The sequence below is a fragment of the Doryrhamphus excisus genome, chromosome 2 (assembly GCF_030265055.1).
Source record: "Doryrhamphus excisus isolate RoL2022-K1 chromosome 2, RoL_Dexc_1.0, whole genome shotgun sequence".
NCBI classification, from domain to species: domain Eukaryota; kingdom Metazoa; phylum Chordata; class Actinopteri; order Syngnathiformes; family Syngnathidae; genus Doryrhamphus; species Doryrhamphus excisus.
The window spans coordinates 29,330,225-29,471,844 of record NC_080467.1 but is presented as its reverse complement, the minus strand read 5'-3'; the positions used below and the strand labels follow the sequence as shown (position 1 = coordinate 29,471,844).

At 37.3% G+C, this 141,620-nt stretch overlaps 4 protein-coding genes and 1 long non-coding RNA gene across 9 annotated transcripts in view; all 5 read right to left on the bottom strand.

Annotated features, from left to right (window-relative positions):
* Window positions 1–67,573: 67,573 nt before the first annotated feature.
* On the bottom strand, window positions 67,574–69,553 carry LOC131108827 (uncharacterized). Its single transcript, XR_009120546.1, has 3 exons — window positions 68,175–69,553; window positions 67,819–67,876; window positions 67,574–67,736 (listed from the first exon to the last, which is right to left on the bottom strand). It is a non-coding gene; the product is annotated as an uncharacterized LOC131108827 (long non-coding RNA).
* Window positions 69,554–70,366: 813 nt separating this feature from the next.
* kcnk4a (potassium channel, subfamily K, member 4a) lies at window positions 70,367–84,925 on the bottom strand. The gene is made up of 8 exons (XM_058061732.1): window positions 84,672–84,925; window positions 80,680–80,804; window positions 75,554–75,865; window positions 74,452–74,569; window positions 74,224–74,384; window positions 73,736–73,922; window positions 73,519–73,655; window positions 70,367–71,752 (listed from the first exon to the last, which is right to left on the bottom strand). The coding sequence occupies exons 3-8, from the start codon at window positions 75,740–75,742 to the stop codon at window positions 70,367–70,369; spliced, it is 2,178 nt and encodes a 725-aa protein (XP_057917715.1). The 5' UTR covers window positions 75,743–75,865; window positions 80,680–80,804; window positions 84,672–84,925.
* Window positions 84,926–86,656: 1,731 nt separating this feature from the next.
* si:dkeyp-115e12.6 (centromere protein F) lies at window positions 86,657–117,381 on the bottom strand. The gene is made up of 18 exons (XM_058060026.1): window positions 117,169–117,381; window positions 113,893–114,072; window positions 111,551–111,747; window positions 108,605–108,699; window positions 107,747–107,811; window positions 106,809–107,070; window positions 104,671–104,864; window positions 103,598–103,723; window positions 103,382–103,510; window positions 101,398–101,520; window positions 100,397–100,532; window positions 97,938–99,049; window positions 96,182–96,565; window positions 95,881–96,101; window positions 93,466–93,529; window positions 92,496–92,988; window positions 92,279–92,412; window positions 86,657–89,477 (listed from the first exon to the last, which is right to left on the bottom strand). Exons 2-17 carry the CDS (start codon window positions 114,052–114,054, stop codon window positions 92,294–92,296), a joined length of 3,882 nt encoding a protein of 1,293 aa, XP_057916009.1. The 5' UTR covers window positions 114,055–114,072; window positions 117,169–117,381; the 3' UTR covers window positions 86,657–89,477; window positions 92,279–92,293.
* A 547-nt stretch (window positions 117,382–117,928) lies between these two features.
* nxf1a (nuclear RNA export factor 1a) lies at window positions 117,929–140,029 on the bottom strand. 3 transcript variants are annotated; one of them, XM_058064258.1, is made up of 23 exons: window positions 139,847–140,029; window positions 139,603–139,693; window positions 138,831–138,881; window positions 138,263–138,470; window positions 136,626–136,815; window positions 136,457–136,540; window positions 134,801–134,905; window positions 134,649–134,729; window positions 133,112–133,181; window positions 132,712–132,800; window positions 131,111–131,218; window positions 129,399–129,508; window positions 126,510–126,546; window positions 124,625–124,693; window positions 123,300–123,355; window positions 123,122–123,229; window positions 122,983–123,041; window positions 122,752–122,867; window positions 119,482–119,524; window positions 119,323–119,401; window positions 119,051–119,233; window positions 118,351–118,411; window positions 117,929–118,251 (listed from the first exon to the last, which is right to left on the bottom strand). In XM_058064258.1, exons 1-23 carry the CDS (start codon window positions 139,865–139,867, stop codon window positions 118,213–118,215), a joined length of 2,058 nt encoding a protein of 685 aa, XP_057920241.1. In that variant the 5' UTR covers window positions 139,868–140,029; the 3' UTR covers window positions 117,929–118,212. The 3 variants fall into 3 exon arrangements, with proteins under 3 accessions (XP_057920241.1, XP_057920242.1, XP_057920243.1); XM_058064259.1 differs by lacking the exons at window positions 139,603–139,693; window positions 139,847–140,029 and adding an exon at window positions 138,960–139,380; XM_058064260.1 differs by lacking the exons at window positions 138,831–138,881; window positions 139,603–139,693; window positions 139,847–140,029 and adding an exon at window positions 138,945–139,378.
* Window positions 140,030–141,540: 1,511 nt separating this feature from the next.
* LOC131119338 (seipin-like) overlaps window positions 141,541–141,620 on the bottom strand; it is a 46,490-nt gene continuing 46,410 nt past the window's right edge. For all 3 annotated transcript variants that reach the window (XM_058064704.1, XM_058064705.1, XM_058064710.1), the window contains one exon: window positions 141,541–141,620. This exon is cut by the window's right edge and continues 191 nt beyond it. The gene's annotated coding sequence lies outside the window, so the exon portion shown is untranslated.

The window sequence follows — 141,620 nt, the reverse complement described above, 5'->3', positions numbered from 1 at the left end:
TTTTAGGGCGTCAATTTTTGAAAAAAAACGTAAGGGGTTAGTATGTCGTTTTTTTCATTTTTTTCAACTTGCCCAAAATGCACTTTTCTGTTAAAATAAACACAGGAAACCTCACACACACTCAACAGGGGCCCCAGAAGCATCCAAAAATGGCATTAACTGACAAAATTTTCGGGCTTAAATTTTTGAAAAAAACGTAAGGGGTTAGTATGTCGTTTTTTTCATTTTTTTCAACTTGCTCAAAATGCACTTTTCTGTTAAAATAAACACGGGAAACATCACACGCACTCAACCGGGGCCCCAGAAGCATCCAAAAATGGCATAAAACGCCAAAAATCTTGGGCGTCAATTTTTGAAAAAAACGTAAGGGGTTAGTATGTCGTTTTTTTCATTTTTTTCAACTTGCCCAAAATGCACTTTTCTGTTAAAATAAACACAGGAAACCTCACACACACTCAACAGGGGCCCCAGGAGCCTCCAAAAATGGCATAAAATGACAGTTTTTAAATTGGTCAATTTTGAAAAAAACGTAAGGGGTTAGTATGTCGTTTTTTTCATTTTTTTCAACTTGCTCAAAATGCACTTTTCTGTTAAAATAAACACGGGAAACCTCACACACACTCAACAGGGGCCCCAGAAGCATCCAAAAATGGCATAAACTGACAAAATTTTCGGGCTTAAATTTTTGAAAAAAACGTAAGGGGTTAGTATGTCGTTTTTTTCATTTTTTTCAACTTGCTCAAAATGCACTTTTCTGTTAAAATAAACACGGGAAACCTCACACACACTCAACAGGGGCCCCAGAAGCATCCAAAAATGGCATAAAACGCCAAAAATCTTGGGCGTCAATTTTTGAAAAAAACGTAAGGGGTTAGTATGTCGTTTTTTTCATTTTTTTCAACTTGCTCAAAATGCACTTTTCTGTTAAAATAAACACGGGAAACCTCACACACACTCAACAGGGGCCCCAGAAGCATCCAAAAATGGCATAAACTGACAAAATTTTCGGGCTTAAATTTTTGAAAAAAACGTAAGGGGTTAGTATGTCGTTTTTTTCATTTTTTTCAACTTGCTCAAAATGCACTTTTCTGTTAAAATAAACACGGGAAACCTCACACACACTCAACAGGGCCCCCAGGAGCATTCAAAAATGGCATAAAACGCCAAAATTTTCGGGCGTCAGTTTTTGAAAAAAACGTAAGGGGTTAGTATGTCGTTTTTTTCATTTTTTTCAACTTGCTCAAAATGCACTTTTCTGTTAAAATAAACACGGGAAACCTCACACACGCTCAACAGGGGCCCCAGAAGCATCCAAAAATGGCATAAACTGACAAAATTTTAGGGCGTCAATTTTTGAAAAAAACGTAAGGGGTTAGTATGTCGTTTTTTTCATTTTTTTCAACTTGCTCAAAATGCACTTTTCTGTTAAAATAAACACGGGACACCTCACACACACTCAACAGGGGCCCCAGAAGCATCCAAAAATGGCATAAACTGACAAAATATTTGGGCGTCAATTTTTGAAAAAAACGTAAGGGGTTAGTATGTCGTTTTTTTCATTTTTTTCAACTTGCTCAAAATGCACTTTTCTGTTAAAATAAACACGGGAAACCTCACACACGCTCAACAGGGGCCCCAGAAGCATCCAAAAATGGCATAAACTGACAAAATTTTAGGGCGTCAATTTTTGAAAAAAACGTAAGGGGTTAGTATGTCGTTTTTTTCGTTTTTTTCAACTTGCTGAAAATGCACTTTTCTGTTAAAATAAACACGGGAAACCTCACACACGCTCAACAGGGGCCCCAGAAGCATCCAAAAATGGCATAAACTGACAAAATTTTAGGGCGTCAATTTTTGAAAAAAACGTAAGGGGTTAGTATGTCGTTTTTTTCATTTTTTTCAACTTGCTCAAAATGCACTTTTCTGTTAAAATAAACACGGGAAACCCCACACACACACTCACCAGGGGCCCCAGAAGCCTCCAAAAATGGCATAAACTGACAAAATTTTAGGGCGTCAATTTTTGAAAAAAACGTAAGGGGTTAGTATGTCATTTTTTTCATTTTTTTCAACTTGCTGAAAATGCACTTTTCTGTTAAAATAAACACGGGAAACCTCACACACGCTCAACAGGGGCCCCAGAAGCATCCAAAAATGGCATAAACTGACAAAATTTTAGGGCGTTAATTTTTGAAAAAAACGTAAGGGGTTAGTATGTCGTTTTTTTCATTTTTTTTCAACTTGCTCAAAATGCACTTTTCTGTTAAAATAAACACGGGAAACCTCACACACACTCAACAGGGGCCCCAGGAGCCTCCAAAAATGGCATAAAATGACAGTTTTTAAATTGGTCAATTTTGAAAAAAACGTAAGGGGTTAGTATGTCGTTTTTTTCATTTTTTTCAACTTGCTCAAAATGCACTTTTCTGTTAAAATAAACACGGGAAACCTCACACACACTCAACAGGGGCCCCAGAAGCATCCAAAAATGGCAAAAAACGCCAAAAATCTTGGGCGTCAATTTTTGAAAAAAACGTAAGGGGTTAGTATGTCGTTTTTTTCATTTTTTTCAACTTGCTCAAAATGCACTTTTCTGTTAAAATAAACACGGGAAACCTCACACACGCTCAACAGGGGCCCCAGAAGCATCCAAAAATGGCATAAACTGACAAAATTTTAAGGCGTCGATTTTTGAAAAAAACGTAAGGGGTTAGTATGTCGTTTTTTTCATTTTTTTCAACTTGCTCAAAATGCACTTTTCTGTTAAAATAAACACGGGAAACCTCACACACGCTCAACAGGGGCCCCAGAAGCATCCAAAAATGGCATAAACTGACAAAATTTTAGGGCGTCAATTTTTGAAAAAAACGTAAGGGGTTAGTATGTCGTTTTTTTCATTTTTTTCAACTTGCTCAAAATGCACTTTTCTGTTAAAATAAACACGGGAAACCTCACACATGCTCAACAGGGGCCCCAGAAGCATCCAAAAATGGCATAAAACGCCAACATTTTAGGGCGTCAATTTTTGAAAAAAAACGTAAGGGGTTAGTATGTCGTTTTTTTCATTTTTTTCAACTTGCTCAAAATGCACTTTTCTGTTAAAATAAACACGGGAAACCTCACACACGCTTAACAGGGGCCCGAAAAGCATCCAAAAATGCCATAAAATGCCAAAATTTTAAGGCGTCAATTTTTGAAAAAAACGTAAGCGGTTAGTATGTCGTTTTTTTCATTTTTTTCAACTTGCTCAAAATGCACTTTTCTGTTAAAATAAACACGAGAAACCTCACACACACTCAACAGGGGCCCCAGAAGCATCCAAAAATGGCATAAAACGCCAAAAATCTTGGGCGTCAATTTTTGAAAAAAACGTAAGGGGTTAGTATGTCGTTTTTTTCATTTTTTTCAACTTGCCCAAAATGCACTTTTCTGTTAAAATAAACACAGGAAACCTCACACACACTCAACAGGGGCCCCAGAAGCATCCAAAAATGGCATTAACTGACAAAATTTTCGGGCTTAAATTTTTGAAAAAAACGTAAGGGGTTAGTATGTCGTTTTTTTCATTTTTTTCAACTTGCTCAAAATGCACTTTTCTGTTAAAATAAACACGGGAAACATCACACGCACTCAACAGGGGCCCCAGAAGCATCCAAAAATGGCATAAAACGCCAAAAATCTTGGGCGTCAATTTTTGAAAAAAACGTAAGGGGTTAGTATGTCGTTTTTTTCATTTTTTTCAACTTGCCCAAAATGCACTTTTCTGTTAAAATAAACACAGGAAACCTCACACACACTCAACAGGGGCCCCAGGAGCCTCCAAAAATGGCATAAAATGACAGTTTTTAAATTGGTCAATTTTGAAAAAAACGTAAGGGGTTAGTATGTCGTTTTTTTCATTTTTTTCAACTTGCTCAAAATGCACTTTTCTGTTAAAATAAACACGGGAAACCTCACACACACTCAACAGGGGCCCCAGAAGCATCCAAAAATGGCATAAACTGACAAAATTTTCGGGCTTAAATTTTTGAAAAAAACGTAAGGGGTTAGTATGTCGTTTTTTTCATTTTTTTCAACTTGCTCAAAATGCACTTTTCTGTTAAAATAAACACGGGAAACCTCACACACACTCAACAGGGCCCCCAGGAGCATTCAAAAATGGCATAAAACGCCAAAATTTTTGGGCGTCAGTTTTTGAAAAAAATGTAAGGGGTTAGTATGTCGTTTTTTTCATTTTTTTCAACTTGCTCAAAATGCACTTTTCTGTTAAAATAAACACGGGAAACCTCACACACGCTCAACAGGGGCCCCAGAAGCATCCAAAAATGGCATAAACTGACAAAATTTTAGGGCGTCAATTTTTGAAAAAAACGTAAGGGGTTAGTATGTCGTTTTTTTTCATTTTTTTCAACTTGCTCAAAATGCACTTTTCTGTTAAGATAAACACGGGAAACCCCACACACACTCACCAGGGGCCCCAGAAGCCTCCAAAAATGGCATAAACTGACATAATTTTCGGGCGTCAATTTTTGAAAAAAACGTAAGGGGTTAGTATGTCGTTTTTTTCATTTTTTTCAACTTGCTCAAAATGCACTTTTCTGTTAAAATAAACACGGGAAACATCACACGCACTCAACAGGGGCCCCAGAAGCATCCAAAAATGGCATAAAACGCCAAAAATCTTGGGCGTCAATTTTTGAAAAAAACGTAAGGGGTTAGTATGTCGTTTTTTTCATTTTTTTCAACTTGCCCAAAATGCACTTTTCTGTTAAAATAAACACAGGAAACCTCACACACACTCAACAGGGGCCCCAGGAGCCTCCAAAAATGGCATAAAATGACAGTTTTTAAATTGGTCAATTTTGAAAAAAACGTAAGGGGTTAGTATGTCGTTTTTTTCATTTTTTTCAACTTGCTCAAAATGCACTTTTCTGTTAAAATAAACACGGGAAACCTCACACACACTCAACAGGGGCCCCAGAAGCATCCAAAAATGGCATAAACTGACAAAATTTTCGGGCTTTAATTTTTGAAAAAAACGTAAGGGGTTAGTATGTCGTTTTTTTCATTTTTTTCAACTTGCTCAAAATGCACTTTTCTGTTAAAATAAACACGGGAAACCTCACACACACTCAACAGGGGCCCCAGAAGCATCCAAAAATGGCATAAAACGCCAAAAATCTTGGGCGTCAATTTTTGAAAAAAACGTAAGGGGTTAGTATGTCGTTTTTTTCATTTTTTTCAACTTGCTCAAAATGCACTTTTCTGTTAAAATAAACACGGGAAACCTCACACACACTCAACAGGGGCCCCAGAAGCATCCAAAAATGGCATAAACTGACAAAATTTTCGGGCTTAAATTTTTGAAAAAAACGTAAGGGGTTAGTATGTCGTTTTTTTCATTTTTTTCAACTTGCTCAAAATGCACTTTTCTGTTAAAATAAACACGGGAAACCTCACACACACTCAACAGGGCCCCCAGGAGCATTCAAAAATGGCATAAAACGCCAAAATTTTCGGGCGTCAGTTTTTGAAAAAAACGTAAGGGGTTAGTATGTCGTTTTTTTCATTTTTTTCAACTTGCTCAAAATGCACTTTTCTGTTAAAATAAACACGGGAAACCTCACACACGCTCAACAGGGGCCCCAGAAGCATCCAAAAATGGCATAAACTGACAAAATTTTAGGGCGTCAATTTTTGAAAAAAACGTAAGGGGTTAGTATGTCGTTTTTTTCATTTTTTTCAACTTGCTCAAAATGCACTTTTCTGTTAAAATAAACACGGGACACCTCACACACACTCAACAGGGGCCCCAGAAGCATCCAAAAATGGCATAAACTGACAAAATATTTGGGCGTCAATTTTTGAAAAAAACGTAAGGGGTTAGTATGTCGTTTTTTTCATTTTTTTCAACTTGCTCAAAATGCACTTTTCTGTTAAAATAAACACGGGAAACCTCACACACGCTCAACAGGGGCCCCAGAAGCATCCAAAAATGGCATAAACTGACAAAATTTTAGGGCGTCAATTTTTGAAAAAAACGTAAGGGGTTAGTATGTCGTTTTTTTCGTTTTTTTCAACTTGCTGAAAATGCACTTTTCTGTTAAAATAAACACGGGAAACCTCACACACGCTCAACAGGGGCCCCAGAAGCATCCAAAAATGGCATAAACTGACAAAATTTTAGGGCGTCAATTTTTGAAAAAAACGTAAGGGGTTAGTATGTCGTTTTTTTCATTTTTTTCAACTTGCTCAAAATGCACTTTTCTGTTAAAATAAACACGGGAAACCTCACACACACTCAACAGGGGCCCCAGAAGCATCCAAAAATGGCATAAAACGCAAAAATCTTGGGCGTCAATTTTTGAAAAAAACGTAAGGGGTTAGTATGTCGTTTTTTTCATTTTTTTCAACTTGCTCAAAATGCACTTTTCTGTTAAAATAAACACGAGAAACCTCACACACACTCAACAGGGGCCCCAGAATTATCCAAAAACGGCATAAAATGCCAAAATTCTAGGGCGTCAATTTTTGAAAAAAACGTAAGGGGTTAGTATGTCGTTTTTTTAATTTTTTTCAACTTGCTCAAAATGCACTTTTCTGTTAAAATAAACACGGGAAACCTCACACACACTCAACAGGGGCCCCAGGAGCCTCCAAAAATGGCATAAAACGCCAAAAATCTTGGGCGTCAATTTTTGAAAAAAACGTAAGGGGTTAGTATGTCGTTTTTTTCATTTTTTTCAACTTGCTCAAAATGCACTTTTCTGTTAAAATAAACATGGGAAACCTCACACACACTCAACAGGGGCCCGAAAAGCATCCAAAAATGGCATAAAATGCAAAAATTTTAAGGCGTCAATTTTTGAAAAAAACGTAAGGGGTTAGTATGTCGTTTTTTTGATTTTTTTCAACTTGCTCAAAATGCACTTTTCTGTTAAAATAAACACGGGAAACCTCACACACACTCAACAGGGGCCCCAGAAGCATCCAAAAATGGCATAAAACGCCAAAAATCTTGGGCGTCAATTTTTGAAAAAAACGTAAGGGGTTAGTATCTCGTTTTTTTCATTTTTTTCAACTTGCTCAAAATGCACTTTTCTGTTAAAATAAACACGGGAAACCTCACACACACTCAACAGGGGCACCAGAAGCATCCAAAAATGGCATAAACTGACAAAATTTTCGGGCGTCAATTTTTGAAAAAAACGTAAGGGGTTAGTATGTCGTTTTTTTCATTTTTTTCAACTTGCTCAAAATGCACTTTTCTGTTAAAATAAACACGGGAAACCTCACACACACTCAACAGGGGCCCCAGAAGCATCCAAAAATGGCATAAAATGCCAAAATTTTAAGGCGTCAATTTTTGAAAAAAACGTAAGGGGTTAGTATGTCGTTTTTTTCATTTTTTTCAACTTGCTCAAAATGCACTTTTCTGTTAAAATAAACACGGGAAACCTCACACACGCTCAACAGGGGCCCCAGAAGCATCCAAAAATGGCATAAACTGACAAAATTTTCGGGCGTCAATTTTTGAAAAAAACGTAAGGGGTTAGTATGTCGTTTTTTTCATTTTTTTCAACTTGCTCAAAATGCACTTTTCTGTTAAAATAAACACGGGAAACCTCACACACGCTCAACAGGGGCCCCAGGAGCCTCCAAAAATGGCATAAAATGACAGTTTTTAAATTGGTCAATTTTGAAAAAAACGTAAGGGGTTAGTATGTCGTTTTTTTCATTTTTTTCAACTTGCTCAAAATGCACTTTTCTGTTAAAATAAACACGGGAAACCTCACACACACTCAACAGGGGCCCCAGAAGCATCCAAAAATGGCATAAAATGCCAGTTTTTGATTTGGTCATTTTTGACAAAAAACGTAAGGGGTTAGTATGTCGTTTTTTTCAGTTTTTTCAACTTGCTAAAAATGCACTTTTCTGTTAAAATAAACACGGAAAACCTCACACACACTCAACAGGGGCCCCAGGAGCATCCAAAAATGGCATAAAATGCCCAAATTTTAGGGCGTCAATTTTTGAAAAAAACGTAAGGGGTTAGTATGTCGTTTTTTTCAGTTTTTTCAACTTGCTCAAAATGCACTTTTCTGTTAAAATAAACACGGGAAACCTCACACACGCTCAACAGGGGCCCCAGAAGCATCCAAAAATGGCATAAACTGATAAAATTTTAGGGCGTCAATTTTTGAAAAAAACGTAAGGGGTTAGTATGTCGTTTTTTTCATTTTTTTCAACTTGCTCAAAATGCACTTTCTGTTAAAATAAACACGGGAAACCTCACACACGCTCAACAGGGGCCCCAGAAGCATCCAAAAATGGCATAAACTGACAAAATTTTAGGGCGTCAATTTTTGAAAAAAAAGTAAGGGGTTAGTATGTCGTTTTTTTCATTTTTTTCAACTTGCTCAAAATGCACTTTTCTGTTAAAATAAACACGGGAAACCTCACACACACTCAACAGGGGCCCGAAAAGCATCCAAAAATGTCATAAAATGCCAAAATTTTAAGGCGTCAATTTTTGAAAAAAACGTAAGGGGTTAGTATGTCGTTTTTTTCATTTTTTTCAACTTGCTCAAAATGCACTTTTCTGTTAAAATAAACACGGGAAACCTCACACACACTCAACAGGGGCCCCAGGAGCCTCCAAAAATGGCATAAAATGACAGTTTTTAAATTGGTCAATTTTGAAAAAAACGTAAGGGGTTAGTATGTCGTTTTTTTCATTTTTTTCAACTTGCTCAAAATGCACTTTTCTGTTAAAATAAACACGGGTAACCTCACACACGCTCAACAGGGGCCCCAGAAGCATCCAAAAATGGCATAAACTGACAAAATTTTAGGGCGTCAATTTTTGAAAAAAACGTAAGGGGTTAGTATGTCGTTTTTTTCATTTTATTCAACTTGCTCAAAATGCACTTTTCTGTTAAAATAAAGACGGGAAACCTCACACACGCTCAACAGGGGCCCCAGAAGCATCCAAAAATGGCATAAACTGACAAAATTTTAGGGCGTCAATTTTTGAAAAAAACGTAAGGGGTTAGTATGTCGTTTTTTTCATTTTTTTCAACTTGCTCAAAATGCACTTTTCTGTTAAAATAAACACGGGAAACCTCACACACACTCAACAGGGGCCCCAGAAGCATCCAAAAATGGTATAAACTGACAAAATTTTAGGGCGTCAATTTTTGAAAAAAACGTAAGGGGTTAGTATGTTGTTTTTTTCATTTTTTTCAACTTGCTCAAAATGCACTTTTCTGTTAAAATAAACACGGGAAACCTCATACACACTCAACAGGGGCCCCAGAAGCATCCAAAAATGGCATAAACTGACAAAATTTTCGTGCGTCAAATTTTGAAAAAAACGTAAGGGGTTAGTATGTCGTTTTTTTCATTTTTTCAACTTGCCAAAATGCACTTTTCTGTTAAAATAAACACGGGAAACCTCACACACACTCAACAGGGGCCCCAGAAGCATCCAAAAATGGCATAAACTGACAAAATTTTAGGGTGTCAATTTTTGAAAAAAACGTAAGGGGTTAGTATGTCGTTTTTTTCATTTTTTTCAACTTGCTCAAAATGCACTTTTCTGTTAAAATAAACACGGGAAACCTCACACACACTCAACAGGGGCCCCAGAAGCATCCAAAAATGGCATAAACTGACAAAATTTTAGGGCGTCAATTTTTGAAAAAAACGTAAGGGGTTAGTATGTCGTTTTTTTCATTTTTTTCAACTTGCTCAAAATGCACTTTTCTGTTAAAATAAACACGGGAAACCTCACACACACTCAACAGGGGCCCGAAAAGCATCCAAAAATGGCATAAAATGCCAAAATTTTAAGGCGTCAATTTTTGAAAAAAACGTAAGGGGTTAGTATGTCGTTTTTTTCATTTTTTTCAACTTGCTGAAAATGCACTTTTCTGTTAAAATAAACACGGGAAACCTCACACACGCTCAACAGGGGCCCCAGAAGCATCCAAAAATGGCATAAACTGACAAAATTTTAGGGCGTCAATTTTTGAAAAAAACGCAAGGGGTTAGTATGTCGTTTTTTTCATTTTTTTCAACTTGCTCAAAATGCACTTTGTTAAAATAAACACGGGAAACCTCACACACGCTCAACAGGGGCCCCAGAAGCATCCAAAAATGGCATAAACTGACAAAATTTTAGGGCGTCAATTTTTGAAAAAAACGTAAGGGGTTAGTATGTCGTTTTTTTCATTTTTTTCAACTTGCTCAAAATGCACTTTTCTGTTAAAATAAACACGGGAAACCTCACACACGCTCAACAGGGGCCCCAGAAGCATCCAAAAATGGCATAAACTGACAAAATTTTAGGGCGTCAATTTTTGAAAAAAACGTAAGGGGTTAGTATGTCGTTTTTTTCATTTTTTTCAACTTGCTGAAAATGCACTTTTCTGTTAAAATAAACACGGGAAACCTCACACACGCTCAACAGGGGCCCCAGAAGCATCCAAAAATGGCATAAACTGACAAAATTTTAGGGCGTCAATTTTTGAAAAAAACGTAAGGGGTTAGTATGTCGTTTTTTTCATTTTTTTCAACTTGCTGAAAATGCACTTTTCTGTTAAAATAAACACGGGAAACCTCACACACGCTCAACAGGGGCCCCAGAAGCATCCAAAAATGGCATAAACTGACAAAATTTTAGGGCGTCAATTTTTGAAAAAAACGTAAGGGGTTAGTATGTCGTTTTTTTCATTTTTTTCAACTTGCTGAAAATGCACTTTTCTGTTAAAATAAACACGGGAAACCTCACACACGCTCAACAGGGGCCCCAGAAGCATCCAAACATGGCATAAAACGCCAAAAATCTTGGGCGTCAATTTTTGAAAAAAACGTAAGGGGTTAGTATGTCGTTTTTTTCATTTTTTTCCAACTTGCTCAAAATGCACTTTTCTGTTAAAATAAACACGGGAAACCTCACACACGCTCAACAGGGGCCCCAGAAGCATCCAAAAATGGCATAAACTGACAAAATTTTAGGGCGTCAATTTTTGAAAAAAACGTAAGGGGTTAGTATGTCGTTTTTTTCATTTTTTTCAACTTGCTCAAAATGCACATTTCTGTTAAAATAAACACGGGAAACCTCACACACACTCAACAGGGGCCCGAAAAGCATCCAAAAATGTCATAAAATGCCAAAATTTTAAGGCGTCAATTTTTGAAAAAAACGTAAGGGGTTAGTATGTCGTTTTTTTCATTTTTTTCAACTTGCTCAAAATGCACTTTTCTGTTAAAATAAACACGGGAAACCTCACACACACTCAACAGGGGCCCCAGGAGCCTCCAAAAATGGCATAAAACGCCAAAAATCTTGGGCGTCAATTTTTGAAAAAAACGTAAGGGGTTAGTATGTCGTTTTTTTCATTTTTTTCAACTTGCCCAAAATGCACTTTTCTGTTAAAATAAACACGGGAAACCTCACACACACTCAACAGGGGCCCGAAAAGCATCCAAAAATGGCATAAAATGCAAAAATTTTAAGGCGTCAATTTTTGAAAAAAACGTAAGGGGTTAGTATGTCGTTTTTTTCATTTTTTTCAACTTGCTCAAAATGCACTTTTCTGTTAAAATAAACACGGGAAACCTTACACACACTCAACAGGGGCCCCAGGAGCATCCAAAAATGGCATAAAATGCCAAAATTCTAGGGCGTCAATTTTTGAAAAAAACGTAAGGGGTTAGTATGTCGTTTTTTTCATTTTTTTCAACTTGCTCAAAATGCACTTTTCTGTTAAAATAAACACGGGAAACCTCACACACACTCAACAGGGGCCCGAAAAGCATCCAAAAATGTCATAAAATGCCAAAATTTTAAGGCGTCAATTTTTGAAAAAAACGTAAGGGGTTAGTATGTCGTTTTTTTCATTTTTTTCAACTTGCTCAAAATGCACTTTTCTGTTAAAATAAACACGGGAAACCTAACACACACTCAACAGGGGCCCGAAAAGCATCCAAAAATGTCATAAAATGCCAAAATGTTAAGGCGTCAATTTTTGAAAAAAACGTAAGGGGTTAGTATGTCGTTTTTTTCATTTTTTTCAACTTGCTCAAAATGCACTTTTCTGTTAAAATAAACACGGGAAACCTCACACACGCTCAACAGGGGCCCCAGAAGCATCCAAAAATGGCATAAACTGACAAAATTTTAGGGCGTCAATTTTTGAAAAAAACGTAAGGGGTTAGTATGTCGTTTTTTTCATTTTTTTCAACTTGCTCAAAATGCACTTTTCTGTTAAAATAAACACGGGAAACCTCACACACGCTCAACAGGGGCCCCAGAAGCATCCAAAAATGGCATAAACTGACAAAATTTTAGGGCGTCAATTTTTGAAAAAAACGTAAGGGGTTAGTATGTCGTTTTTTTCATTTTTTTCAACTTGCTCAAAATGCACTTTTCTGTTAAAATAAACACGGGAAACCTCACACACGCTCAACAGGGGCCCCAGAAGCATCCAAAAATGGCATAAACTGACAAAATTTTAGGGCGTCAATTTTTGAAAAAAACGTAAGGGGTTAGTATGTCGTTTTTTTCATTTTTTTCAACTTGCTCAAAATGCACTTTTCTGTTAAAATAAACACGGGAAACCTCACACACGCTCAACAGGGGCCCCAGAAGCATCCAAAAATGGCATAAACTGACAAAATTTTAGGGCGTCAATTTTTGAAAAAAACGTAAGGGGTTAGTATGTCGTTTTTTTCATTTTTTTCAACTTGCTGAAAATGCACTTTTCTGTTAAAATAAACACGGGAAACCTCACACACGCTCAACAGGGGCCCCAGAAGCATCCAAAAATGGCATAAACTGACAAAATTTTAGGGCGTCAATTTTTGAAAAAAACGTAAGGGGTTAGTATGTCGTTTTTTTCATTTTTTTCAACTTGCTGAACTTGCACTTTTCTGTTAAAATAAACACGGGAAACCTCACACACGCTCAACAGGGGCCCCAGAAGCATCCAAAAATGGCATAAACTGACAAAATTTTAGGGCGTCAATTTTTGAAAAAAACGTAAGGGGTTCGTATGTCGTTTTTTTCATTTTTTTCAACTTGCTGAAAATGCACTTTTCTGTTAAAATAAACACGGGTAACCTCACACACGCTCAACAGGGGCCCCAGAAGCATCCAAAAATGGCATAAACTGACAAAATTTTAGGGCGTCAATTTTTGAAAAAAACGTAAGGGGTTAGTATGTCGTTTTTTTCATTTTTTTCAACTTGCTCAAAATGCACTTTTCTGTTAAAATAAACACGGGAAACCTCACACACGCTCAACAGGGGCCCCAGAAGCATCCAAAAATGGCATAAACTGACAAAATTTTAGGGCGTCAATTTTTGAAAAAAACGTAAGGGGTTAGTATGTCGTTTTTTTCATTTTTTTCAACTTGCTCAAAATGCACTTTTCTGTTAAAATAAACACGGGAAACCTCACACACGCTCAACAGGGGCCCCAGAAGCATCCAAAAATGGCATAAACTGACAAAATTTTAGGGCGTCAATTTTTGAAAAAAACGTAAGGGGTTAGTATGTCGTTTTTTTCATTTTTTTCAACTTGCTCAAAATGCACTTTTCTGTTAAAATAAACACGGGAAACCTCACACACGCTCAACAGGGGCCCCAGAAGCATCCAAAAATGGCATAAACTGACAAAATTTTAGGGCGTCAATTTTTGAAAAAAACGTAAGGGGTTAGTATGTCGTTTTTTTCATTTTTTTCAACTTGCTCAAAATGCACTTTTCTGTTAAAATAAACACGGGAAACCTCACACACGCTCAACAGGGGCCCCAGAAGCATCCAAAAATGGCATAAACTGACAAAATTTTAGGGCGTCAATTTTTGAAAAAAACGTAAGGGGTTAGTATGTCGTTTTTTTCATTTTTTTCCAACTTGCTCAAAATGCACTTTTCTGTTAAAATAAACACGGGAAACCTCACACACGCTCAACAGGGGCCCCAGAAGCATCCAAAAATGGCATAAACTGACAAAATTTTAGGGCGTCAATTTTTGAAAAAAACGTAAGGGGTTAGTATGTCGTTTTTTTCATTTTTTTCAACTTGCTCAAAATGCACTTTTCTGTTAAAATAAACACGGGAAACCTCACACACACTCAACAGGGGCCCGAAAAGCATCCAAAAATGTCATAAAATGCCAAAATTTTAAGGCGTCAATTTTTGAAAAAAACGTAAGGGGTTAGTATGTCGTTTTTTTCATTTTTTTCAACTTGCTCAAAATGCACTTTTCTGTTAAAATAAACACGGGAAACCTCACACACACTCAACAGGGGCCCCAGGAGCCTCCAAAAATGGCATAAAACGCCAAAAATCTTGGGCGTCAATTTTTGAAAAAAACGTAAGGGGTTAGTATGTCGTTTTTTTCATTTTTTTCAACTTGCCCAAAATGCACTTTTCTGTTAAAATAAACACGGGAAACCTCACACACACTCAACAGGGGCCCGAAAAGCATCCAAAAATGGCATAAAATGCAAAAATTTTAAGGCGTCAATTTTTGAAAAAAACGTAAGGGGTTAGTATGTCGTTTTTTTCATTTTTTTCAACTTGCTCAAAATGCACTTTTCTGTTAAAATAAACACGGGAAACCTCACACACACTCAACAGGTGCCCCAGAAGCATCCAAAAATGGCATAAAATGCCAAAATTCTAGGGCGTCAATTTTTGAAAAAAACGTAAGGGGTTAGTATGTCGTTTTTTTCATTTTTTTCAACTTGCTCAAAATGCACTTTTCTGTTAAAATAAACACGGGAAACCTCACACACGCTCAACAGGGGCCCCAGAAGCATCCAAAAATGGCATAAACTGACAAAATTTTTGGGCGTCAATTTTTGAAAAAAACGTAAGGGGTTAGTATGTCTTTTTTTTTTCATTTTTTTCAACTTGCTGAAAATGCACTTTTCTGTTAAAATAAACACGGGAAACCTCACACACGCTCAACAGGGGCCCCAGAAGCATCCAAAAATGGCATAAACTGACAAAATTTTAGGGCGTCAATTTTTGAAAAAAACGTAAGGGGTTAGTATGTCGTTTTTTTCATTTTTTTCAACTTGCTCAAAATGCACTTTTCTGTTAAAATAAACACGGGAAACCTCACACACGCTCAACAGGGGCCCCAGGAACCCCCAAAAATGGCATAAAATAACAGTTTTTAAATTGGTCAATTTTGAAAAAAACGTAAGGGGTTAGTATGTCGTTTTTTTCATTTTTTTCAACTTGCTCAAAATGCACTTTTCTGTTAAAATAAACACGGGAAACCTCACACACGCTCAACAGGGGCCCCAGAAGCATCCAAAAATGGCATAAACTGACAAAATTTTAGGGCGTCAATTTTTGAAAAAAACGTAAGGGGTTAGTATGTCATTTTTTTCATTTTTTTCAACTTGCTCAAAATGCACTTTTCTGTTAAAATAAACACGGGAAACCTCACACACACTCAACAGGTGCCCCAGAAGCATCCAAAAATGGCATAAAATGCCAAAATCTTGGGCGTCAATTTTTGAAAAAAACGTAAGGGGTTAGTATGTCGTTTTTTTCATTTTTTTCAACTTGCTCAAAATGCACTTTTCTGTTAAAATAAACACGGGAAACCTCACACACACTCAACAGGGGACCGAAAAGCATCCAAAAATGGCATAAACTGACAAAATTTTAGGGCGTCAATTTTTGAAAAAAACGTAAGGGGTTAGTATGTCGTTTTTTTCATTTTTTTCAACTTGCTCAAAATGCACTTTTCTGTTAAAATAAACACGGGAAACCTCACACACGCTCAACAGGGGCCCCAGGAACCCCCAAAAATGGCATAAAATAACAGTTTTTAAATTGGTCAATTTTGAAAAAAACGTAAGGGGTTAGTATGTCGTTTTTTTCATTTTTTTCAACTTGCTCAAAATGCACTTTTCTGTTAAAATAAACACGGGAAACCTCACACACGCTCAACAGGGGCCCCAGAAGCATCCAAAAATGGCATAAATTGACAAAATTTTAGGGCGTCAATTTTTGAAAAAAAACGTAAGGGGTTAGTATGTCGTTTTTTTCATTTTTTTCAACTTGCTCAAAATGCACTTTTCTGTTAAAATAAACACGGGAAACCTCACACACGCTCAACAGGGGCCCCAGAAGCATCCAAAAATGTCATAAAATGCCAAAAATCTTGGGCGTCAATTTTTGAAAAAAACGTAAGGGGTTAGTATGTCGTTTTTTTCATTTTTTTCAACTTGCTCAAAATGCACTTTTCTGTTAAAATAAACACGGGTAACCTCACACACGCTCAACAGGGGCCCCAGAAGCATCCAAAAATGGCATAAACTGACAAAATTTTAGGGCGTCAATTTTTGAAAAAAACGTAAGGGGTTAGTATGTCGTTTTTTTCATTTTTTTCAACTTGCTGAAAATGCACTTTTCTGTTAAAATAAACACGGGAAACCTCACACACGCTCAACAGGGGCCCCAGAAGCATCCAAAAATGGCATAAACTGACAAAATTTTAGGGCGTCAATTTTTGAAAAAAACGTAAGGGGTTAGTATGTCGTTTTTTTCATTTTTTTCAACTTGCTCAAAATGCACTTTTCTGTTAAAATAAACACGGGAAACCTCACACACGCTCAACAGGGGCCCCAGAAGCATCCAAAAATGGCATAAACTGACAAAATTTTAGGGCGTCAATTTTTGAAAAAAACGTAAGGGGTTAGTATGTCGTTTTTTTCATTTTTTTCAACTTGCTCAAAATGCACTTTTCTGTTAAAATAAACACGGGAAACCTCACACACGCTCAACAGGGGCCCCAGAAGCATCCAAAAATGGCATAAACTGACAAAATTTTAGGGCGGCAATTTTTGAAAAAAACGTAAGGGGTTAGTATGTCGTTTTTTTCATTTTTTTCAACTTGCTCAAAATGCACTTTTCTGTTAAAATAAACACGGGAAACCTCACACACGCTCAACAGGGGCCCCAGAAGCATCCAAAAATGGCATAAACTGACAAAATTTTAGGGCGTCAATTTTTGAAAAAAACGTAAGGGGTTAGTATGTCGTTTTTTTCATTTTTTTCAACTTGCTCAAAATGCACTTTTCTGTTAAAATAAACACGGGAAACCTCACACACGCTCAACAGGGGCCCCAGAAGCATCCAAAAATGTCATAAAATGCCAAAAATCTTGGGCGTCAATTTTTGAAAAAAACGTAAGGGGTTAGTATGTCGTTTTTTTCATTTTTTTCAACTTGCTCAAAATGCACTTTTCTGTTAAAATAAACACGGGAAACCTCACACACGCTCAACAGGGGCCCCAGAAGCATCCAAAAATGGCATAAACTGACAAAATTTTTGGGCGTCAATTTTTGAAAAAAACGTAAGGGGTTAGTATGTCGTTTTTTTTTTCATTTTTTTCAACTTGCTGAAAATGCACTTTTCTGTTAAAATAAACACGGGAAACCTCACACACGCTCAACAGGGGCCCCAGAAGCATCCAAAAATGGCATAAACTGACAAAATTTTAGGGCGTCAATTTTTGAAAAAAACGTAAGGGGTTAGTATGTCGTTTTTTTCATTTTTTTCAACTTGCTCAAAATGCACTTTTCTGTTAAAATAAACACGGGAAACCTCACACACGCTCAACAGGGGCCCCAGGAACCCCCAAAAATGGCATAAAATAACAGTTTTTAAATTGGTCAATTTTGAAAAAAACGTAAGGGGTTAGTATGTCGTTTTTTTCATTTTTTTCAACTTGCTCAAAATGCACTTTTCTGTTAAAATAAACACGGGAAACCTCACACACGCTCAACAGGGGCCCCAGAAGCATCCAAAAATGGCATAAACTGACAAAATTTTAGGGCGTCAATTTTTGAAAAAAACGTAAGGGGTTAGTATGTCGTTTTTTTCATTTTTTTCCAACTTGCTCAAAATGCACTTTTCTGTTAAAATAAACACGGGAAACCTCACACACGCTCAACAGGGGCCCCAGAAGCATCCAAAAATGGCATAAACTGACAAAATTTTAGGGCGTCAATTTTTGAAAAAAACGTAAGGGGTTAGTATGTCGTTTTTTTCATTTTTTTCAACTTGCTGAAAATGCACTTTTCTGTTAAAATAAACACGGGAAACCTCACACACGCTCAACAGGGGCCCCAGAAGCATCCAAAAATGGCATAAACTGACAAAATTTTAGGGCGTCAATTTTTGAAAAAAACGTAAGGGGTTAGTATGTCGTTTTTTTCATTTTTTTCAACTTGCTCAAAATGCACTTTTCTGTTAAAATAAACACGGGAAACCTCACACACGCTCAACAGGGGCCCCAGAAGCATCCAAAAATGTCATAAAATGCCAAAAATCTTGGGCGTCAATTTTTGAAAAAAACGTAAGGGGTTAGTATGTCGTTTTTTTCATTTTTTTCAACTTGCTCAAAATGCACTTTTCTGTTAAAATAAACACGGGAAACCTCACACACGCTCAACAGGGGCCCCAGAAGCATCCAAAAATGGCATAAACTGACAAAATTTTTGGGCGTCAATTTTTGAAAAAAACGTAAGGGGTTAGTATGTCGTTTTTTTTCATTTTTTTCAACTTGCTGAAAATGCACTTTTCTGTTAAAATAAACACGGGAAACCTCACACACGCTCAACAGGGGCCCCAGAAGCATCCAAAAATGGCATAAACTGACAAAATTTTAGGGCGTCAATTTTTGAAAAAAACGTAAGGGGTTAGTATGTCGTTTTTTTCATTTTTTTCAACTTGCTCAAAATGCACTTTTCTGTTAAAATAAACACGGGAAACCTCACACACGCTCAACAGGGGCCCCAGGAGCCCCCAAAAATGGCATAAAATAACAGTTTTTAAATTGGTCAATTTTGAAAAAAACGTAAGGGGTTAGTATGTCGTTTTTTTCATTTTTTTCAACTTGCTCAAAATGCACTTTTCTGTTAAAATAAACACGGGAAACCTCACACACGCTCAACAGGGGCCCCAGAAGCATCCAAAAATGGCATAAACTGACAAAATTTTAGGGCGTCAATTTTTGAAAAAAACGTAAGGGGTTAGTATGTCGTTTTTTTCATTTTTTTCAACTTGCTGAAAATGCACTTTTCTGTTAAAATAAACACGGGAAACCTCACACACGCTCAACAGGGGCCCCAGAAGCATCCAAAAATGGCATAAACTGACAAAATTTTAGGGCGTCAATTTTTGAAAAAAACGTAAGGGGTTAGTATGTCGTTTTTTTCATTTTTTTCAACTTGCTCAAAATGCACTTTTCTGTTAAAATAAACACGGGAAACCTCACACACGCTCAACAGGGGCCCCAGAAGCATCCAAAAATGGCATAAACTGACAAAATTTTAGGGCGTCAATTTTTGAAAAAAACGTAAGGGGTTAGTATGTCGTTTTTTTCATTTTTTTCAACTTGCTCAAAATGCACTTTTCTGTTAAAATAAACACGGGTAACCTCACACACGCTCAACAGGGGCCCCAGAAGCATCCAAAAATGGCATAAACTGACAAAATTTTAGGGCGTCAATTTTTGAAAAAAACGTAAGGGGTTATTATGTCGTTTTTTTCATTTTTTCAACTTGCTGAAAATGCACTTTTCTGTTAAAATAAACACGGGAAACCTCACACACGCTCAACAGGGGCCCCAGAAGCATCCAAAAATGGCATAAACTGACAAAATTTTAGGGCGTCAATTTTTGAAAAAAACGTAAGGGGTTAGTATGTCGTTTTTTTCATTTTTTTCAACTTGCTGAAAATGCACTTTTCTGTTAAAATAAACACGGGAAACCTCACACACGCTCAACAGGGGCCCCAGAAGCATCCAAAAATGGCATAAACTGACAAAATTTTAGGGCGTCAATTTTTGAAAAAAACGTAAGGGGTTAGTATGTCGTTTTTTTCATTTTTTTCAACTTGCTCAAAATGCACTTTTCTGTTAAAATAAACACGGGAAACCTCACACACGCTCAACAGGGGCCCCAGAAGCATCCAAAAATGGCATAAACTGACAAAATTTTAGGGCGTCAATTTTTGAAAAAAACGTAAGGGGTTAGTATGTCGTTTTTTTCATTTTTTTCAACTTGCTCAAAATGCACTTTTCTGTTAAAATAAACACGGGTAACCTCACACACGCTAAACAGGGGCCCCAGAAGCATCCAAAAATGGCATAAACTGACAAAATTTTAGGGCGTCAATTTTTGAAAAAAACGTAAGGGGTTAGTATGTCGTTTTTTTCATTTTTTTCAACTTGCTGAAAATGCACTTTTCTGTTAAAATAAACACGGGAAACCTCACACACGCTCAACAGGGGCCCCAGAAGCATCCAAAAATGGCATAAACTGACAAAATTTTAGGGCGTCAATTTTTGAAAAAAACGTAAGGGGTTAGTATGTCGTTTTTTTCATTTTTTTCAACTTGCTCAAAATGCACTTTTCTGTTAAAATAAACACGGGAAACCTCACACACGCTCAACAGGGGCCCCAGAAGCATCCAAAAATGGCATAAATTGACAAAATTTTAGGGCGTCAATTTTTGAAAAAAACGTAAGGGGTTAGTATGTCGTTTTTTTCATTTTTTTCAACTTGCTCAAAATGCACTTTTCTGTTAAAATAAACACGGGAAACCTCACACACACTCAACAGGGGCCCCAGGAGCCTCCAAAAATGGCATAAAACGCCAAAAATCTTGGGCGTCAATTTTTGAAAAAAACGTAAGGGGTTAGTATGTCGTTTTTTTCATTTTTTCAACTTGCTCAAAATGCACTTTTCTGTTAAAATAAACACGGGAAACCTCACACACACTCAACAGGGGCCCGAAAAGCATCCAAAAATGGCATAAAATGCAAAAATTTTAAGGCGTCAATTTTTGAAAAAAACGTAAGGGGTTAGTATGTCGTTTTTTTCATTTTTTTCAACTTGCTCAAAATGCACTTTTCTGTTAAAATAAACACGGGAAACCTCACACACGCTCAACAGGGGCCCCAGAAGCATCCAAAAATGGCATAAACTGACAAAATTTTAGGGCGTCAATTTTTGAAAAAAACGTAAGGGGTTAGTATGTCGTTTTTTTCATTTTTTTCAACTTGCTCAAAATGCACTTTTCTGTTAAAATAAACACGGGAAACCTCATACACACTCAACAGGGGCCCCAGAAGCATCCAAAAATGGCATAAACAGACAAAATTTTCGTGCGTCAATTTTTGAAAAAAACGTAAGGGGTTAGTATGTCGTTTTTTTCATTTTTTTCAACTTGCCCAAAATGCACTTTTCTGTTAAAATAAACACGGGAAACCTCACACACACTCAACAGGGGCCCCAGAAGCATCCAAAAATGTCATAAAATGCCAAAAATCTTGGGCGTCAATTTTTGAAAAAAACGTAAGGGGTTAGTATGTCGTTTTTTTCATTTTTTTCAACTTGCTCAAAATGCACTTTTCTGTTAAAATAAACACGGGAAACCTCACACACACTCAACAGGGGACCGAAAAGCATCCAAAAATGTCATAAAATGCCAAAATTTTAAGGCGTCAATTTTTGAAAAAACGTAAGGGGTTAGTATGTCGTTTTTTTCGTTTTTTTCAACTTGCTCAAAATGCACTTTTCTGTTAAAATAAACACGGGAAACCTCACACACGCTCAACAGGGGCCCCAGAAGCATCCAAAAATGGCATAAACTGACAAAATTTTAGGGCGTCAATTTTTGAAAAAAAACGTAAGGGGTTAGTATGTCGTTTTTTTCATTTTTTTCAACTTGCTCAAAATGCACTTTTCTGTTAAAATAAACACGGGAAACCTCACACACACTCAACAGGGGCCCCAGAAGCATCCAAAAATGGCATAAACTGACAAAATTTTAGGGCGTCAATTTTTGAAAAAAACGTAAGGGGTTAGTATGTCGTTTTTTTCATTTTTTTCAACTTGCTCAAAATGCACTTTTCTGTTAAAATAAACACGGGAAACCTCACACACGCTCAACAGGGGCCCCAGAAGCATCCAAAAATGGCATAAACTGACAAAATTTTAGGGCGTCAATTTTTGAAAAAAACGTAAGGGGTTAGTATGTCGTTTTTTTCATTTTTTTCAACTTGCTCAAAATGCACTTTTCTGTTAAAATAAACACGGGAAACCTCACACACGCTCAACAGGGGCCCCAGAAGCATCCAAAAATGGCATAAACTGACAAAATTTTAGGGCGGCAATTTTTGAAAAAAACGTAAGGGGTTAGTATGTCGTTTTTTTCATTTTTTTCAACTTGCTCAAAATGCACTTTTCTGTTAAAATAAACACGGGAAACCTCACACACGCTCAACAGGGGCCCCAGAAGCATCCAAAAATGGCATAAACTGACAAAATTTTAGGGCGTCAATTTTTGAAAAAAACGTAAGGGGTTAGTATGTCGTTTTTTTCATTTTTTTCAACTTGCTCAAAATGCACTTTTCTGTTAAAATAAACACGGGAAACCTCACACACACTCAACAGGGGACCGAAAAGCATCCAAAAATGTCATAAAATGCCAAAATTTTAAGGCGTCAATTTTTGAAAAAACGTAAGGGGTTAGTATGTCGTTTTTTTCGTTTTTTTCAACTTGCTCAAAATGCACTTTTCTGTTAAAATAAACACGGGAAACCTCACACACGCTCAACAGGGGCCCCAGAAGCATCCAAAAATGGCATAAACTGACAAAATTTTAGGGCGTCAATTTTTGAAAAAAACGTAAGGGGTTAGTATGTCGTTTTTTTCATTTTTTTCAACTTGCTCAAAATGCACTTTTCTGTTAAAATAAACACGGGAAACCTCACACACGCTCAACAGGGGCCCCAGAAGCATCCAAAAATGGCATAAACTGACAAAATTTTAGGGCGTCAATTTTTGAAAAAAACGTAAGGGGTTAGTATGTCGTTTTTTTCAGTTTTTTCAACTTGCTCAAAATGCACTTTTCTGTTAAAATAAACACGGGAAACCTCACACACGCTCAACAGGGGCCCCAGAAGCATCCAAAAATGGCATAAACTGACAAAATTTTAGGGCGGCAATTTTTGAAAAAAACGTAAGGGGTTAGTATGTCGTTTTTTTCATTTTTTTCAACTTGCTCAAAATGCACTTTTCTGTTAAAATAAACACGGGAAACCTCACACACGCTCAACAGGGGCCCCAGAAGCATCCAAAAATGGCATAAACTGACAAAATTTTAGGGCGTCAATTTTTGAAAAAAACGTAAGGGGTTAGTATGTCGTTTTTTTCATTTTTTTCAACTTGCTCAAAATGCACTTTTCTGTTAAAATAAACACGGGAAACCTCACACACGCTCAACAGGGGCCCCAGAAGCATCCAAAAATGTCATAAAATGCCAAAAATCTTGGGCGTCAATTTTTGAAAAAAACGTAAGGGGTTAGTATGTCGTTTTTTTCATTTTTTTCAACTTGCCCAAAATGCACTTTTCTGTTAAAATAAACACGGGAAACCTCACACACGCTCAACAGGGGCCCCAGAAGCATCCAAAAATGGCATAAACTGACAAAATTTTAGGGCGTCAATTTTTGAAAAAAACGTAAGGGGTTAGTATGTCGTTTTTTTCATTTTTTTCAAATTGCTCAAAATGCACTTTTCTGTTAAAATAAACACGGGAAACCTCACACACGCTCAGCAGGGGCCCCAGAAGCATCCAAAAATGGCATAAACTGACAAAATTTTAGGGCGTCAATTTTTGAAAAAAACGTAAGGGGTTAGTATGTCGTTTTTTTCATTTTTTTCAACTTGCTCAAAATGCACTTTTCTGTTAAAATAAACACGGGAAACCTCACACACGCTCAACAGGGGCCCCAGAAGCATCCAAAATGGCATAAACTGACAAAATTTTAGGGCGTCAATTTTTGAAAAAAACGTAAGGGGTTAGTATGTCGTTTTTTTCATTTTTTTCAACTTGCTCAAAATGCACTTTTCTGTTAAAATAAACACGGGAAACCTCACACACGCTCAACAGGGGCCCCAGAAGCATCCAAAAATGGCATAAACTGACAAAATTTTAGGGCGTCAATTTTTGAAAAAAACGTAAGGGGTTAGTATGTCGTTTTTTTCATTTTTTTCAACTTGCTCAAAATGCACTTTTCTGTTAAAATAAACACGGGAAACCTCACACACGCTCAACAGGGGCCCCAGAAGCATCCAAAAATGGCATAAACTGACAAAATTTTAGGGCGTCAATTTTTGAAAAAAACGTAAGGGGTTAGTATGTCGTTTTTTTCATTTTTTTCAACTTGCTCAAAATGCACTTTTCTGTTAAAATAAACAAGGGAAACCTCACACACGCTCAACAGGGGCCCAAGAAGCATCCAAAAATGGCATAAACTGACAAAATTTTAGGGCGTCAATTTTTGAAAAAAACGTAAGGGGTTAGTATGTCGTTTTTTTCATTTTTTTCAACTTGCTGAAAATGCACTTTTCTGTTAAAATAAACACGGGAAACCTCACACACGCTCAACAGGGGCCCCAGAAGCATCCAAAAATGGCATAAACTGACAAAATTTTAGGGCGTCAATTTTTGAAAAAAACGTAAGGGGTTAGTATGTCGTTTTTTTCATTTTTTTCAACTTGCTCAAAATGCACTTTTCTGTTAAAATAAACACGGGAAACCTCACACACGCTCAACAGGGGCCCCAGAAGCATCCAAAAATGGCATAAACTGACAAAATTTTAGGGCGTCAATTTTTGAAAAAAACGTAAGGGGTTAGTATGTCGTTTTTTTCATTTTTTTCAACTTGCTCAAAATGCACTTTTCTGTTAAAATAAACACGGGAAACCTCACACACGCTCAACAGGGGCCCCAGAAGCATCCAAAAATGGCATAAACTGACAAAATTTTAGGGCGTCAATTTTTGAAAAAAACGTAAGGGGTTAGTATGTAGTTTTTTTCATTTTTTTCAACTTGCTCAAAATGCACTTTTCTGTTAAAATAAACACGGGAAACCTCACACACGCTCAACAGGGGCCCCAGAAGCATCCAAAAATGGCATAAACTGACAAAATTTTAGGGCGTCAATTTTTGAAAAAAACGTAAGGGGTTAGTATGTCGTTTTTTTCATTTTTTTCAACTTGCTCAAAATGCACTTTTCTGTTAAAATAAACAAGGGAAACCTCACACACGCTCAACAGGGGCCCAAGAAGCATCCAAAAATGGCATAAACTGACAAAATTTTAGGGCGTCAATTTTTGAAAAAAACGTAAGGGGTTAGTATGTCGTTTTTTTCATTTTTTTCAACTTGCTGAAAATGCACTTTTCTGTTAAAATAAACACGGGAAACCTCACACACGCTCAACAGGGGCCCCAGAAGCATCCAAAAATGGCATAAACTGACAAAATTTTAGGGCGTCAATTTTTGAAAAAAACGTAAGGGGTTAGTATGTCGTTTTTTTCATTTTTTTCAACTTGCTCAAAATGCACTTTTCTGTTAAAATAAACACGGGAAACCTCACACACGCTCAACAGGGGCCCCAGAAGCATCCAAAAATGGCATAAACTGACAAAATTTTAGGGCGTCAATTTTTGAAAAAAACGTAAGGGGTTAGTATGTCGTTTTTTTCATTTTTTTCAACTTGCTCAAAATGCACTTTTCTGTTAAAATAAACACGGGAAACCTCACACACGCTCAACAGGGGCCCCAGAAGCATCCAAAAATGGCATAAACTGACAAAATTTTAGGGCGTCAATTTTTGAAAAAAACGTAAGGGGTTAGTATGTCGTTTTTTTCATTTTTTTTCAACTTGCTCAAAATGCACTTTTCTGTTAAAATAAACACGGGAAACCTCACACACACTCAACAGGGGCCCCAGAAGCATCCAAAAATGGCATAAACTGACAAAATTTTAGGGCGTCAATTTTTGAAAAAATTGTAAGGGGTTAGTATGTCGTTTTTTCATTTTTTTCAACTTGCTCAAAATGCACTTTTCTGTTAAAATAAACACGGGAAACCTCACACACACTTAACAGGGGCCCGAAAAGCATCCAAAAATGTCATAAAATGCCAAAATTTTAAGGCGTCAATTTTTGAAAAAAACGTAAGGGGTTAGTATGTCGTTTTTTTCATTTTTTTCAACTTGCTCAAAATGCACTTTTCTGTTAAAATAAACACGGGAAACCTCACACACGCTCAACAGGGGCCCCAGAAGCATCCAAAAATGGCATAAACTGACAAAATTTTAGGGCGTCAATTTTTGAAAAAAACGTAAGGGGTTAGTATGTCGTTTTTTTCATTTTTTTCAACTTGCTCAAAATGCACTTTTCTGTTAAAATAAACACGGGAAACCTCACACACGCTCAACAGGGGCCCCAGAAGCATCCAAAAATGGCATAAACTGACAAAATTTTCGGGCGTCAATTTTTGAAAAAAACGTAAGGGGTTAGTATGTCGTTTTTTTCATTTTTTTCAACTTGCTCAAAATGCACTTTTCTGTTAAAATAAACACGGGAAACCTCACACACGCTCAACAGGGGCCCCAGAAGCATCCAAAAATGGCATAAACTGACAAAATTTTAGGGCGTCAATTTTTGAAAAAAACGTAAGGGGTTAGTATGTCGTTTTTTTCATTTTTTTCAACTTGCTCAAAATGCACTTTTCTGTTAAAATAAACACGGGAAACCTCACACACGCTCAACGGGGGCCCCAGAAGCATCCAAAAATGGCATAAACTGACAAAATTTTAGGGCGTCAATTTTTGAAAAAAACGTAAGGGGTTAGTATGTCGTTTTTTTTCATTTTTTTCAACTTGCTCAAAATGCACTTTTCTGTTAAAATAAACACGGGAAACCTCACACACGCTCAACAGGGGCCCCAGAAGCATCCAAAAATGGCATAAACTGACAAAATTTTAGGGCGTCAATTTTTGAAAAAAACGTAAGGGGTTAGTATGTCGTTTTTTTCATTTTTTTCAACTTGCTCAAAATGCACTTTTCTGTTAAAATAAACACGGGAAACCTCACACACGCTCAACAGGGGCCCCAGAAGCATCCAAAAATGGCAAACTGACAAAATTTTAGGGCGTCAATTTTTGAAAAAAACGTAAGGGGTTAGTATGTCGTTTTTTTCATTTTTTTCAACTTGCTCAAAATGCACTTTTCTGTTAAAATAAACACGGGAAACCTCACACACGCTCAACAGGGGCCCCAGAAGCATCCAAAAATGGCATAAACTGACAAAATTTTAGGGCGTCAATTTTTGAAAAAAACGTAAGGGGTTAGTATGTCGTTTTTTTCATTTTTTTCAACTTGCTCAAAATGCACTTTTCTGTTAAAATAAACACGGGAAACCTCACACACGCTCAACAGGGGCCCCAGAAGCATCCAAAAATGGCATAAACTGACAAAATTTTAGGGCGTCAATTTTTGAAAAAAACGTAAGGGGTTAGTATGTCGTTTTTTTCATTTTTTTCAACTTGCTCAAAATGCACTTTTCTGTTAAAATAAACACGGGAAACCTCACACACGCTCAACAGGGGCCCCAGAAGCATCCAAAAATGGCATAAACTGACAAAATTTTAGGGCGTCAATTTTTGAAAAAAACGTAAGGGGTTAGTATGTCGTTTTTTTCATTTTTTTCAACTTGCTCAAAATGCACTTTTCTGTTAAAATAAACACGGGAAACCTCACACACGCTCAACAGGGGCCCCAGAAGCATCCAAAAATGGCATAAACTGACAAAATTTTCGGGCGTCAATTTTTGAAAAAAACGTAAGGGGTTAGTATGTCGTTTTTTTCATTTTTTTCAACTTGCCCAAAATGCACTTTTCTGTTAAAATAAACACAGGAAACCTCACACACACTCAACAGGGGCCCGAAAAGCATCCAAAAATGGCATAAAATGCAAAAATTTTAAGGCGTCAATTTTTGAAAAAAACGTAAGGGGTTAGTATGTCATTTTTTTCATTTTTTTCAACTTGCTAAAAATGCACTTTTCTGTTAAAATAAACACGGGAAACCTCACACACGCTCAACAGGGGCCCCAGAAGCATCCAAAAATGGCATAAACTGACAAAATTTTCGTGCGTCAATTTTTGAAAAAAACGTAAGGGGTTAGTATGTCGTTTTTTTTCATTTTTTTCAACTTGCTCAAAATGCACTTTTCTGTTAAAATAAACACGGGAAACCTCACACACGCTCAACAGGGGCCCCAGGAGCCTCCAAAAATGGCATAAAACGCCAAAAATCTTGGGCGTCAATTTTTGAAAAAAACGTAAGGGGTTAGTATGTCGTTTTTTTCATTTTTTTCAACTTGCTCAAAATGCACTTTTCTGTTAAAATAAACACGGGAAACCTCACACACACTCAACAGGGGCCCAAGAAGCATCCAAAAATGGCATAAACTGACAAAATTTTCGGGCGTCAATTTTTGAAAAAAACGTAAGGGGTTAGTATGTCGTTTTTTTCATTTTTTTCAACTTGCTCAAAATGCACTTTTCTGTTAAAATAAACACGGGAAACCTCACACACGCTCAACAGGGGCCCCAGAAGCATCCAAAAATGGCATAAACTGACAAAATTTTAGGGCGTCAATTTTTGAAAAAAACGTAAGGGGTTAGTATGTCGTTTTTTTCATTTTTTTCAACTTGCTGAAAATGCACTTTTCTGTTAAAATAAACACGCTCAACCTCACACACGCTCAACAGGGGCCCCAGAAGCATCCAAAAATGGCATAAACTGACAAAATTTTAGGGCGTCAATTTTTGAAAAAAACGTAAGGGGTTAGTATGTCGTTTTTTTCATTTTTTTCAACTTGCTGAAAATGCACTTTTCTGTTAAAATAAACACGGGAAACCTCACACACGCTCAACAGGGGCCCCAGAAGCATCCAAAAATGGCATAAACTGACAAAATTTTAGGGCGTCAATTTTTGAAAAAAACGTAAGGGGTTAGTATGTCGTTTTTTTCATTTTTTTCAACTTGCTCAAAATGCACTTTTCTGTTAAAATAAACACGGGAAACCTCACACACGCTCAACAGGGGCCCCAGGAGCCCCCAAAAATGGCATAAAATAACAGTTTTTAAATTGGTCAATTTTGAAAAAAACGTAAGGGGTTAGTATGTCGTTTTTTTCATTTTTTTCAACTTGCTCAAAATGCACTTTTCTGTTAAAATAAACACGGGAAACCTCACACACCCTCAACAGGGGCCCCAGAAGCATCCAAAAATGGCATAAACTGACAAAATTTTGGGGCGTCAATTTTTGAAAAAAACGTAAGGGGTTAGTATGTCGTTTTTTTCATTTTTTTCAACTTGCTCAAAATGCACTTTTCTGTTAAAATAAACACGGGAAACCTCACACACACTCAACAGGGGACCGAAAAGCATCCAAAAATGTCATAAAATGCCAAAATTTTAAGGCGTCAATTTTTGAAAAAAACGTAAGGGGTTAGTATGTCGTTTTTTTCATTTTTTTCAACTTGCTCAAAATGCACTTTTCTGTTAAAATAAACACGGGAAACCTCACACACGCTCAACAGGGGCCCCAGAAGCATCCAAAAATGGCATAAAGTGCCAGTTTTTGATTTGGTCATTTTTGAAAAAAACGTAAGGGGTTAGTATGTCGTTTTTTTCATTTTTTTCAACTTGCTCAAAATGCACTTTTCTGTTAAAATAAACACGGGAAACCTCACACACGCTCAACAGGGGCCCCAGAAGCATCCAAAAATGGCATAAACTGACAAAATTTTAGGGCGTCAATTTTTGAAAAAAACGTAAGGGGTTAGTATGTCGTTTTTTTCATTTTTTTCCAACTTGCTCAAAATGCACTTTTCTGTTAAAATAAACACGAGAAACCTCACACACGCTCAACAGGGGCCCCAGAAGCATCCAAAAATGGCATAAAGTGCCAGTTTTTGATTTGGTCATTTTTGAAAAAAACATAAGGGGTTAGTATGTCGTTTTTTTCATTTTTTTCAACTTGCTCAAAATGCACTTTTCTGTTAAAATAAACACGGGAAACCTCACACACACTCAACAGGGGCCCGAAAAGCATCCAAAAATGTCATAAAATGCCAAAATTTTATGGCGTCAATTTTTGAAAAAACCGTAAGGGGTTAGTATGTCGTTTTTTTCATTTTTTTCAACTTGCTCAAAATGCACTTTTCTGTTAAAATAAACACGGGAAACCTCACACACACTCAACAGGGGCCCCAGAAGTATCCAAAAATGGCATAAAATGCCAAAATTTTAGGGCGTCAATTTTTGAAAAAAACGTAAGGGGTTAGTATGTCGTTTTTTTCATTTTTTTCAACTTGCTCAAAATGCACTTTTCTGTTAAAATTAACACGGGAAACCTCACACACACTCAACAGGGGCCCCAGAAGCATCCAAAAATGGCATAAAATGCCAGTTTTTTATTTGGTCATTTTTGAAAAAAACGTAAGGGGTTAGTATGTCGTTTTTTTCATTTTTTTCAACTTGCTCAAAATGCACTTTTCTGTTAAAATAAACACGGGAAACCTATCACACACTCAACAGGGGCCCGAAAAGCATCCAAAAATGTCATAAACTGAGAAAATTTTAGGGCGTCAATTTTTGAAAAAAACGTAAGGGGTTAGTATGTCGTTTTTTCATTTTTTTCAACTTGCTCAAAATGCACTTTTCTGTTAAAATAAACACGGGAAACCTCACACACACTCAACAGGGGCCCCAGGAGCATTCAAAAAAGGCATAAACTGACAAAATTTTTGGGCGTCAATTTTTGAAAAAAACGTAAGGGGTTAGTATGTCGTTTTTTTCATTTTTTTTCAACTTGCTCAAAATGCACTTTTCTGTTAAAATAAACACGGGAAACCTCACACACACTCAACAGGGGCCTCAGAAGCATCCAAAAATGGCATAAACTGACAGTTTTTAAATTGGTCAATTTTGAAAAAAACGTAAGGGGTTAGTATGTGGTTTTTTTCATTTTTTTCAACTTGCTCAAAATGCACTTTTCTGTTAAAATAAACACGGGAAACCTCACACACACTACACAGGGGCCCCAGAAGCATCCAAAAATGGCATAAAATGCCAAAAATCTTGGACATCAATTTTTCAAAAAAAAAACGTAAGGGGTTAGTATGTCGTTTTTTTTCATTTTTTTCAACTTGCTCAAAATGCACTTTTCTGTTAAAATAAACACGGGAAACCTCACACACACTCAACAGGGGCCCCAGAAGCATCCAAAAATGGCATAAACTGACAAAATTTTAGGGCGTCAATTTTTGAAAAAAACGTAAGGGGTTAGTATGTCGTTTTTTTCATTTTTTTCAACTTGCTCAAAATGCACTTTTCTGTTAAAATAAACACGGGAAACCTCACACACAATCAACAGGGGCCCCAGAAGGATCAAAAAATTGCATAAAATGCCAGTTTTTGATTTGGTCAATTTTGAAAAAAACATAAGGGGTTAGTATGTCGTTTTTTTCATTTTTTTCAACTTGCTCAAAATGCACTTTTCTGTTAAAATAAACACGGGAAACCTCACACACACTCAACAGGGGCCCCAGAAGCATCCAAAAATGACATAAACTGACAAAATTTTCGGGCTTAAATTTTTGAAAAAAACGTAAGGGGTTAGTATGTCGTTTTTTTCCTTTTTTTCAACTTGCTCAAAATGCCCTTTTCTGTTAAAATAAACACGGGAAACCTCACACACACTCAACAGGGGCCCCAGGAGCATCCAAAAATGGCATAAAATGACAGTTTTTAAATTGGTCAATTTTGAAAAAAACGTAAGGGGTTAGTATGTCGTTTTTTTCATTTTTTTCAACTTGCTCAAAATGCACTTTTCTGTTAAAATAAACACGGGAAACCTCACACACACTACACAGGGGCCCCAGAAGCATCCAAAAATGGCATAAAATGCCAAAAATCTTGGACATCAATTTTTGAAAAAAAACATAAGGGGTTAGTATGTCGTTTTTTTTCATTTTTTCAACTTGCTCAAAATGCACTTTTCTGTTAAAATAAACACAGGAAACCTCACACACACTACACAGGGGCCCCAGAAGCATCCAAAAATGGCATAAACTGAGAAAATTTTCGGGCGTCAATTTTTGAAAAAAACGTAAGGGGTTAGTATGTCGTTTTTTTTCATTTTTTTCAACTTGCTCAAAATGCACTTTTCTGTTAAAATAAACACGGGAAACCTCACACACACTCAACAGGGGCCCCAGAAGGATCAAAAAATGGCATAAAATGCCAGTTTTTGATTTGGTCAATTTTGAAAAAAACGTAAGGGGTTAGTATGTCGTTTTTTTCAACTTGCTCAAAATGCACTTTTCTGTTAAAATAAACACGGGAAACCTCACACACACTTAACAGGGGCCCCAGAAGGATCAAAAAAAGGCATAAAATGCGAGTTTTTGATTTTGTCATTTTTGACAAAAAACGTAAGGGGTTAGTATGTCGTTTTTTTCATTTTTTTCAACTTGCTCAAAATGCACTTTTCTGTTAAAATAAACACGGGAAACCTCACACACACTCAACAGGGGCCCCAGGAGCATCCAAAAATGGCATAAAACGCCAAAAATCTTGGGCGTCAATTTTTGAAAAAAAACGTAAGGGGTTAGTATGTCGTTTTTTTCATTTTTTTCAACTTGCTCAAAATGCACTTTTCTGTTAAAATAAACACGGGGAACCTCACACACACTCAACAGGGGCCCCAGGAGCCTCCAAAAATGGCATAAAACGCCAAAAATCTTGGGCGTCAATTTTTGAAAAAAACGTAAGGGGTTAGTATGTCGTTTTTTTCATTTTTTTCAACTTGCCCAAAATGCACTTTTCTGTTAAAATAAACACGGGAAACCTCACACACACTCAACAGGGTCCCGAAAAGCATCCAAAAATGGCATAAAATGCAAAAATTTTAAGGCGTCAATTTTTGAAAAAAACGTAAGGGGTTAGTATGTCGTTTTTTTCATTTTTTTCAACTTGCTCAAAATGCACTTTTCTGTTAAAATAAACACGGGAAACCTCACACACACTCAACAGGGGCCCCAGAAGCATCCAAAAATGGCATAAAACGCCAAAAATCTTGGGCGTCAATTTTTGAAAAAAACGTAAGGGGTTAGTATGTCGTTTTTTTCATTTTTTTCAACTTGCTCAAAATGCACTTTTCTGTTAAAATAAACACGGGAAACCTCACACACACTCAACAGGGGCCCCAGAAGCATCCAAAAATGGCATAAACTGACAAAATTTTAGGGCGTCAATTTTTGAAAAAAACGTAAGGGGTTAGTATGTCGTTTTTTTCATTTTTTTCAACTTGCTCAAAATGCACTTTTCTGTTAAAATAAACACGGGAAACCTCACACACACTCAACAGGGGCCCGAAAAGCATCCAAAAATGTCATAAAATGCCAAAATTTTAAGGCGTCAATTTTTGAAAAAAACGTAAGGGGTTAGTATGTCGTTTTTTTCATTTTTTTCAACTTGCTCAAAATGCACTTTTCTGTTAAAATAAACACGGGAAACCTCACACACACTCAACAGGGGCCCCAGGAGCATCCAAAAATGGCATAAAACGCCAAAAATCTTGGGCGTCAATTTTTGAAAAAAAACGTAAGGGGTTAGTATGTCGTTTTTTTCATTTTTTTCAACTTGCTCAAAATGCACTTTTCTGTTAAAATAAACACGGGAAACCTCACACACACTCAACAGGGGCCCCAGGAGCATCCATAAATGGTATAAAATAGAAACATTTTAGGGCGTCAATTTTTGACAAAACACATAAGGGGTTAGTATGTCGTTTTTTAAATTTTTTTTTCAACTTGTTTCTAATGCACTTTTCTGCTTAAAAAAACATGGGAAACATCACACACTTTAAGATTTTAAGTAGGAAAAAAAAGGCCTCTTACTAGCCTGGGATAGCCGTAGCATCTGAAATGGGCTTGAGATCTTGTCAAGTTTATTTTTGCCAGACAGTACAACAGCATTTCCCCCAGCACACACAACAGGCCTCTCCCCAAACAATTCACCCAGCTCCTTTTACCCATGAAGGGCCAACCATAGTTCCCAATGAGAGGGTGAGGCAATATGTCTAAAAGGTTTACATTCATAACACCCTTCTTTTATGTTACAAAAGTCTTTGACTCGTACCACACTGAAGTTTCACTTCCTGTATACATTTAAGCACTCGATTACACATAACTTAGATTACCCAACAAATTTCCCCACTGAGGGACGAATAAAGGCATATCTTAATCTTACCCAGTTAATCCTCCCCCTCCTCCAGGTGACACTTGGGAGAGTCCAATCAAGGTGATTAGCCTCTGGCCTGCACTCACATGGGTGCACCTCAATGTTTGTGCCCCAACCAATAACCTCAAAAAAACTGATGAGAAATTAGGAACAAAACCAATGACTTCTAAATGAAAAACTAATTAAATAAAGTTGCAATTAAACAACTTAAATGGCAACCAAATATTATTAAAGTACTAACCAGAATATATGGAACTAACAATAGCCAACTATATACCAAAATATAAATGTTTATGCCATTTTTGGTTTCCCGTGTTTATTTTAACAGAAAAGTGCATTTTGAGAAAGTTGAAAAAAATGAAAAAAAACGACATACTAACCCCTTACGTTTTTTTTCAAAAATTGACGCCCTAAAATTTGGGCATTTTATGCCATTTTTGGATGCTCCTGGGGCCCCTGTTGAGTGTGTGTGAGGTTTCCCGTGTTTATTTTAACAGAAAAGTGCAATTTTGAGCAAGTTGAAAAAACTGAAAAAAACGACATACTAACCCCTTACGTTTTTTTTTCAAAAATTGACGCCCTAAAATTTGGGCATTTTATGCCATTTTTGGATGCTCCTGGGGCCCCTGTTGAGTGTGTGTGAGGTTTCCCGTGTTTATTTTAACAGAAAAGTGCATTTTGAGCAAGTTGAAAAATCTGAAAAAAACGACATACTAACCCCTTACGTTTTTTTCAAAAATTGACGCCCTAAAATTTGGGCATTTTATGCCATTTTTGGATGCTCCTGGGGCCCCTGTTGAGTGTGTGTGAGGTTTCCCGTGTTTATTTTAACAGAAAAGTGCATTTTGAGCAAGTTGAAAAAAATGAAAAAAAACGACATACTAACTAACCCCTTACGTTTTTTTTCAAAATTTGACGCCCTAAAATTTGGGCATTTTATGCCATTTCTGGATGCTCCTGGGGCCCCTGTTGAGTGTGTGTGAGGTTTCCCGTGTTTATTTTAACAGAAAAGTGCATTTTGAGCAAGTTGAAAAAACGGAAAAAAACGACATACTAACCCCTTACGTTTTTTTTCAAAAATTGACGCCCTAAAATTTGGGCATTTTATGCCATTTCTGGATGCTCCTGGGGCCCCTGTTGAGTGTGTGTGAGGTTTCCCGTGTTTATTTTAACAGAAAAGTGCATTTTGAGCAAGTTGAAAAAAATGAAAAAAACGACATACTAACCCCTTACGTTTTTTTTCAAAAATTGACGCCCAAGATTTTTGGCGTTTTATGCCATTTTTGGATGCTCCTGGGGCCCCTGTTGAGTGTGTGTGAGGTTTCCCGCGTTTATTTTAACAGAAAAGTGCATTTTGAGCAAGTTGAAAAAAATGAAAAAAATAAAAACGACATACTAACCCCTTACGTTTTTTTTCAAAAATTGACGCCCAAGATTTTTGGTGTTTTATGCCATTTTTGGAGGCTTCTGGGGCCCCTGTTGAGTGTGTGTGAGGTTTCCCGTGTTTATTTTAACAGAAAAGTGCATTTTGAGCAAGTTGAAAAAACTGAAAAAAACGACATACTAACCCCTTACGTTTTTTTTCAAAAATTGACGCCCTAAAATTTGGGCATTTTATGCCATTTCTGGATGCTCCTGGGGCCCCTGTTGAGTGTGTGTGAGGTTTCCCGTGTTTATTTTAACAGAAAAGTGCATTTTTAGCAAGTTGAAAAAACTGAAAAAAACGACATACTAACCCCTTACGTTTTTTTTCAAAAATTGACGCCCTAAAATTTGGGCATTCTATGCCATTTTTGGATGCTCCTGGGGCCCCTGTTGAGTGTGTGTGAGGTTTCCCGTGTTTATTTTAACAGAAAAGTGCATTTTGAGCAAGTTGAAAAATCTGAAAAAAACGACATACTAACCCCTTACGTTTTTTTCAAAAATTGACGCCCTAAAATTTGGGCATTTTATGCCATTTTTGGATGCTCCTGGGGCCCCTGTTGAGTGTGTGTGAGGTTTCCCGTGTTTATTTTAACAGAAAAGTGCATTTTGAGCAAGTTGAAAAAAATGAAAAAAAACGACATACTAACTAACCCCTTACGTTTTTTTTCAAAAATTGACGCCCTAAAATTTGGGCATTTTATGCCATTTCTGGATGCTCCTGGGGCCCCTGTTGAGTGTGTGTGAGGTTTCCCGTGTTTATTTTAACAGAAAAGTGCATTTTGAGCAAGTTGAAAAAACGGAAAAAAACGACATACTAACCCCTTACGTTTTTTTTCAAAAATTGACGCCCTAAAATTTGGGCATTTTATGCCATTTCTGGATGCTCCTGGGGCCCCTGTTGAGTGTGTGTGAGGTTTCCCGTGTTTATTTTAACAGAAAAGTGCATTTTGAGCAAGTTGAAAAAAATGAAAAAAACGACATACTAACCCCTTACGTTTTTTTTCAAAAATTGACGCCCAAGATTTTTGGCGTTTTATGCCATTTTTGGATGCTCCTGGGGCCCCTGTTGAGTGTGTGTGAGGTTTCCCGCGTTTATTTTAACAGAAAAGTGCATTTTGAGCAAGTTGAAAAAAATGAAAAAAATAAAAACGACATACTAACCCCTTACGTTTTTTTTCAAAAATTGACGCCCAAGATTTTTGGTGTTTTATGCCATTTTTGGAGGCTTCTGGGGCCCCTGTTGAGTGTGTGTGAGGTTTCCCGTGTTTATTTTAACAGAAAAGTGCATTTTGAGCAAGTTGAAAAAACTGAAAAAAACGACATACTAACCCCTTACGTTTTTTTTCAAAAATTGATGCCCTAAAATTTGGGCATTTTATGCCATTTTTGGATGCTCCTGGGGCCCCTGTTGAGTGTGTGTGAGGTTTCCCGTGTTTATTTTAACAGAAAAGTGCATTTTGAGCAAGTTGAAAAAACTGAAAAAAACGACATACTAACCCCTTACGTTTTTTTTCAAAAATTGACGCCCTAAAATTTGGGCATTTTATGCCAGTTTTGGATGCTCCTGGGGCCCCTGTTGAGTGTGTGTGAGGTTTCCCGTGTTTATTTTAACAGAAAAGTGCATTTTGAGCAAGTTGAAAAAACTGAAAAAAACGACATACTAACCCCTTACGTTTTTTTTCAAAAATTGACGCCCTAAAATTTGGGCATTTTATGCCATTTCTGGATGCTCCTGGGGCCCCTGTTGAGTGTGTGTGAGGTTTCCCGTGTTTATTTTAACAGAAAAGTGCATTTTTAGCAAGTTGAAAAAACTGAAAAAAACGACATACTAACCCCTTACGTTTTTTTTCAAAAATTGACGCCCTAAAATTTGGGCATTCTATGCCATTTTTGGATGCTCCTGGGGCCCCTGTTGAGTGTGTGTGAGGTTTCCCGTGTTTATTTTAACAGAAAAGTGCATTTTGAGCAAGTTGAAAAAACTGAAAAAAACGACATACCCCTTACGTTTTTTTTCAAAAATTGACGCCCTAAAATTTGGGCATTTTATGCCATTTCTGGATGCTCCTGGGGCCCCTGTTGAGTGTGTGTGAGGTTTCCCGTGTTTATTTTAACAGAAAAGTGCATTTTGAGCAAGTTGAAAAAACTGAAAAAAACGACATACTAACCCCTTACGTTTTTTTTCAAAAATTGACGCCCTAAAATTTGGGCATTTTATGCCATTTCTGGATGCTTCTGGGGCCCCTGTTGAGTGTGTGTGAGGTTTCCCGTGTTTATTTTAACAGAAAAGTGCATTTTGAGCAAGTTGAAAAAAGTGAAAAAAACGACATACTAACCCCTTACGTTTTTTTTCAAAAATTGACGCCCTAAAATTTGGGCATTTTATGCCATTTCTGGATGCTCCTGGGGCCCCTGTTGAGTGTGTGTGAGGTTTCCTGTGTTTATTTTAACAGAAAAGTGCATTTTGAGCAAGTTGAAAAAACTGAAAAAAACGACTTACTAACCCCTTACGTTTTTTTTCAAAAATTGACGCCCTAAAATTTGGGCATTTTATGCCATTTTTGGATGCTCCTGGGGCCCCTGTTGAGTGTGTGTGAGGTTTCCCGTGTTTATTTTAACAGAAAAGTGCATTTTGAGCAAGTTGAAAAAACTGAAAAAAACGACATACTAACCCCTTACGTTTTTTTTCAAAAATTGACGCCCTAAAATTTGGCCATTTTATGCCATTTCTGGATGCTCCTGGGGCCCCTGTTGAGTGTGTGTGAGGTTTCCCGTGTTTATTTTAACAGAAAAGTGTATTTTGAGCAAGTTGAAAAAACTGAAAAAAAAAAATCGACATACTAACCCCTTACGTTTTTTTTCAAAAATTGACGCCCTAAAATTTGGGCATTTTATGCCATTTCTGGATGCTCCTGGGGCCCCTGTTGAGTGTGTGTGAGGTTTCCCGTGTTTATTTTAACAGAAAAGTGCATTTTGAGCAAGTTGAAAAAACGGAAAAAAACGACATACTAACCCCTTACGTTTTTTTTCAAAAATTGACGCCCTAAAATTTGGGCATTTTATGCCATTTCTGGATGCTCCTGGGGCCCCTGTTGAGTGTGTGTGAGGTTTCCCGTGTTTATTTTAACAGAAAAGTGCATTTTGAGCAAGTTGAAAAAACTGAAAAAAACGACATACTAACCCCTTACGTTTTTTTTCAAAAATTGACGCCCTAAAATTTGGGCATTTTATGCCATTTCTGGATGCTTCTGGGGCCCCTGTTGAGTGTGTGTGAGGTTTCCCGTGTTTATTTTAACAGAAAAGTGCATTTTGAGCAAGTTGAAAAAAGTGAAAAAAACGACATACTAACCCCTTACGTTTTTTTTCAAAAATTGACGCCCTAAAATTTGGGCATTTTATGCCATTTCTGGATGCTCCTGGGGCCCCTGTTGAGTGTGTGTGAGGTTTCCTGTGTTTATTTTAACAGAAAAGTGCATTTTGAGCAAGTTGAAAAAACTGAAAAAAACGACTTACTAACCCCTTACGTTTTTTTTCAAAAATTGACGCCCTAAAATTTGGGCATTTTATGCCATTTTTGGATGCTCCTGGGGCCCCTGTTGAGTGTGTGTGAGGTTTCCCGTGTTTATTTTAACAGAAAAGTGCATTTTGAGCAAGTTGAAAAAACTGAAAAAAACGACATACTAACCCCTTACGTTTTTTTTCAAAAATTGACGCCCTAAAATTTGGCCATTTTATGCCATTTCTGGATGCTCCTGGGGCCCCTGTTGAGTGTGTGTGAGGTTTCCCGTGTTTATTTTAACAGAAAAGTGTATTTTGAGCAAGTTGAAAAAACTGAAAAAAAAAAATCGACATACTAACCCCTTACGTTTTTTTTCAAAAATTGACGCCCTAAAATTTGGGCATTTTATGCCATTTCTGGATGCTCCTGGGGCCCCTGTTGAGTGTGTGTGAGGTTTCCCGTGTTTATTTTAACAGAAAAGTGCATTTTGAGCAAGTTGAAAAAACGGAAAAAAACGACATACTAACCCCTTACGTTTTTTTTCAAAAATTGACGCCCTAAAATTTGGGCATTTTATGCCATTTCTGGATGCTCCTGGGGCCCCTGTTGAGTGTGTGTGAGGTTTCCCGTGTTTATCTTAACAGAAAAGTGCATTTTTGAGCAAGTTGAAAAAACTGAAAAAAACGACATACTAACCCCTTACGTTTTTTTTCAAAAATTGACGCCCTGAAATTTTGGCATTTTATGCCATTTTTGGATGCTCCTGGGGCCCCTGTTGAGTGTGTGTGAGGTTTCCCGTGTTTATTTTAACAGAAAAGTGCATTTTGAGCAAGTTGAAAAAAATGAAAAAAACGACATACTAACCCCTTACGTTTTTTTTCAAAAATTGACGCCCTGAAATTTTGGCATTTTATGCCATTTTTGGATGCTCCTGGGGCCCCTGTTGAGTGTGTGTGAGGTTTCCCGTGTTTATTTTAACAGAAAAGTGCATTTTGAGCAAGTTGAAAAAACTGAAAAAAACGACATACTAACCCCTTACGTTTTTTTTCAAAAATTGACGCCCTAAAATTTGGGCATTTTTTGCCATTTCTGGATGCTCCTGGGGCCCCTGTTGAGTGTGTGTGAGGTTTCCTGTGTTTATTTTAACAGAAAAGTGCATTTTGAGCAAGTTGAAAAAAATGAAAAAAAAAAACCCGACATACTAACCCCTTACGGTTTTTTTCAAAAATTGACGCCCTAAAATTTGGGCATTTTATGCCATTTTTGGATGCTCCTGGGGCCCCTGTTGAGTGTGTGTGAGGTTTCCCGTGTTTATTTTAACAGAAAAGTGCATTTTGAGCAAGTTGAAAAAACTGAAAAAAACGACATACTAACCCCTTACGTTTTTTTTCAAAAATTGACGCCCTGAAATTTTGGCATTTTATGCCATTTTTGGATGCTCCTGGGGCCCCTGTTGAGTGTGTGTGAGGTTTCCCGTGTTTATTTTAACAGAAAAGTGCATTTTGAGCAAGTTGAAAAAAATGAAAAAAACGACATACTAACCCCTTACATTTTTTTTCAAAAATTGACGCCCTGAAAGTTTGGCATTTTATGCCATTTTTGGATGCTCCTGGGGCACCTGTTGAGTGTGTGTGAGGTTTCCCGTGTTTATTTTAACAGAAAAGTGCATTTTGAGCAAGTTGAAAAAACTGAAAAAAACGACATACTAACCCCTTACGTTTTTTTTCAAAAATTGACGCCCTAAAATTTGGGCATTTTATGCCATTTTTGGATGCTCCTGGGGCCCCTGTTGAGTGTGTGTGAGGTTTCCCGTGTTTATTTTAACAGAAAAGTGCATTTTGAGCAAGTTGAAAAAACTGAAAAAAACGACATACTAACCCCTTACGTTTTTTTTCAAAAATTGACGCCCTAAAATTTGGGCATTTTATGCCATTTTTGGATGCTTTTCGGGCCCCTGTTGAGTGTGTGTGAGGTTTCCCGTGTTTATTTTAACAGAAAAGTGCATTTTGAGCAAGTTGAAAAAAATGAAAAAAACGACATACTAACCCCTTACGTTTTTTCAAAAATTGACGCCCTAAAATTTTGTCAGTTTATGCCATTTTTGGATGCTTCTGGGGCCCCTGTTGAGCGTGTGTGAGGTTTCCTGTGTTTATTTTAACAGAAAAGTGTTTTTTGAGCAAGTTGAAAAAACTGAAAAAAACGACATACTAACCCCTTACGTTTTTTTTCAAAAATTGACGCCCTAAAATTTGGGCATTTTATGCCATTTTTGGATGCTCCTGGGGCCCCTGTTGAGTGTGTTTGAGGTTTCCCGTGTTTATTTTAACAGAAAAGTGCATTTTGAGCAAGTTGAAAAAACTGAAAAAAACGACGTACTAACCCCTTACGTTTTTTTTTTCAAAAATTGACGCCCTAAAATTTGGGCATTTTATGCCATTTTTGGAGGCTCCTGGGGCCCCTGTTGAGTGTGTGTGAGGTTTCCCGTGTTTATTTTAACAGAAAAGTGCATTTTGAGCAAGTTGAAAAAACTGAAAAAAACGACATACTAACCCCTTACGTTTTTTTTCAAAAATTGACGCCCTAAAATTTGGCCATTTTATGCCATTTTTGGATGCTCCTGGGGCCCCTGTTGAGTGTGTGTGAGGTTTCCCGTGTTTATTTTAACAGAAAAGTGCATTTTGAGCAAGTTGAAAAAACTGAAAAAAACGACATACTAACAACCCCTTACGTTTTTTTTCAAAAATTGACGCCCTAAAATTTTGGCATTTTATGCCATTTCTGGATGCTCCTGGGGCCCCTGTTGAGTGTGTGTGAGGTTTCCCGTGTTTATTTTAACAGAAAAGTGCATTTTGAGCAAGTTGAAAACACTGAAAAAAACGACATACTAACCCCTTACGTTTTTTTTCAAAAATTGACGCCCTAAAATTTGGGCATTTTATGCCATTTCTGGATGCTCCTGGGGCCCCTGTTGAGTGTGTGTGAGGTTTCCTGTGTTTATTTTAACAGAAAAGTGCATTTAGAGCAAGTTGAAAAAACTGAAAAAAACGACATACTAACCCCTTACGTTTTTTTTCAAAAATTGACGCCCTAAAATTTGGGCATTTTATGCCATTTTTGGATGCTCCTGGGGCCCCTGTTGAGTGTGTGTGAGGTTTCCCGTGTTTATTTTAACAGAAAAGTGCATTTTGAGCAAGTTGAAAAAACTGAAAAAAACGACATACTAACCCCTTACGTTTTTTTTCAAAAATTGACGCCCTAAAATTTGGGAATTTTATGCCATTTCTGGATGCTCCTGGGGCCCCTGTTGAGTGTGTGTGAGGTTTCCCGTGTTTATTTTAACAGAAAAGTGCATTTTGAGCAAGTTGAAAAAACTGAAAAAAACGACATACTAACCCCTTACGTTTTTTTTCAAAAATTGACGCCCTAAAATTTGGGCATTTTATGCCATTTCTGGATGCTCCTGGGGCCCCTGTTGAGTGTGTGTGAGGTTTCCCGTGTTTATTTTAACAGAAAATGCATTTTGAGCAAGTTGAAAAAACTGAAAAAAACGACATACTAACCCCTTACGTTTTTTTTCAAAAATTGATGCCCTAAAATTTGGGCATTTTATGCCATTTTTGGATGCTCCTGGGGCCCCTGTTGAGTGTGTGTGAGGTTTCCCGTGTTTATTTTAACAGAAAAGTGCATTTTGAGCAAGTTGAAAAAACAGAAAAAAACGACATACTAACCCCTTACGTTTTTTTTCAAAAATTGACGCCCTAAAATTTGGGCATTTTATGCCATTTTTGGATGCTCCTGGGGCCCCTGTTGAGTGTGTGTGAGGTTTCCCGTGTTTATTTTAACAGAAAAGTGCATTTTGAGCAAGTTGAAAAAAATGAAAAAAACGACATACTAACCCCTTACGTTTTTTTTCAAAAATCGACGCCCGAAAATTTTGTCAGTTTATGCCATTTTTGGATGCTTCTGGGGCCCCTTTTGAGTGTGTGTGAGGTTTCCCGTGTTTATTTTAACAGAAAAGTGCATTTTGAGCAAGTTGAAAAAACTGAAAAAAACGACATACTAACCCCTTACGTTTTTTTTCAAAAATTGACGCCCTAAAATTTGGGCATTTTATGACATTTCTGGATGCTCCTGGGGCCCCTGTTGAGTGTGTGTGAGGTTTCCCGTGTTTATCTTAACAGAAAAGTGCATTTTGAGCAAGTTGAAAAAACTGAAAAAAACGACATACTAACCCCTTACGTTTTTTTCAAAAATTGACGCCCTAAACTTTGGGCATTTTATGCCATTTTTGGATGCTCCTGGGGCCCCTGTTGAGTGTGTGTGAGGTTTCCCGTGTTTATTTCAACAGAAAAGTGCATTTTGAGCAAGTTGAAAAAACTGAAAAAAACGACATACTAACCCCTTACGTTTTTTTTCAAAAATTGACGCCCTAAAATTTGGGCATTTTATGCCATTTTTGGATGCTCCTGGGGCCCCTGTTGTGTGTGTGTGAGGTTTCCCGTGTTTATTTTAACAGAAAAGTGCATTTTGAGCAAGTTGAAAAAACTGAAAAAAACGACATACTAACCCCTTATGTTTTTTTTCAAAAATTGACACCCTAAAATTTGGGCATTTTGTGCCATTTTTGGATGCTCCTGGGGCCCCTGTTGAGTGTGTGTGAGGTTTCCCGTGTTTATTTTAATAGAAAAGTGCATTTTGAGCAAGTTGAAAAAACTGAAAAAAACGACATACTAACCCCTTACGTTTTTTTTCAAAAATTGACGCCCGAAAATTTTGTCAGTTTATGCCATTTTTGGATGCTCCTGGGGCCCCTGTTGAGTGTGTGTGAGGTTTCCCGTGTTTATTTTAACAGAAAAGTGCATTTTGAGCAAGTTGAAAAAAATGAAAAAAAACGACATACTAACCCCTTACGTTTTTTTTCAAAAATTGACGCCCTAAAATTTGGGCATTTTATGCCATTTCTGGATGCTCCTGGGGCCCCTGTTGAGTGTGTGTGAGGTTTCCCGTGTTTATTTTAACAGAAAAGTGCATTTTGAGGAAGTTGAAAAAACTGAAAAAAACGACATACTAACCCCTTACGTTTTTTTTCAAAAATTGACGCCCTAAAATTTTGGCATTTTATGCCATTTTTGGATGCTCCTGGGGCCCCTGTTGAGTGTGTGTGAGGTTTCCCGTGTTTATTTTAACAGAAAAGTGCATTTTGAGCAAGTTGAAAAAACTGAAAAAAACGACATACTAACCCCTTACGTTTTTTTTCAAAAATTGACGCCCTAAAATTTGGGCATTTTATGCCATTTTTGGATGCTCCTGGGGCCCCTGTTGAGTGTGTGTGAGGTTTCCCGTGTTTATTTTAACAGAAAAGTGCATTTTGAGCAAGTTGTAAAAACTGAAAAAAACGACATACTAACCCCTTACGTTTTTTTTCAAAAATTGACGCCCTAAAATTTGGGCATTTTATGCCATTTTTGGATGCTCCTGGGGCCCCTGTTGAGTGTGTGTGAGGTTTCCCGTGTTTATTTTAACAGAAAAGTGCATTTTGAGCAAGTTGAAAAAACTGAAAAAAACGACATACTAACCCCTTATGTTTTTTTTCAAAAATTGACGCCCTAAAATTTGGGCATTTTATGCCATTTTTGGATGCTCCTGGGGCCCCTGTTGAGTGTGTGTGAGGTTTCCCGTGTTTATTTTAACAGAAAAGTGCATTTTGAGCAAGTTGAAAAAACTGAAAAAAACGACATACTAACCCCTTACGTTTTTTTTCAAAAATTGACGCCCTAAAATTTGGGCATTTTATGCCATTTTTGGATGCTTTTCGGGCCCCTGTTGAGTGTGTGTGAGGTTTCCCGTGTTTATTTTAACAGAAAAGTGCATTTTGAGCAAGTTGAAAAAAATGAAAAAAATGACATACTAACCCCTTACGTTTTTTTTCAAAAATTGACGCCCTGAAATTTTGGCATTTTATGCCATTTTTGGATGCTCCTGGGGCCCCTGTTGAGTGTGTGTGAGGTTTCCCGTGTTTATCCTAACAGAAAAGTGCATTTTGAGCAAGTTGAAAAAAATGAAAAAAACGACATACTAACCCCTTACGTTTTTTTTCAAAAATTGACGCCCTAAAATTTGGGCATTTTATGCCATTTTTGGATGCTTTTCGGGCCCCTGTTGAGTGTGTGTGAGGTTTCCCGTGTTTATTTTAACAGAAAAGTGCATTTTGAGCAAGTTGAAAAAACTGAAAAAAACGACATACTAACCCCTTACGTTTTTTTTCAAAAATTGACGCCCTAAAATTTTGGCATTTTATGCCATTTTTGGATGCTCCTGGGGCCCCTGTTGAGTGTGTGTGAGGTTTCCCGTGTTTATTTTAACAGAAAAGTGCATTTTGAGCAAGTTGAAAAAACTGAAAAAAACGACATACTAACCCCTTACGTTTTTTTTCAAAAATTGACGCCCTAAAATTTGGGCATTTTATGCCATTTTTGGATGCTCCTGGGGCCCCTGTTGAGTGTGTGTGAGGTTTCCCGTGTTTATTTTAACAGAAAAGTGCATTTTGAGCAAGTTGAAAAAACTGAAAAAAACGACATACTAACCCCTTACGTTTTTTTTCAAAAATTGACGCCCTGAAATTTTGGCATTTTATGCCATTTTTGGATGCTCCTGGGGCCCCTGTTGAGTGTGTGTGAGGTTTCCCGTGTTTATTTTAACAGAAAAGTGCATTTTGAGCAAGTTGAAAAAACTGAAAAAAACGACATACTAACCCCTTACGTTTTTTTTCAAAAATTGACGCCCTGAAATTTTGGCATTTTATGCCATTTTTGGATGCTCCTGGGGCCCCTGTTGAGTGTGTGTGAGGTTTCCCGTGTTTATTTTAACAGAAAAGTGCATTTTGAGCAAGTTGAAAAAACTGAAAAAAACGACATACTAACCCCTTACGTTTTTTTTCAAAAATTGACCCCCGAAAATTTTGTCAGTTTATGCCATTTTTGGATGCTTCTGGGGCCCCTGTTGAGTGTGTGTGAGGTTTCCCGTGTTTATCTTAACAGAAAACTGCATTTTGAGCAAGTTGAAAAAACTGAAAAAAACGACATACTAACCCCTTACGTTTTTTTTTCAAAAATTGACGCCCTAAAATTTGGGCATTTTATGCCATTTTTGGATGCTTTTCGGGCCCCTGTTGAGTGTGTGTGAGGTTTCCCGTGTTTATTTTAACAGAAAAGTGCATTTTGAGGAAGTTGAAAAAACTGAAAAAAACGACATACTAACCCCTTACGTTTTTTTTCAAAAATTGACGCCCTGAAATTTTGGCATTTTATGCCATTTTTGGATGCTCCTGGGGCCCCTGTTGAGTGTGTGTGAGGTTTCCCGTGTTTATTTTAACAGAAAAGTGCATTTTGAGCAAGTTGAAAAAAATGAAAAAAACGACATACTAACCCCTTACGTTTTTTTTCAAAAATTGACGCCCTGAAATTTTGGCATTTTATGCCATTTTTGGATGCTCCTGGGGTCCCTGTTGAGTGTGTGTGAGGTTTCCCGTGTTTATCTTAACAGAAAAGTGCATTTTGAGCAAGTTGAAAAAAATGAAAAAAACGACATACTAACCCCTTACGTTTTTTTTCAAAAATTGACGCCCTAAAATTTGGGCATTTTATGCCATTTTTGGATGCTTTTCGGGCCCCTGTTGAGTGTGTGTGAGGTTTCCCGTGTTTATTTTAACAGAAAAGTGCATTTTGAGCAAGTTGAAAAAACTGAAAAAAACGACATACTAACCCCTTACGTTTTTTTTCAAAAATTGACGCCCTAAAATTTTGGCATTTTATGCCATTTTTGGATGCTCCTGGGGCCCCTGTTGAGTGTGTGTGAGGTTTCCCGTGTTTATTTTAACAGAAAAGTGCATTTTGAGCAAGTTGAAAAAAATGAAAAAAACGACATACTAACCCCTTACGTTTTTTTTCAAAAATTGACGCCCTGAAATTTGGGCATTTTATGCCATTTTTGGATGCTCCTGGGGCCCCTGTTGAGTGTGTGTGAGGTTTCCCGTGTTTATTTTAACAGAAAAGTGCATTTTGAGCAAGTTGAAAAAACTGAAAAAAACGACATACTAACCCCTTACGTTTTTTTTCAAAAATTGACGCCCTAAAATTTGGGCATTTTATGCCATTTCTGGATGCTCCTGGGGCCCCTGTTGAGTGTGTGTGAGGTTTCCCGTGTTTATTTTAACAGAAAAGTGCATTTTGAGCAAGTTGAAAAAATTGAAAAAAACGACATCCTAACCCCTTACATTTTTTTTCAAAAATTGACGCCCTAAAATTTGGGCATTTTATGCCATTTTTGGATGCTCCTGGGGCCCCTGTTGAGTGTGTGTGAGGTTTCCCGTGGTTTTTTTTAACAGAAAAGTGCATTTTGAGCAAGTTGAAAAAACTGAAAAAAACGACATACTAACCCCTTACGTTTTTTTTCAAAAATTGACGCCCTAAAACTTGGGCATTTTATGCCATTTCTGGATGCTCCTGGGGCCCCTGTTGGGTGTGTGTGAGGTTTCCCGTGTTTATTTTAACAGAAAAGTGCATTTTGAGCAAGTTGAAAAAAATGAAAAAAACGACATACTAACCCCTTACGTTTTTTTTCAAAAATTGACGCCCTGAAATTTTGGCATTTTATGCCATTTTTGGATGCTCCTGGGGCCCCTGTTGAGTGTGTGTGAGGTTTCCCGTGTTTATTTTAACAGAAAAGTGCATTTTGAGCAAGTTGAAAAAAATGAAAAAAACGACATACTAACCCCTTACGTTTTTTTTCAAAAATTGACGCCCTAAAATTTGGGCATTTTATGCTATTTTTGGATGCTTTTCGGGCCCCTGTTGAGTGTGTGTGAGGTTTCCCGTGTTTATTTTAACAGAAAAGTGCATTTTTAGCAAGTTGAAAAAAATGAAAAAAACGACATACTAACCCCTTACGTTTTTTTTCAAAAATTGACGCCCTAAAATTTGGGCATTTTATGCCATTTTTGGATGCTCCTGGGGCCCCTGTTGAGTGTGTGTGAGGTTTCCCGTGTTTATCTTAACAGAAAAGTGCATTTTGAGCAAGTTGAAAAAACTGAAAAAAACGACATACTAACCCCTTACGTTTTTTTTCAAAAATTGACGCCCTGAAATTTTGGCATTTTATGCCATTTTTGGATGCTCCTGGGGCCCCTGTTGAGTGTGTGTGAGGTTTCCCGTGTTTATTTTAACAGAAAAGTGCATTTTGAGCAAGTTGAAAAAACTGAAAAAAACGACATACTAACCCCTTACGTTTTTTTTCAAAAATTGACGCCCTAAAATTTGGGCATTTTATGCCATTTTTGGATGCTTTTCGGGCCCCTGTTGAGTGTGTGTGAGGTTTCCCGTGTTTATTTTAACAGAAAAGTGCATTTTGAGCAAGTTGAAAAAACTGAAAAAAACGACATACTAACCCCTTACGTTTTTTTTCAAAAATTGACGCCCTAAAATTTGGGCATTTTATGCCATTTCTGGATGCTCCTGGGGCCCCTGTTGAGTGTGTGTGAGGTTTCTCGTGTTTATTTTAACAGAAAAGTGCATTTTGAGCAAGTTGAAAAAACAGAAAAAAACGACATACTAACCCCTTACGTTTTTTTTCAAAAATTGACGCCCTAAAATTTGGGCATTTTATGCCATTTTTGGATGCTTTTCGTGCCCCTGTTGAGTGTGTGTGAGGTTTCCCGTGTTTATTTTAACAGAAAAGTGCATTTTGAGCAAGTTGAAAAAAATGAAAAAAACGACATACTAACCCCTTACGTTTTTTTTCAAAAATTGACGCCCTGAAATTTTGGCATTTTATGCCATTTTTGGATGCTCCTGGGGCCCCTGTTGAGTGTGTGTGAGGTTTCCCGTGTTTATTTTAACAGAAAAGTGCATTTTGAGCAAGTTGAAAAAAATGAAAAAAACGACATACTAACCCCTTACGATTTTTTTCAAAAATTGACGCCCTAAAATTTGGGCATTTTATGCTATTTTTGGATGCTTTTCGGGCCCCTGTTGAGTGTGTGTGAGGTTTCCCGTGTTTATTTTAACAGAAAAGTGCATTTTTAGCAAGTTGAAAAAAATGAAAAAAACGACATACTAACCCCTTACGTTTTTTTTCAAAAATTGACGCCCTAAAATTTGGGCATTTTATGCCATTTTTGGATGCTCCTGGGGCCCCTGTTGAGTGTGTGTGAGGTTTCCCGTGTTTATCTTAACAGAAAAGTGCATTTTGAGCAAGTTGAAAAAACTGAAAAAAACGACATACTAACCCCTTACGTTTTTTTTCAAAAATTGACGCCCTGAAATTTTGGCATTTTATGCCATTTTTGGATGCTCCTGGGGCCCCTGTTGAGTGTGTGTGAGGTTTCCCGTGTTTATTTTAACAGAAAAGTGCATTTTGAGCAAGTTGAAAAAACTGAAAAAAACGACATACTAACCCCTTACGTTTTTTTTCAAAAATTGACGCCCTAAAATTTGGGCATTTTATGCCATTTTTGGATGCTTTTCGGGCCCCTGTTGAGTGTGTGTGAGGTTTCCCGTGTTTATTTTAACAGAAAAGTGCATTTTGAGCAAGTTGAAAAAACTGAAAAAAACGACATACTAACCCCTTACGTTTTTTTTCAAAAATTGACGCCCTAAAATTTGGGCATTTTATGCCATTTCTGGATGCTCCTGGGGCCCCTGTTGAGTGTGTGTGAGGTTTCTCGTGTTTATTTTAACAGAAAAGTGCATTTTGAGCAAGTTGAAAAAACTGAAAAAAACGACATACTAACCCCTTACGTTTTTTTCAAAAATTGACGCCCTAAAATTTGGGCATTTTATGCCATTTTTGGATGCTCCTGGGGCCCCTGTTGAGTGTGTGTGAGGTTTCCCGTGTTTATTTTAACAGAAAAGTGCATTTTGAGCAAGTTGAAAAAACTGAAAAAAACGACATACTAACCCCTTACGTTTTTTTTCAAAAATTGACGCCCTAGATTTTTGGCGTTTTATGCCATTTCTGGATGCTTCTGGGGCCCCTGTTGAGTGTGTGTGAGGTTTCCCGTGTTTATTTTAACAGAAAAGTGCATTTTGAGCAAGTTGAAAAAAATGAAAAAAACCACATACTAACCCCTTACGTTTTTTTTCAAAAATTGACGCCCTAAAATTTGGGCATTTTATGCCATTTTTGGATGCTCCTGGGGCCCCTGTTGAGTGTGTGTGAGGTTTCCCGTGTTTATCTTAACAGAAAAGTGCATTTTGAGCAAGTTAAAAAAACTGAAAAAAACGACATACTAACCCCTTACGTTTTTTTTCAAAAATTGACGCCCTGAAATTTTGGCATTTTATGCCATTTTTGGATGCTCCTGGGGCCCCTGTTGAGTGTGTGTGAGGTTTCCCGTGTTTATTTTAACAGAAAAGTGCATTTTGAGCAAGTTGAAAAAACTGAAAAAAACGACATACTAACCCCTTACGTTTTTTTTCAAAAATTGACGCCCTAAAATTGTGGCATTTTATGCCATTTCTGGATGCTCCTGGGGCCCCTGTTGAGTGTGTGTGAGGTTTCCCGTGTTTATTTTAACAGAAAAGTGCATTTTGAGCAAGTTGAAAAAACTGAAAAAAACGACATACTAACCCCTTACGTTTTTTTTCAAAAATTGACGCCCTAAAATTTGGGCATTTTATGCCATTTTTGGATGCTCCTGGGGCCCCTGTTGAGTGTGTGTGAGGTTTCCCGTGTTTATCTTAACAGAAAAGTGCATTTTGAGCAAGTTAAAAAAACTGAAAAAAACGACATACTAACCCCTTACGTTTTTTTTCAAAAATTGACGCCCTGAAATTTTGGCATTTTATGCCATTTTTGGATGCTCCTGGGGCCCCTGTTGAGTGTGTGTGAGGTTTCCCGTGTTTATTTTAACAGAAAAGTGCATTTTGAGCAAGTTGAAAAAACTGAAAAAAACGACATACTAACCCCTTACGTTTTTTTTCAAAAATTGACGCCCTAAAATTTGGGCATTTTATGCCATTTTTGGATGCTTTTCGGGCCCCTGTTGAGTGTGTGTGAGGTTTCCCGTGTTTATTTTAACAGAAAAGTGCATTTTGAGCAAGTTGAAAAAACTGAAAAAAACGACATACTAACCCCTTACGTTTTTTTTCAAAAATTGACGCCCTAAAATTTGGGCATTTTATGCCATTTTTGGATGCTCCTGGGGCCCCTGTTGAGTGTGTGTGAGGTTTCCCGTGTTTATCTTAACAGAAAAGTGCATTTTGAGCAAGTTGAAAAAACTGAAAAAAACGACATACTAACCCCTTACGTTTTTTTTCAAAAATTGACGCCCTGAAATTTTGGCATTTTATGCCATTTTTGGATGCTCCTGGGGTCCCTGTTGAGTGTGTGTGAGGTTTCGCGTGTTTATTTTAACAGAAAAGTGCATTTTGAGCAAGTTGAAAAAACTGAAAAAAACGACATACTAACCCCTTACGTTTTTTTTCAAAAATTGACGCCCTAAAATTTGGGCATTTTATGCCATTTTTGGATGCTTTTCGGGCCCCTGTTGAGTGTGTGTGAGGTTTCCCGTGTTTATTTTAACAGAAAAGTGCATTTGGAGCAAGTTGAAAAAAAATGAAAAAAACGACATACTAACCCCTTACGTTTTTTTTCAAAAATTGCCGCCCTAAAATTTGGGCATTTTATGCCATTTTTGGATGCTCCTGGGGCCCCTGTTGAGTGTGTGTGAGGTTTCCCGTGTTTATCTTAACAGAAAAGTGCATTTTGAGCAAGTTGAAAAAACTGAAAAAAACGACATACTAACCCCTTACGTTTTTTTTCAAAAATTGACGCCCTGAAATTTTGGCATTTTATGCCATTTTTGGATGCTCCTGGGGCCCCTGTTGAGTGTGTGTGAGGTTTCCCGTGTTTATCTTAACAGAAAAGTGCATTTTGAGCAAGTTGAAAAAACTGAAAAAAACGACATACTAACCCCTTACGTTTTTTTTCAAAAATTGACGCCCTAAAATTTGGGCATTTTATGCCATTTTTGGATGCTTTTCGGGCCCCTGTTGAGTGTGTGTGAGGTTTCCCGTGTTTATTTTAACAGAAAAGTGCATTTTGAGCAAGTTGAAAAAAATGAAAAAAACGACATACTAACCCCTTACGTTTTTTTTTCAAAAATTGACGCCCTGAAATTTTGGCATTTTATGCCATTTTTGGATGCTCCTGGGGCCCCTGTTGAGTGTGTGTGAGGTTTCCCGTGTTTATTTTAACAGAAAAGTGCATTTTGAGCAAGTTGAAAAAAATGAAAAAAACGACATACTAACCCCTTACGTTTTTTTCAAAATTGACCAATTTAAAAACTGTCATTTTATGCCATTTTTGGAGGCTCCTGGGGCCCCTGTTGAATGTGTGTGAGGTTTCCCTGTTCATTTTAACAGAAAAGTGCATTTTGAGCAAGTTGAAAAAACTGAAAAAAACGACATACTAACCCCTTACGTTTTTTTTCAAAAATTGACGCCCTAAAATTTGGGCATTTTATGCCATTTTTGGATGCTCCTGGGGCCCCTGTTGAGTGTGTGTGAGGTTTCCCGTGTTTATCTTAACAGAAAAGTGCATTTTGAGCAAGTTGAAAAAACTGAAAAAAACGACATACTAACCCCTTACGTTTTTTTTCAAAAATTGACGCCCTGAAATTTTGGCATTTTATGCCATTTTTGGATGCTCCTGGGGCCCCTGTTGAGTGTGTGTGAGGTTTCCCGTGTTTATTTTAACAGAAAAGTGCATTTTGAGCAAGTTGAAAAAACTGAAAAAAACGACATACTAACCCCTTACGTTTTTTTTCAAAAATTGACGCCCTAAAATTTGGGCATTTTATGCCATTTTTGGATGCTCCTGGGGCCCCTGTTGAGTGTGTGTGAGGTTTCCCGTGTTTATCTTAACAGAAAAGTGCATTTTGAGCAAGTTGAAAAAACTGAAAAAAACGACATACTAACCCCTTACGTTTTTTTTCAAAAATTGACGCCCTAAAATTTGGGCATTTTATGCCATTTTTGGATGCTCCTGGGGCCCCTGTTGAGTGTGTGTGAGGTTTCCCGTGTTTATCTTAATAGAAAAGTGCAGTTTGAGCAAGTTGAAAAAACTGAAAAAAACGACATACTAACCCCTTACGTTTTTTTTCAAAAATTGACGCCCTAAAATTTGGGCATTTTATGCCATTTTTGGATGCTCCTGGGGCCCCTGTTGAGTGTGTGTGAGGTTTCCCGTGTTTATTTTAACAGAAAAGTGCATTTTGAGCAAGTTGAAAAAACTGAAAAAAAACGACATACTAACCCCGTACGTTTTTTTTCAAAAATTGACGCCCTAAAATTTTGGCATTTTATGCCATTTTTGGATTCTCCTGGGGCCCCTGTTGAGTGTGTGTGAGGTTTCCCGTGTTTATTTTAACAGAAAAGTGCATTTTGAGCAAGTTGAAAAAAATGAAAAAAAACGACATACTAACCCCTTAGGTTTTTTTTCAAAAATTGACGCCCTAAAATTTGGGCATTTTATGCCATTTTTGGATGCTCCTGGGGCCCCTGTTGAGTGTGTGTGAGGTTTCCCGTGTTTATTTTAACAGAAAAGTGCATTTTGAGCAAGTAGAAAAAACTGAAAAAAACGACATACTAACCCCTTACGTTTTTTTTCAAAAATTGACGCCCTAAAATTTGGGCATTTTATGCCATTTTTGGATGCTCCTGGGGCCCCTGTTGAGTGTGTGTGAGGTTTCCCGTGTTTATTTTAACAGAAAAGTGCATTTTGAGCAAGTTGAAAAAACTGAAAAAATAACCCCTTACGTTTTTTTCAAAAATTGACGCCGTAAAATTTGGGCATTTTATGCCATTTCTGGATGCTCCTGGGGCCCCTGTTGAGTGTGTGTGAGGTTTCCCGTGTTTATTTTAACAGAAAAGTGCATTTTGAGCAAGTTGAAAAAAATGAAAAAAACGACATACTAACCCCTTACGTTTTTTTTTTAAAAATTGACGCCCTGAAATTTTGTCAGTTTATGCCATTTTTGGATGCTCCTGGGGCCCCTGTTGAGTGTGTGTGAGGTTTCCCGTGTTTATTTTAACAGAAAAGTGCATTTTGAGCAAGTTGAAAAAACTGAAAAAAACGACATACTAACCCTTTACGTTTTTTTTTCAAAAATTGACGCCCTAAAATTTGGGCATTTTATGCCATTTCTGGATACTCCTGGGGCCCCTGTTGAGTGTGTTAAGGTTTCCCGTGTTTATTTTAACAGAAAAGTGCATTTTGATTAAGTTGAAAAAACTGAAAAAAACGACATACTAACCCCTTACGTTTTTTTTTCAAAAATTGACGCCCTAAAATTTGGGCATTTTATGCCATTTCTGGATGCTCCTGGGGCCCCTGTTGAGTGTGTGTGAGGTTTCCCATGTTTATTTTAACAGAAAAGTGCATTTTGAGCAAGTTGAAAAAACTGAAAAAAAACGACATACTAACCCCTTACGTTTTTTTTCAAAAATTGACGCCCTAAAATTTGGGCATTTTATGCCATTTCTGGATGCTCCTGGGGCCCCTGTTGAGTGTGTGTGAGGTTTCCCGTGTTTATTTTAACAGAAAAGTGCATTTTGAGCAAGTTGAAAAAACTGAAAAAAACGACATACTAACCCCTTACGTTTTTTTTCAAAAAATGACGCCCTAAAATTTGGGCATTTTATGCCATTTTGGATGCTTCTGGGGCCCCTGTTGAGTGTGTGTGAGGTTTCCCGTGTTTATTTTAACAGAAAAGTGCATTTTGAGCAAGTTGAAAAAACTGAAAAAAACGACATACTAACCCCTTACGTTTTTTTTCAAAAATTGACGCCCTAAAATTTGGGTATTTTATGCCATTTTTGGATGCTCCTGGGGCCCCTGTTGAGTGTGTGTGAGGTTTCCCGTGTTTATTTTAACAGAAAAGTGCATTTTGAGCAAGTTGAAAAAACTGAAAAAAACGACATACTAACCCCTTACGTTTTTTTTCAAAAATTGACGCCCTAAAATTTGGGCATTTTATGCCATTTCTGGATGCTCCTGGGGCCCCTGTTGAGTGTGTGTGAGGTTTCCCGTGTTTATTTTAACAGAAAAGTGCATTTTGAGCAAGTTGAAAAAACTGAAAAAAACGACATACTAACCCCTTACGTTTTTTTTCAAAAATTGACGCCCTAAAATTTGGGCATTTTATGCCATTTTTGGATGCTCCTGGGGCCCCTGTTGAGTGTGTGTGAGGTTTCCCGTGTTTGTTTTAACAGAAAAGTGCATTTTGAGCAAGTTGAAAAAACTGAAAAAAACGACATACTAACTAACCCCTTACGTTTTTTTTCAAAAATTGACGCCCTAAAATTTGGGCATTTTATGCCATTTTTGGATGCTCCTGGGGCCCCTGTTGAGTGTGTGTGAGGTTTCCCGTGTTTATTTTAACAGAAAAGTGCATTTTGAGCAAGTTGAAAAAACTGAAAAAAACGACATACTAACCCTTTACGTTTTTTTTTCAAAAATTGACGCCCTAAAATTTGGGCATTTTATGCCATTTTTGGATGCTCCTGGGGCCCCTGTTGAGTGTGTGTGAGGTTTCCCGTGTTTATTTTAACAGAAAAGTGCATTTTTAGCAAGTTGAAAAAACTGAAAAAAACGACATACTAACCCCTTACGTTTTTTTTCAAAAATTGACGCCCTAAAATTTGGGCATTTTATGCCATTTTTGGATGCTCCTGGGGCCCCTGTTGAGTGTGTGTGAGGTTTCCCGTGTTTGTTTTAACAGAAAAGTGCATTTTGAGCAAGTTGAAAAAACTGAAAAAAACGACATACTAACTAACCCCTTACGTTTTTTTTCAAAAATTGACGCCCTAAAATTTGGGCATTTTATGCCATTTTTGGATGCTCCTGGGGCCCCTGTTGAGTGTGTGTGAGGTTTCCCGTGTTTATTTTAACAGAAAAGTGCATTTTGAGCAAGTTGAAAAAACTGAAAAAAACGACATACTAACCCTTTACGTTTTTTTTTCAAAAATTGACGCCCTAAAATTTGGGCATTTTATGCCATTTCTGGATACTCCTGGGGCCCCTGTTGAGTGTGTTAAGGTTTCCCGTGTTTATTTTAACAGAAAAGTGCATTTTGATTAAGTTGAAAAAACTGAAAAAAACGACATACTAACCCCTTACGTTTTTTTTTCAAAAATTGACGCCCTAAAATTTGGGCATTTTATGCCATTTCTGGATGCTCCTGGGGCCCCTGTTGAGTGTGTGTGAGGTTTCCCATGTTTATTTTAACAGAAAAGTGCATTTTGAGCAAGTTGAAAAAACTGAAAAAAAACGACATACTAACCCCTTACGTTTTTTTTTCAAAAATTGACGCCCTAAAATTTGGGCATTTTATGCCATTTCTGGATGCTCCTGGGGCCCCTGTTGAGTGTGTGTGAGGTTTCCCGTGTTTATTTTAACAGAAAAGTGCATTTTGAGCAAGTTGAAAAAACTGAAAAAAACGACATACTAACCCCTTACGTTTTTTTTCAAAAAATGACGCCCTAAAATTTGGGCATTTTATGCCATTTTGGATGCTTCTGGGGCCCCTGTTGAGTGTGTGTGAGGTTTCCCGTGTTTATTTTAACAGAAAAGTGCATTTTGAGCAAGTTGAAAAAACTGAAAAAAACGACATACTAACCCCTTACGTTTTTTTTCAAAAATTGACGCCCTAAAATTTGGGTATTTTATGCCATTTTTGGATGCTCCTGGGGCCCCTGTTGAGTGTGTGTGAGGTTTCCCGTGTTTATTTTAACAGAAAAGTGCATTTTGAGCAAGTTGAAAAAACTGAAAAAAACGACATACTAACCCCTTACGTTTTTTTTCAAAAATTGACGCCCTAAAATTTGGGCATTTTATGCCATTTCTGGATGCTCCTGGGGCCCCTGTTGAGTGTGTGTGAGGTTTCCCGTGTTTATTTTAACAGAAAAGTGCATTTTGAGCAAGTTGAAAAAACTGAAAAAAACGACATACTAACCCCTTACGTTTTTTTTCAAAAATTGACGCCCTAAAATTTGGGCATTTTATGCCATTTTTGGATGCTCCTGGGGCCCCTGTTGAGTGTGTGTGAGGTTTCCCGTGTTTGTTTTAACAGAAAAGTGCATTTTGAGCAAGTTGAAAAAACTGAAAAAAACGACATACTAACTAACCCCTTACGTTTTTTTTCAAAAATTGACGCCCTAAAATTTGGGCATTTTATGCCATTTTTGGATGCTCCTGGGGCCCCTGTTGAGTGTGTGTGAGGTTTCCCGTGTTTATTTTAACAGAAAAGTGCATTTTGAGCAAGTTGAAAAAACTGAAAAAAACGACATACTAACCCTTTACGTTTTTTTTTCAAAAATTGACGCCCTAAAATTTGGGCATTTTATGCCATTTCTGGATACTCCTGGGGCCCCTGTTGAGTGTGTTAAGGTTTCCCGTGTTTATTTTAACAGAAAAGTGCATTTTGAGTAAGTTGAAAAAACTGAAAAAAACGACATACTAACCCCTTACGTTTTTTTTTCAAAAATTGACGCCCTAAAATTTGGGCATTTTATGCCATTTCTGGATGCTCCTGGGGCCCCTGTTGAGTGTGTGTGAGGTTTCCCATGTTTATTTTAACAGAAAAGTGCATTTTGAGCAAGTTGAAAAAACTGAAAAAAAACGACATACTAACCCCTTACGTTTTTTTTCAAAAATTGACGCCCTAAAATTTGGGCATTTTATGCCATTTCTGGATGCTCCTGGGGCCCCTGTTGAGTGTGTGTGAGGTTTCCCGTGTTTATTTTAACAGAAAAGTGCATTTTGAGCAAGTTGAAAAAACTGAAAAAAACGACATACTAACTAACCTCTTACGTTTTTTTTCAAAAATTGACGCCCTAAAATTTGGGCATTTTATGCCATTTTTGGATGCTCCTGGGGCCCCTGTTGAGTGTGTGTGAGGTTTCCCGTGTTTATTTTAACAGAAAAGTGCATTTTGAGCAAGTTGAAAAAATGAAAAAAACGACATACTAACCCCTTACGTTTTTTTCAAAAATTGACCCCCAAGATTTTTGGCGTTTTATGCCATTTTTGGATGCTCCTGGGGCCCCTGTTGAGTGTGTGTGAGGTTTCCCGTGTTTATTTTAACAGAAAAGTGCATTTTGAGCAAGTTGAAAAAACAGAAAAAAAACGACATACTAACCCCTTACGTTTTTTTTCAAAAATTGACGCCCTAAAATTTGGGCATTTTATGCCATTTTTGGATGCTCCTGGGGCCCCTGTTGAGTGTGTGTGAGGTTTCCCGTGTTTATTTTAATAGAAAAGTGCATTTTGAGCAAGTTGAAAAAACTGAAAAAAACGACATACTAACCCCTTACGTTTTTTTTCAAAAATTGACGCCCTAAAATTTGGGCATTTTATGCCATTTTTGGATGCTCCTGGGGCCCCTGTTGAGTGTGTGTGAGGTTTCCCGTGTTTATTTTAACAGAAAAGTGCATTTTGAGCAAGTTGAAAAAACTGAAAAAAACGACATACTAACCCTTTACGTTTTTTTTTCAAAAATTGACGCCCTAAAATTTGGGCATTTTATGCCATTTTTGGATGCTTTTCGGGCCCCTGTTGAGTGTGTGTGAGGTTTCCCGTGTTTATTTTAACAGAAAAGTGCATTTTGAGCAAGTTGAAAAAACTGAAAAAAACGACATATTAACCCCTTACGTTTTTTTTCAAAAATTGACGCCCTAAAATTTGGGCATTTTATGCCATTTTTGGATGCTCCTGGGGCCCCTGTTGAGTGTGTGTGAGGTTTCCCGTGTTTATTTTAACAGAAAAGTGCATTTTGAGGAAGTTGAAAAAACTGAAAAAAACGACATACTAACCCCTTACGTTTTTTTTCAAAAATTGACGCCCTGAAATTTTGGCATTTTATGCCATTTTTGGATGCTCCTGGGGCCCCTGTTGAGTGTGTGTGAGGTTTCCCGTGTTTATCTTAACAGAAAAGTGCATTTTGAGCAAGTTGAAAAAACTGAAAAAAACGACATACTAACCCCTTACGTTTTTTTTCAAAAATTGACGCCCTGAAATTTTGGCATTTTATGCCATTTTTGGATGCTCCTGGGGCCCCTGTTGAGTGTGTGTGAGGTTTCCCGTGTTTATTTTAACAGAAAAGTGCATTTTGAGCAAGTTGAAAAAACTGAAAAAAACGACATACTAACCCCTTACGTTTTTTTTTCAAAAATTGACGCCCTAAAATTTGGGCATTTTATGCCATTTTTGGATGCTTTTCGGGCCCCTGTTGAGTGTGTGTGAGGTTTCCCGTGTTTATTTTAACAGAAAAGGGCATTTTGAGCAAGTTGAAAAAACTGAAAAAAACGACATACTAACCCCTTACGTTTTTTTTCAAAAATTGACGCCCTAAAATTTGGGCATTTTATGCCATTTTTGGATGCTTTTCGGGCCCCTGTTGAGTGTGTGTGAGGTTTCCCGTGTTTATTTTAACAGAAAAGTGCATTTTGAGCAAGTTGAAAAAACTGAAAAAAACGACATACTAACCCCTTACGTTTTTTTTCAAAAATTGACGCCCTAAAATTTGGGCATTTTATGCCATTTTTGGATGCTTTTCGGGCCCCTGTTGAGTGTGTGTGAGGTTTCCCGTGTTTATTTTAACAGAAAAGTGCATTTTGAGCAAGTTGAAAAAAATGAAAAAAACGACATACTAACCCCTTACGTTTTTTTTCAAAAATTGACGCCCTAAAATTTGGGCATTTTATGCCATTTTTGGATGCTTTTCGGGCCCCTGTTGAGTGTGTGTGAGGTTTCCCGTGTTTATTTTAACAGAAAAGTGCATTTTGAGCAAGTTGAAAAAACTGAAAAAAACGACATACTAACCCCTTACGTTTTTTTTCAAAAATTGACGCCCTAAAATTTGGGCATTTTATGCCATTTTTGGATGCTCCTGGGGCCCCTGTTGAGTGTGTGTGAGGTTTCCCGTGTTTATCATAACAGAAAAGTGCATTTTGAGCAAGTTGAAAAAACTCAAAAAAGCGACATACTAACCCCTTACGTTTTTTTTCAAAAATTGACGCCCTAAAATTTGGGCATTTTATGCCATTTTTGGATGCTTCTGGGGCCCCTGTTGAGCGTGTGTGAGGTTTCCCGTGTTTATTTTAACAGAAAAGTGCATTTTGAGCAAGTTGGAAAAAAATGAAAAAAACGACATACTAACCCCTTACGTTTTTTTTCAAAAATTGACGCCCTGAAATTTTGGCATTTTATGCCATTTTTGGATGCTCCTGGGGCCCCTGTTGAGTGTGTGTGAGGTTTCCCGTGTTTATTTTAACAGAAAAGTGCATTTTGAGCAAGTTGAAAAAACTGAAAAAAACAACATACTAACCCCTTACGTTTTTTTTCAAAAATTGACGCCCTAAAATTTGGGCATTTTATGCCATTTTTGGATGCTCCTGGGGCCCCTGTTGAGTGTGTGTGAGGTTTCCCGTGTTTATTTTAACAGAAAAGTGCATTTTGAGCAAGTTGAAAAAACTGAAAAAAACAACATACTAACCCCTTACGTTTTTTTTCAAAAATTGACGCCCTAAAATTTGGGCATTTTATGCCATTTTTGGATGCTCCTGGGGCCCCTGTTGAGTGTGTGTGAGGTTTCCCGTGTTTATCTTAACAGAAAAGTGCATTTTGAGCAAGTTGAAAAAACTGAAAAAAACGACATACTAACCCCTTACGTTTTTTTCCAAAAATTGACGCCCTAAAATTTGGGCATTTTATGCCATTTTTGGATGCTTTTCGGGCCCCTGTTGAGTGTGTGTGAGGTTTCCCGTGTTTATTTTAACAGAAAAGTGCATTTTGAGCAAGTTGAAAAAAATGAAAAAAACGACATACTAACCCCTTACGTTTTTTTTCAAAAATTGACGCCCTGAAATTTTGGCATTTTATGCCATTTTTGGATGCTCCTGGGGCCCCTGTTGAGTGTGTGTGAGGTTTCCTGTGTTTATTTTAACAGAAAAGTGCATTTTGAGCAAGTTGAAAAAAATGAAAAAAACGACATACTAACCCCTTACGTTTTTTTTCAAAAATTGACGCCCTAAAATTTGGGCATTTTATGCCATTTTTGGATGCTTTTCGGGCCCCTGTTGAGTGTGTGTGAGGTTTCCCGTGTTTATTTTAACAGAAAAGTGCATTTTGAGCAAGTTGAAAAAAATGAAAAAAACGACATACTAACCCCTTACGTTTTTTTTTCAAAAATTGACGCCCTAAAATTTGGGCATTTTATGCCATTTTTGGATGCTCCTGGGGCCCCTGTTGAGTGTGTATTAGGTTTCCCGTGTTTATTATAACAGAAAAGTGCATTTTGAGCAAGTTGAAAAAACTGAAAAAAACGACATACTAACCCCTTACGTTTTTTTTCAAAAATTGACGCCCTAAAATTTGGGCATTTTATGCCATTTTTGGATGCTTTTCGGGCCCCTGTTGAGTGTGTGTGAGGTTTCCCGTGTTTATTTTAACAGAAAAGTGCATTTTGAGCAAGTTGAAAAAACTGAAAAAAACAACATACTAACCCCTTACGTTTTTTTTCAAAAATTGACGCACTGAAATTTTGCCATTTTATGCCATTTTTGGATGCTCCTGGGGCCCCTGTTGAGTGTGTGTGAGGTTTCCTGTGTTTATTTTAACAGAAAAGTGCATTTTGAGCAAGTTGAAAAAACTCAAAAAAACGACATACTAACCCCTTACGTTTTTTTTCAAAAATTGACGCCCTAAAATTTGGGCATTTTCTGCCATTTTTGGATGCTTCTGGGGCCCCTGTTGAGCGTGTGTGAGGTTTCCCGTGTTTATTTTAACAGAAAAGTGCATTTTGAGCAAGTTGAAAAAAATGAAAAAAACGACATACTAACCCCTTACGTTTTTTTTCAAAAATTGACGCCCTGAAATTTTGGCATTTTATGCCATTTTTGGATGCTCCTGGGGCCCCTGTTGAGTGTGTGTGAGGTTTCCCGTGTTTATTTTAACAGAAAAGTGCATTTTGAGCAAGTTGAAAAAACTGAAAAAAACAACATACTAACCCCTTACGTTTTTTTTCAAAAATTGACGCCCTAAAATTTGGGCATTTTATGCCATTTTTGGATGCTTTTCGGGCCCCTGTTGAGTGTGTGTGAGGTTTCCCGTGTTTATTTTAACAGAAAAGTGCATTTTGAGCAAGTTGAAAAAACTGAAAAAAACGACATACTAACCCCTTACGTTTTTTTTCAAAAATTGACGCACTGAAATTTTGCCATTTTATGCCATTTTTGGATGCTCCTGGGGCCCCTGTTGAGTGTGTGTGAGGTTTCCCGTGTTTATTTTAACAGAAAAGTGCATTTTGAGCAAGTTGAAAAAACTGAAAAAAACGACATACTAACCCCTTACGTTTTTTTTCAAAAATTGACGCCCTAAAATTTGGGCATTTTATGCCATTTTTGGATGCTTTTCGGGCCCCTGTTGAGTGTGTGTGAGGTTTCCCGTGTTTATTTTAACAGAAAAGTGCATTTTGAGCAAGTTGAAAAAAATGAAAAAAACGACATACTAACCCCTTACGTTTTTTTTCAAAAATTGACGCCCTAAAATTTGGGCATTTTATGCCATTTTTGGATGCTCCTGGGGCCCCTGTTGAGTGTGTGTGAGGTTTCCCGTGTTTATCTTAACAGAAAAGTGCATTTTGAGCAAGTTGAAAAAACTGAAAAAAACGACATACTAACCCCTTACGTTTTTTTTTCAAAAATTGACGCCCTAAAATTTGGGCATTTTATGCCATTTTTGGATGCTCCTGGGGCCCCTGTTGAGTGTGTGTGAGGTTTCCCGTGTTTATCTTAACAGAAAAGTGCATTTTGAGCAAGTTGAAAAAACTGAAAAAAACGACATACTAACCCCTTACGTTTTTTTTCCAAAAATTGACGCCCTAAAATTTGGGCATTTTATGCCATTTTTGGATGCTTTTCGGGCCCCTGTTGAGTGTGTGTGAGGTTTCCCGTGTTTATTTTAACAGAAAAGTGCATTTTGAGCAAGTTGAAAAAAATGAAAAAAACGACATACTAACCCCTTACGTTTTTTTTCAAAAATTGACGCCCTGAAATTTTGGCATTTTATGCCATTTTTGGATGCTCCTGGGGCCCCTGTTGAGTGTGTGTGAGGTTTCCTGTGTTTATTTTAACAGAAAAGTGCATTTTGAGCAAGTTGAAAAAAATGAAAAAAACGACATACTAACCCCTTACGTTTTTTTTCAAAAATTGACGCCCTAAAATTTGGGCATTTTATGCCATTTTTGGATGCTTTTCGGGCCCCTGTTGAGTGTGTGTGAGGTTTCCCGTGTTTATTTTAACAGAAAAGTGCATTTTGAGCAAGTTGAAAAAAATGAAAAAAACGACATACTAACCCCTTACGTTTTTTTTCAAAAATTGACGCCCTAAAATTTGGGCATTTTATGCCATTTTTGGATGCTCCTGGGGCCCCTGTTGAGTGTGTGTGAGGTTTCCCGTGTTTATCTTAACAGAAAAGTGCATTTTGAGCAAGTTGAAAAAACTGAAAAAAACGACATACTAACCCCTTACGTTTTTTTTTCAAAAATTGACGCCCTAAAATTTGGGCATTTTATGCCATTTTTGGATGCTCCTGGGGCCCCTGTTGAGTGTGTGTGAGGTTTCCCGTGTTTATCTTAACAGAAAAGTGCATTTTGAGCAAGTTGAAAAAACTGAAAAAAACGACATACTAACCCCTTACGTTTTTTTCCAAAAATTGACGCCCTAAAATTTGGGCATTTTATGCCATTTTTGGATGCTTTTCGGGCCCCTGTTGAGTGTGTGTGAGGTTTCCCGTGTTTATTTTAACAGAAAAGTGCATTTTGAGCAAGTTGAAAAAAATGAAAAAAACGACATACTAACCCCTTACGTTTTTTTTCAAAAATTGACGCCCTGAAATTTTGGCATTTTATGCCATTTTTGGATGCTCCTGGGCCCCCTGTTGAGTGTGTGTGAGGTTTCCTGTGTTTATTTTAACAGAAAAGTGCATTTTGAGCAAGTTGAAAAAACTGAAAAAAACGACATACTAACCCCTTACGTTTTTTTTCAAAAATTGACGCCCTATAATTTGGGCATTTTATGCCATTTTTGGATGCTTCTGGGGCCCCTGTTGAGCGTGTGTGAGGTTTCCCGTGTTTATTTTAACAGAAAAGTGCATTTTGAGCAAGTTGAAAAAAATGAAAAAAACGACATACTAACCCCTTACGTTTTTTTTCAAAAATTGACGCCCTGAAATTTTGGCATTTTATGCCATTTTTGGATGCTCCTGGGGCCCCTGTTGAGTGTGTGTGAGGTTTCCCGTGTTTATCATAACAGAAAAGTGCATTTTGAGCAAGTTGAAAAAACTCAAAAAAACGACATACTAACCCCTTACGTTTTTTTTCAAAAATTGACGCCCTAAAATTTGGGCATTTTATGCCATTTTTGGATGCTTCTGGGGCCCCTGTTGAGCGTGTGTGAGGTTTCCCGTGTTTATTTTAACAGAAAAGTGCATTTTGAGCAAGTTGAAAAAACAGAAAAAAACGACATACTAACCCCTTACGTTTTTTTTCAAAAATTGACGCCCTAAAATTTGGGCATTTTATGCCATTTTTGGATGCTTTTCGGGCCCCTGTTGAGTGTGTGTGAGGTTTCCCGTGTTTATTTTAACAGAAAAGTGCATTTTGAGCAAGTTGAAAAAACTGAAAAAAACGACATACTAACCCCTTACGTTTTTTTTCAAAAATTGACGCCCTAAAATTTGGGCATTTTATGCCATTTTTGGATGCTCCTGGGGCCCCTGTTGAGTGTGTGTGAGGTTTCCCGTGTTTATTTTAACAGAAAAGTGCATTTTGAGCAAGTTGAAAAAACTGAAAAAAACGACATACTAACCCCTTACGTTTTTTTCAAAAATTGACGCCCAAAAATTTTGTCAGTTTATGCCATTTTTGGATGCTTCTGGGGCCCCTGTTGAGTGTGTGTGAGGTGTCCCGTGTTTATTTTAACAGAAAAGTGCATTTTGAGCAAGTTGAAAAAAATGAAAAAAACGACATACTAACCCCTTACGTTTTTTTTCAAAAATCGACGCCCGAAAATTTTGTCAGTTTATGCCATTTTTGGATGCTTCTGGGGCCCCTGTTGAGTGTGTGTGAGGTTTCCCGTGTTTATTTTAACAGAAAAGTGCATTTTGAGCAAGTTGAAAAAAATGAAAAAAACGACATACCCTTTCGTTTTTTTTCAAAAATTGACGCCCTAAAATTTGGGCATTTTATGCCATTTTTGGATGCTCCTGGGGCCCCTGTTGAGTGTGTGTGAGGTTTCCCGTGTTTATCTTAACAGAAAAGTGCATTTTGAGCAAGTTGAAAAAACTGAAAAAAACGACATACTAACCCCTTACGTTTTTTTTCAAAAATTGACGCCCTGAAATTTTGGCATTTTATGCCATTTCTGGATGCTCCTGGGGCCCCTGTTGAGTGTGTGTGAGGTTTCCCGTGTTTATTTTAACAGAAAAGTGCATTTTGAGCAAGTTGAAAAAAATGAAAAAAACGACATACTAACCCCTTACGTTTTTTTTCAAAAATTGACGCCCTAAAATTTGGGCATTTTATGCCATTTTTGGATGCTTTTCGGGCCCCTGTTGAGTGTGTGTGAGGTTTCCCGTGTTTATTTTAACAGAAAAGTGCATTTTGAGCAAGTTGAAAAAACTGAAAAAAACGACATACTAACCCCTTACGTTTTTTTTCAAAAATTGACGCACTGAAATTTTGCCATTTTATGCCATTTTTTGATGCTCCTGGGGCCCCTGTTGAGTGTGTGTGAGGTTTCCTGTGTTTATTTTAACAGAAAAGTGCATTTTGAGCAAGTTGAAAAAACTGAAAAAAACGACATACTAACCCCTTACGTTTTTTTTCAAAAATTGACGCCCTAAAATTTGGGCATTTTATGCCATTTTTGGATGCTTTTCGGGCCCCTGTTGAGTGTGTGTGAGGTTTCCCGTGTTTATTTTAACAGAAAAGTGCATTTTGAGCAAGTTGAAAAAAATGAAAAAAACGACATACCCTTTCGTTTTTTTTCAAAAATTGACGCCCTAAAATTTGGGCATTTTATGCCATTTTTGGATGCTCCTGGGGCCCCTGTTGAGTGTGTGTGAGGTTTCCCGTGTTTATTTTAACAGAAAAGTGCATTTTGAGCAAGTTGAAAAAACTGAAAAAAACGACATACTAACCCCTTACGTTTTTTTTCAAAAATTGACGCCCTAAAATTTGGGCATTTTATGCCATTTTTGGATGCTCCTGGGGCCCCTGTTGAGTGTGTGTGAGGTTTCCCGTGTTTATTTTAACAGAAAAGTGCATTTTGAGCAAGTTGAAAAAAATGAAAAAAAAAAAAACGACATACTAACCCCTTACGTTTTTTTCAAAAATTGACGCCCGAAAATTTTGTCAGTTTATGCCATTTTTGGATGCTTCTGGGGCCCCTGTTGAGTGTGTGTGAGGTTTCCCGTGTTTATTTTAACAGAAAAGTGCATTTTGAGCAAGTTGAAAAAACTGAAAAAAACGACATACTAACCCCTTACGTTTTTTTCAAAAATTGACGCCCAAAAATTTTGTCAGTTTATGCCATTTTTGGATGCTTCTGGGGCCCCTGTTGAGTGTGTGTGAGGTGTCCCGTGTTTATTTTAACAGAAAAGTGCATTTTGAGCAAGTTGAAAAAAATGAAAAAAACGACATACTAACCCCTTACGTTTTTTTTCAAAAATCGACGCCCGAAAATTTTGTCAGTTTATGCCATTTTTGGATGCTTCTGGGGCCCCTGTTGAGTGTGTGTGAGGTTTCCCGTGTTTATTTTAACAGAAAAGTGCATTTTGAGCAAGTTGAAAAAAATGAAAAAAACGACATACCCTTTCGTTTTTTTTCAAAAATTGACGCCCTAAAATTTGGGCATTTTATGCCATTTTTGGATGCTCCTGGGGCCCCTGTTGAGTGTGTGTGAGGTTTCCCGTGTTTATTTTAACAGAAAAGTGCATTTTGAGCAAGTTGAAAAAAATGAAAAAAACGACATACTAACCCCTTACGTTTTTTTTCAAAAATTGACGCCCTGAAATTTTGGCATTTTATGCCATTTTTGGATGCTTTTCGGGCCCCTGTTGAGTGTGTGTGAGGTTTCCCGTGTTTATTTTAACAGAAAAGTGCATTTTGAGCAAGTTGAAAAAAATGAAAAAAACGACATACTAACCCCTTACGTTTTTTTTCAAAAATTGATACCCTGAAATTTTGGCATTTTATGCCATTTTTGGATGCTCCTGGGGCCCCTGTTGAGTGTGTGTGAGGTTTCCCGGGTTTATTTTAACAGAAAAGTGCATTTTGAGCAAGTTGAAAAAAACGACACACTATGGTAATGGTTTTATTTCATTTGAACATGCATCAGATTACAATTGAATGCATCGCATAATCAGTTCCCGTGCTTATAATATTATAAGACTTTTGCGACCCAAAAGGCTCCGATGCTCAAAGTTCATTTTTCACTCGCTATGTCGCTCATTTATGATGTCATCAGCGGTTGCCACTGTGAAATGTCAACACAAAAACACCCTTTATTAGTTTTACACATAAAAAAAACCCAAATGAGTGAAATAAGTTACCTTTACCTTTAAGACTTCACGAAGACACACAAGGCAGCGAAGACACCACACGGACGCCATTTTCCTGTTTTGCCACAGCACATAAAACACTTTAAAACGTTCAGTAGCACAATAAAAGTCTTATAAGCATGTTCGCTTTGGTTGGAGTTAAGGTTTCATTCGAACTACGTGTGCAATTAAAATAGTTTAAGAGATTTATTTCGCGTTTTTTTTTCCTTTAAAGCCACAGTCTCACTTTGTGTGGGTGTGCTTTCATTGCGCATGCGGTGAGCCCCTCCTCTCCTCCCCCCGCCCTTCCTGAGTAAACCGGGGCCCAGCATCTGTTTGTCTTTTCCACTTAACTACCTCTTGCTATATCTAACCTGTACTTATCCCACGCTGACGGTCTTGTGGGAGGGACGTGGGCTCTGGACGTGGACGCTAGACGAGGCATTGACATCCGTAAAGAACAAATAAAAAGGTTATAAAGGAGTTGGAGGAGGAGGCGCGGTCGGCCATTGTGTTACATTGAAGACAGGCGATTCTCTTTTTAAACACTAGAGAGCGTCCTGGCGCAGATTTATGACGTCACGTCATAAAATAAGACCTATTTATGCACTAAAAAAAGTTTCAAACTTGTTGTAACAATCTTCCACGTATTTTTATTCCTGACATCACAACAACTTAACAAAAAAATATATATTTAAAAAAAAAATACATATGAATCAACTTGTCAAAAGCTATAATGGTCCTCTTGTTGCGTTCAATGGCCTCCCGAGGAATCAGAACCCTCACTGAATGGAGACCGCATGCACCCATTTTGGGTTCAACGAGGACTTAAGAGAGGTCAGCGCGTCTGTAGAAAGCACAAAATGTCTGACACTAAATTGTTGAGCTTAAAATAAGTCATCTGGAGAGACGCCTTCATTTCAATTTAACACGGAGTTGTTTATCACGCACATCCGGGGTATTAGCAACCTATTTTAAGCTAGAGCATATTTCGGCAATACATCGCTGAAATGTGGATTCCAAAGCCAGCAGGTGGCGATATAATATTTTTTAAAACCACTACAAACTCCTCCTTTCCATGAAATGTGTGTTTACTTCAAAGTAAGCGGTGTAGTAAATATCAAAAAAGCGTTTTATAAACACAAACGCCACAAAGTTACCATCGAGGGCCGCCATCTTTGTTTTGGTTGTGACGTCGTAGGCTCGCGCACGTCCCAAAAAATGTTGACAATCTCACCAAATATGCACACAAAACATTTTGTTTTCAAAATTTTAAACATTGATGCACATTTATGTTTTGATATTATCGTACGAACAGAAAAAATAACATTTTTTTGGGGTATAAATAAATAAATTGCTAATTTCAATGGCGGTCAGCAATTCCGTTCACAGCCACAAGGGGGCATACTTTGACAGATATTGGGGTTTGTCATCCGCTATTTATTATTATGATGTCATTTTAAAATGCATTATTTGGTAGTTCACAAAATGTATTTGAATGCCATTTTTTAATGAAGGAAGCAAGACCGCAACCCAATCCATATCACCATGGCAACAGTGAACTCAAAAGACTTACAATAGGGGTGTCCAAACTTTTTACAGCGAGGGCCACATTGTGAAAAATGTATGTATTTGGAGAAAAACTCCATCTCAGCTTTGTCATATATTGTAGTAGTATATTATTATTATTATAGTATTATTAGTATTAACTTCAAAAAAATTTTTTGTTTTTTTTACTTTCCATATTTTCTACTTTTTTTTTAATTCTCTGAAATATTTACTTAATTAGATCTTTTTCCTCAAAAAAAATTACAACTTTTTGTTGTTTCTCCTAATATGACATTAAATATTTGTCATTTTTTTATTACATTTTTTCATATTACAATTTTTATTCTTGTAAAAGTGAGACTTTTTTCTCTGAATATTTTCCCCCCAATAACATTAAGACATTTATTTAAAAATGAAGTTATTATTATCATTAGATTACAATTTTTTTTCCTCTTTGATGCCTGTTTGATTGTTGAAATATTGAAAAAATATTGAAAAAAATTTGCATATAATGTTGGTTTGAATATAATATAATAAAGTTATTATTATCATTAGATTACAACTTTTTTCTCTTTGATGCCTGTTTGATTGTTGAAATATTGAAAAAATATTGAAAAAAATTGCATATCATGTTGGTTTGAATATAATATAATATAATATAATAAAGTTATTAGCATTAGATTACAACTTTTTTCTCGTAATATTTTATTTTATTTTTATTCTCGTCAGTGTTGTTTTTTTTACCCATTTTTGCTGTTGTGTTTTTGTTTCACAGTCCAAAAATGGCCCTCGGACCGCACTTTGGACACCCCTGCACAAAATGACCATCAGTACATTCATGTCCTCATGAGGGTGACGTGTGGTAAGCTGGAGCCTATCCCAGCTGAGGCAGGGTACCATGGTACACGTATGTATGGCCGCCGTTGACGCTAACGGTGCACGTTAGCGACGCCAACCACGAAAAGTTGATGATGACGGGCGTGACGAACGCGGGCGTGTTCACTACAAAAGCGGGCTGTCATAGTGTGGGAAGCGGGTGGGTGTGGTTCTCGGAGCGAGTCAGGTCTGAAAGAGACGAGACGGGAGGAGGCGGCGGCGTCGGCGGTGTCGGCGGCGTCGGCGGCGTCTGTGGCGACGTCTGCGGCGTCGTCTGCAGCGTCTGCGGCGGCGGCGGCGTCTGCGGCGACGTCTGCGGCGGCGTCTGCGGCGGCGTCGTCTGCGGCGGCGTCTGCGTCTGCGGCGGCGTCTGCGGCGGCGTCGTCTGCGGCGGCGTCTGCGGCGGCGTCGTCTGCGGCGGCGTCGTCTGCGGCGTCTGCGTCTGCGGCGTCTGCGTCTGCGGCGGCGTCTGCGGCGGCGTCTGCGGCGGCGTCTGCGTCTGCGGCGGCGGCGTCTGCGGCGGCGTCTGCGGCGGCGTCTGCGCCGGCGTCTGCGCCGGCGTCTGCGGCGTCGGCGGCAGCGTCGTCTGCGGCGTCGGCGGCAGCGTCGTCTGCGGCGACGTCTGCGGCGGCGTCTGCGGCGGCTGCGGCGTCTGCGGCGTCAGGCCGCTGGGCCTCCTCGCCTGGAGGGGGCTCCACCTGCGTGACAGCCGCCTCCTCATGCTTCTCTTCTTGGGCTTACGGGTTCGGCTCCTCCTGTCCTCGCCGCCCACCGTCCAGGCGTGCTCGCTCAGCGTGTCGGAGGACTCGTCGATGTACGCCAGGTTCTCCCCGAAGAAGTCTAGCAGCTGACACGCAGTTGAGGGATCGTCGTCGTTGTCGACGACTACGTTGGGAGAGTAAGGAGGAAGAGGAGCAATCAGGGAGTCGGGATGGTTATTTTCTCCTCCATCTTCAAGGCCGCATGCCGCGTGACATGCCTGGAACCGCCGGAGAACCGAGAAAGACGAAGACGCCGACGAGATGTCGGACTCGGATCCCGAGAGTGAGCCTTCTTCCTGCGCGGCCGCTTCAGGAGAGTCCAGCTCGGAGGCGGAGCGAGCGACGGGCACGGAGAAGGAGCGCATGAGCAGGTGAGGTAAGGAGCGCCGCCCGGCTTCCCGCCGCAAACCGGCACAGGGCTCGGCGGGCTTCGCTCTCGGAATCGTGCCGCCGACTCCGGCGCCGACGACCCTCACACGAGATTTGGACATCATCATCCTCTCCAGGGAGGAGCTGAGCACCTCCAGGCGGCTCATGGATCCGGAGAGGCCGGCCCAGTGGTTGGGAAGGCGTCCGTTCTCGGAGCCGGATCGGACCCAGTGTCCCAACGTGCCCTGGGCTCCGCGGCGGATGCGACGGCGCTCGCTACGCTTCCAGCGGCGGCGTTGCAGCAGGAAGGGGTCGTTGAACTCCAGCGGGTTGGGGATCCGGAAGTCCTTGGACATGTGCTGGGTCCAGTCTGTGGCGTGGGCCCGCAACTCCTCCATCTGCCATACAATAATAATATGTATAATATTATTAATAATAATAATAATACAATAACGCAACACATTCTCACAACATCATAATGACAACAGCGTCACTCGTGTTGTGAATGACTCGACAGCGCCTCCGCTGGTTGCAGCTCAGCAGTACGCTTCCTTTTTGTATTCATTGCAAAATATGCAATATTGCAATATAAGAAAAAAATATATTTTTGACGTTACTATGTTTGTCCGATATGTTTATCTTACATCAGGGGTGTCAAAACTGCAGTACGGGTGCCATTTATGGCATTTATGTGTTTATCATAAAGACAAAATATCAGAAAAATAAATTCATAATAATATGAAGTTATAATTCTATGATAATGAAGTCCAAATAAATAAAATAAATAAAATAAATAAAATAAATAAATATTATTACAAGAAAAAATGTTTTGAAAGTTGAAATATTTGATCAAATAAATCAAAATAAAAAACAAGCAAAAAAAAATGTCACCTTCAAAAATGTCGCCTGTTTGATTGTTGAAATATTGAAAAAATATTGAAAAAAAATTGCACATCATGTTGGTTTGAAAAAAACCCACAAAACAATGCATCTCTAATAAACATACACCGAAAAATAAATATAATTCATAATATGAAGTTATAATTTTATGATAATGAAGTCCAAATATATGTAAATAAATAAAATAAATAAAATAAATAAAATAAATAAAATAAATAAAATAAATAAAATAAATAAAATAAATAAAATAAATAAAAACATTATTACAAGAAAAATGTTTTGAAAGTTGAAATATTTGATCAAATAAATCAAAATAAAAAACAAGCAAAAAAAAAATGTCACCTTCAAAAATGTCGCCTGTTTGATTGTTGAAATATTGAAAAAATATTGAAAAAAAAACCCCCAAAACAATGCATCTCTAATAAACATACACCTAAAAATAAATATAATTCATAATATAAAGTTAGAATTTTATGATAATGAATAAAATAATAAAATAAATTAATTAATTAATGAAATAAATAAAACATATTATTACAAGAAAAATGTTTTGAAAGTTGAAATATTTGATCAAATAAATCAAAATGAAAAACAAGTCAAAAAAAATGTCACCTTCAAAAATGTCGCCTGTTTGATTGTTGAAATATTGAAAAAATATTGGAAAAAAAATTGCATATTATGTTGGTTTGAAAAAAAAACCCCAATGCATCTCTAATAAACATACAAATTAAACATACAAATTCATAATATGAAGTTATAATTTTATGATAATGAAGTCCAAATATCCTGAAAATAAAAACTCATTATTACAAAAAAAGTTTAGAAAGTTGAAATATTTGATTAAATAAATCAAAATAAAAAACAAGCAAAAAAAATGTCATCTTCAGGAGAAAATATAAATAATAAAATATAATAATAAAATATAATAAAATATAATAATATATAATAATATAATAATATAATAATAAAATAATATATAATAATAAAATAAAATAAAAATAATATAATATAATATAATATAATATAATATAATATAATATAATATAATATAAAATAAAATAAAATAAAATAAAATAAAATAAAATAAAATAAAATAAAATAAAATAAAATAAAATAAAATAAAATAAAATAAAATAAAATAAAATAAAATAAAATAAAATAAAAAAATAAAATAAAATAAAATAAAATAAAATAAAATAAAAATAAAGATACACCTAAAAATAAACCCAGTGTGGACATCAGTGTTGCGGTGAGTGTGTCTCGCCTCGGCGCGCGTCCTCTTGGACAGCACACGCAGCCAGTTGCCGATCATGGTGAGGATGGAGGCAAAGTAGGCCAAACCAAACATGATCCACAACCACACCAGGGGTTTGAAGAAGAACCCGCCCGCATGACTCCCATCTGGACACACAAACACACACGTGAGGAATGGCGGGGATTTCGCGTGCTGACCTTTTTTGGGGAAACGCCAAGTAAAACACCTGGTACGTAGTCTCCGAAGCCCACTGTGGTGAGCGTGATGACAACAAAGTAGAGCGACTCCAGGAAGGACCAGTCCTCGGATTTCTGGAAGACAACCGTGGGCACGGCGAGGAAGATGAGGCACCCGATGAGGATGGAGAGGACGGCGGAGATCACTCGCACGGTGGTGGGTCGCACTTTACGTTTCTAACGCCCAGACAAACAAAGTTAGTGCGGATGTTGCCGACATAGCTAAGACAACAGGGGTCCGGGTCACATGACTTTTGTCATGTGACGTTATGCTAACTCGTCACGGACACATTATGGCGACAATAATAAGACAGAACAGGCATAAAAAGCCTGCTTAGAATATTCTGAATACATTATCAGAGCTCTCAAGACATAAAATAACACCCCTATAGTCACCTTTATATTAGTTTCACCCAATATGTTCACTCCAATCCATATTATCCAATCATATCACAGACACTAGCAACACTACACTCACCAGGAAGAGGGTCTCAATCTTGGCCACCGCCCTGCGCAGCACGGTGCCCATGTGGTCGCCCACTCCGGCCAGCAGGATCCCGAACATGGGGATGCCGACCAGGGCGTAGCACACGCAGAACAGCTGACCGTACCACGTCCGAGGAGACAGGTTACCAAAGCCTGAGATAGAGAGCTTTGATGGTGACGTCTCAGGGGATCGCGTCGGGAGACACTCGGGAGGCGTTACCTATGGTGGTGATGATGGCGCCGCAGAAGAAGAAGGTCGAGGCGACGTCCCATCGGCTGGTGAAGTTGGTGGAGAGGTTGCTGACCTCCAGGCCGGCTTCCACGGCGGACGCAACTCCCTGCGGGAGCAAAATGGAAGTCTTGGAAAACAGACTGGATACTAATGATAGTCATGGAGGCTGAAAAACAGTTGAATAGTATAATGGGACATTTAAAAAAATATATATTTATTACATTTAAATATATAATCGTACATTACAGTAAATTAGATATTTTTTTCAGTAAGTTGTCACTCGATTATCGAAGTTAATTGATTCCGGAAGTGACGTATTAAATTGATTCCCATGATATATCATTCGATTTTAATAAATTATTTTTTTTCGTAGTTATAGCACAGAAAAAAACATGTTTGTGGCTTTCTAAATGCGGTTTTAAGCATTAGTTGCATTTACACTTTTATTATTCCGTGTTTACACCACATTGAAACTCTTTATGCTAGCCGCTAGATAACAAGCTAACTAGTTTAACTAGCTAACTGTTTGCTAATTTATTTCTTTTAAACGGAAGAAACCAAAAACTTACCACCTCCATAAGGGATCGGATAACTTTTTTTTATTAACTCCATCATGTAGGACATACCATATCTGACTTCATGCAATTTTAATTAAATGTAAAGTAAGCTAATGTATTTTTCGTGATGTGACCCATTGTAAACGGAGCCATGTTTGAATTATAAATAAAGTTTTCATATATTGAAAATGACCCCGTTACCTCAATATACTTTATTGTTTAAATTAATTTACTTCAATTATTAATTTATTTACATTAATATATGTATTAAATGTATTACATTGATGTGAAATAGACTACCTTTGGGTATCTAAAGGTATCGCTAATACCAGCCTATGCAGCATTGGAATGGGAAACAAAATCATTAGTTTTGCATTGCCGCCACCTAGTGGTCAGAATACATATTACTCGTATTTCCAGATGTTTTGACTAATAATAGACCACCAATCACTCTTCAAAAATGTTTATGTTGTGCATTTGAAACTCAGAATGGTTTGTGTGGTGTTATGTAACATAATAAAGTCCTGTGATACCTTCACCAGCTCGTAGAAGTCCCGCTCGCTGACGCAGAAGTGATCATTCAGAAAGTTGTTTTTGGCATCCAGCAGCTCCTGGAACTTGACGCTCTCCTCGGAAGCCTCCAGAGTCTGGAAGACCAACGCTCCCATGCCCAGGTACAGCAAGACCCCGAACAAGAGGGCCAGGAGGGTGGTGCAGCGCATTGTTGTCAAAACTGCGGCTACCGCACCCCCCCTCCACCCACCCCGGCCGCCCCCCACGCGGCCCCTCGGGGTTAGAGGTCGTGGATGTGGTGGCGCTCGCAGTCAGGATACACGGGGGCACAGCTGGTTGTAAACAGGAAGTTCCTTTTTAGAGGACTACTGTACGTGTGGGCGTGAAAACGTGTAAACATGCAGGAGGGCTGACTTTTATTTATGCGTGTGTGCGTCAACGCGCTGATGGGAAGGTTTCTTCCAAGGATGTTCCCATGAATTTGGGTGAGAAGTCACACATTGATGATGTGGGTAACATTTGGTTCAGATGCCGGAATGATACGGCAGGTTTGAATCCTTGTTTAGGATGTTCACCTAGGTCAGTTAGTCAAAAAATTACTAATGTTTACATTCGCAGATGAGGGAATTATGACATCATACCGATAAATCCGATAACAATCCACTAAATTCCAAAAACGATCCAATAAAGCGAGATTAACCGTACTGTGCAGGTAAGCGAATGACCAAAACAAACATTGCTAGCGCTAGTTGTACCAAATGTTCTGTGATGACAGGAAAAAAAAAACGTAGAGACCTCCGTAGCGGCACCCCGACTACACGGAACGTGTGTCCGAATACAGTGCACCTTGCTGGGCCACGGCAACGGGCTCGTCCCTCTCTATACTCTGGTTCTCAAGACCTCCATAGCGGCACACCGGTTGCTCTGGACATGTGGCCCAGCAAGGTGCACTATATTCGGACACAAGAAGTGTCTCTCTCCCCTCTGTACTCTGGTTCTTCTCGGTATTGGTTTGGAAAAAAAATCGATATAGCGCATAGCTAATAATGCTAATGCAGTATTCTACACTGGCCACTAGGTGTCAGTAATGTTACTGTGATGTTTGGTGAGAAAAATGATCCAATAAAGCGAGATTAACCGTACTGTGCAGGTAAGCGAATGACCAAAACAAACATTGCTAGCGCTAGTTGTACCAAATGTTCTGTGATGACGGGAAAAAAAAAAAAAAACAGTCGAGACCTCCATAGCCGCCCACCGGCTACACGGAACGTGTGTCCGAATACGGTGCACCTTGCTGGGCCATGCCAGCTGGCTCGTCCCTCTCTATACTCTGGTTCTCAAGACCTCCATAGCGGCACACCGGTTGCTCTGCGCGTGTGTCCGAATATAGTGCACCTTGCTGGGCCACAAGAAGTGTCTCCCTCCCCTCTATACTCTGGTTCTTCTCGGTATTGGTTTGGTAAAAAAATCGATATAGTGCATAGCTAATCGTGCTAATGCAGTATGCTACACTGGCCACTAGATGTCAGTAATGTTACTGTGATGTTTGGTGAGAAAAATGATCCAATAAAGCGAGATTAACCGTACTGTGCAGGTAAGCGAATGACCAAAACAAACATTGCTAGCGCTAGCTGTACCAAATGTTTTGTGATGACGGGAAAAAAAAAAAACAACAGTCGAGACCTCCATAGCCGCCCACCGGCTACACGGAGCGTGTGTCCGAATACAGTGCACCTTGCTGGGCCACGCCAGCTGGCTCGTCCCTCTCTATACTCTGGTTCTCAAGACCTCCGTAGCGGCACACCGGCTGCTCTGGGCATGTGTCCGAATATAGTGCACCTTGCTGGGCCACAAGAAGTGTCTCCCTCCCCTCTATACTCTGGTTCTTCTCGGTATTGGTTTGGGAAAAAAAATCGATATAGCGCATCGCTAATAATGCTAATGCAGTATTCTACACTGGCCACTAGGTGTCAGTAATGTTACTGTGATGTTTGGTGAAAAAAAAACAGTCGAGACCTCCATAGCCACCCACCGGCTACACGGAACGTGTGTCCGAATACAGTGCACCTTGCTGGGCCACGCCAGCTGGCTCGTCCCTCTCTATACTCTGGTTCTCAAGACCTCCGTAGTGGCACACTGGCTGCTCTGCGCGTGTGTCCGAATATAGTGCACTTTGCTGGGCCATAAGAAGTGTCTCCCTCCCCTCTATACTCTGGTTCTTCTCGGTATTGGTTTGGTAAAAAAAATCGATATAGTGCATAGCTAATAATGCTAATGCAGTATTCTACACTGGCCACTAGGTGTCAGTAATGTTACTGTGATGTTTGGTGAGAAAAATTATCCAATAAAGCGAGATTATTCGTACTGTGCAGGTAAGCGAATGACCAAAACAAACATTGCTAGCGCTAGCTGTACCAAATGTTTTGTGATGACGGGAAAAAAAAAAAACAGTCGAGACCTCCATAGCCGCCCACCGGCTACACGGAGCATGTGTCCGAATACAGTGCACCTTGCTGGGCCACGGCAACGGGCTCGTCCTGCTCTATACTCTGGTTCTCCAGACCTCCGTAGTGGCACACTGGCTGCTCTGCGCGTGTGTCCGAATATAGTGCACCTTGCTGGGCCACAAGAAGTGTCTCCCTCCCCTCTATACTCTGGATCTTCTCGATATTGGTTTGGGAAAAAAATCGATATAGTGCATAGCTAATAGTGCTAATGCAGTATTCTACACCGGCCACTAGGTGTCAGTAATGTTACTGTGATGTTTGGTGAGAAAAATGATCCAATAAAGCGAGATTATCCGTACTGTGCAGGTAAGCGAATGACCAAAACAAACATTGCTAGCGCTAGTTGTACCAAATGTTTTGTGATGACGGGAAAAAAAAAAAAAAAAACAGTCGAGACCTCCATAGCCGCCCACCGGCTACACGGAGCGTGTGTCCGAATACGGTGCACCTTGCTGGGCCACGCCAGCTGGCTCGTCCCTCTCTATACTCTGGTTCTCAAGACCTCCGTAGCGGTACACCAGCTGATCTGGACGTGTGCCCGAATATAGTGCACCTTGCTGGGCCACAAGAAGTGTCTCCCTCCCCTCTATACTCTGGTTCTTCTCGGCATTCGTTTGGGAAAAAAATCGATATAGTGCATAGCTAATAATGCTAATGCAGTATTCTACACCGGCCACTAGATGTCAGTAATGTTACTGTGATGTTTGGTGAGAAAAACGATCCAATAAAGCGAGATTAACCGTACTGTGCAGGTAAGCGAATGACCAAAACAAACATTGCTAGCGCTAGCTGTACCAAATGTTTTGTGATGACGGGGAAAAAAAAAAACAGTCGAGACCTCCATAGCCGCCCACCGGCTACACGGAGCGTGTGTCCGAATACAGTGCACCTTGCTGGGCCACGCAAGCTGGCTCGTCCCTCTCTATACTCTGGTTCTCAAGACCTCCGTAGCGGCACATCGGCTGCTCTGGGCATGTGTCCGAATATAGTGCACCTTGCTGGGCCACAAGAAGTGTCTCCCTCCCCTCTATACTCTGGTTCTTCTCGGTATTGGTTTGGTAAAAAAATCGATATAGTGCATAGCTAATATGCTAATGCAGTATTCTACACTGGCCACTAGATGTCAGTAATGTTATTGTGATGAAACACAGTAAAATAAAACAAAACACTACTGTTGCTACAGTAATCCACGTCAAACCCACCTCATTTCCTGTCCGGCCACCACTCAGCCCCCCTCTAGGGGACTCATTTATATCAACACCGTCTTTTTTTATGTCTTAAACGGCTTACTTGTTCTTATTGTGTTGACTATATCGAATAGTAGCAGTATAAATGTGGCTATAGGGGTGTTAGTTCATGTCAAGAGGGCTCTAGAAGTCTATAAACAGGTTTTGAAGCCAATCAACCGGCATAAAGGAGAGATTACTGTATTAATTTTTTTTTTGTTGTTGTTGAAGATTGTTCAGCCTTGGCAGAGGCGTACATTCTATTCCACGCCATTCATGTTACGGGTTTTGTTTTCTGGGATCGAGAGGAAATTGTGGATTTGTATGAAACTTCCTTTAAAGATGGTAGATAAATAGACGTCGCCGTTGATTCATTTTGCAGGTGAGAAATTTACGCTGGAGCGCCCTTTCTCACACTGAAGAACGTACGTGTAAGGACAGCCCACAAAAGCGTCGTACACGGGCAGTGGCCTCTGAAAAAACACGTTTTTGACATCATGACATTCACATTTTTAACTTACCTTTTGTACATTTTAAGAAATTTTAGTTACTAACCCAAACTTCCATAAGTGGGTCAAAAATGACCCGCATGCATTTTCTATGGAATCCAATCGGAACGTTTGATTCTTATCAACTTATCAACTCCTAAATATAATACTAAATATCATAAAAACGCATTGATTCCAGGGTTCAATTCCACCCTCGGCCATTTCTGTGTGGAGTTTTTGCATGTTCTCCCCGTGCATGTGTGGGTTTTCTCCGGGTACTCCGGTTTCCTTCCACATTCCCAAAAAAAAAACATGCTAGGTTGTGATGCTAGGTTGAATGTGAGTGTGAATGGTTGTTTGTCTATATGTGACCTGTGATTGGCTGGCTGGCGACCAGTCCAGAGTGTGTCCTGCCTCTCGCCCGAAGACAGCTGGGATAGGCTCCAGCACCCCCCCCCCGCGACCCTCGTGAAGAAAAGCGGTAAAAAAATGAACGAATGAATGAATCCTACTTGGCTGCACGGCGGTCGAGTGGTTAGCACGTAGACCTCACAGCTAGGAGAACCGAGTTCAATTCCACTATCGGCCATAGCTAATGTTTCCAAACGACGCCGCAAGCTAAATAGCTCGACAAAGAAAGTTGTTTTAGTTAGCGGTAACAGAATAAAGACGCCATCAGTGACGACACTGAAGCATATAGTTCAAGGATTCGAACCTGTGACCTATTTCCCCGAGCATTTTTTTGCAGAACGCAATTGTTGCTGGTAATTTTATAGTGAATAGATCGGTAGACGTTTGATTTATTGTTATGGATTTAATGTGTTATGGTTGCATGCAGTGAGAGGAAGACATTGTCCTGATTTTTTTTTTTTTTTACTTTTACCCCCCCACTCAAAAAGGACAAAGACGTTATTCACGAGGTTACCTTGAGGCCTTGTGGTCAGGGGTTCATCCCATGTTAGGTCAGGTGATGAGGGACGCTTGATGGGCCTCCTTCGACGCAGACGATTTGGCACGTGAACTGAACAGCCACAATAAAATGAGGGAGAGCTAAAAAAAAAAAAAAAAAAAAAAAAAATAATTTTTTTATCTCTTAATGATGCTTTCAGGTTGTTTTCTTGAAATATCTTTGTAATTAAATTTTTTTTAATAATTTCATATTCCAGGTATTCCTCAAAATTTTTTTTTGATATGATGCCATTCACATTTTTAATTTACTTTTTATACATTTTAAGAAATTTTAAGAAATCTTCCATAAGTGGGTCAAAAATGACGCTTTCAGGTTGTTTTCTTGAAATATCTTTGTAATTAATTTTTTTTAATAATTTCATATTCTGGGGCGGCACGGCGGTCTGGTGGTTAGTGCGCAGACCTCACAGCTAGGAGACCAGGGTTCGGTCCCCGCCCTCGGCCATCTCTGTGTGGAGTTTGCATGTTCTCCCCGTGCATGCGTGGGTTTTCTCCGGGTACTCCGGTTTCCTCCCACATTCCAAAAACATGCTAGGTTAATTGGCCACTCCAAATTGTCCATAGGTATGAATGTGAGTGTGAATGGTTGTTTGTCTATATGTGCCCTGTGATTGGCTGGCGACCAGTCCAGGGTGTACCCCGCCTCTCGCCCGAAGACAGCTGGGATAGGCTCCAGCACCCCCCGTGACCCTCGTGAGGAAAAAGCGGTAGAAAATGAATGAATGAATGAATTTCATATTCTAGGTATTCCTAAAAAAAAACATGTTTTTGATATCATGCCATTCACATTTTTAACTTACCTTTTATACATTTTAAGAAATTTTAAGAAAACTTCCATAAGTGGGTCAAAAATGGCACTTTCAGGTTGATTTTTTGAAATATCTTTGTAATTCATTTTTTAAAAATAATTTCATATTCCAGTTATTCCTCAAAAACACGTTTTTGATATCATGCCATTCACATTTTTAACTTACCTTTTATACATTTTAAGGAATTTTAAGAAAACTTCCATAAGTGGGTCAAAAATTATGCTTTCAGGTTGTTTTCTTGAAAGAAATATCTTTGTAATTAATTTTTTAAAATAATTTCATATTCCAGGTATTCCTCAAAAAACATGTTTTTGATATCATGCCATTCACAGTTTTAACTTACCTTTTATACATTTTAAGAAATGTTAAGAAATCTTCCATAAGTGGGTCAAAAATTATGCTTTCAGGTTGTTTTCTTGAAATATCTTTGTAATTAATTTTTTTTTTATAATTTCATATTCTAGGTATTCCTCAAAAAACATGTTTTTGATATCATACCATTCACATTTTTAACTTAGCTTTTATACATTTTAAGAAATTTTAAGAAATCTTCCATAAGTGGGTCAAAAATGGCACTTTCAGGTTGATTTTTTGAAATATCTTTGTAATTCATTTTTTTTAATAATTTCATATTCCAGTTATTCCTCAAAAAACACGTTTTTGATATCATGCCATTCACATTTTTAACTTACTTTTTATGCATTTTAAGAAATCTTCCATAAGTGGGTCAAAACTTATGCTTTCAGGTTGTTTTCTTGAAAGAAATATCTTTGTAATAAAATTTTTTAATAATTTCATATTCCAGGTATTCCTCAAAATTTTTTTTTGATATGATGCCATTCACATTTTTAATTTACCTTTTATACATTTTAAGAAATATTCCATAAGTGGGTCAAAAATGACGCTTTTAGGTTGTTTTCTTGAAATATCTTTGTAATTAATTTTTTTTTTAATAATTTCATATTCCAGGTATTCCTCAAAAAACACGTTTTTGATATCATACCATTCACATTTTTAACTTACCTTTTATACATTTTAAGAAATTTTAAGAAATCTTCCATAAGTGGGTCAAAAATGACGCTTTTAGGTTGTTTTCTTGAAATATCATTGTAATTAATTTTTTTTAAATAATTTTATATTCTAGGTATTCCTCAAAAAACATGTTTTTGATATCATGCCATTCACATTTTTAACTTACTTTTTATGCATTTTAAGAAATCTTCCATAAGTGGGTCAAAAATGACGCTTTCAGGTTGTTTTCTTGAAATATCTTTGTAATAAAATTTTTAAAAATAATTTCATATTCCAGGTATTCCTCAAAAAACATGTTTTTGATATCATACCATTCACATTTTTAACTTAGCTTTTATACATTTTAAGAAATCTTCCATAAGTGGGTCAAAAATTATGCTTTCAGGTTTTTTTCTTGAAATATCTTTGTAATTAATTTTTTAAAAATAATTTCATATTCCAGGTATTCCTCAAAAAACATGTTTTTGATATCATACCATTCACATTTTGAACTTACCTTTTATACATTTTAAGAAATTTTAAGAAATCTTCCATAAGTGGGTCAAAAATGACGCTTTTAGGTTGTTTTCTTGAAAGAAATATCTTTGTAATAAATTTTTTTAATAATTTCATATTCTAGGTATTCCTCAAAAAACATTTTTTGATATCATACCATTCACATTTTTAACTTAGCTTTTATACATTTTAAGAAATATTCCATAAGTGGGTCAAAAATGACGCTTTCAGGTTGTTTTCTTGAAATATCTTTGTAATTAATTTTTTTAAAATAATTTCATATTCCAGGTATTCCTCAAAAAACATGTTTTTGATATCATGCCATTCACATTTTTAATTTACCTTTTATACATTTTAAGAAATTTTAAGAAATCTTCCATAAGTGGGTCAAAAATGACGCTTTTAGGTTGTTTTCTTGAAATATCTTTGTAATAAATTTTTTTTTTTATAATTTCATATTCCAGGTATTCCTCAAAAAACACGTTTTTGATATCATGCCATTCACATTTTTAATTTACCTTTTATACATTTTAAGAAATTTTAAGAAATCTTCCATAAGTGGGTCAAAAATGACTCTTTCAGGTTGTTTTCTTGAAATATCATTGTAATTAATTTTTTTTAAATAATTTCATATTCCAGTTATTCCTCAAAAAACACGTTTTTGATATCATGCCATTCACATTTTTAACTTACTTTTTATACATTTTAAGAAATCTTCCATAAGTGGGTCAAAAATTATGCTTTCAGGTTGTTTTCTTGAAATATCTTTGTAATTAATTTTTTTAAATAATTTCATATTCCAGTTATTCCTCAAAAAACATGTTTTTGATATCATGCCATTCACATTTTTAACTTACCATTTATACATTTTAAGAAATTTTAAGAAATCTTCCATAAGTTGGTCAAAAATGACGCTTTTAGGTTGTTTTCTTGAAATATCTTTGTAATAAATTTTTTTTTTATAATTTCATATTCCAGGTATTCCTCAAAAAAACATGTTTTTGATATCATACCATTCACATTTTTAACTTACCTTTTATACATTTTAAGAAATCTTCCATAAGTGGGTAAAAAATGACGCTTTCAGGTTGTTTTCTTGAAATATCTTTGAAATTAAATTTTTTTTAAATAATTTCATATTCTAGGTATTCCTCAAAAAACATGTTTTTGATATCATGCCATTCACATTTTTAACTTACTTTTTATGCATTTTAAGAAATCTTCCATAAGTGGGTCAAAAATTATGCTTTCAGGTTGTTTTCTTGAAATATCTTTGTAATAAAATTTTTAAAAATAATTTCATATTCCAGTTATTCCTCAAAAAACATGTTTTTGATATCATACCATTCACATTTTTAACTTAGCTTTTATACATTTTAAGAAATGTTAAGAAATCTTCCATAAGTGGGTCAAAAATGACGCGTGAAGCGGTGCATGGGGGGGGGGGGCAAGTACAGCAGCTAAATATCGTATATTTAGTATAAGCCTTCATAATAATAATAACATTAAAATGCCAATGTTGAAATAGTTACAAATGTACTTTTTGCGGCAAAACACACAAAAATGAACACAAAAATGTTAATAAAAGTCAAATGAATATGATTTTTCTTACCTTGCCTTTGGGAAAAAGTTGAGTGCAAGTCGGTCCAAAGCAACATGTGCTGTTTTCTGACCCCCGCAGCACTCAGTCAGGAGCTGTGTGTGTGTGTGTGTGTGTGTGTGTGTGTGTGTGTGTTATGAAAGTGCATGTGTGTTTTCTCCTTGGAAGGTGTTTCCCCATTCTTGGGCTCCTACATCACTCTGACAGGGAGGGGGGGGGGGACTAGAGGAGGAGAGAGAGAGAAAGGAGGAGGGGGGGGGGGGCATTACGGCAGCGTGACCGCACGTTGTCGCAAGAGGAGGAAGCGAGAGGGGTCCGCAGTTTCCTGAGATGTGGGGTTGTAAATTTTAGCTTTTTCTCCAGACGCTGTCTTTTGAAACAAAGGGGTGCTGGAGCCTATCCCAGCTGTCTTCGGGCGAGAGAGAGGCGGGGTACCACCCTGGACTGGTGGCCAGCCAGCCAATCACAGGGCACATATAGACAAACAACCATTCACACTCACATTCATACCTATGGACAATTTGGAGTCGCTAATTAACCTAGCATGTTTTTGGAATGTGGGAGAAAACCGGAATACCCGGAGAAAACCCACGCATGCACCGGGAGAACATGGAAACTTCACACAAAAATGGCAGATAGTGGAATTGAACTCGGTTCTCCTAGCTGTGAGGTCTACACGCTAACCACTCGACCACTGTGCAACCAAGTAGGATTCATTCATTCATTTTTTACCACTTTTACTCACGAGGGTAGCGGGGGTGCTGGAGCCTATCCCAGCTGTCTTCGGGCGAGAGGCGGGGTACACCCTGGACTGGTGGCCAGCCAGCCAATCACAGGGCACATATAGACAAACAACCATTCACACTCACATTCATACCTATGGACAATTTGGAGTCGCTAATTAACCTAGCATGTTTTTGGAATGTGGGAGGAAACCGGAACACCCGGAGAAAACCCACGCATTCACAAGGAGAACATGGAAACTCCACACAGAGATGGCCGATAGTGGAATTGAACTCGGTTCTTCTAGCTGTGAGGTCTACGCGCAAACCACTCGACCGCTGTGCAACCAAGTAGGATTCATTCATTCATTTTCTACCGCTTTTCCTCACAAGGGTCGCGGGGGTGCTGGAGCCTATCCCAGCTGTCTTCAGGCAAGAGGCGGAGTCCACCCTGGACTGGTGGCCAGCCAATCACAGGGCACATATAGACAAACAACCATTCACACTCACATTCATACCTATGGACAATTTGGAGTCGCTAATTAACCTAGCATGTTTTTTTTTTGGAATGTGGGAGGAAACCGGAATACCCGGAGAGAACCCACGCATTCACAGGGAGAACATGGAAACTCCACACAAAAATGGCAGATAATGGAATTGAACTCGGTTCTTCTAGCTGTGAGGTCTACACGCTAACCACTCGACCACTGTGCAACCAAGTAGGATTCATTCATTCATTTTTACCGCTTTTCCTCATGACGGTCGCAGGAGTGCTGGAGCCTATCCCAGCTGTCTTCGGGCGAGAGGCGGGGTACCACGCTGGACTGGTGGCCAGCCAGCCAATCACAGGGCACATATAGACAAACAACCATTCACACTCACATTCATACCTATGGACAATTTAGAGTCGCTAATTAACCTAGCATGTTTTTTGGAATGTGGGAGGAAACCGGAATACCCGGAGAAAAACCCACGCATGCACGGGGAGAACATGCAAACTCCACACAAAAATGGCAGATAGTGGAATTGAACTCGGTTCTTCTAGCTGTGAGGTCTACACGCTAACCACTCGACCACTGTGCAGCCAAGTAGGATTCATTCATTCATTCATTTTTTACCGCTTTTCCTCACGAGGGTAGCGGGGGTGCTGGAGCCTATCCCAGCTGTCTTCGGGCGAGAGGCGGGGTACCACGCTGGACTGGTGGCCAGCCAGCCAATCACAGGGCACATATAGACAAACAACCATTCACACTCACATTCACATTCGAATGAGTTACTCTTTTGAACGCATATCGTTTTGGTAATGGTTTAATTTCATTTGAACACACAGAGATGTCTGAGAGTGGAATTGAACTCGGGTCTCCGAGCTGCTAGGTCTACGCGCTAACCACTCGACCACCGTGCAGCCCACATAGCACATGATATCCAACAAAACATAGAACACGGGCTAATATTTTATATGTTGTTCTCGTTTCCACATCGGTACAGATTGTTTGGGATCGAGCACGTTCCGATCCGTCATAAATGGTTAGCTTGGTTTATATATATAGGTCGGTGATGTACGCTAAATACGACCTTGTTAGCGTTTTGGCGCGGAGTTTTTGTTTCAAAGTAAGCGTGTCCTATTACGTGTGTTTTTAGCTACCACTTTTCGAACTACAGTAAACCTCGGATATATCGGAAATTCGCTCACAACGGACAGATAAAAAATATAAATAAAATTATATCGGACAAAACCAGTGGGAACAATTGAATCCGATATATCCGAGGTTTAAATTTTTTTTAAAATAATTTCATATTCCAGTTATTCCTAAAAAAAACACGTTTTTGATATCATGCCATTCACATTTTTAATTTACCTTTTATACATTTTAAGAAATTTTAAGAAATCTTCCATAAGTGGGTCAAAAATGATGCTTTCAGGTTGTTTTTTTGACATATCTTTGTAATTTAATTTTTTTTATAATTTCATATTCCAGGTATTCCTCAAAAAACATGTTTTTGATATCATACCATTCACATTTTTAACTTACTTTTTATACATTTTAAGAAATTTTAAGAAATCTTCCATAAGTGGGTCAAAAATGACGCTTTCAGGTTGTTTTTTTGACATATCTTTGTAATTTAATTTTTTTTATAATTTCATATTCCAGGTATTCCTCAAAAAACATGTTTTTGATATCATACCATTCACATTTTTAACTTACTTTTTATACATTTTAAGAAATTTTAAGAAATCTTCCATAAGTGGGTCAAAAATGACGCTTTCAGGTTGTTTTTTTGACATATCTTTGTAATTTAATTTTTTTTATAATTTCATATTCCAAGTATTCCTAAAAAAACACGTTTTTGATATCATGCCATTCACATTTTTAAATTTACCTTTTATACATTTTAAGAAATTTTAAGAAATCTTCCATAAGTGGGTCAAAAATGACGCTTTCAGGTTGTTTTTTTGACATATCTTTGTAATTTAATTTTTTTTATAATTTCATATTCCAGGTATTCCTCAAAAAACATGTTTTTGATATCATACCATTCACATTTTTAACTTACTTTTTATACATTTTAAGACATTTTAAGAAATCTTCCTTAACCCTTGTATTATGTTGCGGGTCAATTTGACCCGTTTCAGTTAAGGTTAACAAGGTTAACTAGCATGATTTGTTAACAAATCATGCTAGCATCATGGTAGTTAACCCTTGCATTATGTTACGGGTCAATTTGACCTGTTTCAGTTTTTGTGTTAATGACCCTAGATGAGGAAAAGTCACAAAATTTCATGAAGAAAAAGAAAGGATAACCAGTACTTTGGTCAACACAAAAACTGAAACGGGTCTAATTGACCCGTAACATAATACAAGGGTTAACAAATCATGCTAGTTAACCTTGTATTATGTTACGCATCAATTTGACCCGTTTCAGTTTTTGTGTTCATGACCCTAGATGAGGAAAAGTCACAAAATTTCATGAAGAAAAAGAAAGGATAACCAGTACTTTGGTCAACACAAAAACTGAAACGGGTCTAATTGACCCGTAACATAATACAAGGGATAAGTGGGTCAAAAATGACGCTTTTAGGTTGTTTTCTTGAAAGGAAGTGCCTTTTTATAACGGATAAAATCCCATTTACGCATATACCGGATATAAATCCGATATATGCGTAAAACGGACATTTTCCGGTATACGCATATAACGGATTTCGCTTATATCGGACAAAACCAGTGGGAACAATTGAATCCGATATATCAGAGGTTTACTGTATTTTCGCAGAAAAGATGAAAGATGCGCGGTCATATTTCACGTAAGAATTATGGATGTCGGGAAAAAAAAAAGTGCACTTTTCCTTTGACGTGTTCCATGCATCGTAAACACAAGCTAGCCATATCTGATGATATTAAGCAGCTTGTGTGTGTGTGTGTGTGTGTGTGTGTGTAGTCGGCTAATAAAACAGTGTGTTCACTTTCAGGACGAGCAGGTCGAACCGACAAGTATGCCATCATCATTACACGACAGGAAAAGCGAAGCAGCGTTCGGGAGAGCGTATCGCCATAAATGGAGCGGAAAGCAACGCAGGTTAGTCACACAAACCGGCCCCCCACTCTGGTACTCCCCCACACCCACTCACACACACACACATCAACATCCAGATGTAGATGTGTTTAAAAACATACCCACACACACACACACACATTCATACACTCTATGCTTTCATATACGGTGCGTTTATGTAAACACCTGCCCTTCACTAAAACACAATCAAATGTCTATAAATAAGATACACAGAAATAAACACAAATGTCACATTTTACAACAACAGGCTCACTTTGGCCTTTACGGCGTTATCGCCATCTTTAAAAAAAAAAAAAAAAAAAAAAAAAATCTAGGCACCGATCCACTCACTCAGTCAGCCATGAGTTCATATAAAGTTAATAAAGCATAAATAGCGTTTAGTGATGTACGTTGCTAAATATATATAAATATATTTATAAGTGGTGTCTGTGAAGCTACGTAATGATGATGAAGACATCCCAGGTGCAAGGTGGAGGTGGAGGTGTGTGTCCCTTTAAAAGCCCATGTCGTCCATGGAAGGCATCTGGAAACCAAGGAAGTCATGGTCGCTATTTGTTGGCATGGAAAAAATATTGGATATGGATAAACGTGGATATATTTTTCTGCGTTTTTGTTTTTGTTCCAGTTGACTTTGACCTTAATTTGTTGAATAAATTAGAAAAATAAAGCGTGGTACCAATACGGATTTGTAATGGTAATGGTTTAATTCCATTTGAACATGCATTAGATTCCGATTGAATGCATCCCATAATTAGTTCCCACTTCCACATGTCCAAAAGGAGTAGGAAGAAGCAAAGCTTATTAAATCCTACCCCTCCATCTGGTACTTTTACAATCACTAACTGTTACATTTGTTCACTTCCTGCTTTCCTAATATCATTTAAGTTTTTTAAATTAATTTTCTTAGTTTTTATTTTAATTTTTACAATCAGTAACTGTTACATTTGTTCACTTCCTGCTTTCCTAATACAATTTAAGTTTTTTAATTAATTTTAATTTTACAATCAGTAACTGTTACATTTGTTCACTTCCTGCTTTACTAATATCATTTAAGTTTTTTTAATTAATTTTCTTAATTTTTATTTTAATTTTTACAATCAGTAACTGTTACATTTGTTCACTTCCTGCTTTCCTAATACAATTTAAGTTTTTTAATTAATTTTAATTTTACAATCAGTAACTGTTACATTTGTTCACTTCCTACTTTCCTAATATCATTTAATTTTTTTTAAATTAATTTTCTTAATTTTAATTTTTACAATCAGTAACTGTTACATTTGTTCACTTCCTGCTTTCCTAATACAATTTAAGTTAACTATGGATAAAATGTGATTAAATATGGTAAATTTTAGAAAAAGCCATATCTCAGACTGGCCAAAACGTCTTTGGACCTGATATTAATTGTGATTAATTACGAGTTAACTATGGATAAAATGTGATTAAATATGGTAAATTTTTAGAAAAAGCCATATCTCAGACTGGCCAAAACATATTTGGACCTGATATTAATTGTGATTAATTACGAGTTAACTATGGTTAAAATGTGATTAAATATGGCAAATTTTAGAAAAAGCCATATCTCAGACTGGCCAAAACAATTTCCAAGTGATCCCAAACTTTTGAGCGGTAGTTTCCAAGGCAGAAATCAATGAAGTACTTAAATATGTTGGAAAATAAAGTCTTTTTTTATCCTAAAAAAAATAGTACATTTAAAAAACGTATTCCTTCAATACTTCAACTTTATGCTGCTAAAATGATGTTCTCCCTCATTATGACGTTACAACTGTTAGTTTTGTTTGTTTTTGGTTATTAGACTTTTTTAAAAAATGTCTCTTTAAAATCACAAGGGACCATTGTGTCTATTTTTTTCCCAATTTCTGCCTCATAAAACTCAACAATCAGAATATTATAAATGAAGAGTCAGCCTGCCCATGATGGATGACAACGATGATTTAGTTTTTCTGACGTTTTGGCTCGGGTCTGGCATTTCACAGCACTAATTTATGGCAGCCTTTCCGAAAATAAGTCTGGGATCAGTTTTTATTTGGTTGCTGATAGTTCAAGTAAAATGCCGTCTTTTAATCTCCCAGACTAAGTATTTTTTAAATGTACTATGTTTGTTGGTGTGTGGTGTGTTCAAGTGTGTACAAGTTAACTATGGATGAAAAAAAATGTGATTAATTGTGATTAAATATGGTAAATTTGAGAAAAAAACATATCTCAGACTGGCCAAAGCGTCTTTGGACCTGATATTAATTGTGATTAATTACAAGTTAACTATGGTTAAAATATGATTAAATATGGTAAATTTTAGAAAAAGCCATATCTCAGACTGGCCAAAACGTCTTTGGACCTGATATTAATTGTGATTAATTACGAGTTAACTATGGATAAAATGTGATTAAATATGGCAAATTTGAGAAAAAAGCCATATCCCAGACTGGCCAAAACGTCTTTGGACCTGATATTAATTGTGATTAATTACAAGTTAACTATGGATAAAATGTGATTAAATATGGTAAATTTGAGAAAAAAGCCATATCTCAGACTGGCCAAAATGTCTTTGGACCTGATATTAATTGTGATTAATTATGAGTTAACTATGGATAAAATGTGATTAAATATGGCAAATTTTAGAAAAAAGCCATATCCCAGACTGGCCAAAACGTCTTTGGACCTGATATTAATTGTGATTAATTACAAGTTAACTATGGATAAAATGTGATTAAATATGGTAAATTTTTAGAAAAAGCCACATCTCAGACTGGCCAAAACGTCTTTGGACCTGATATTAATTGTGATTAATTACGAGTTAACTATGGATAAAATGTGATTAAATATGGTCAATTTTTAGAAAAAAGCCATATCTCAGACTGGCCAAAACGTCTTTGGACCTGATATTAATTGTGATTAATTACGAGTTAACTATGGATAAAATGTGATTAAATATGGTAAATTTTAGAAAAAGCCATATCTCAGACTGGCCAAAACGTCTTTGGACCTGATATTAATTGTGATTAATTACGAGTTAACTATGGATAAAATGTGATTAAATATGGTAAATTTTTAGAAAAAGGCATATCTCAGACTGGCCAAAACATCTTTGGACCTCATATTAATTGTGATTAATTACGAGTTAACTATGGATAAAATGTGATTAAATATGGTAAATTTTTAGATAAAGCCATATCTCAGACTGGCCAAAGCGTCTTTGGATCTGATATTAATTGTGATTAATTACGAGTTAACTATGGATAAAATCCCAAACTTTGGAGCGATAGTGTAGTGTTTCTCGGCTTGTGGTTCAACATGTGGTGCATATACCTGCGTGCTCGCCTATCAGTCCGTCTCGTCCTCTGGACTCGCCTCCTTCTGAGTGACAGGGACGACGACCGTCCCCAACAAGCCCCTCCTCACAATGTAGGGGCACGAGGGCCCGGTGGGGATGTCTGCAAAGCCTGCAGGACGGAAACTAGCAATAAATAAAGGATGATCTAAAAACGGATTCTGTTTTTTTTTTTCCAAAACAAAACAAAAGTACCTTTCATAACAACTTCCGGGAGGCCATACGGTTCATATTCGGTATCGTCAAAAGCGGCAGACAGCTGCGTCCTGTTTCGTCGTATTCTCTCCGCCAGACGCACGGGGTCCGCCGGGATGGGGAAGGAAGTGGAAAAGAGCATTTTGTCTCTTGTCTCTCTCACCTCCGACGTCTCAACTCTGGGCGCGGTCGGAGGAGCGTTGTCTAACTCTTCGTCCTCCTCATCCTCCGTCTGTGTGTGCGCACAGCGGCGCTCAGGTGCTACTGCTGCTGCGGCGGCGTGACCCCCCTCGGTTTGAGTGCCGACGCTTGTCGCCGAGGAGTCGCTGGTGGATCCCCAGCTGCTCCACGCGGCATCGGGACGTCGGGATGAATCCGTGGCGACGTGTCGATGACCCCCTTGCACGGCTGGCGTGCGGAGAAATTCGGACTGTTGCTCCGCTTTGTGTTGGGCTAAACGTGGACCCGACGGCTTGGGTTCCTCTCCTGAACCCTAAATCACAAGAAAATGGCAGCAATTATTTCTCATTTTTAACCAAAGACTAATAATAAAATAAAGTTATAATAAAGTTATAATAAACAAATAATAATAAATAATAATAAATAATAATAAATAATAATAAATAATAATAAATAATAATAAATAATAATAAATAATAATAAATAATAATAAATAATAATAAATAATAATAAATAATAATAGATAATAATAATAAATAATAAATAATAATAATAAATAATAATAATAAATAATAAATAATAATAAATAATAAATAATAATAAATTGTAATAAATAATAATAAATTATAGTAAATAATAAATAAATAATAAAAATAAATAATAATAAATAATAGTAAATAATAATAAATAAATAATAATAAATAAATAATAAAAATAAAAAATAATAAATAAATAATAAAAATAAATAATAATAAATGATAATAAATAATAATAAATAATAGTCCTTTACCTTGTTGATGGCTGCAGGGGGCGCATGGAGGGGGCTCAGCTCTGCCGAGTTGTTCTGTTGCACGCTTGAGGTATCAACAAAAATCAGAGTTATTTCAAATTCAGGACGTGAAATTCACACACTGACTTTTAAGAAAAGTACATTGAAAAATTAATATAATATATGTATTCCATATATATTTGTATATTGACATCATTTCTCATTTTTAACCGAAAACTACTTTGACAAATTCAACAATAATTAAAGTTAACATGTAAATATGATCTCTGTTGTAATTAACATAATTAAATAATGTAATTCATATATTCAAAATATTATTTTATGATTAAATATATATAGCATAACATTGAACTCTCACTCTATCAAAATTAAATAACTAATAAATGAATGAACGACATTATTTCTCATTTTTAACCAAAAACTAATATAATAATTAAAGTCAACATGTAAAGATGATCTCTGTTGTAATTAATTACATTAAATAATGTAATTCATATATTCCAAATATTATTTTATTATTAAATATATATAAGGCAACACCGCACTCTCACGCTATCAAAATTAAATAACTAATAATAAATTAATGAATTAATACATTTACTACAGTCTGTTAGTAAAAAAATGCATATTTAAGTAAATTGCAATTATTTTTTACCTAATTCTTTGCATAAAAATACATAATTAAATAAAATACAAATCCCGTATGAGCCAAAGGTGCCCAAAGTGTGGCCTGGGGGCCATTTGTGGCCTGCAGCAGTAAAAAAAAATGTGCATATTTAAGCAAATTGCATTTATTTTTTGCCTAATTCTTTGCGTAAAAATACATAATGAAATAAAACACAAATCCCGTATGAGTTAAAAGGTGCCCAAAGTGTGGCCTGGGGGCCATTTGTGGCCTGCAGCAGTAAAAAAAAAACATGCATATTTAAGCAAATTGCATTTATTTTTTGCATAAAAATACATAATGAAATAAAATACAAGTCCCTTATGAGCCAAAGGTGCCCAAAGTGTGGCCTGGGGGCCATTTGTGGCCTGCAGCAGTAAAAAAACACGCATATTTAAGCAAATTGCATTTATTTTTTGCCTAATTCTTTGCGTAAAAATACATAATGAAATAAAACACAAATCCCGTATGAGTTAAAAGGTGCCCAAAGTGTGGCCTGGGGGCCATTTGTGGCCTGCAGGAGTAAAACAACATGTATATTAAAGCAAATTGCATTTATTTTTTGCCTAATTCTTTGCGTAAAAATACATAATGAAATAAAACATAAATCCCGTATGAGTTAAAGGTGCCCAAAGTGTGGCCTGGGGGCCATTTGTGGCCTGCAGCAGTAAAAAAACATGCATATTTAAGCAAATTGCATTTATTTTTTGCATAAAAATACACAATGAAATAAAATACAAGTCCCTTATGAGCCAAAGGTGCCCAAAGTGTGGCCTGGGGGCCATTTGTGGCCTGCAGCAGTAAAAAAAACATGCATATTTAAGCAAATTGCATTTATTTTTTGCCTAATTATTTGCGTAAAAATACATAATGAAATAAAATACAAATCCCATATGAGCCAACGGTGCCCAAAGTGTGGCCTGGGGGCCATTTGTGGCCTGCAGCAGTAAAAAAACATGCATATTTAAGCAAATTGCATTTATTTTTTGCCTAATTCTTTGCATAAAAATACATAATGAAATAAAACACAAATCCCGTATGAGTTAAAAGGTGCCCAAAGTGTGGCCTGGGGGCCATTTGTGGCCTGCAGCAGTAAAAAAACATGCATATTTAAGCAAATTGCATTTATTTTTTGCATAAAAATACATAATGAAATAAAATACAAGTCCCGTATGAGCCAATGGTGCCCAAAGTGTGGCCTGGGGGCCATTTGTGGCCTGCAGCAGTAAAAAAACATGCATATTTAAGCAAATTGCATTTATTTTTTGCCTAATTCTTTGCATAAAAATACATAATGAAATAAAACACAAATCCCGTATGAGTTAAAAGGTGCCCAAAGTGTGGCCTGGGGGCCATTTGTGGCCTGCAGCAGTAAAAAAACATGCATATTTAAGCAAATTGCATTTATTTTTTGCATAAAAATACATAATGAAATAAAATACAAGTCCCGTATGAGCCAATGGTGCCCAAAGTGTGGCCTGGGGGCCATTTGTGGCCTGCAGCAGTAAAAAAACATGCATATTTAAGCAAATTGCATTTATTTTTTGCCCAATATAATATATATATGCAATATATGCATTGCAATCTACTAATATGTTACACTCATATGCACTCTGTGTTTATGCTAGCGGCCCCGCCTCCTCCCACCAAGACAAAGAGATTGTATGACTGACAGAAGCACCAAGGTGCTGAAAGCAATGCACAGAGTGAACCCTCCTCCTCCTCCTCCTCCTCCTCCAGTGTGAGTGTACCTGGTAGACAGCATGCGGCCTTGGAGTCTCTTGGAGGTACAGGAGAGGAGCACCTCGTCTTCTCTGATGACCAGTGCGGAGCGGTCTCCCGGGTCGGGAAGGGTCTGATCCTTCTCGGAAGCGGAGTCGGGCTGGGAAGCTAATCTCCAGATGGCCAACTCCTCGGCTTGCTGCTTGGCCACCTGAGAGAGTCGCTGGAGTTCCTTCTGCTGCGCCTTCACCTGGACGGAAAAAAAAGATGGACGATGGATGAACCTTGGAAGAAAATGAAAATAGAGTCCATCGCTCCAGCTGTAGATACCTGCTGCTTCAGGTGGCAGATGAGGCGTGGAGGTGCTTGTCCTCCATCTTGACCGCACACAGCTTCAGAGGCTTGGATACCTTCAGTGTTAGCGGAGCATACGAGGTGTTCCGCTTGTTGATCGGAGTCGGCGAGATAGTCAGCCGTGACGCTGACTAGAGAATCCACGGAGTCGAGCGCATCGTCTATTTGGCCTTCATCAACAATCTCGCCGACTTTTCCTTCCTCGGCCTTAAGCGAATCCAGCGCTCGTGCGCAGCGCTGCAGTTCCTCGGCCTGGCTGAGGAGGGCGTGGTCCTTCTCCCGAAGCTCGGCGAGAAGCGCGGTGATGTACTGGCTCTGCTTCTCGAAGCCGAGAGTTAGCTGCTGGGTTTGACCGGTCAGCTGGCAGAAGAAAGTGACGAGTACAGCTTATTGTCATTCCAAAACACATTAAAAAAATAATAAAAATTAATAAAATTAAGATTTAAAAAACTTAAATTATACTAGGAAAGCAGGAAGTGAACAAATGTAACAGTTACTGATTGTAAAAATTAAATTTAAAATTAATTAAAAAACTTAAATTATATTAGGAAAGCAGGAAGTGAACAAATGTAACAGTTACAGATTGTAAAAATTAAAATTAAGAAAATTAATTTAAAAAACTTAAATGATATTAGGAAAGCAGGAAGTGAACAAATGTAACAGTTACTGATTGTAAGAATTATAATTAAAATTAAGAAAATTAATAAAAAAAACTTAAATGATATTAGGAAAGCAGGAAGTGAACAAATGTAACAGTTACTGATTGTAAAAATTAAAATTAAAATTAATAAAATTAATAAAAAAAACTTAAATGATATTAGGAAAGCAGGAAGTGAACAAATGTAACAGTTACTGATTGTAAAAATTAAAATTAAGAAAATTAATAAAAAAAACTTAAATGATATTAGGAAAGCAGGAAGTGAACAAATGTAACAGTTACTGATTGTAAAAATTAAAATAAAAATCAAGAAAATTAATAAAAAAAACTTAAATGATATTAGGAAAGCAGGAAGTGAACAAATGTAACAGTTACTGATTGTAAAAATTTAAATTAATTAAAAAACTTAAATGATATTAGGAAAGCAGGGAGTGAACAAATGTAACAGTTACTGATTGTAAAAATTAAAATTAATCAAAAAACTTAAATTATATTAGGAAAGCAGGAAGTGAACAAATGTAACAGTTACTGATTGTAAAAATTAAAATTAATCAAAAAACTTAAACTATATTAGGAAAGCAGGAAGTGAACAAATGTAACAGTTACTGATTGTAAAAATTAAAATTAAGAAAATGAATTTAAAAAACTTAAATGATATTAGGAAAGCAGGAAGTGAACAAATGTAACAGTTACTGATTGTAAAAATTAAAATTAATCAAAAAACTTAAATTATATTAGTAAAGGCAGGAAGTGAACAAATGTAACAGTTACTGATTGTAAAAATTAAAATTGAGAAAATTTATAAAAAAAAACTCAAATGATATTAGGAAAGCAGGAAGTGAACAAATGTAACAGTTAGTGATTGTAAAAGTACCAGATGGAGGGGTAGGATTTAATAAGCTTTGCTTCTTCCTACTCCTTTTGGACATGTGGAACTGGGAACTGATTATGGGATGCATTCAATTGGAATCTGATGCATGTTCAAATGGAATTAAACCATTACCATTACCATTACCATTACCATTACCATTACCATTATTTGGTAGAGCTTACGTTCATTTCGAGTTTGCGTACCTGGTTTTGAAGGGCGGTCAGTTTCACTTGGGACTGCTCAGCACGCTCCGTTTCCTGCGCATTTTCCTTCCTGAGTCGTTCAATCTCCTGCTTGAGGTCCGAGACGTCCGACTCATCCTTCTGGAGGTCGGAGCGAGTCGTCGTGCGCTCCTCTTGGATGAGATCCGCCGTCACGTCGTGCCGGTTTGCGGCCTGGCAGAAGAGGACGTGTTGCTCCGGCAACGGGAGTTTGTTGACGTTGGAGTCGAGTCGGCGGAGCGTGAGACCGCCGGAGTGTTTCTCCTCTTCGTGTCTGCTGCGCTGCAGTTCAGCAAGCTCGCCGGCAAGTTCTTCCACTTTCATGTTCAATTCTCTCTTTGTTGCAGTGATTCGAGTCAGCTCCGCTTTCTCCTGCTCCCGACCTTCTCGCTCTAAAGCCAAGTGGACTTTCACCTGGCCGAGCTGCTCCTTCAGCTGGAGGTTCAACTGCATCATCTCCGTCTCCCGCTCCTCCTGAGCACGCCCGTCCTCGCGTCTCTCCACGTCCGTCTCCAAAGCGGCGAGGGCCTTCCTCAAGCGCTCGCTCTCAGCTTTCTCCTTCTCAAACTGAGTCCTCCACGGCTTCTCCTGCTCGTCTCTGTCAATCATGCCCTGGCCGCTGTGTTTGCGGCTCAGATGTTTCAGACGCGTCCCGGCCTCCGTTTCGGCTCGACGCTGGGCTTCCAGGTCCTCCAGTCGTTTCTGGAGCTCCTCGCGCGCGTCACGCAGCTCGGAACGCAACACGGCGTTCTCCCTCTGGAGGTCGTCGGCGGCTACGGAGTGTTCAGACGTGAGGGAATCAAGAATGAATCGGTCGTTAGAATGCTTCTCCTTGTGGTTTCCTTCTCTGTGGGGACGCTCGGAGTCTGTTAGGATGTGTTCGGAGTCGATGCCTTCTCCCGGTTCTCGGTCGTGGGGGTAAGAGGCAACAATCTGCGGACTCTGTTCCTCTTGTTTGCCCCCTCTTTGCTCTACTCTGGGGGTGACGGGCCTCTTGGTGTATGTTGGAGATGGAGTAGGAGGAGAGAAAGGTTGTCCAACAGGAGACACGTGGACTGTCGGTGTATCGGCATGAGGAGGGGTCGCTTTTTGCTCTGAAGTGGAACATACAGATTATAGAACATGAATATATTTGTATTGCTTTTTACATGGAATATATTCATATTGGAATACTATCATCCCTCCTTTGATACGGTTGATTGGTTGTAAATACTAATAATATTGGACATTTATATATAATTTACTACTCTATGTTATGTTAAACACTTGTGAAAAATTATTAATTGTATTGCTATGCAGTGGCTTTCCTTACAAATTCATAATAATGGCAATAATACTTAGGAACTTAATAGGAATAGAACTTAATAGGAATTAATAATTTCACTTTAAATCATAAAGTGGCCTACGGAGGCATAGACGTAAGATACACTTTTTTATGTTAATATTATTAATCTGTTTATTAATCAGATTTTTACTTGAATATAATTCATTTAGAAACTATTATTGATATTTAAAAATATGTTTGTATATATATTGTAAAAGAATTATTGATATTATATAAGGAAAAAAATGTTTTTTTAAACTCAAAAAGATGTGTAATCTTATTTAAAAATTATTATTATTATTGATATTTAAAATATGTTTGTATATATATATTTTGTAAAATATGTATTCCTATTATGTAAGGTAAAAAAATATTTTTTTAAACTCAAAAAGATATGTAATCTTATTTTGAAAATATTATTATTATTGATATTTAAAATATGTTTGTGTGTATATATATACACATATATATAGTAAAATATTTATTTCTATTATATAAGGTAAAAAAAGTTTTTAAACTCAAAAAGATATGTAATCTTATTTTAAAAATATTATTATTATTGATATTATTATTATTGATATTTAAAAATATATTTGTATGTATATATATATATATTGTAAAATATGTATTTCTATTATATAAGGTAAAAAAATATTTTTTTAACTCAAAAAGATATGTAATCTTATTTTAAAAATATTATTATTATTATTGATATTTAAAAATATGTTTGTGTGTATATATATTGTAAAATATTTATTTCTATTATATACGGTAAAAAAGATTTTTTTCACTCAAAAAATATGTAATTTTTGAAATATTTCTACATAAATGTACTTTTTGACTTTATAAAAACTATTTGTAAATTGCATACATTTTTTAATCAAAAACTATTTTTTGCTGCATGTATCTGTTCTTTCAACTTTGACAGAAAATATTTTTTTTTATTGTCAAATCCAAATATGAAATGAATTATACAAAAGTTGGGTACTCAAATAGTTTGAATATACTTGGAGGTGGCCCTCTGAGTGTGATATATTAGACACCAGCAGGTGGCAGTAAAACCCCCCTTTTTTTTTTTTTACATCTTCCAAGTGCAGTAAAAAGCACTCAAGTGCACCTTGCAGGTCTTTGAGGAGGCGAAGAGCATCGGCTCGCTGCTCTTCCAGCCTACTTGACTCTTCCTCCAAGGCCCGCTCTCTCTTCTTGCTCTGCTCCAGACTTAGCGCCGCGCCCTCCGCATCACGCACGGCGTCCTAATGGATTCCAATGCAAAGAAAGCCATCGATTATTATTTATTTGAAATGCACTTTAGACAGGCAGACATATGTATGGTACATTAAGATATTGTTGAAATATTTACAAAGTCTATTTACTCTGTCCGGTTGAATGCATAATTCAGGGGTGGGCAAACTACGGCCCGGGGGCCACATGCGGTCCACCAAACGTTTGAATCCGGCCCGCCAGTTGCTTTTAAGTATTTCAACTTTTAACATACCAGCTGGCAACATGACTTTCAAGTCGGATGTCTTATTCAGTAAAAAAAAAAAAAAAAAAAATCGTAGTTTGATGTAGTCTGATGTTTAAAGTCAAAGACGAATAATTCAAGGCGTAAAATTATTAAAATTAAAAAAAATATTAAAAAATATTAAAAAATATTAAAAAATATATTAAAAATCATTAAAAATTATGAAAATCATTAAATTATTAAAAAAATATTAAAAATTATTTAAAAATATATTAAAAATTATTTAAAAATATATTAAAAATTATTTTAAAATATATTAAAAATTATTTAAAAATATATTAAAAATCATTAAAAATTATGAAAATCATTAAATTATTAAAAAATATTTTAAAAAAATATTTAAAAAATATTTAAAAAATATTAACAATTTTTTAAAAATTATTAAAAATATTTAAAATTATTAAAATTATTAAAATTATTAAAATTATTAAAATTATTAAAATTATTAAAATTATTAAAATTATAAGCGTAAAATCATGTGTGTTAAATATATGTTCTGGCCCCCCGCACAATTTTGTTTACTCAATGCGGCCCATGAGTCAAAAAGTTTGCCCACCCCTGGCATAATTGATGCCGGTGCGTTATTGTTGTACCTGGAGTTTGGCTTGGATTTGAATCTCTTTCTTCTGACTCTCCTGCAGCTGTCTCTCGCTGAACTTCACTTGTTCCTTCAAGGACGCCGACTCTTTATCCAGGGCTTGCTTCTGCAGAGACAGCTGACACGGCAAAACAAACAAACAAACAATCAATATAAAAAAGTATATGAGTTGAAAATAACGACAAAAAGGAAATGGTAATGTAGCCAAAACACTGAGAAGGAGAAAAAAAAGCAAGCGGGCCAATCAGAGATCAATACAAACAAATCCTCCTTCGTCATCACATGAATTAGTTCGTCTGCTTCCCAGGCTGTCATGGCGACATCACTCAGCATTCCTCGACGTGTGTGAGTAAAAAAAAAAAGAAAAAGTCAACCAAAATCACAACATGACGTCTTGTTGCCATGCCAACGTAGCGACATGCCTTCACAACCCGTCTTGCACAGAACGACAATGGCTGTTATGGATTGGCGGCACACTTTCGTATAAAATACATTCAGCGTCACCGTCGTTACCTTTGCTGCTCAACCTTTCCGCTGGGGGGGGGGAGTAAAGGAAAAGGAGAAAAGGAAAAGGATGAAGCAGAGTTCAGAGGAGGTGGAAGGAAAACAGAGAGCGAGAGAGAGAGAAAGGCGAAGGAAAAATGCAAGCATGGATGAAGAAACGAGATAAGTTTATTGACCTTTGGCACAATAAGTGAGAAGGGGTGAAAGGGAGAGGAGGAGGAGGAGGAGGAGGAGGAGAAGGGAGGAAGATAAGCAGACGATCATCTTTTTCCCAATACAAGGACGCATAGAGGAAGTAGGGATAGACAAGAAAGAAAGACACTTATTTTTATATATATTTTATTTTATTATTATTTTATTAATTTTTTTATTATTATTTTATTTATTATTTTATTTTTTAATTATTATTTTATTTATTATTTTATTTTTTTATATTATTTTATTTTATATATATGTTAATATTAATTAATATATGTTAATATTATTAATGTGTTTATTAATCAGATTTTTACTTGAATATAATTCATTTAGAAATTATTATTGATGTTTAAAAATATGTTTGTATATATATATATATATATATATTGTAAAAAAAATATTTATGTTATATAAGGTAAAAATATATTTTTTTAACTCAAAAAGATATGTAATCTTATTTTTAAAATATTTCTACATAAACTTTGACTTTATAAAAACTATTTGTAAAAAAAATATTTGTAAAAAAACTATTTAAAAATAATTGCATAAATTAATTGCATAAATTAATTGCATAAATAAATTTCATTTTCTACTGACAAAGAAAGAAAGCCACTTATTTTTTTAAAAAATTATATGTTAATATTAACATATGTTAATATTATTAATGTGTTTATTAATCAGATTTTTACTTGAATATAATTCATTTAGAAATTATTATTGATATTTAAAAATGTTTGTATATATATTGTAAAAAATGTATTTATCTTATATAAGGTAAAAAATATTTTTTTAACTAAAAAAATATGTAATCTTATTTTTAAAATATTTCTACTTAAATGTAATTTTTGACTTTATAAAAACTATTTGTAAATTGCATACATTTTTTAATCAAAAAATATTTTTTGCTGCATGTATCTGTTCTTTCAACTTTGACAGAGAATTTCTTATTTTAAAAATAAACTGCATTTTTTAATTCATTTTCTATTGACAAAGAAAATTTGCATAAGATGTCATTAATAAACCCGGGTTCAATTCCACTCTCGGCCATCTCTGTGTGGAGTTTGCATGTTCTCCCTGTGCATGAGTGGGTTTTTTTTTTTTTAATTCCGGGTACTCTGGTTTCCTCCCACATTCCAAAAAACATGCTAGGTTAATTAGCGACTCCAAATTGTCCATAGGTATGAATGTGAGTGTGAATGGTTGTTTGTCTATATGTGCCCTGTGATTGGCTGGCTGGGCCACCAGTCCAGGGTGGACCCCCTGCTGTGTGTGTTCACCTTGTCAACCTGAGCCTGCAGGCCATTGTGAAGCGTCCTGGCCTGCTGGAGCTCCTGGTTGAGTTTATTGGCCTCCTGTTGATGCTGCTTCTCCATGCCTTGTTTCTCCTTCTGCAGCTCCAGCAGGTCCTGCCCCCGAACAAACACGCCCAACGTGAGCCAACAACAAGATACGTATCGTGAATGAGATGATTTGCGTCTTCAGTCCGTTCTCACCCTCTGATGTTGCTTCTCCAGCTCCTTCGTGCGTTGTTGGTGCTGCAGTCGACCGCTCTCGGCGTTCTGCCTCTGACACTTGAGCTCCTCTTGAATCTGCTTCAGTCTCAGTTCAGCAACCGAGGCCTGCAAGGGACGACGGCACACGTCTGATAAATATGTTAATATTGTTAATATTAATTAACATATGTTAATATTATTAATCTGTTTATTAATCAGATTTTTACATGAATATAATTCCTTTTGAAATTATAATTGATATTTAAAAATGTTTGTATCTATATTGTAAAAAAATATTTATGTTATATAAGGTAAAAAAATATTTTTTTAACTCAAAAAGATATGTAATCTCATTTTTAAAATATTTCTACGTAAAGTTTGACCTTATAAAACTATTTGTAAAAAATATTTAAATAAATTGCATAAATTAATTGCATAAATAAATTTCATTTTCTACTGACAAAGAAAGAAAGCCACTTATTTTTAAACATTTTTATATGTTAATATTGTTAATATTAATTAACATATGTTAAAAATTATTAATGTGTTTATTAATCAGATTTTTACTTGAATATAATTCATTTAGAAATTATTATTGATATTTAAAAATGTTTGTATATATATATTGTAAAAAAATTATTTATGTTATATAAGGTAAAAAAATATTTTTTAACTAAAAAAAATATGTAATCTTATTTTTAAAATATTTCTATGTAAGGTTTGACCTTATAAAAACTATTTGTAAAAAAACTATTTAAAATAAATTGCATAAATTAATTGCATAAATAAATTTCATTTTCTACTGACAAAGAAAGAAAGCCACTTATTTTTATAGACGGCACACGTCCGATAAATATGACCTTACGATCACCGGGGTGCCATCTCTGTTTTCCTTTATTGTGGTTGGACGATTGAAATTAGCATATGCAAATAAGAGTAAAAACCGCAGACCCATACTCGACCTCTGGATTGTTCCACAGCCAACAAAAAGAAGTTTTCTCTTTTAACAAGGCATATAAAAGGGCACCCCGATTGAGTAGTAGTACTCCGAATAGTAGTACATCGTACATTACCCGTTCACTCTCCTGGCTTATCCGCGTGCGAGCTGCGCTGAGCTCGTTGTGCGCCCTCTGCAGGCCGAGCTCGCTGGAGGCCATCTTCTTCTTGCTCTGTTCCGTGTCACGCTGGAGAGACTTCAGGAACTCGTTTTTTCCACTCAGCTCTTCCTCCAAAGATGATATGCGGTGCTGCATTCGGGACAAAGACGCTGGTGGATGGGGAAAAAAAACACGTTAGAAATAACTAAAAATGTTATTTTATATTTCGGTGAGCGATGACCCATTTACTGTGTTCTAAACCCAAGAATGGGTGTGGAAAAAAACGTACCACTTCCACACTGAATGAGAAGAGTACTTCTATTCACTCGATCATGTCTGACATGCCATGTCTCAATAACGGTACATTACTGACGCCTAGTGGCCGGAATACTACATATATCTTTGTCTTTCAATATTTTTGGACCAATAATACCACATAATCAACCATAAAATATAATATATCGCTAAAATAATGTTAGGGACGACTGTATAAAATACAAAATTAAAGATGGCTGTAGTTGTCTTATTTCATATCCGGAGTGCTCTAGTAATAATAATAATAATTATTATTATTATTATTATTATCATCATCAATAATAATATTAATTAATATTAAATAATAATTAATTAATATAATCATATATATATATATATATATATATATATATATATATATATATATATATATATGTCTCAATAACGGTACATTACTGACGCCTAGTGGCCGAAATACTACATATATCTTTTTGTCTTTCAATATTTTTGGACCAATAATACCACATTATCAACCATAAAATATAATATATTGATAAAATAATGTTAGGGACGACTGTATGAAATACAAGTTTAAAGATGTAGATGTCTTATTTCATATCTGGAGTGCTCTAGTAATAATAATAATAATTATTAATTAATATAATAATATTAATTAATATTAAATAATAATTAATTAATATAATAATATTAATTAATTAATATAATTAATTAATATAATAATAATATTAATTAATATAATTAATTAATAATATTACTAATTATTATTGTTATGTCTATCATGTCTGACATGCCATGTCTCAATAACGGTACATTACTGACGCCTAGTGGCCGGAATACTACATATATATTTTGTCTTTCAATATTTTTGGACCAATAATACCACATAATCAACCATAAAATATAATATATCGCTAAAATAATGTTAGGGACGACTGTATGAAATACTAGTTTAAAGATGTAGATGTCTTATTTCATATCTGGAGTGAATTATAATTAATTAATAATAATAATTATAATTAATCAATAATAATTAATATTAAATAATAATTACTTAATGAAATTATAGTATAATAATTATATTAATTAATTGAATTAATATATTAATTTAATAATGATAATAATAATTATTAATTAATAATAATTAATATTAAATCATAATTACTTAATGAAATTATAGTATAATAATTATATTAATTAATTGATATAATTAATAAATAATATTAATAATTATTATTGTTATGTCTATCATGTCTGACATGCCATGTCCCAATAACGGTACATTACTGACGCCTAGTGGCCGGAATACTACATATATCTTTTATCTTTCAATATTTTTGGACCAATAATACCCCATAATCAATCAATGTCAATATCAATATCAATAAATCAATATCGATAAAATAATGTTAGGGATGACTGTATAAAATACAAGTTTGAAGGTGGCTATAGATGTCTTATTTCATATCTGGAGTGCTCTAGTAATAATAATAATTATTATCATTAATACTTATTATTATTATTAATAATAATTAATATTAAATAATAATTAATTAATATAATTATATTAATTAATATAATTAATTAATAATATTTATATAATTTTTTCTTTTGGTATATACCATGTCTATATCGACCAAGAACAAAATAATAAAAGATGGCTGATACGGAGGAGGACGTCTGGGATTAAATGAGTTACATGAGGTGCTCCACTTAGCTAGTTAGCATAAAAAAAGTCTGACTCTTGCCCAACCTAGAATGGCTAAAGTGCAGATGGTGTTTATGTTTCCCGACCTTAAAAGGAGCGCAACAAAAACAAACGGAGAAACCATTTGACTCACTTTCCGTTTGCGCTCTGATCTCTCGCTCGCCCTCTGAAGCCTCCTGCCGTGATTGGCCGTGATGGACGATGTCGCCACATGGCGTCTGGGGAGAAGATGGAGATGGTCTCTTGGCTCCGGGCCCCGGGTCGTCGCGCTCCCACGGAAACACTGCCAGAGGAGCGGCAAAAGAGTCCGATTGGTCGGACGGGTGGCTGCGGGGCGTGGTCTTGAGTTGCCGCGGCAACGGTGTGGAGGGAGTCTCTGAGAACGGGAGCCGCTGCTGAAAGGGACACGGAAAAACAAAACCATGGCTTTTGTTTTGTTTGAAAAAGAATATACTAAAAAAAAAATAATAATTATAAAATTTATAAAATAAAAATAATAATTTATAAAATAAAAAAATAATTAATTAAAAAAATATTATTATATTATAAATATTTAAAGACAAATTCTATGTAGTATTGTGGACACTAGGCATTATTAATGTTATGAACGTAACGCTAGATTACATTAGCTTTCACACTGCATCAAGTGGAATTAAAAAAAAAAAGATTCTCCTCTTATTGAGTGTGGAAGTGGTACATTTTCGGCTTCTTTTGTCCTTCTTCGCCACTACTTTTTAGGCACTATAAGTTTCAAATCAGACCATTGGGGAGGCTAAATGGTTAAGTTTGAAAGCTTGTTATTTTAGCGGCGCCCCCCGCGGTGATCCCGTAGCCTGCGTACTGTGATGTAAACATAAAATAATAATAAGTGTAAAAGTGACGATAAGGGTGTTATTTCATGTCTGGAGGTACTAGTATCTACTAGTATTTAGAAAAAACATAACCAGATTTTCTATGTTCTGACTACAAAAATACTCCTTTTATTAATATTGAACCCCAATTTGCATAAATTCACTAACTGTGGGCGGGGTCTTGAACCAATTAACAGCGACAAACGAGGGATGTACTCACTCGGATGCGGAGGGACCGGCTCTCAGCTTCCTCTCTCGGGCTTGTCCTATCCTCATTTCGGCTCCCTGAAGGACAAAAACACATGAATGAATCCTACTTGGTTGCACAGCGGTCGAGTGGTTAGCGCATAGACCTCACAGCTAGGAGAACCGAGTTCAATTCCACTATCTGCCATTTTTGTGTGGAGTTTGCATGTTCTACCCCGTGCATGCGTGGGTTTTCTCCGGGTATTCCGGTTGTCTCCCACATTCCAAAAAAAACATGCTAGGTTAATTAGCGACTCCAAATTGTCCATAGGTATGAATGTGAGTGTGAATGGTTGTTTGTCTATATGTGCCCTGTGATTGGCTGGCTGGCCACCAGTCCAGGGTGTACCCCGCCTTACGCCCGAAGACAGCTGGGATAGGCTCCAGCCCCCCCTCGACCCTCGTGAGGAAAAGCGGTAGAAAATGAATGAATCAATCCTACTTGGTTGCACAGTGGTCGAGTGGTTAGCGCATAGACCTCACAGCTAGGAGAACCGAGTTCAATTCCACTATCGGCCATTTTTGTGTGGAGTTTGCATGTTCTACCCCGTGCATGCTTGGTTTTTTTCCGGGTATTCCGGTTTCCTCCCACATTCCAAAAACATGCTAGGTTAGTTAGCGACTCCAAATTGTCCATAGGTATGAATGTGAGTGTGAATGGTTGTTTGTCTATATGTGCCCTGTGATTGGCTGGCGACCAGTCTAGAGTGTACCCCGCCTTACGCCCGAAGACAGCTGGGATAGGCTCCAGCACCCCCTCGACTCTCGTGAGGAAAAGCGGTAGAAAATGAATGAATGAATGAGTGGATAATACAGGGAGTCGGACGGTTACCGTGGTGATCCCAGGGCGAGGTAGCGCTCCAGCAGGGTGTCGAGAAGGGAGTGGTGTCCGCTGACCTGTGCAACTTCTCGAGTTCTGCTTCAAGCCTGAAAAAAAACAGATCAAACAGATGAACACTACCGCTCGAAAAAGTTTGGGATCACTCGGGAATGTCTTTGTTTTCCAAAGAAAAACATTTTTCATACATTTTGCAAACAATTTTTTCCATTTCACAAAATTTTTTATCCATTTCCCAAACAATAAAAATGAATGATATGATTTTGAAAGAAGGATGTACATTTTAGCATAGAGGCCTACTATCAACAACTGTCAGTCCTCTGCATCAATCTCCTGGTATGGCACAAACTGGGTCTAACAAGGACACAAAAACGCTGCACAACTGTGCAAGAAGACATATCTGAGAGTGTTTTCCAAAGAAAAACACATTTTCATGCATTTCGCAAACATTTTTATCCATTTCACAAACAATGAAAATGAAGGATCTACATTTTTTTAATATCCTCTGCATCAATCTCCTGGTATGGCTGCTAATCCAAGTTCATCATTTTATAAGGCTAATAGATGATTAGAAAAGCAGTCTAAAAAATCTAAACTAAAACTAAAATCTCTTACCATGCTGTTAACTACTCCCTTCAGAGAGCAGCACAAATTGGGTCTAACAAGGACACAAAAATGCCGCACAAATATCTGAGAGTGTGTAGTTTAAGACAAAGACGCCTTATCGTAATAGTAAATAGTAGCCGTCAAACACCAGTGTCGGTATCAACAGTGCGCAAATGCGCAAACCTAGCCTAAACCAAGTCTAACAAGGACAGAAAAACGCTGCACAAATATCTGAGAGTGTGTAGTTTAAGACAAAGACGCCTCACAGGTCGTCACCTGGCAGCTGCGCTAAATAGTAGCCGTCAAACACCAGTGTCAGTATCAACAGTGCGCAAATGCACAAACCTAGTCTAAACCAAGTCTAACAAGGACAGAAAAACGCACAAATATCTGAGAGTGTGTAGTTTAAGACAAAGACACCTTATCGTAATAGTAAATAGTAGCCGTCAAACACCAGTGTCAGTATCAACAGTGCGCAAATGCGCAAACCTAGCCTAAACCAAGTCTAACAAGGACACAAAAACGCTGCCCAAATATCTGAGAGTGTGTAGTTTAAGACAAAGACGCCTTATCGTAATAGTAAATAGTAGCCATCAAACACCAGCGTCAGTATCAACAGTGCAGAAATGCAAAAACCTAGTCTAAACCAAGTTTAACAAGGACAGAAAAACGCTGTGCAAATATCTGAGAGTGTGTAGTTTAAGACAAAGACGCCTCACAGGTCGTCACCTGGAAGCTGCGCTAAATAGTAGCCGTCAAACACCGGTGTCAGTATCAACAGTGCGCAAATCTAGTCTAAACCAAGTCTAACAAGGACACAAAAACGCCGCACAAATATCTGAGAGTGTGTAGTTTAAGACAAAGACACCTCACAGGTGGTCACCTGGCAGCTGCGCTAAATAGTAGCCGTCAAACACCAGTGTCAGTATCAACAGTGCGCAAATGCGTAAACCTAGTCGAAACCAAGTCTAACAAGGACACAAAAACGCCGCCCAAATATCTGAAAGTGTGTAGTTTAAGACAAAGACGCCTCACAGGTCGTCACCTGGCAGCTGCGCTAAATAGTAGCCGTCAAACACCGGTGTCGGTATCAACAGTGCGCAAACCTAGTCTAAACCAAGTCTAACAAGGACACAAAAACGCCGCCCAAATATCTGAGAGTGTGTAGTTTAAGACAAAGACGCCTCACAGGTCGTCACTTGGCAACTGCGCTAAATAGTAGCAGTCAAACGCCAGTGTCAGTATCAACAGTGCGGAAATGCGTAAACCTAGTCGAAACCAAGTCTAACAAGGACACAAAAACGCTGCACAAATATCTGAGAGTGTGTAGTTTAAGACAAAGACGCCTTATCATAATAGTAAATAGTAGCCGTCAAACACCAGTGTCAGTATCAACAGTGCAGAAATGCAAAAACCTAGTCTAAACCAAGTCTAACAAGGACACAAAAACGCCACACAAATATCTGAGAGTGTGTAGTTTAAGACAAAGACGCCTCACAGGTCGTCACCTGGCAGCTGCACTAAATAGTAGCCGTCAAACACCAGTGTCAGTATCAACAGTGCGCAAATGCGCAAACCTAGTCTAAACCAAGTCTAACCAAGACACAAAAACACTACACAAATATCTGAGAGTGTGTAGTTTAAGACAAAGACGCCTCACAGGTCGTCACCTGGCAGCTGTGCTAAATAGTAGCTGTCAAACACCAGTGTCAGTATCAACAGTGCGCAAATGCGTAAACCTAGTCGAAACCAAGTCTAACAAGGACACAAAAACGCCGCACAAATATCTGAGAGTGTGTAGTTTAAGACAAAGACGCCTTATCGTAATAGTAAATAGTAGCCGTCAATCACCAGTGTCAGTATCAACAGTGCGCAAATGCGCAAACCTAGCCTAAACCAAGTCTAACAAGGACACAAAAACGCTGCCCAAATATCTGAGAGTGTGTAGTTTAAGACAAAGACGCCTCACAGGTCGTCACCTGGCAGCTGCGCTAAATAGTAGCCGTCAAACACCAGTGTCAGTATCAACAGTGCGCAAACCTAGCCTAAACCAAGTCTAACAAGGACACAAAAACGCTACACAAATATCTGAGAGTGTGTAGTTTAAGACAAAGATGCCTTATCGTAATACTAAATAGTAGCCGTCAAACACCAGTGTCGGTATCAACAGTGAACCAGCCACTTCAGGATGCTGGACTTCCAAGAACCGGACCGCCAAAAAAAGCCATATCTCAGACTGGACAAAAAAATTCCCAAGTGATCCCAAACTTTGGAGCGGTAGTGTAGATATTACGTTGTGACCTCATGATATTTTTACATTACTGCCGTGTTGACCTTTTCACTTCCTGTGTGAGTTTGTTGCCGAGGGTCCGGGCGGCATCCAACTGGCCTTCCAACGAGCACACTTGGGCCTGCTTGGTCTGAAGCTCCTGGCCGAGGCGCTGACCGCTGGTCACGGCCGACTTGACCTCCTCGCGGACACTTTGAAGCTCCCTGTGCGCCGCTTGGAGCTCCACGCGCGCCTCCTCGTACTATAGGAGGAACACAAGGCTGTTATTATGAAAGGAGCGGTTAAACAAAGGTAATCAACGAGGCCGTGGGTGAGGGACGGTAAGCCTCCCTTCAGACAACAGCATGGGTCTGTCCGACTCTCCCCAAATCCCAAATCCTTCTAATATGTGCCCCTTGTGAAAGAAGAACTGATCCAATTTCCCTGAAGTTAGCACGACAGGTTTCAAGCTCCAGTGTAAATATTTGTCTCAAGCTGGCGTGTCTCCACTGGTGTCCAACATACGCGCTAACCACTCGACCGCTGTGCAACCAAGTAGGATTCATTCATTCGTTCATTTTCTACCGCTTTTTCCTCACGAGGGTCGCGGGGGTGCTGGAGCCTATCCCAGCTGTCTTCAGGCGAGAGGCGGGGTACCACCCTGGACTGGTGGCCAGCCAATCACAGGGCACATATAGACAAACAACCATTCACACTCACATTCATACCTATGGACAATTTGGAGTCGCTAATTAGCCTAGCATGTTTTTGGAATGTGGGAGGAAACCGGAGTACCCGGAAAAAACGCACGCAAACTTCACACAGAGATGGCCGAGGGTGGGATTGAACTCCGGTCTCCAAGCTGTGAGGTGTGCGCGCTAACCACTCGACCACTGTGCAACCAAGTAGGATTCATTCATTCATTTTCTACCTCTTTTTCCTCACGAGGGTCGTGGACGTGCTGGAGCCTATCCCAGCTGTCTTCAGGCGAGAGGCGGGGTACACCCTGGACTGGTGGCCAGCCAGCCAATCACAGGGCACATATAGACAAACAACCATTCACACTCACATTCATACCTATGGACAATTTGGAGTCGCTAATTAGCCTAGCATGTTTTTGGAATGTGGGAGGAAACCGGAGTACCCGGAGAAATCCCACACAAACTCCAAACAGAGATGGCCGAGGGTGGGATTGAACTCGGGTCTCCAAGCTGTGAGGTCTACGCGCTAACCACTTGACCGCTGTGCAACCAAGTACGATTCATTCATTCATTCATTTTCTACCGCTTTTCCTCACAAGGGTCGCGGGGGTGCTGGAGCCTATCCCAGCTGTGTTCGGGTGAGAGGCGGGGTCTGACTGGTGGCCCAGCCAATCACAGGGCACATATAGACAAACAACCATTCACACTCACATTCATACCTATGGACAATTTGGAGTCGCTAATTAGCCTAGCATGTTTTTGGAATGTGGGAGGAAACCGGAGTACCCGGAGAAAACCCACGCAAACTCCACACAGAGATGGCCGAGGGTGGGATTGAACTCGGGTCTCCTAGCTGTGAGCGCTACGCGCTAACCACTCGACCGCTGTGCAACCAAGTAGGATTCATTCATTCATTTTCTACCGCTTTTCCTCACAAGGGTTGTGGGGGTGCTGGAGCCTATCCCAGCTGTCTTCGGGTGAGAGGCGGGGTACACCCTGGACTGGTGGCCAGCCAGCCAATCACAGGGCACATATAGACAAACAACCATTCACACTCACATTCGGAATCGCCAATTAACCTAGCATGTTTTTTGGAATGTGGGAGGAAACCGGAGTACCCGGAGAACACGCAAACTCCACACAGAGATAACCGAGAGTGGAATTGAACCCCGGGTCTCCTAGCTGTGAGGTCAGCGCACTAACCACTCGACCACTGTGCAGCCCAAAATCCTTGTTAGACATGAAAATGTGTGTATATTCCCTTTTCTGTGTATTCTAAAGATACAAAAACAGCTAAAAAGAGACCGCTAAAAAGAAGCAGCGAAGAACGCACAAAATGGGACGCATCTACTTCTGAAAAAAAATCCAAAAAAAGGCTTGAAAAAAAAATGTGACCTGCATTTTAAGCTAGCTACAGCGACACTGTTATTATTATTATTATTATTATTGTTTTGCTGAAGAACTAGTTTACTGGCATTGTGACACCAAGGTTTGAACAGCGTCTGCTCGGAGCATGTGCCCGAATACAGTGCACCTTGCTGGGCTAACTCCGCTCTATACTTTGCTTCTCCTGGTAGTCGTGATATCGTGATATTTTGTTAGGACAAATCAACAGGAAATAAGACATTTGTTATCGGTATCGGTACCGAAGAACTGAACAACTGAAGAAGAACCGACGTCTTGTGAGTAACAACGTCTGCTCGTACCTTCGCCGTTTGTTTATCGTAGCTAATCTGGATGTTGTCCAGCTGCAGCTGCTTCTGCTTGTTCTCCCTGGACAGACGCTCCTGGTGGATCTGCAGCTCCTTCACCTTTTGCAGAACCCGACCCGACAAGCCCACGGTCCAGTCGTCCTCGGCCCAACTCATGTCGCTCTCCGCTCAGGCCTGGCAAAAACCACAAAAGACCGATGGTGTGTTAATTCTGTTCAGTTTTGCATACACGGAAGTCGGCGTGGAGTAGTATCGCTCAGGAATTAGACAGGTCCCGCGGCTCCTATGCCGGTTGATGAAAACAGGCGACACAGAACCAGGAAGAGGACGACTCGGATTGGAATAAAGTCTGTTCATGGTCCAGGGACCCACTTTAATTCCTAGCGTCTGAATGTATGGAGGACCAAAACTGCCAAAATAATAAATAAATAAATAAATAAAAGTGAAAATAAAAACAAAAATCTAAAAAAAAAAAAATCAAAAAATTAAATACACAAAAATAAATATAAATGGAAATAAAAACAAAAATAAAAAAATATATACATAAATAAATAAATAAAAGCAAAAATAAATACAAAAATAAAAAACAAGATTCAAAAATTAAAAATAAATACAAAAATAAATGTAGAAATAAATACAAAAATAAAAAAAAAGATTCAAAAATTAAAAATAAATACAAAAATAAATGTAGAAATAAATACAAAAATAAATATATAAATAGAATTACATATTACATTTATTGATATGTAATTCTATTTATATATTTATTTTTGTATTTATTTTTAATTTTTGAATCTTGTTTTTTATTTTTGTATTTATTTTTGCTTTTATTTATTTATTTATGTATATATTTTTGTATTTTTGTTTTTATTTCCATTTATATTAATTTTTTTGTATTTAATTTTTTGATTTTTTTTTCATTGCAGAGTGCTTTTATTTATTTATTGATATGTAATTCTATTTATATATTTATTTTTGTATTTATTTTTAATTTTTGAATCTTGTTTTTTATTTTTGTATTTATTTTTGCTTTCATTTATTTATGTATATATTTTTGTTTTTATTTCCATTTATATTAATTTTTTTGTATTTAATTTTTTGATTTTTTTTCATTTTTGTTTTTATTTTCACTTTTATTTATTTATTTATTTATTATTTTGGCAGTTTTTGGTCCTCCATATGGATGTGTGTTACGTTGCTATGGATTGGTCTCATGAGGATGTCACTGATGAGCAACTGTGACTCCATGTTTTACAACCCTCTCAATAAGGACCTTTTTTTTTCCCCCCCTTAAAAAGCTCCATGCCGTCATTGAAGTCGGGCTTGCTGACATTTTGACAACACATTAGCTAAAACGGAAATAAAGGAAAAATAAAAGATGACGCCCTGACCAAACCTGTAAGAGAATAATTGTCTACATAGTTTAAACCTGCTCTTTAGCCTGAAGGCTTGTGTCAATATTTCTGTATCCATAAAAGAGGCTTGCAGTCACAGAACCTTGACTAGATTTTACACTGTATAAGATTGCATCATGTACAGCAAGGCTACTCAAACTCAGCCTGCAAAATAAGACATAAGATCCGCCCATGAGTTCGATTCCGAATGAGGGAGCGGTTTTTTGCAGCAGTTTCCTGATGACTGATTCCTGATACTACTACTACTAGTAGTAAGCTAATATTAGCCTGCTTATTGTCTTGCTTATTAGCTTGCTTTTGCTCTATTATATGAAATTTGTCAGAGATTTTTTTGTAAAAAAATAAAATAAAAATAAAAAAATCAATAACAAATATCAAATTATTTAGCTGTGCTTAAGAACATTTTAGGGGGACCCAATTATATGAAATAATAAATAAATAAAAACCAAAAAAATCAATAACAAATATCAAATTATTTAGGGTGCCCTATTATATGAAATTTGTCAGATATTTGTTGTAGAAAAAATAATAAATAAATAAAAAAAATACAAAAGAAAATCAATAACAAATATCAAATTATTTAGGGGTGCTTAAGAACATTTTAGGGGGACCCAATTATATGAAATAATAAATAAATAAATACAAAAAAAATCAATAACAAATATCAAATTATTTAGGGTGCCCTATTATATGAAATTTGTCAGATATTTTTTGTAGAAAAAATAATAAATAATATTAAAAAATCAATAACAAATATCAAATTATTTAGGGTGCCCTATTATATGAAATTTGTCAGATATTTTTTGTAGAAAAAATAATAAATAATATTAAAAAATCAATAACAAATATCAAATTATTTAGGGTGCCCTATTATATGAAATTTGTCAGATATTTTTTTTAGAAAAAAATAATAAATAAATAAAAAATACAAAAAAAATTCAATAACAAATATCAAATGATTTAGGGGGTCTTAAGAACATTTTAGGGAGTCCCTATTATATGAAATCAGAGATTTTTTGTAGAAAAAATAATAAATAATAAAAAAATACAAAAGAAAATAAATATCAAATTATTTAGGGCCCCTATTATATGAAATTTGTCAAAAAAAAAATGTAAAAAAAAATCTATAAAAAATATAAAATTATTTAGGGTGACTGAAGAACATTTTAAGGGGTACTAAAGACCCCCTAAAATAGGCCTAATGACGCCACTGCCTTGCACTAGTCTCTTCCAGTAGGTCCTTTAACACCTTATCCACACGGAAATGTTACCGGAATATTATCCGGGCAGGTTGAAAATAATAATTTAAAAATAATTTAAAAATAATAATACCAGTGGGAGACTTATTAGGCTGCTGCCCCAGTGAGCCGACCTCTGCTAAGAGCATGATTGATAGATTGATGTATTGATAGATGGAGTGAGAGCTCGCAACAAACAAGAAAAATCATTGCACCTAAAACTTCCTTGTTGTCTGGTGGTTGGAGAACCCGGATGTAGAGGATCTTTGGCCAGTGTTTTTTCAGTAGTCTGCTTTTTTTTAATACTATTTAGTACAATTCAGTTGAATAGCTTTTGAGACACCAACTATGAGTTCACATAATAATAAAACGAATGGTAGCTTTAACTAGCATACAAATAAAGTGTCTTTGTGTTTGTCTTCATTGTTTAGAGAAGGGCGGAGCTTCGGTTGAGCAGCTGGACATTGGCTTAAATAGTCAGCATGGGATCACGGGGTCCAGTTCGGAAGTCATGTACTTTATTTCCGTTTATGTTGCCGCCACAGCCATTCACCTGTCAATCAACTGACAATAAAGCGCTAGCCGTGATATGCTAGCAAGCCGGTTAAGCTACTCACCATTCACTTTCGAAGAGTTCACAAAAGAGCGCCAAACGAAAGGCAGCCTCATGTACTGGTCACTGTGGTAAAACAAAAAAAAAAAACAAAACACTAGTTCAGTTCCAGTTATGTAAAGAAACGATTAATAACGTCCGTGGCGTTGTGTTGTCATCGTCTTCCACATAGCAAACATCAACGCCGCACGTCGCGTGCAGCTGACAAGCGGGCAAAAAGGGGTTGTGACACGAGGCGGGGCGTGGTTTAGTGACGTAGATGGGCGGTCCTTGTCGTTCATAGAACCTCGCACGACCCCTAGCGGTCAAAATATGTTATGTTGCGTGACTGCCATGTCTGGACAGGTGCTAGTAAGGATTGGAGCGTCTCTGATAGGATCCTCTTAAAGGGAAATTAAGACTTTTCTTTAAATACTAGTGGTCTAGACTAGAGCTATATATATATATATTTATTTATATATGTATATATGCATTTTTGTTCTGATGTACAACAGTTTCACACTCAAAATTCAAAATAACTTTATTCTCCATTAGCCATTAACAGTACAGATCATGTAGAGAAGCAGGACTTGTGCTGTAACACTGACCCACAAACCTACCTGGAGTCCTTACTTCAGGATTATCAGCTATAAAAGGAAGTCACCTGACAGTTCTCGCTATAAAGATAAACATCACTGGCTGTAATCAAGCCCAAAACATAAACATTCAATATAATACTATGACAAAATAAATATAATTTTATAATAATTCCAGAACAAGAGATAAACTGGCCATATGTCTTTATTACAATGAAAACAATTCCTATACAGATGACTTTAAAGATGAATTTAAAATAACAAAACCATATAACACAAGTCTGAATTTCAAACAGTTCCTCACGTATTTGGCTGCTAAAACAAAACCAAGCAAAATGCAACTTACATCATGTCAACCATTTCTGCCACTTATGCAAAACAATCGGCAAAAAAGATAAAACAAGACACAAAATTATTAAACAAAACATTTCAGCTTTTATTTTTTTTACAAGGGGAGGTATGATGCAATGTTTTTACTTGATGAACGCAACGTCAGGGATCTTCCCTTCCGTCTGGATAAGACAGAGAAAAAGAATATTAGTATTTTAGTGGCAAATCCTGTAAAAATAATGCTGGCAACATGGAGAAGGTTAGACGTTACTTTGGGTTACCTGTAACTGTGTGAAGATCTGAGCAGCTTTGTTGAAGTCCCACTCGTTGTCTTGCAGACATCTGAGATGAAGAAACATAAAAGATGCTGAACTGAAGGCTTAAAGCAGACATGTTGGGGGGTGGGGTGGGGTGGGGTGGGGGGGACTTTGTAGAAAACCCCCAGTGTGTCATGAAGTGTATCCATTTATTTTACTATTTTTGTTAATTATGAATACTAAATATGCCATATTTTTTGTATGTGTTTACTTTTGTAAAAAAATATATATATATATAATTCTACCTAATGATGCATTTTTGGCGACTTATACTCCAGTGCGACTTATGTTTTTTTTTTTTAAACTAATTATGCATTTTTGGCCTTTTGCGACTTATACTCCAGTGTGACTTATGTATGTTTTTTTTTTTTTTTTTAAACTAATTATGCATTTTTGGCCTTTTGCGACTTATACTCCAGTGCGACTTATGTATGTTTTTTTTCTACCTAATTATGCATTTTTGGCCTTGTGCGACTTATACTCCAGTGTGACTTATGTATGTTTTTTTTCTACCTAATTATGCATTTTTGGCCTTGTGCGACTTATACTCCGGAGACTTATAGTCCAGAAAATACGGTGTAACTGCCTCTCAGTCAGCGTACGCCGTCAGTATTAAGTTCCTAACTATTTTTCATTTTTGGTTGCTAGAGGACGGCGGACTCACTTTTGGGACCATTCCAGGTTCATGCCCGACTTCTGCGAGAAGGCGGCGAGCATCTCCTGCTGCGGTGCGGTCAGAGTGGGGACCGGGCTGGAGGAGGGAGTCGGAGCGGGCGCCACAAAGGCTTTGCGGATCTCTTCCGTCGTGGCCACTCTGATGAAGAGCTGGTCGTTGACGATGCACAAACTGTGGACAAAAAAAAATAAAAAATTCCCAAGGGAAAATAAAGATAAAGAGCAGGGTGGCGAACACCTCTGAGGGCTCATTATACCGACCCGGAGTTCCCGGCAGGGACTGTGATGAAAACTCGAGAGAAGGCCATGGTGGAGTCTCTGGATTTTCCGTTTACAGCAACTACGGAAAAAAAAAAATCAAAACTAAGCAACACCGACACCACACAGGAAGTGTTTAAAAACACAAAAACAACAACTCACCCTCTTTGAAGACTCCGCTGACAGTGAATGACAGTAGTGTGTTCTGCGGTTAGAAAGAAGCAGCGGCCATTAAAATTTTAATAATATGATAACATAACCTTCTTCTAAAGATTAATAACATAACTACTTTGATTTAGATTTTATTTTCAAATTTAAATTAAGTCGTTTGTGTACAATTACAGGTAAGAAGGACTGGAAAAAATTAGGATTTGAGTAAGTATACCTGGTGATTTGTCCTAATTATATATTTTCTTTCTTAATTTATTTCAGACATGCATACTATGTTACATTATTCTTTCTCACATATATACTTACAATATCTATTTATATATATATATATATATATATATATATATATATATATACGTATATACATACACATATACATACACACATCTACATACATATATATATATACACATATACACATACATGCATACACACAACACCTCATTACTACACATGTCTGAAAAGGAGCAGGAAGAAGCAAAGCTTATTAAATCCTACCCCTTCTCCACGCCATAGCAGTTACCAATTCAATAAGTTTTTTTTTTTTTTTTTTTCCCCACACATATAATCACAGAATCTTACATAAGACAAACAACAAAAGAAGAGTGGGAACATCGGACACCCCAACAAAACCCCAGGACATTGCTGAAGCACACCACCAACCCCGCCAGTCAACCCACCTGGCCCCGACCCCCCCTAGCCCCTGAGTATATCATGACATTACTAGTACTACTACTACTACTACTACTACCACGTCACAACTAGGGTTCGACCGATTTTTTTCGGGCCGATGCCGATACTGATTTTTTTCCCATCACACTTAGCCGATGGCCGATTTTGTTTGGCCCGATTTTGTTTTTACTGATAAATGATAACAAATATTACAGGTCTCAATTAAACACACCATGTGCAAATATTCCACCATGTGCAGCATTTCTGTTTTATCTATCAATCAATCAATGATCGATAACTGCTCCTCCGCGGTGAGACGCGCATATCGGCCGATACCGATTCAAGTAAAGAACGCAAATATCGTCCGATCCTTAGTCACAACCATCAGGAGACGCAGAGCACAGAGCGGGAGGAGCCACCCGGCGTGGCCCAGCAAGGTGCACCGTTTTCGGGTACAGGCTCCAAGCAACCGGGTGTGATGCCACGGAGGTCTATGGTAGACCTTTTGGCACGTGGTTTTTCACGTCAAGTTATGACTGTTTTTGTTGATTAATTGGATATTTTTTTTTTTGCTTGTTTAAAAGAGAAATAAAACATTTGACTAAAGTAATGAAGGAGCAATTGGTTGAATTATTTAGATAATGGAGTGTTTTATTTCTTAAATGGTTATAAGTACGAGTACATAGTGTAAAGTGCCGAAATGAAAATAAGACAACAAAAATATAAGACGATTATTTTTATATTGTGTATTTTGTACTGCTTAACTGATTCTGTGCAATGCAAATTCCCCCGCTGAGTGATGAATAAAGGCATAACTTATATCTTATCCATATTTTCTGCCTGTTTGTTTGTTTGTTTTTTTTACATTAAAATTTTCCTAAAATAAAATGTATTATAAAATTTATTATTATTATTATTAAATGTACAAGTACATAGTGTAAAGTGCCGAAATGAAGGTAAGACAACAAAAACATAAGACGATTATTTTTATATTGTGTATTTTGTACTGCTTAACTGATTCTGTGCAATGCAAATTTCCCCGCTGAGTGATGAATAAAGGCATAACTTATATCTTATCCATATTTTCTGCCTATTTTTTTTTTTTTTATATTTAAATTTTCCTCGTCCTTTGTTGTCCTAGCCGCTTTAATCTTCCTGCGTCTTCAAACACCCACTTCCTTCTTCGTCCTCCGTGTGGGTGACGATGTAAGAGATTATTCAAAATGTGGAAAACCTCTTTGACTACTTTTTGAAATTGAGGTAAATCAAATTATCCGAGTAATGGTTGCAGCCCTGGAGCGTTTTCTTTTTTTTTTTTTTTTTTAATTAGAGCTATCCTTTGGTCCGACGTTATTATTCCCTCGTATCGGCGCCAGCTGAGATATTAACTCATATTAACTCTCTAACAGGATCTCAGTGTATAGACTGGTCATATATCTCATCTCGTTTCGTATTATCTACATCAGGGGTGCTCATTAAGTCGATCGCGAGCTACCGGTCGATCGCGGAGGTGGTACTGGTCGATCGCGGCGTGACATTAAAAAAATATCATCCCAGCATCAATGCCGTCACTTGATTGACATACAGGGCAGCCATTCAGATGACAACTGAATGTTGCCCTTCGGGCGACCAATCAAATCAAACGACGTCTCTAAGTGCAGCAGAACTTACGATGTCAGCCTATCATCCATCCCCGTTACTTGATTGACATACAGGACAACCAGTCAGATGACAACTGAATTTTGACCTTTAGGTCACCGCTCATGCGTAAACAACGATGCAAAGTGCTAAGCTAGTCGGCGAATTGCGTCAGATTTTAAAGCCCTCGCTAAAGTTTATGGTCACTAAAATGAGTGAAGGAGCTGGACCAAGTAAAAAGGCAAAAACTGGACCAAGTAAAAAGGCAAAAAACATATCACTTCCATACGGATATGGAATATTATACGGATATTATGATACGGATATTATCCATGACTGATAAACATTTGGAAGTGTGCTTGAGGCTGGCTATCAGCAGCTACTGTCCGGACTATGCATCCCTGGCTGGTTCAATTCAGTGCAAGTCATCAAAGTAAACTCAGGTAATTACAAAAAATGTTAATAGTTAATTATGTGTGTTTTGCAATATTGGCTCATTTGGTTATGTAAGGTACATCAACATACATTGTACGTACAAATAATCCTCAATACATTTGAAAATAAATACATGTTTTGCATTTTTGTAGTGGGTAGATCATTTTGACTCGGTCATTTTTAAAAGTAGCTCGCATGCTGAAAAAGTGTGAGCACCCCTGATGTAGATAATATGAAACGAGATGAGATATATGACCAGTCTATACACTGAGATCCTGTTAGAGAGTTAATATGAGGCATTATGGAAATACTTCACATAGAACTTAGTATATTATATTGCATTTAGAGCCCAAATCGAAGAAATAAATCGAATTATCCGAGTAATGGTTGCAGCCCTGGAACGTTTTTTTTTGTTTGTTTGTTTTTTTTAAATTAGAGCCATCCTTTGGTCCGACGTTATTATTCCCTCGTATTGGTGCCAGCTTTTATTAACAGCCACGATAATGAAGAACTCACCGTGTAGGTATTGACATCAATGGTAAAGGAAGCGATGTCGTGCTGCGTTTTAGGCAGCTCGTTCAGGAAAGCCACCACATTCAAACGTGTGTGCTTGAGCAGTCTGAAGCGGATTGCTAAAAAAAAATAAAATAAAAAAAGTTACATTCAGAACATTCAAGGTATGTCATGACAACTGTAGCGTTATAACACAAATTTAAAAAAAGTCAAATCAAAGTAAGTAAAACTCACTAGAGTCTTTGATCCGTTTAAGGTTTCGAGTGTCTTTGTGGTACTCTCCCAGACTGGACCTAAAGTACAAAAAAAGGGGTCAAGACAGGAAGTCTTACATATGATCAATCCAGCACATCAAGCGAGTTGTGATCCTCACCTGGAGGGGATCTGGTTGGAGAAAGGTGTCGTGAGGGACAGTGACGCTCCATCGTGGTAAGCGTCCAGAAGAGGCTGTCTATCCCCAGAGTCGTATATACTGTAGTACCTGGAACATACAGTATTTATGTATTGTATATGTACTGTCTGAGAAGCGCCGATTATGAAAGTGAACTCACTGTTGCAAGAATCGGAGGATGAGGCCCTTGATTTCGTCGGAGCCAAAATAACTTCCCTGGATTGGGAAAGAAATTAAAACATCAGATCAGCGACTTAAGATTGACGAGGGTCGCTGGGGGGGTGCTGGAGCCTATCCCAGCTGTCTTCGGGCGAGAGGCAGGGTACACCCTGGACTGGTCTCGCCAGCCAATCAAGGGCACATATAGACAAACAACCATTCACACTCACATTCATACCTATGGACAATTTGGAGTCGCTAATTAACCTAGCATGTTTTTGGAATGTGGGAAGAAAACCGGAGTACCCGGGAAAAAAAAAACACGCATGCACAGGGAGAACATGCAAACTCCACACAGAGATGGTCGAGGGTGGAATTGAACCCTAGTCTTGTAGCTGTGAGGTGTGCGCGCTAACCACTTGACCGCCGTGCAACCGAGTAGGATTCATTCATTCGTTTTCTACCACTTTTCCTCACGAGGGTCGCGGGGGGGGGGGGGGGGGGGGGGGCGGGGTGCTGGAGCCTATCCCAGCTGTCTTCAGGAGGCGGGGTACACCCTGGACTGGTGGCCAGCCAGCCAATCACAGGGCACATATAGACAAACAACCATTCACACTCACATTCGGAATCGCCAATTAACCTAGCATGTTTTTGGAATGTGGGAGGAAACCGGAGTACCCGGAAAAAAAAAAAACACGCATGCACGGGGAAGAACATGCAAACTCCACACCAGAGATGGCCGAGGGTAGAATTGAACCCTGGTCTTCTAGCTGTGAGGTGTGCGCGCTAACCACTTGACCACTGTGCAACCAAGTGGGATTCATTAATTCGTTTTCTACCGCTTTTCCTCACGAGGGTCGCGGGGGTGCTGGAGCCTATCCCAGCTGTCTTCAGGCGAGAGGCGGGGTCCACCCTGGACTGGTGGCCAGCCAGCCAATCACAGGGCACATATAGACAAACAACCATTCACACTCACATTCATACCTATGGACAATTTGGAGTCGCTAATTAGCCTAGCATGTTTTTGGAATGTGGGAAGAAAACCGGAGTACCCGGAAAAAAAAACACGCATTCACGGGGAAGAACATGCAAGCTCCACACCAGAGATGGCCGAGGGTGGAATTGAACCCTGGTCTTCTAGCTGTGAGGTGTGCGCGCTAACCACTCGACCACCGTGCCGCCCAATTTGCTTACATATGCCATTAAAAAAAAAGGCTGTTTATTGGCAATGTGACCAGGGATGATTGTATGTGCAAATCATCATGCTAAAGAATATCAAAAATGGAAGTCATACGCATGCATGATATAAGAGAGTAACCAAGCAACCTTGCAAGGGGGGATGGTGGTGGGGGCTTCCACATCAAATCCAATGGGTGGAGGCAGGTCATTGCCATCCTGTTACGAAAAAACAACAACAACAATATTAACTAATATTGTTAAGCTTTTATTATGTTTTCATCCTTTTAGTCCTATTTTATGTTCTTATTCTTCACCTTTTAACTCCAGTGTTTTGTTTTATCTTGTTAGTCCTATTTTATGCTCTTAATCTTCAGCTTTTAACTCCAGTGTTTTGTTTTTATCTTGTTAGTCCTATTTTATGCTTTTAATCTTCAGCTTTTAACTCCAGTGTTTTGTTTTTATCTTTTTAGTCATATTTTATGCTTTTAATCTTCAGCTTTTAACTCCAGTGTTTTGTTTTTATCTTGTTAGTCATATTTTATGCTCTTAATCTTCAGTTTTTTAACTCCAGTGTTATGTTTTTATCTTTTTAGTCATATTTTATGCTTTTAATCTTCAGCTTTTAACTCCAATGTTTTGTTTTTATCTTGTTAGTCCTATTTTATGCTTTTAATCTTCAGCTTTTAACTCCAGTGTTTTGTTTTTATCTTGTTAGTCCTATTTTATGTTCTTATTCTTCAGCTTTTAACTCCAGTGTTTTGTTTTTATCTTGTTAGTCCTATTTTATGCTCTTAATCTTCAGTTTTTAACTCCAGTGTTTTGTTTTTATCTTGTTAGTCCTATTTTATGCTCTTAAGCTTCAGTTTTTAACTCCAGTGTTATGTTTTATCTTTTAGTCCTATTTTATGCTCTTAATCTTCAGTTTTTAACTCCAGTGTTTTGTTTTTATCTTGTTAGTCCTATTTTATGCTCTTAATCTTCAGTTTTTAACTCCAGTGTTATGTTTTATCTTGTTAGTCCTATTTTATGTTCTTATTCTTCAGCTTTTAACTCCAGTGTTTTGTTTTTATCTTGTTAGTCCTATTTTATGCTCTTAATCTTCAGTTTTTAACTCCAGTGTTTTGTTTTTATCTTTTTAGTCATATTTTCTGCTCTTGGTCTTCAGCTTTTAACTCCAGTGTTTTGTTTTTATCTTGTTAGTCCTATTTTATGCTCTTAATCTTCAGCTTTTAACTCCAGTGTTTTGTTTTTATCTTGTTAGTCCTATTTTATGCTCTTAATCTTCAGTTTTTAACTCCAGTGTTTTGTTTTATCTTGTTAGTCCTATTTTATGCTCTTGGTCTTCAGTTTTTTAACTCCAGTGTTATGTTTTATCTTGTTAGTCCTATTTTATGCTCTTAATCTTCAGCTTTTAACTCCAGTGTTTTGTTTTATCTTTTAGTCCTATTTTATGGTCTTAGTCTTTAGCTCCAACTCCAGTGTTTCCTCAGGGGGGTCCTCCACACTGGGGGCTGTTTGGGTATGCTGAGGGGGTGCCATCCTTGGGTCCCTTCGACACGGCCGGCTGGGGGGGTTCCTCCCTTTAATGTGGGGGTCCGCCCGTCTAACGGAGTCGGAGGGCCCGGGTGCTGGTCCTTATTTATAGCAGAGTATGGTATCATTTTAATGGTCCGGCCCACTTGACATCTCCCTAGGCCGTATGTGGCCCACGATGCGAAATGAGTTTGACACCCCTGGTCTACGCCCCTCTCTCACCCCCCCCCACACACACACACCACCGCCATCCTCGTCCATAGCCTTGTCACTTCCTGCATCGACTACTGTAACGGTCCCCTCTCCCCCTATTTAATGTATGTTCTTATTTATTGTATGTTGTCTTTTATATTGGTGTTTTTTTTTTATTAATTTAAATTTTATTTTTTTATTTTTTTTGTATTATTATTATTATTATTATTATTATTATTATTATTATTATTATTATTATTAAGCAAGACGAGCAACAAGGAGAAAAGAAAGCCAAATATGGACTCACGAGTTTCAGCAGTCGGGGAAACCTCTCTCTCACAGCGCTGGCGTGAAAACAAAACATCCAAAAGGTGTTAGATCATCATCATCATCATCATCATCATCATCATCTCACAAGTCAAGAATCTACATTTGTTCCTGTCGATAATCAATCACCCCCCCCCCCCCCATCATTATGTGTCTTCGGCTACTCGAGATTAAAGCTGGAAATACAACTGGCGTCAAATACTCTAAATGCAAGCCAATCAAGATTAGTGCACTTAAGATTTATGAATTTCTCCCAACCCAAAGTGCACTTACCCGCAGTATACTCACCCTCTCCCCCAATTATGGACATGGGGAAGCGACACAACCACACTTTTCTAGAAGCACACACACTCAAAATACACACAGAGAACCAGAGCACTACAATGCTGAGGTGGCGGCTCGTCTGGATTTGTTAAATAAAGTTTTTGGCGTGACATTTGACAGATTTGATGACAAGAGACATTAAAAAAAAAAAAAAAAAAAAAATGGACGCCGACTTGACACAGACCTACGCGTACACGGAAGGCTAAAAGAAGAAAAAACAGAGTGGAGCAGAACTCAGATCAGATTAAGATTGTCGCTTCCGGGATTATCCGCAAAAAGCACCTGGGGAAAACGGAACATGGTTTTCCAGTGCAGGCTGGACCCAGCTCCCACTGCTCATCCAATGGCTTGGCGCCCCTGCCCCCCCCCATTTTTTTTTTCCCCTCCTAACTGCTAGCATGCTTTCGGAGAATCGGCTCTGTTCCGTTCACAGCCACCGGGAAGTGTTCGGAGCGTCGCGGGACTGATTTGAGGTGAAAAGTGAACTTCCACGTTGAGTTCGTTGTCGCTCTTTGCAGCTCGGAAAATTCGTCCAAGCGGTCGAAAAACGAGCTGGAAAAGAGGATATCTTCGTTCTTTCTGACGAAGCACGTCCCCCATGTTTCCTCCTCCCCGCCCCGCCGCCCAACAACGGCTTCTCCTGTCAATCAAGTCCCCGCCAACATCTTTCAGTTTCGACATGGAGCGCCCCCCGTGAAAGAAAGGCGACGCTCACAAGTGGGGGTTGGGGGAGGGGGGACTGAAGGCCGAGTAATCGTGACTGTGCCTGCCTTAGGTCGTCCCAAAGTTTTCGGAGGTGGGATCTTACCCGTCATTGGCTATCCAGCCTTCCATACTCGCCTGACGCAGGAAGCCGAGTGGGCAGGGGTGTTTTGGAGTCGAGGGGAAGACACCGACTGGGGTTTTTTTTTTTTTTTTTTTTTTTTTTACTTCATCCGTACTTAAGTCAGAAGCATACATCTGAGCCCACTTCGCTTGTATGCAGAACCAAAATTTATATTTTTTCCTTGCAAAGCAGTCCATATTGTTACATAATAATATAATAATAATAATAATAATATACCTCAACAAGCAACAAGTTAAGTATTTTGATGTTGCTCTTCTGATTAGGGGGTGCCTGCAGAGGATTTCAGCAGGGGGATTCTGGGTACCAGCGTCAAAGGACCTCAGAGAAGAGCTTAGGAAAAAAAAATAATAATAATAAAAAAAAAAGTCAGGCGGCACGGTGGTCTGGTGGTTAGTGCGCAGACCTCACAGCTAGGAGACCAGGGTTCGGTTCCCGCCCTCGGTCATCTCTGTGTGGAGTTTGCATGTTCTACCCCGTGCATGCGTGGGTTTTTTTCCGGGTACTCCGGTTTCCTCCCACATTCCAAAAACATGCTAGGTTAATTAGCGACTCCAAATTGTCCATGGGTGTGAATGCGAGTGTGAATGGTTGTTTGTCTATATGTGCCCAGTGATTGGCTGGCGAGACGAGTCCAGGGTGTACCCCGCCTCTCGCCCGAAGACAGCTGGGATAGGCTCCAGCACCCCCCGCGACCCTCGTGAGGAAAAAGCGGTAGAAAATGAATGAATGAATGAATGAAAAAAAAAAGTCGCAGTGTAAGATAATATAGCTGGCTAAGAAAGATGGCTGCCTAACAGGAGTTGGAAACGGCTGGAAAGAAAGCGTGGAGGAAATTTAAGCAATGGAATTTTTTTTCACTTTTCAAAAACTTTATCGCCAGGTTGCAGGATACACAGTCTGTATATAAAAAAACAAAAAGCTGCGTTAAATAGCACTGGAATTAACAGAGTTCCTGCAAAGCTCATTATATACTAAAACAGTCGTTAATCGATAGTCTTCTGACTTTGCATGATCCAAAACAGGGGTGCTCATACTTTTTCAGCATGCGAGCTACTTTTAAAAATGACCGAGTCAAAATGATCTACCCACTACAAACATGCAAAACATGTATTTATTGTCAAATGTATTGAGGATTATTTGTACGTACAATGTATGTTGATGTACCTTACATAACCAAATGAGCCAATATTGCAAAACACACATAATTAACTATTAACATTTTTTGTAATTACCTCCACATTTTGGTACGGAGATGGTGGAATGGCATATGAGGCAAACGCACTTCGAAAAAGACATTGTGGAAAAAAAAAAAAAGTCCACCTCCCATTCCGTGTGGAAGTGGTATGTTTTTGCCTTTTTACTTGGTCCAGCTCCTTCACTCATTTTAGTGACCATAAACTTTAGCGAGGACTTAAAATGTAACGCAATTCGCCGACTAGCTTAGCACTTTGCGTCGTTGTTTACGCATGAGCGGTGACCTAAAGGTCAAAATTCAGTTGTCATCTGATTGGTTGTCCTGTATGTCAATCAAGTGACGGGATTGATGCGAGGTTTAATGTCACGCCGCGATCGACCGAATGAGCACCCCTGATCCAAAACATCCAAACCCACCAGCCTTTTTTTTTTTTTTTCCATATGAAGAGGGAAAAAAAAAATTGTCATAGAATCTCTCACCCCCCCCCCAAAATGTGAACTAACCTGATATACGACGCCTGGTCCTTGAAGAGGTCGCACAAGGGGTTCCTGTTGAGCCACAGCTCCACCAGCTTCAGGCCTTTCACTTTGTCCAGCTCCCGGTCTGATTTCAGCTACAAAACGGTGCGACGTTACAAAGTCGAGTGGGGGGGGGGTCAAAAATTTTAGCAGAATAAAGTTGCAATATTAAAGAGAAAAGTCACATTTTAAAAAGTCGTTTTGAGAAAAAAAAAAAAAGTTTACATATGAAGCCATTTTTGAACAATTTTGCTTGGGGAAAAGTTGACTTTGAAAAAAATGAGAATAAAATCTATAAAAATATATATATAAATATATATATATATATATATATATTTATACTATAAAATATTACGGCAATAAACTAACATTATGAGGAGAAAATTTACAAGAAAGTTGATTTTCTAACTGATTTTCCCGACAGCTCTCCAAAGTGCGGCCAGGGGGCCATGTGCGGCTCGCTGACAAAAAAAAACCTAACAAAAATGGAAAAAATCTGCTGTCATTTTAATAGAATAAATTTTAATCGTACTCTAATGAGAAAATGTGATACAAAAATAACTTCATTTTATGAGGAAAAATTTAATTTTAGTAGAATCAAGTTGAAATATTAAAAAGAAAAGTCACATTTTAAAAAGTTGTTTTGAGAAACAAAAAAAAAAGTTTGAGAATAAAATCTATAAAATATTACGGCAATAAACTAACATTATGAGGAGAAAATTTACAAGAGAGTTGATTTTCTAACATCCCGACAGCTCTCCAAAGTGCGGCCAGGGGGCCATGTGCGGCCCGCTGCACATTCTAACAAAAAAAAAAAACTAGCAAAAATGGAAAAATCTGCAGTCATTTTAATTTTAATCGTACTCTAATGAGAAAATGTGACACAAAAATAACTTCATTTTATGAGGAAAATTTAATTTTAGCAGAATTAAGTTGAAATATTAAAAAGAAAAGTCACATTTTAAAAAGTCGTTTTGAGAAACAAAAAAAAAAAGTTTACATATAAAGCCATTTTTGGACAATTTTGCTTGGGGAAAAGTTGACTTTGAAAAAAAATGAGAATAAAATCTATAAAATATTACGGCAATAAACTAACATTATGAGGAGAAAATTTACAAGAAAGTTGATTTTTTTTTTTTTTTTTGAGTTGATTTTCTAACATCCCGACAGCTCTCCAAAGTGCGGCCAGGGGGCCATGTGCGGCTCGCTGCACATTCTAACAAAAAAAAAAAACGAGCAAAAATGGAAAAAATCTGCAGACATTTTAATAGAATAAATTTTAATCGTACTCTAATGAGAAAATGTGATACAAAAATAACTTCATTTTATGAGGAAAAATTTAATTTTCTAACATTTAATTTTCTAAAATTTAATTTTAGAAAATTTTAATTTTCTAAAATTTTCTAACAGCCCGACAGCTCTCCAAAGTGCGGCCAGGGGGCCATGTGCGGCCCGCTGCACATTCTAACAAAAAAAAAAACCTAGCAAAAATGGAAAAAATCTGCAGTCATTTTAATAGAATAAATTTTAATCGTACTCTAATGAGAAAATGTGATACAAAAATAACTTCATTTTATGAGGAAAAATTTCATTTTAGCAGAATTAAGTTGAAATATTAAAAAGAAAAGTCAGTTTACATATAAAGCCATTTTTGACCATTTTGCTCGGGGAAAAAGCTATATTATGAGAATTCTCACCTCGTTGTGGGAAAGGTTGAGGCTCTTCAGATTGGGCGCTTTGGCGATGAGTTCGCCGAGTTCGTCCAGTTTATGGATGCGGTTGTTGCTCAGGTTCAGGCTGGCCAGCTGGCGGGAGGAGACAATGGCGTTGCAAAGTGTATTCGGGCTGGAGTGACCACTTTTGCGACGCATCCGTTGCACTCATTAAATGGCAGGGATATTCCCATTTGGGGTGAAATGTCAGAATAAACCGAAAAAGAGCTTTTCCATTTCCAGGTAGGGATGTCCCGATTAGGGATCGACCGATATGGGGTTTTTTTTTCAGCCTGATGCCGATACCGATTTTTCCCCCCCATCACCGTTTGCCAATTGTCGGTTTTGCTTGATTGGGACGCTGTCAATGTGATGATTGATTATTTATCTATATATTATATATACTATATATATATATTATAATATATATATTATATGTTCAGTGTTTACAATAACCTTGAGAGTTTCACTGATAGAGGCTCATCAAAACGTACCCTTGTTACGATTCACCAGTGGGGGCGGGGTACCGCGACTGCGTGTTGTGTTGCAGGGTCCTCCGGCAACACAAAGCTGCCCGGCGGATGCCTGTCTGTAAATCATTCATTCATTCATTCATTCATTTTCTACCGCTTTTCCTCACGAGGGTCGCGGAGGGTGCTGGAGCCTATCCCAGCTGTCTTCGGGCGTAAGGCGGGGTACCACCCTAGACTGGTCGCCAGCCAATCACAGGGCACACATAGACAAACAACCATTCACACTCACATTCATACATATGGACAATTTGGAGTCGCTAATTAACCTAGCATGTTTTTGGAATGTGGGAGGAAACCGGAGTACCCGGAGAAAACCCACGCATGCACGGGGAGAACATGCAAACTCCACACAGAGATGCCCGAGGGCGGAATCGAACCCCTGTCTCCTAGCTGTGAGGTCTGTGCGCTAACCACTAGACCACCGTGCCGCCTGTCATGCCTGTCAATCATGCAGCAGAAAAAAATACATCGGCGAAACCCACGCGCAAATCGGCCGATACAGATTCAAGTATCACCGGCTGGGGGTTCCTCCCTTTAATGTGGGGGGTCCGCCCGTCTAACGGAGTCGGGGGGGGCGGGTGCTGGTCCTCCGATGGCACGGCCTGCAGCTCCTCCCAGTGTGGACGGCCCCAAAGGTGGCGTTTCCTTGTTCCTCGGTACCATGCCATGTCTCCCTACTGTGTGTGATTGTGTGCTTGCGTGTGTGTGTGTGGGGGGGGGGGGGGGGGGGGGGGGGGGGGTCTAGTACGGAGGGTGGGAAGGAGGGGCTTTCTTTTTGCTTCATTGTTTTCCTTTTTAATTGTGGAAATTGTTTTAATTCTGGAAAGCACTTTGTGTTGCATGTCCTTGCAGGAAAAGTGCTATACAAATAAAGTTGATTTGATTTGAAGTATCTTAGATTAGATTAGTAGATTAGAAGCTTAAACGTATATATTTTATGCAATTTTTTTAGGCCGTATTCAACCACGATCTAGGGACGATTTTAGCTTCTTGCTGAACTTTCACCCCAAAGTCAAACATCCCCAACTTTATGTGCGATGTCAACATACATACCTCTGGAATGTTCTCTTCGATAATCTTGAGGACAGCTTCCATATTTGTCCTCCTGTTTAGAATGACTTCAACATTTTGGGACACCAGGTCTATTACACACACACACACACACACACACACACACACACACACACACACACAAAGTCAACAATATGGCAACTTCATGCATCATTTATTTAAAACTACTGTCATTTTTGACAATGATTGAGTGTTATTACATTCGTCTTGGCAAAAAATTAAATATATATATATTTAAAAAATATATATATATATATTTTTTTATATTTAAAAAAATATATATATATATATTTAAAAAAAAAATAAATAAATATATATATATATAAAAAAATAATATATATATATTTTTTTTTTTTTTAAAGGCAGAAGAACATGTACGTACCAGGGTCTGTGCGGATGTTGTTCAAGTCCAGAGCTTGTTGTGAGCCATCAAAACGTTTGGCCATACATTGCTGTACACAAACAATTTTTATTTTTTAAGTCAACTTTTTTTTTTTTTAAATAAGATAAAAATCAAGACCCCAAAACCCGTTTTCTTGTGTGATAAATAGCATTAGCATTAAAAATGTGCTATCCTCTTCAGCTCCTATATTTGCTTATGAAATTGCATCTACATGTGAATGAGGCCTGCGTCTCATTTGAAAAATATAATGTAAATAATGACACTAACATGGAAAAAAAAATAGTCAGATACAAATCAAATATAAGCAGAAAATTAAAAAAATCGGAATTGACCTGCAGTGTCAATAGCATACCCGAATATCATTACCCGAAATACATATTTGAATGATTCCCACATGTGAAAATGTCCCATTGTTACATGACTAGTTCCGAATGCACGTATGTAGCGTGTGCACGTACGTGCGCAGCTGTAGTTTGAGAGAAGCGACTGACAAGTATGACTTATTGTGTGGCTATACATTGAAATATATAGCTAGCATAAACTTTGCCAAATCACTATCATTAACCGACAGCAAACATGACTAATGCGTGTGCGTGTTACGTGAGGCATGGCTTGTAATGTATCTGGGGGGGGGGGGGGGGGGGGGGGGGGGGGCAGACTATGTATTTTACACGTAACAGTCCACCTGGTATTATTGTATCTGTAAAATTGTCATGCAATCTGCTATTATTATTTATTATTTTATATTTAAATATTTTAAAAATAATAAAATATTATAATTAAAATAAAATTAAAATAATAATAATTATATTATTATGTAAAATATGCAAACATAACAATATTATTATATGTATATAATTAATATAATATTAGCATTAATATAATAAATATGATAATCATAATAGTTATAATAATATAATTATTATTATTTTAATTTTTATTATTATGTGCTTGTGTCTCTTTTCTCGGGGGGGGGGGGCAGACTATATATTTTACACGCAACAGACCACCTGGTATTATTGTATCTGTAAAATTGTCATGCAATCTGCTATTATTTATTATTATTTTATATTTATATTTAATTATTTTAAAAATAATAAAATATTATAATTAAAAAATAAATAAAATAATAATTATTATATTATTATTATGTAAAATATGCAAACATAACAATATTATTATATGTATATAATTAATATAATAATTAGCATTAATATAATAAATATAATAATCATAATAGTTATAATAATATAATAATTATTATTTTAATTTTTATTATTATTATGTGCTTGTGTCTCTTTTTTCAGGAGCACTTTGTAAACAACAGACCATGTCAAACAACGAAATTGATACAACCATCAAAAGGTTGGCTCTTGAAAGATTGGGCGGGCCGTATTCAAACACTTGGCGGGACGGATGTGGCCCCCGGGCCGTAGTTTGCCCACCCCTGGCCTAGCTTGTGATGTCTTCTTATTTAAAAAAAATGATAGAGATCCAGAAATGAGTCAACACACACCTTCAAATGTTCCATATCTTCCGTCTTCAGGTCAGACAGGAGGAAGTTAGGCGGATTACTGCGATTGACGTGCACTTCCACCTTTAGGGAACATGAACAGCGCCATCAGCGAATGGAGGGCGCGTTTACATGTCGAGGACAAAATAGCGTACCTTATAACCGTTTGTGTCCGTGATCTTGTGGGAGCATTTATGCAGAGCGCTGGCGGCCGTGGAGTCGTCTAAATAGAAATGGGCTCGGCTGTGGTCCACGTGGTACTGGTGGGTAAAAACACAGAAGTCGTTAAAAAAGCCATAGCATTTCAACTAATAATAAACCTTATGGAAAGCAGGAAGTGAACAAATGTAACAGTTACTGATTGTAAAAATTTAAATGAAAAATAATAATAATAATATTTTTAAAAAAAACCTTGAATTATATTAGGAAAGCAGGAAGTGAACAAAAATAAGTTACTGATTGTAAAAATTAAAATGAAAAATAATAATTTAAAAAAACCTTTAATTATATTAGGAAAGCAGGAAGTGAACAAATGTAACAGTTACTGATTGTAAAAATTAAAATGAAAAATAATAATAATAATTAAAAAAAACTTTAATTATATTAGGAAAGCAGGAAGTGAACAAATGTAACAGTTACTGATTGTAAAAATTAAACTTGAAAAATTAAAAGAAATTAATAAAAAAAACTTAAATGATATTAGGAAAGCAGGAAGTGAACAAAAATAACAGTTACTGATTGTAAAAATTAAAATGAAAAACAATAATTTAAAAAACCTTTAATTATATTAGGAAAGCAGGAAGTGAACAAATGTAACAGTTACTGATTGTAAAAATTAAACTTAAAAAATAAAAAAAAATTAATAAAAAAAACTCAAATTATATTAGGAAAGCAGGAAGTGAACAAATGTAACAGTTACTGATTGTAAAAATTTAAATGAAAAATAATAATAATAAAAAAACTTTAATTATATTAGGAAAGCAGGAAGTGAACAAATGTAACAGTTACTGATTGTAAAAATTAAAATGAAAAATACTAATTAAAAAAACCTTTAATTATATTAGGAAAGTAGGAAGTGAACAAATGTAACAGTTACTGATTGTAAAAATTAAAATGAAAAATAATAATAATAATTAAAAAAACCTTTAATTATATTAGGAAAGCAGGAAGTGAACAAATGTAACAGTTACTGATTGTAAAAATTAAAATGAAAAATAATAATAATAATTAAAAAAAAAACTAATTATATTAGGAAAGCAGGAAGTGAACAAATGTAACAGTTACTGATTGTAAAAATTAAACTTAAAAATTTTTAAAAAATTAATAAAAAAAACTTAAATGATATTAGGAAAGCAGGAAGTGAACAAATGTTACTGATTGTAATTGTAACAATGTCACCTAACATTATCGGGCCGCACGGTGAACAAGTGGTTAGCATGTTGGCCGTGGGTTCGAATCACTGCTCGGGCATCTCTGTGTGAAGTTTGCATGTTGTCCCCGTGTGTGAATGGGTTTTCTCTGGGTACTCCGGGTTACTCACACATTCCGAAAAACATGCATGTTCGGTCACTCGGGCACTCTGAATTGCCCATCGGTATGAATGCCGAATGTTTACCCCGCCTCTCCCCCAAAGTCAGCTTTAATCGACTCCAATGTACCCCGGCGATGCTAATGAGGATAAGCGGCATAGAAGACGGATGGATGCTAACATGACTTGATGCCTGGTGACCAGTGACCAATAATAGTCCATAGTCAACCATGCAACAGCGGCCAAAAAAAAAAAAAAGTGTATTTAACGGTGTGATCCTCACCTGAACGGGAGTGTAGCGCACCGCACAGATGTTCTGAAGAGCCGTCAATAACCATTTCTTGTCGTAATTCTTCCCGTGGGGGATCTATTAAATGGACAAGTAGCACAGGCATGAGTACATAAAATGTGTGTGTTCAGGTCGTTCGGTAGTAAAGTCAAGTAATACTCACAGTTACTTTGTACCAGCCGGAGCGATTTGGGCCCCCACCGCCCACTCCTCCTCCTCCACCTCCTCCACCACCGCCGCCGCCGCCGCCACGGTTTCCTCTAAAGCCTCCTCTACCACCTCCTCCTTTGCCTTGACGTCTGTCTCTGTCAAAGCGGCCATCTCCTTTTCGAAAAGACCTCCCGTACGGGTTGCTGATGAAAAAAATTAAAAAGAAAAACAGACAAAAGCATTAGCATAATTTTTTAAAACTTTTGTTGATTTACATAATCATAAATAATTCCTCTGGTGGCGGTCAAAAAAAACAAAAACAAAACCGCCATCTAATATGAAGCAAACCGATGGCCAAAATACACATTTACACATTAAAAAAACAGTAATTAAGCGATAAGTGAATTTCCGCAAAATAGGATTCATGACTAGTAAATAAAATGTTTCGCAGTTATGGCATAGAAAACCTGTTTACAATCTTCTAAATACGTTTTTGTCTGTATTAGAGCCCAATAAATGTGAAATATGTATTACCCGATACAGTACATGTAATCACAATTAGTCCTCGGTTCACTTAGTGACACCTAGTGGCCAACGCAGATTATTACATGACGTAATCTGAGTAATAGTACATCACATTTAATGCGCAACGTAATTAAATGTTATTTATTCTTATTTTTTATTTATTTTCCGGATTATAACTCACTTTTTTTCATAGGTTGGCTGTTCCTGTGACTTATACTCCAGAGCGACTTATAAATATAAGAAGTGTTTATGTTACATAAACACTGGACACCTTTTCTGTTTATGTTTATTTTTCGTTTAGCTGAATAAGCATTGTGTTAGCATATCTTACACCTATTCAGCCTGTTCATTATTCTTTTATTAATGTTAGAACTTGCCTTCCAAGAGGACGTATTGTTTGTTTTGGTCAAGTAGTTTGGAAAATAAATTACCCGCAAAAAATGGGACTTATGTGTGTTTTTTTCTACCTAATTATGCATTTTTGGCCTTGTGTGACTAATAGTCCAGAAAATACGGTATATACAGTAAACCTCGGATGTATCGGATTCAATTGTTCCCACTGGTTTTGTCCGATATAAGCGAAATCCGTTATATGCGTATACCGGAAAATGTCCGTTTTACGCATATATGGGATTTATATCCGGTATATGCGTAAATCGGATTTTATCCGTTATAAAAAGGCACTTCCTTGACTATGTTTCTAATGTACCTGGCAACGCTGCAAACGCTGCAAATGACGTCGTATAGCGGCCTGTCACGATTCGGCGCGCCACGATGCGGCCATCCGATATATGCGAGGGAAATTTAATGGAAATGCATTGGAACGGGACTGGAGATTTTGTCCGAAATAGGCGAAATCCGTTATAAAAAATCCGATATATGCAATGAATTTTTATTGGAAATGCATTACAGAAAAATCGGTTCTTTTTTTATCTGTCCGTTGTGAGCGAATTTCCGATATATCCGAGTCCGATATATCCGAGGTTTACTGTATATATATTCAAACGGGGACTATTTGGTTGCATTATGCTTACAAAGACTACATCAGTTTGGGATTTTGCAAAAATATAAAAACAAAAATGGACGTGTTAGTAAACAATCAAGCTTAACATAACCCCCACTCACAATCTGTTCTGGTTGTTGCCGTCCTGAGAGCTGTCGTTCATCGTTACGTCTCCATCCGGATCTTCAAGTCTGGACCGCGGTCCCGGACCACCGAAGCCTCCGCTGTGGCCCCCACGTTGGCGGTCCCTGCGGGCACGGTCATACCGGCCCTTATTGGAGCCTTTGCCTTTTCGGTTGCGAAAAGCTGGCGCGGTTCGATCATCGTGTTCTGAAAAGGTAATAATAATGTTAGCATACAGTGTGAAATATCACTCACCAATCTGTTATATTAAATATATTTATACTAAACAACAATATACAGGAAGTAGCGGATTTCCATGTGATTATTAGTTGAATTTAGCAATCATACATGTGTATTTAATGCACATACACATTCTGAAAAAAAATGTAAATTGGTTACTAGCTTCAGAGTGTGACTCATGTAATAAATACAAATAGAAATGTATATTTCTGAATTTGTACGAAATGTACGCTAGTGAGACGCGTGATTATGAAACCACGCTGTCACGTCAGCGTTCATATAACCGAGCTTTTGGAACACCCGAGTCAAAAAAACAAACATTATTACCTCCTGAAGTCATGAAACCAGTGCATCTAACCTCTCTTGTCAGCATAGAGCCTGAATAAACAAGGTACCAGAGGAGGGGGGAAGATTAGCACAGCACTGAACAATGTTACTTACCAAAGTAATGACTACCTTCCGCCATATTTCTGCCGGAGAGTCAGATAAAAACAGTCGAATGGCACACAGTTAACGGTTATATTAGGCGGCTGTGCTGAATATGAAACCGAAATACACTCAAAATATCCGCGACGTGTAAGAAAACAATGACACAAAGGGTCGTCGCCTTGCTAGCCACTTAGCTTAACTTAGCTAGCTTCTCCGTGTGCCTGGTTTGAAGATGGCGGAAGTGAAGACATTGTATTTCCGGGTCCCATAATGGCGGATACATACTCAAAGTATTACAGTAGTGTACTGTAGTACTACGGCGTCTTGTCGATAATTTATTCAAACATAACAGTGTATCGGGTATTCACACGTATGTGTGTAGTTTAAAATGTTGTAAAACTTGTTCACAACACAGATAAAGCGGCTTTAATAACTGTAACGAAATCACTTCCTGTCAGTGAAATAAATGGCGCCAATGTTGCGCATGCGCTGTACTGAACTACATCGCCTAATTGTTATAAATAAAACTAATAAAACACAAATAAAACACATATACTTATAATTACTAAACTTAAGACTGTTACCAAACGCATTTAATATATAGATATATATATAATAAATTTACAAGGACTTATGTCAAAATTGATTCAAATATGGCGGCCCAACTTACTCTGATTAAGTGCTCTCGTCACCTGTAGATTGGGGACACTTTTCCAAAGAGTGTCCATGCCGTTAGGCACATATACACCTGTCGGGATATCCTACATTGTCAAAACAAAAGCACAAAAATTGAGCAAGTTTACGTGCGCGATGCTACTGACGTTTGCATGGCTTCATTTAGTTAGCTTAGATAGCTTTACGCTAACCGAGCCGATGGCTCGTTCCGCTTATCGACACGTCATTTTTGTACTCACCGAGAACATTTGACACAACATCCGCTAAGTATTTATTTTTTTTTAATTTCTTCTGACGCTTGTGACGCGACGTTACAATAAAACGACGACAAAGCACGTTTTACAGCTACCGTTAACGTCTGTCACGGTGTGCCGTTTTCCTGTGGGAGGTACTTCGATTTGGCGCCACCTTGTGACGTCTTCGGGTTGCGCATCCTAGCCAATTGATTAGGTACACCGACATTCGGTATTTACTGTGATGAAATACTTAAAATGTGTGAAATATTTATTTGAATTTTTTTTACATTATATTACAGACATAAAACCCATACGGGATAACTTTCTGCTTCTCAAGCAAAACAACATAGCTACATTTTAAAGTGATTTTTTTTATTTTTAATTTAACTTTATTGAGGTAACAAGGACGGGAAACAAGTACAATTTCACCAATTGTACCTTCTAATTTGTCCCAATCATGACATGATTCCTACTTCAACACTTGTAAACAAATGTATTTTTCCTTATATATGAAAAAAAAAACACTTCCTGGGAGACATTGTTAACATCGTAACCATGGTAACATGATGGTAGGGAGGGCACAGAGCGTATCTGGCCTACAGCCACGGCCATATAGGGAATATTTTTAAAACAAATATGTATTGATTTTTTATTTTTTTTTAATTATGACAAATTTGATATAATAGGGCAAAAGCAATAAGCAATAATAATAAGCAAGCCAATAGGCAGGCTAATACTAGCCTACTACTACTACTACTACTACTAGAAGAATAATGATGATAGTAATAATAATAGGCTAATTAATAATATAATAATGAACAACAAAACCTAAATCTTACCACTTCCACACCGAATGGGAGGAGAACACGGACATGGTATTCTAATGTCATGTCTCAAAAATGGAACATTACTTTAGATAAAAAAAATTATACATTATAGATAAAAAAAAATTAATAGATTTTTAAAAACATTTTTAGAGATTTTTTGTTATTAAAAAAATCGGACAAATTTCATACTATAGGGCAAAAGCAGCCCCCCTAAAATGTTTGTAAGCCCTCCTAAATAATTTGGTATTTTTTATTGATTTCTTTTTTTTTCACAAAAAAATCTGACAAATTTCATATTATAGGGCAAAAGCAGCCCCCCTAAAATGTTTGTAATATAATACTATAAAACTATAATAATAGGCTAATGAAAAATATAATAATGATTATTATATCATTGATCACTGTCCAATGTTATAATAATAATAATAATTATTATTATTATTATTATTATTAATAATAATAATAATTATTATTATTATTATTATTAATAATAATAATAATTATTATTATTATTAATAATAATAAGAATAAGAATAATTATTATTATTATTATAATTATTATTATTATGATTTAGCAGTGCCAGCGTTTTTTTTTTATCACATCAATAATAATAATAATAATAATAATAATAATAATAATAATAATAATAATAATAATAATAATAATAATAATAATTATTATTATTATTATTATTATTATTATTAATTATAATTATTAATAATAATAATGTCATTATTATTATTATTATTATTATTATTATTAATAATAATAATAATAATAATAATAATAATAATAATAATTATTATTATTATTAATAATAATAATAATTATTATTATTATTATTAATCATCATCATCATCATCATCATCATCATCATTATGATTATTATTATTATTATTATTATTATTGATGTGATAAAAAAAACGCTGGCACTGCTAAATCCACTATC

Excerpts from the sequence above, each read along its gene's own strand:
- si:dkeyp-115e12.6 (XM_058060026.1), bottom strand. The coding sequence starts at position 114,054 with ATGAGTTGGGCCGAGGACGACTGGACCGTGGGCTTGTCGGGTCGGGTT. Across the intron at positions 107,812-108,604 it reads CTCGCCCTGGGATCACCACG|GGAGCCGAAATGAGGATAGG; the intron begins GTAACCGTCCGA and ends TTTGTCCTTCAG. Across the intron at positions 107,071-107,746 it reads GCCGGTCCCTCCGCATCCGA|CAGCGGCTCCCGTTCTCAGA; the intron begins GTGAGTACATCC and ends TGTCCCTTTCAG.
- nxf1a (XM_058064258.1), bottom strand. The coding sequence starts at position 139,867 with ATGTTGTGTCAAATGTTCTCG. Across the intron at positions 133,182-134,648 it reads AAGATATGGAACATTTGAAG|CAATGTATGGCCAAACGTTT; the intron begins GTGTGTGTTGAC and ends GTTTGTGTACAG. Across the intron at positions 126,547-129,398 it reads GACCAGGCGTCGTATATCAG|CGCTGTGAGAGAGAGGTTTC; the intron begins GTTAGTTCACAT and ends TTTTCACGCCAG.
- kcnk4a (XM_058061732.1), bottom strand. The coding sequence starts at position 75,742 with ATGCGCTGCACCACCCTCCTGGCCCTCTTGTTCGGGGTCTTGCTGTAC. Across the intron at positions 74,385-74,451 it reads CGCCATCATCACCACCATAG|GCTTTGGTAACCTGTCTCCT; the intron begins GTAACGCCTCCC and ends TCTCTATCTCAG. Across the intron at positions 73,923-74,223 it reads AGATTGAGACCCTCTTCCTG|AAACGTAAAGTGCGACCCAC; the intron begins GTGAGTGTAGTG and ends TCTGGGCGTTAG.